Source organism: Suncus etruscus, chromosome 17 (genome assembly GCF_024139225.1).
Source record: "Suncus etruscus isolate mSunEtr1 chromosome 17, mSunEtr1.pri.cur, whole genome shotgun sequence".
Taxonomy (NCBI): Eukaryota; Metazoa; Chordata; class Mammalia; order Eulipotyphla; family Soricidae; genus Suncus; species Suncus etruscus.
In genome coordinates this window covers 50,343,722-50,487,900 of record NC_064864.1, presented here as the reverse complement: position 1 = coordinate 50,487,900, position 144,179 = coordinate 50,343,722, and positions in this window count along the sequence as shown.

Sequence of the window (144,179 nt, the reverse complement as noted above, 5' to 3'; positions counted from 1 at the left end):
ATATAAGGCAAGTGCTCTATCCTCTGTGCTATGGTTCTTGCCCCAGCATTTTAAAAGTTAAAGGAGTCTATAACTCAAAAAGGCTACTCACATAGCTTATGACTGGTTTTAAGAAAGGGTAACATTTTTATTTTAATAATTAAGGACACATATTTTCAGGATAATTTAGCAAATCAAGTCCAAGAGTTTCTACTTGGTCAAATTAACATATCCCTTTTGAAAATCTTGCTCTTTGAGCAAAAACACAGGAACATCCTATGCACTTAAAGCTTTCCTTGTCAGATTTTGATTGTCCAGGATTATTACACTCAAGATCCTTAGACCTACTAACTCCCATTGGTAATTTAATGCAAATTTCTTTTCCAACTATAAGCTCTTCTATTTTTTTAAATGTACCAGGACATAGTCTTCTGGCAGAGTGCTGTTTTTATTGTTGCTTATTCTTTTGTATGTGTGGATCTAGATAAAAGGAGTACCCTTCACTCATTCCCACTTTCATTCCACTTATCCTTGAGCTAAAAGTAAAAGTGTCAAATAAGTTACTGTAGAGGAAACTTATTATCATGTTTAAAGCAATTATACATATTAGTTTCATTTTACTATCTCATTTTATTCACCTGCTTTTGTTCACATTGAAAAATCCCAGACATGGAAACGTTCAATGATGTATCTGTAAGCATGTTCTCCTTTTAATAGTTTTCTGGTTGTTCTTATTTAATTCTAATTGCTTAATATTTTAATACCGAGAAAATTAATTCTATGGTAAAATCATGTTTTATTGTCAAGTCATTTTACTATGACCTTCCAGAAACTTTATAGATTAATTTGTTGTTTTAAAATTTTTTCTTACATTTTAACTTTTGGGGCACAGCCTGCAGTGTCCAGGGTTTACTCCAGGCTCTAAAGAAAGGGATAAATTTTGATGAGCTTGGAGACTTTTTGGGATACAGGGGGTTGAATCCAGGTTGGCTTCTGTAAGGTAAGGGCCTTTTATACTATATTATCTACCAACCATTCACTTGCAATTTGTTAAAGGATACATATTCACAGCTTCACTAGACTATCTACTTCTTTTCCTCACATTTAAAACTGATTTTAGGAAAAATATATAAGGATATTCTCATGAGTTTTACTGTCAGAAGAGTTATCCATTTTTTCTGCAATGTTATAGCTTTGGAATAAGCATCCTGAACAAAAATTGCAGATTACTTTCTCACTACTCCTGGCTGTATACTCCCAAATCAATAGAAATTCATGGGATCTGAAAATTAAATCTTGCTCTGCATTATTTTCATTCCAACTTTATTGATAAGGTTATAATCCTTCTGCACCATTTGAGCAGTTTCAGGTGAAAAAGTATTAACATTGACATTTGAAAATGAATGTGCCAGGTAGAAGAGGCTGAGGCGATGTTGCAACTCATGGCACAATTACTTGGATCCTCTTTAGATTTTAAAGACTTCACTAACCGCATATTTGTCCAAAATGCTCTATTAAATGTCCAATTTATTCATTTTGTACTATGCAAATAGAAGAGAGTCAAAGAATAACAAATGAAAGCAGAGGAAAATTCGGTTGTTTGTCATTAAATAAACCATTATTTGGGATAATCAAGATTGGAACTCTTCATAAAATTCAAGGCAGTTTTGAAAGACAATAGACACAGATACATTTCCAAAATAAAATACAGTGTTTTAGTAAAAGTGATATATATTCCACATGCCAAAGATATAGTAGAGGGCTATGACATTTTCTATCTATGCAGCTGACCTCAGTTCTGTTCCTATTATCATATGATCTCACAAACTAGATGATACCCAGAAAATCCCAGTCGCAATTACAGATTTTCCTGATCATTGCCCAGCTATTTCAGGTTATCTTTGGCATCCAAGGAACCAAGCAGCATATTCTTGACCTCTTGCATTGAAGTGCTAGACTGGTTGACTGAGATTCAACAGTGAGGACTACCAGGGTATTCTTTAACACCACATGGGTTTTCTCTCAATAAAAATTATGTAGTATATGGAACCTGAGAGGTGGGGTTAGAGGTAACGTGTCTGCCTTACAAGCGCTAGCCAAGGAAGGAACACGGTTTGATCCCCCAGCGTCCCATATGGTCCCTCCAAGCCAGGGGCAATTTCTGAGCTCTTAGCCAGGAGTAACCCCTGAGCATCAAAGGGGTGTGGCCCCAAAAAACCAAAAAAATAAAAAAAAATGTAGTATTAATTCAAACAGGGTCTTTCGAAGAGTACATGTTCTTTGGAGTAATACAACAAAATGCTTCAATGCTCTTTTCCTTTTGACAAATTAATCCACACTATTCAAGAAAGACAATGATTCTTTACTTCACATGAATTGTTTTTATTTAAATTGTTTTTTTCTTTTTAATAATAAAATCTTAATTTAATGACTGTGAGATAATTACAAAGTTGTTCATGGTTGAGTTTTAGTCATACATAGTCCAACACCCAGCCCTTCACCAGTGCACATTTCCCAACACCAATGTCCACAGTTTCCCTCCTGTCCCACATACCTCCCTTTTGCCTGTCTCCATGGCAGACATATTCTTCTCTCTCTCTTTCTTTACATTTCTCTCTCTCTTTACATTTAGACACTGTGGTTTTCAATATGGTTATTTTATCTCCTTTCAGCACCCAGTTGTCCAGGATGATCATTTCCAATGCTTATTGCATAGTAGGCCCATATATGTCATACATAACTCCACTCCCCCATTCTTTGTGACAAGCTTCCTACTATGGATGGGTTTTCCTGACCCTTATCTCCATTGTCTTTCGGTATTATTATACTATACTTGCTCTTTCTCTCTATTTTTGATATTCCACAAATGAGTGCAATCATTCTATGTTTGTTCCTGTCCCTCTGACTCATTCACTTTGTTTCTTAACCAAGGAGTTTGATGAGTAGAACGCAAGAGGTCTAGCTACATAAACCCAATAAAACAAAAAAACAATCTTCCTCCAAAAAAAAAATCCACCTTTTTTTACTCACCTAGAATGTCAGTAGATCCATGTAGAATGTAGGCACAGTAGTAACCAGCAGTTTTGTAAACTGCCATCCTCCGATCTCAGAGGTCATACTCAGCACAGAGGTTCTGAGTGAGCTTATATATCTTCTTCTTCTTCTTCCACATTACTTGTGAATTAATGTGCTGCTAGAAGATTTTGCATGTCGTGGTCATCCTGTCTCCAGATCTAACGATGAAGTAAAATGTTTTCACACATGTTATTAAATACAGACAGTGCTGGAGAATTCCAGTGCCTCTGATAAAAAAATATCTTTGCCTTGTAAAATGATTCATGGAAGTGTAAAGCCATTTCTCATCACCTATCTTTAGGGAATGGCTTTTCATCATCTAAGCAAATTTCATGACCTCATTTTCCTAACTGCTGCAGAATATTTCATTATGTTGATGTTCCACTGTTTTTTTTTTTAGCTACTGTCTGTTTTCAAGTACTTGGACTTTCCTGATTCTGGCTATTGTAAATAGTGCTGTGATGACATAGGAATGGAGAAGAATTTTCTGTGTTGTTTTTGTGTTCCTAGGGTATATCTCTAGGAGTGGTATTGCTGGATCAGATGGGAGCTCAATTTCAAGTTTTTTGAGAAATATTTATATTGTTTTCCAAAAATGCTAGATCAATCTACATTTACACCAGCACTGAATGAGAGTCCCTTTCTCCCTGCATCCACACCAACATTGGTTGTTTGTTTTCTTTGTGATATGTGGTAGTTTCTGTGATGTGAGATGACATCTCACTATTTTGATTTGCAATTCCCTGATAATTAGTGATGTGCAGCATCTCACATGTGCTTTTTATAACCATCTTTATTTCATCTTTGAGAAATTTCTGTTCATTTCTTCTCTCCATTTTTTGATGGGTTTAGATTTTATTTTCTTACTAAGTACTACCAGTGCCTTGTATATCTTCAATATACCTTCAATAACCCAAAGATGCAAGGATGTTTTAACATACAGATGTCAATCAATATAATATAACAAATCAAAAAAGAAAAAGAAAAAACATATGATAACAACAATAGATTTAGAGAAAGCATTTGATAAGTTTCAGCTTGATAAAAATTTATGATTAATAGTACTTAACAACATAGGAATTAACGGGACCTTCCTCAATATAGTCAAATCCTTTTGCCACAAGCCCAAGACAAACACACTTAGTGGGTAAAAAACTAAAAACCTTTTCTCTAATATCTGGCAAAGAACAAGTTTTCTTTTCTTCCACTTTTATTCAATGTAGTACTGGATGTTACTTCCCATAGCAATCAGGAAAATAAAAGATATCAAGTGCATCTAGAAATAAAAGAAAGTAGTCAAGCTCTCACTGTTTGCAGATGATATACTATAGAAAATCCTAAAGAGTCTACCAAAAAACTTCTAGAAACAATAAGTTTATACAGTAAGGGCTAAACAATTAATATGCCAAAATACATGACTTTTTCTATATGAAAATAGTGAAAAAAGAAGAAAGGGATATTAATTAAAAAAATCAGAATTGTGCCTTAGAATGTCAAGTACCATGGAGCCAACTTAACTAAAGAGACAAAAGAACTATATATACAAGGAAAACTAGAAAACACTGCTTTTTTTTAATATAATTTTTATTTTGATCATAGTGTCTTACATATTGTTGACAATAACATTTTAGGTACATATTTACATAAAATCAGGGGGGATTCCCATCCCCAAATTGCCCTCCCTACCCCTCCGTTTTTGTCCTACCTCCCATTTCCTCTTCCCTCACCCCCAGGGCGGCTAGAATATGTGGTCCCCTCTGTATCCAACCCACTACTTAGTAGTCTTGCACCTGTTTGGTCTTGATGCCTCCCTTATCTCCCCCTCTAACTGTAGGCAGGACTAGCTAGTTCAAGTTGCGTGGTTTTGCCTGAAAAGGAGGAGATAAATAAACTGGGGTAAGAGTCTAATACTCCCAAAATGGGTGGAATCCTTCTAGAGGCTCTCATCATCGATTTGGGAGATGAAGGAGAGAAAGAAGGTGAAACACTCCACCAGTACCAAAAAAAATGTCAATTATCCAGTGAGGACTCCAGCTATATCGATAAGCACCAAAAAAAAAAAAAAAACAGACGAAAAACAAAGCAAAACAAACAAACAAAAAACAAAACAGAAACAAACAAACAAACCAAAAACACGCCATGGTCTTGAAATAAGAAACATGGCATAGCACATAACGAAGGAAAAGAAAAGAATAGAAAAAAAAATAAGTACGGGGCCGGAGAGATAGCATGGAGGTAAGGCGTTTGCCTTTCATGCATGAGGTCATCGGTTCGAATCCCGGTGCCCCATATGGTCCCCTGTGCCTGCCAGGAGCAATTTCTGAGCCTGGAGTCAGAAATAACCCCTGAGCACTGCCGGGTGTGACCCAAAAAAAAAAAAAAAAACCACACAAAAAAAAAAAGAAAAAAATAAGTATAATTGGGGACAACGATTTCAATAATCACACCCAAACAGAGAGGATCTGTGCAGATACTGAGACCTCTAAACACAGACCTCTGAGTGTATCACCCTGGACAGAACAGAAGTCTTCCACACACCAAAAAACACCACCGGGAGAATAAATGATCCTGAGCAAAGTCTAGAGCTGATCCCATGACAGTATACTCCAAGGACGGAGAAACCCCATATTTCTTAGGCCATGTGAATTCCTTTTCGAATGACCCCAATATTTACTGTGCCAGGGCAGGAGGGGAAAAAAACAAAAATGCAAAAAGCACAAAACCTTGGTATTTTATGTATATATGTATATATGTATATATATACATATATATATATATATCTTTTACCTTCACTTATTATTGTTATTATTATTTTTATTTACCTATCTATTTTGGTCGATTTCTCTGTTTGGGTGTGATTATTGAAATTGTTGTCCCCAGAAAACACTGCTTTTAGAAATAAAAGTGGCACTAGGATATGGAGACACATACCCTGATCACAGATTGGGAGGACTAACATTATTAAAATGGCAATAATTCCCATAGCATTGTATAAATTTAATGCAATCTTTATAAGAATATCCATGACATTTTTCAAGGAAGTGGATCAAACGCTCCTAAAATTTATACGAAACTATATATCTCTATGAATAATTAAAACAATCATTGGAAAAAAGAACATGGTGCCTGGGCAGTGATGCAAAGTGATAAGGCATCTGCCTTGCCAGTGCTAGCCTAGGACAGAGAGCAGTTTGATCCCCCTGTGTCCCATAGGATCCCCTAAGCCAGGAGTGATTTCTGAGCGCATAGTCAGGAGTAACCCCTGAGCGTCACTGGGTGTGTCCCAAACAAAACAAAACAAAACGATAAAGAAGATGGGAGGCATCACTTTTTCCAACGTTAAACTTTAAACTATACTATAAAACAATAGACATTAAAACAGCATGATACTGACATAAAGATGTAGACTTTCAGATCAATGTTAGTTCAAGTAATCTTAAGGAAATGTTACTATTTTTCCAGGTTTCTGTGCTTAGTTGCCTGAAAATAAACCATTATATTCTTTTCATCTTGGTCACCATTAGAAATCTAAAATTTACCTATTCTATACCTACATGGATACTTTCATATATGAATATGTTCATTTTGCAAGCTGATTCAATTTTGTTATACCATAAACTTCCAAAACTTTTTGGTCTCATCTCAAAATCTGCTATCATGTAAATACCTTCTCTTTTAAGCTTCTTAATTCATTGGTTTCTTTCTTCTTGCTGTGGATAAGAGAATGTACCTCTTCTAAGTCAATTACTTTCTTACAGTTTTATGAATAATTAATTGATTCTGCCATACTCTTCATACCACAAGTACAAGAAATCATTTTTTCTTCTTGATTTCCAGTTGACTTCTGTAGATATTGCCTCTCAAATATTCGGTTTCTTTAAATTGCATGATATTGCATTTATCTACTTGCTGTTTTCTTATATACAAAATTTCCTCAAAAACACTCTTTTCCTTTGTCCTCTGATTTGGAGTAATTCTTTATGGTATTAATAGTCATGAGTATAATCTACTATAAGTTTTGGGTGCTATTTTTTCAAGACTTTATACCCCAGTTTAGTATTTTTATATTTTTACTGCTTTATGCCCAGAACAATAATGTCTAAATGTTACATGTAAGAACTCTGTGTTACAAATAAGACCATTACCATCACTCCAAAAGTCTCATCGAAAATCTTTAACCACTGATTTCTTCTGTTATTCTGCTCTTTGTTTCCATTCTATCCACAATAATAGGTTAATTCTATTGAACTTCTAAGGCATTCATTCTATCATTTAGTCACATTTTCCTGGTTTTGTGATGGACTAGTTATTTCTCCTACTCATTATTATTTCATAGATTACATGGTGCATTTTTGTAATCACTATTTTTTTATTTTAATTAAATTTTTTTTGGTTTTTAGGCCAAACCTGGTGATGCTTAGGGGTTACTCCTGGCTCTGCACTCAGAAATCACTCCTGGCTTCGGGGATCATATGGGATGCCTGAGGATTGAATCACAGTCCTTCCTAGGTCAGCTGAATGCAAAGCAAACACCCTACCACTGCGCCACTGCTCCTGCCCCTAATTAAATATTTTTATTTAAAATATTGTTATTTAAAAAGCTACTCAATGTTAAGTTTTAGAGATATAATTTTCAATACCAAACCTTGCACCACTGTCAACTTCCCTCGGTCAATTTTTTTTCGGTCAATTTTTTTAAGTCCATCCCATACCTTCTACCTGCCCCAGTTGGCCATCAGAACAGACACCTTTTTAAGTTTGGTTGTTAAATTTTGGGTCTCATGATTTCATTGTTGTTGACTCTGGCTTAAAAATTTATTTCTGTTTTCTTAACACCACCATTACATCTAAGTCTCATTGATACCTACTTCCTGTTAATTCATAACTGTCTTTCTCCTCCTTCACTCAATTTCCTTCTTTTTGTCCTTACTATACTATGGGGTGCAGAGTGTTCTAGAAATGTCCATTTGAATCATTGCATTCCTTCATGCAGTTGTTCTAAATAACAAATATAAGTGATAGCATCATGAATTTAAACTTATTCTTTGGCTTTAACATGATATCTTCCAGTTTCATGCATATTTCAGTGGATTCATGACTGCATCACTCATTAAAGCTATATAATTATCTCATTACTTTATGTACTATGTATGTATTCATGATTCACTCATGTGTTGTTTGACATCTAGGTTGATTCCAACTCTTAGCTATTGTACTGAGTGCTGTGATGAATAGAGGTGTGCATATGTCTTTTTGAATTAAGGTTTTCTGTCCTGGGGATAAATGTGAAATGGATAGATGTACTGAGTATAGGTACCCAAAAGTGGAATTGCTGGGTAATATGGCAGCTTGAATCTGAGTTTACTTATAACCTTCGATACTGTTTTTCATATGGGTTAAACCAGACAACATTTTTAATAGCAATGGATAAGATTATCTTTTTCACATTGCTCCCAACACAGATTGTTCCCAATAATTTTAATATGTGCCATCCACAGTGGTATAAGATGATATCTCATTTAAATCTAGATTTGAATTTTCCTAATGATATAGTTGAACATTTTTTCATGTGCAAGCACTTACTTTTTTTTTTATTGGGGTAATGTTGATTTTCAAGACCACCTATTTTATACAGGCATAATTTCACACTTACTCAAAATGTATGTTGCCACACCAGGCCAAACATCAAAGTGAAATATTTTTTTACCACTCTGGTCTCTACCACAATTCAATGGGAATTCTCTGACTCACTAATTCAGTTTTTCTCATCTTTCATTCTTAAATTCTTGTTAAGAGGCTTATATTTTTTTAATTTAAAAGCAAATACCACTTCCCTTTTTTATTTATATAAGTGAGATCATCCATATTTCATCTCACTCTTTCTAAACATAGTATGACCCTCACCAATTTCATCAATTTTGTAGTAAAAGACAATATTTTATCTTTACTAATAGCTAAATAGTGTTTTATTTTATATATTTAGACCATGTTAAAATGTATTCATCTGATATTAAAACACTTGGTTGCTTCCATGTCTTGGCTATTATAAATAACATTGCAATAAATATATTTATTTTTCTATGGACTATCAAGTTTTTTGTAGCAACTGAAATATTTTTAATTGCCATCAGCATTATATATACAGTATTTATTAACAACTTTACCTATCTTAACCAATATTTGTTCTCTTGACCTTATTCTTATTGTAACTAATTTAATAATATATCACAATGATTATGATGTGGATTATCTGTTGATAAATGATACTGAAAGTATTTGGAACATGTTATATTTTTGTTCTCTGAAAATTTTTTAAGAATTAAAAATACAGAATAGTAAAACTTTTGTTGTAGGACTAGAGCTATAAAATTAGTAAATAAGGTGCATGCATTGTACACAACTGACCTGGGTTTGATTTCTAGACCCCATACTGTCTCATAGTCCTCCAGGAGTGATTCCTTGAGTAAAATACAGTAGTAAGTCCTATATTTTAGTCATATATCCTGCAAAATCTCAACTCATATATTGGCAAGTAGTTTAGCTTTTATATGAATGCTTAAGATTTTTCACATAATATACATATATTATTTGTACATAAAAGTGAATAAAATCATTAAATGTCTTTTTCCTAATCTTAAAAAAATTCTATCATTTCTACTGGAGATAGTATTAACTATGGAGATTTTTAACAGATACTTTTTATCATGTTGAATAAGTTCTCTCCTATTCATGGCTTGATATATATAATTATATTGAAAGGGTGTTGATGTTTGTCAAATAATTTTTTCACATCTATTGATAGGATCATAAATTTTCTGGTGAAGTCATTCAGGTAGGAACATGAATTTTAATATCATGTTTTAATATAACTGTATTAGACAAGTCCTGAAATCCCTTAAGAAACTTTAAAGATTTTAGTTTAGACCTTTTCAAATATAGATGATTCTTCAACAAATCAAGTTAAAACTATGTAGGTCAACTTATGTGTCAATTTCCTTGTAAACAGATGACAAAAGCTTATGCCATTGATGTAGTTAGTATATTGTTAAAATGTATTTTTCTTTGTGATTTTTAATAATCTTAATTATTAAAATATTTTAACATTCTGATTTTATTTTTTATAATTTTATATCTTTAAGCACCATGATTTTAAACATGTTTTGTAGTTGGTTTTCAGTTATAGAAAAGAATATCCCCCTTCACCAGTGCAATCTTCCACCAATGATACCCCTTTATCTCCCTCCTCCCCCACACCCCTGCCTGTATTCAAGACAGACATTCTGTTTCTCTCACTCACCATCATAGTCATGATAGTTGTTAGTGTAGTTATTTCTCTAACTGAACTCATCCCTCTTTGCAGTAAGCTTCATATTGTGGGCTGTTCCTTCCAGCCTTCATCTCTATTGTCTCTGTTTATTATTACAATAATGTCTTTTATATTTTTTAAATCCCACAGAGAGTAAGACTATTCTGTGTCTCTCTCTCGCTCCCTATGACTTATTTCACTAAGCAAAATAATTTCCATGTCCATCCATGCATAGAATTTTAAATAAAACTTTGTCTATTTTTATTGTAGAGATATAGTATATAATTTATGAAGCATATAATATGTGCTAATTGACATATATTGTTGCAGAAAAGGGTCCTAATAGACTGGGAAGAAACAAGAAAGCATTCAGAGGTCTTGAGAAGATGGGAGTTTATTTCATACTAGTCAGCATATTTGGGGTATAGCTTCCTAACTATTTTAAGTGATGAGCACATGCAAGTCAAGGGACTTTATACTGTGGGATCCTGAGTTCTGAACAAGGAGGGATGTCATTTTGTAAGTACCACATGTCAGGCTTCTCTTAGGTTCTGAACAAGGAGGAACACCCTTTTGTAAGCACCACATTTTGTAAACCAAATGCTAGGCTTTCTCAATCCTATTTTTATTAAAACCACCCTAAGCTTCCTGGCCCTACATATCCTATCTGGAAAAGACACAAAGAAGCAGTAGAATGTCTTCCTAGACAGCAGCCAATCATTTTAGAGAGCACCAAAAGCTAGAACCTCTCTATATATCCCCTTCCCATATAACCTAATCCATGACCTTGGGGAGATGGTCCTGATTGGTCATTATGGGGCTTGTGTTTGATGAAATAAAGTTTTGCAAAGCTTTACTCCAACTGAGGGTCTCATCCTTTGACTCTGGACCCTAACAATACTTTTTCTACTTCGCTGTAGGTGATGAAACAAAGATTTTGTATGCCTGGGTACAAGGAACAAAAGAGTAGGCAGTCTGAGAAAGTCTATGAATTAAAGGGGCTAGGGTTTCCAAGGTTTATCCATGAACAAGTATTTTTTCCTGTATGATAGGAAGTACTAGATTTAGTAAAGGGTAAATTAGACAACATTAATCAAGGAAGGTATGATCAGTAACCATCAGCATATTGAGAGTAGCAAGAGCTGTATTGTTTCCTTTGCAGAAGTTTTCAAGAGACTGTTGAGATTTTCTTCTAGAAAAAATGGAAATTTTGATACAATATAATGCACATGAAAAAATATAGTAATATTTTAATGTTACCAATATGGCTTTGGGTCAGCATTAGATATTGTGCATAAGTTAGAATAAAATTTTAAATGTATATTTTGAGTAGGGATTAAGTTTTTTTCAAAGATCTACTATTTGTTGAGGACATTTTAGTTTTCAGCGATGATCTATAAGAGGTGAAATAAATTAGTCATGCTTTAACCACTCAGGAATTTACTTCAATGGACAGCCACTTTTCCTGTACTTTTTGTAACAAAAAATCTGACCAAGAGGGCTAACCAGTTAAGACTTCATTTGTTTAATGATAAAACAAACTGAGTACTGAAAGCAGTTCACAAAGAACTTACAGAGGTTAGATATAGAAGCTATGGATAAGTTTTTCATTTAACATATGCAAAAAAAAAAAAAGAAATCAAGCCTAATTTCTTACACAAACATAAATGGTACAATCAGTGACTAATACATTTAGCTTATAAATTCCATTTAGACATAAACTAATTATAGCTGTGATTTGTCTTTTTTTCTGACCAAACAGTTTCATCTGTCCTGTTCTGTTTGCTTCTGGTTGTAATTGTGATTTTTCACTCATTCATCCTTGCTGAGTTCCAGAATGGGTCACTCAGAGGTCCTGCTTCTAATTCCCTGTTTTTGCCTCTAAATTTTTCCACTTCAGTTATTTCAATCTCATTCGACCATCAGCAAATGCTTTACTGAAATCTCTGTTTTTATTCACCAGTTTAGATCTCTTTGTAAGCACTCTTCTTATTCTCTCTCCTTTGTACACTCAACAAGTGCACGCATTTAATGACACTCTGTAGTGGAGCAGATAAAACTGGATTTCTTTGAGCTGAAAGCTGCCTTTCTTCTGTGGAAACCGGTTAGAGACATTGTACAGACAAGAAGTATTAGCATCTGATAGGCTTTATTCAGCAGTAGCAAGCGCCTCTGGAGACTTAGGGTGAAAAGCTGGTTTGTGGCATATGCCTGGAGAAAGGAAACTGTCTCTTGCTCAGTTTATTTCAGGATCAGAATATAAGCTATTTTTTTCTTTTTCTTTTTTTCCAGCAATATTGTCCGTGACAAAATTTTAAAGTCCTGCTACATCTCTCAACTGTGCCCAGCCTCCATCCATCCTTAAGATTTCATGTAGTCCAAGCTTTTGAACAGTCCTCAAAACAAACTGTGGCACATTTTAAGGGAATGCTATCGACTTTAGAGTTAGATCTGCTTTGAAAGAACCAAATTACTTGTGTATTTTTATGCTGATTTGATCTTTGCTAGTGTTAAGATTCAGTCATAAACTAAAAGGAAAACAAAAAAGAAAAGAAAATGGCTGTTTTTTCTGTTTGCCAGTGAGTTGCCTGAGATTCCTATGGTAGCTAATTGCAAGGCAGCTGGAGAAACACAGAGCAAAACAAAGCTCTGCTTTAAGCTGCCTGTGGTCACTCAGAAGCAGAAAGGGCTTAGATATAATCACATCCTGGAAAATGGAATAAATGGATTTAATACTGTTCAGCAGTGAATCCTGTCAAAGTAGGAGGCTTGGATGATGAAGTGTGCTATATAGTGTCAGTCTTCCTTATGGATTTTTAAAATGAGTATTACTTAAACTTGAATCAGCAAAATTAAAACTAGTGTGTCCCCTCATTTTACCATTATAATTGGCATACACTGACTTATTTGTGTTTGCATCGTGTATCTTCAATTCTTTTCTTATCCACCTTAATCTTGCCTCCTTGGTCTCAATAGATAAGAGACGACTCTCTTTAGGAAAGCTATGACTAAAGTGTTTGAAAATAATTTATTAACAGCTAAGTATAACAAAACATACAAATAGAACTTGAATAAAGATTCAAAGGCTCTCTTCTGCTTAGCATCTCTCAACTTGAAAGCATGGTGGGGAGGCATTAAGTCTCTGGGTGTAGAGTTTTTAAACTCAATTCCAATCAGAGTGTGGTGAGGCTTTCATACATGAAAATTCTTTATTAATGACCAACAAGTGTCCAGAAGTTTTTCCTGACTCTGAACTCAAGAATTACTCCTATCAGTGTTCATGGGAACATATGAGATGCCAGGGATCAAACCTAGGTCAACCATGTGCAAGGCAAGCACCCTAACTGCTCTGTAGTATTGTTTCAGCCCTCTATATACTTTTTTTACATTACACTATATTCCTTTTAAATTACCAAATGAAAAAGTTTTGCCCATATTAAATGTTTTAAAATTTCCATATAATAGTTTTACATTTAAATACATTTCCGTAACAACTAGAACTTTTTAAAAAGTGGGTGATATGCCCAATGGTACACAAGGGCTTCTCCCAGGGACATGCTTGGAATTGTTTCTGGTCATGCTCAGAAGACCTTGTGTTGAGAGGCCTCTGATCCTGGCAGAGATTCCAGCCCTCTGAGCTATCTTTATGCATAAACTTGATGCTGTTTTTTAAAACTGAAATTTTCTAAAACTTTAGGCAATTTTTCTAGGGTTTCACATATTACCTCTTGTGAAGATAATGTGAAGCTCTGGGTTCTGAACAAGGAGGGAAACCATTTTGTAAAGACCAAGAGTCAGGCTTCTCTTGGGTTTTGAATAAGGAGGGATGCCATTTTGAAAGAACCATATGTTGTAAGCTACATTTTAGGCTTTCAGGGGTTTAGAGGAATCTTTTTTTGTTTTGTTTTGTTTTAGTTGTTTGGGTCACACCCCCCAATGTTCAAGGCTTACTACTGACTTTGAACTCAAGAATCACTCCGACTTTGCCTCCTATGGTCCCCAGGTAAATTGAGTTTGAGTTTGAGACTCACTGCCCAAGCTACCTGGCCATACCAGATAGATTATCGAAGATGACACAAGGGAACAGTAGGAATGTACCCTAGACAACAGCCTTCATTTTAAAGATCACTACTAGAACCTTCCTTTGTTTCCTCCCCATATAATCCAATTCATGACCTTGGGCAGGGTTCTTCTCTTGAAAGAGAAATCCTAGCCTGTCAGTTTGAAGGTGCTGATAGACAGATTAAAGCTTTCTTTCAGCTTTACTCCAATTATGTAGACAGATACTTCAACTTTAGACCCTAACAATAAAACCAGAAATTTATTGAAAATGAAATTTTTGAGGCTCAGACTAAATCCATTTGCTCCCCACCAGATATGTTTGCTATCAGAATGGTTTTTGCAGTGTTTCTTACACCGTCCTGTCTTCTTTTTTTCTCAAATTGTTAAATGTCTTTATGAGATCCATTTTTTTTTATTTTAAAGCACAGTTGTGAAATTTCCCTGTATTAAGACCCATTTATATTTCAGAGCAGAAAGAAGACCAGGTTCAAATCCATCCAAACCCCATTGGCTCTCTTTATCTGGCTAAAAAAATCACAGGAACAATCTCTTTTCAGAGAAAACACATTTCCAATGGTGGATTAAAATTTGCCTCTTTATATATATGGACACCTTTATTACTTGAACATTGGAATCCTATATAAGAATGGCACACATATGTCCAGAGAAAGTGGCTTTTTCTCTTATGTACAGACTGTTATTCCAATCTACTTGTAGATGTTATTTGTATGCTTTTTCATGGTTAACAACTGAGTTAACATCCAATTGCTACCTGAAGAAAGAATAATATTGAACATTGACACAGACATTTACTTTGAGTCACCATTGTAACAGTTTATAAAACAATACAATTTTGGGTAAAATAGCTATCATTTCCTAACAATGACAACTTTAAAACTTGCATCACTCAAGTAACCAAGTGACCACCAAGTGATAAGCAGTCTCAAGAAATGCATTATTTTCTATAAAATCATTTAAATCCTGTTTAAAAAATTTAACACTAAAGGGGACAAATGACTAATAGTCTTTTAAGTTTTTCTTCTGTTTAAAATTTGACAATAATTTATGGAAAGAATTGGGAAAATGTATTTTAGCTCTTTCATAATTTTTTTTTATATTTCTTTTTTTTTTAATATAATTTTTATTTTGATCATAGTGGCTTACATATTGTTGACAATAATATTTTAGGTACATATTTACATAAAATCAGGGGGGATTCCCATCCCCAAATTGTCCTCCCTACACCCCCGTTTCTGTCTTACCTCCCATTTCCTCTTCCCTCAACCCCAGGGCGGCTAGAATATGTGGTCCCCTCTGTCTCTAACCAACTACTTAGTAGTCTTGCATCAGTTTGGTCTTGATGCCTCCCTTATTTCCCCCTCTAAGTAGGGGCAGGGGTAGCTAGTTCAAGTTGCGTGGTTTTGCCTGAAAAAGAGAAAATAAATAAACTGGGGTAAGAGTTTAATACCCCGAAAATGGGCAGAATCCTTCTAGAGGTTCTCATCATCGATTTGGGAAATGAAGGAGAAAAAGAAGTTGAAACACTCCACCAGTACCAAAAGAAGTGTCAAATATCCAGTGAGGACTCCAGCTATAACGATAAGCACCACAAAAAAAGATAAAAAACAAAACGAAACAAACAAAAAACAAACACAAACAAACAAAAAAACATGCCGTGGTCTTGAAATAAGCAACATGGCGTAGCACATAACGAAAGAAAAGAAAGGACGAAAAAGAAAAGAAAAAAAGAAAAAAAAAAAAAAAGAAAAAAGAATAATTGGGGACAACAATTTCAATAATCACATCCAAACTGAGAAATCGACCAAAATAGCTAGGTAAATAAAAATAATAATAACAATAATAAATGAAGGTAAGATATATATATATATATATATATATATATATATATATATATATATATATATATATATATATATATATATAAATAACCAAGGTTTTGTGTTTTTTGTATTTTTTTTTTCCCTCCTGCCCTGGCACAGTAAATATTGGGGTCATTCGAAAAGGAATTCACTTGCCCTATAAGATATGGGGTTTCTCCGTCCTTGGAGTATACTGTCATGGGATCAGCTCTAGTCTTTGCTCAGGATCATTACTCTCCAGGTTGTGTTTTTTTTTTTTTTTTTTTTTTTTTGGTATGTGGAAGGCTTCTGCTCTGTCCAGTGTGATACCGTCAGAGCTCTGTGTTTAGCAGTCTCAGTATCTGTACATATCCTGAGGTGGGACTTATGGTGAAGTCAGTCTTTGTGAATCTAGAGGTTCTGTTACCTCAGTGTCATTTTAATCCATCTTCTGTGGTTGGTGATCTTGGTCTTTGCGCTGAACCTAGGAAGGCATCTAGGATAGCGTCTTTCTTTGTTCTTCCAGAAGCCCCTTTCCGTTACAATTGTCTCTGCCGGACCTTTGGAACTGGGGATCATGTTTATTGTGCAGGTCTTAGTTCAAACCCTAGACTAGGGCTTTTATGTTGGTCCCAAGATGTATACAGTCTGGTCGTGGTTCTAGCAGCCAGTCATTTGTAGATCACGATCTTGGCTTTTGTACCTACCAAAGGATGCCACGTCTTCTGGTTTTGTCTTGTCGTTAGCTGGTAAGGTAGGCTAAACTGTTCTAAGGTCAAGTTGTTCACATTTTCCTCATTGTCGGGATATCATGTTAGAGCTGGCCCTTGTTGTTGACCCTGCAGTATTAAGGCTGTCCCAGATGGAGTTTGTTTCTTGCAGCTGTTGTGAAGAGCTGTGCCATTTCTATGTCTGGGATCCAGGGTTCAAGGCTGGATGGATGATATCTAATCACCTGAGGTCTAAGTTGATTCCACATGACATATTTTCAAGGTAGGAGATATCCCTGTATTGTAAACAAATATGAGTTCCTATCTCTAGTAGATAAGAGCTCTTTTTTTTTAAATATGTAAGATTTCCCCTTTATTTAGTGTGCCTTTGCAGGGGGAAGTGGTGCTCCATTATATGTCGGAGTATTTGGGGTGGACAGAGTGGGTAACAGAAATAGGTCACATACCCAAAGACGATTAAAAAAAAAAAAAAAAGGAAATAAAAGTGTATGTGCCCACAAATGTATATGTAAGGCAAACATTTAAATAAATAAGTTAATTAAAAAAATAAAAAAAATAAAATGAGTTAGCGAAGTTTTTAAAGGACCAACGTGGTGCAAAAGACTACTTTGCATTTGGGGGAGAACAGGTAAAGAGTTGGTGTATTACAGGTCTTATGCCTATGTTGGAAGTACAGTTTTCCCATTGTCTTTTGGATTTTTCTTGTGGTGTGTGGGTTCCCAGGCATCTTCCAATCACATCCCCTGACCCCCTTCAGATTGGTAAAAATTTGCAGCTGGGAGGTCTTGGAAGAGTTCTTGCATTGGGGATACTATTGGACCTAAGTCCGGTTTCAAGAAACAGTCCACGTTAGGGGGAGTTGGTAGGGAGGGTCTCGCAGCATGTGTCCACAGGGGAGTTGGCTGTCTTTTCTTGCAGGAGACGATGTGTGGGTTCGGTTGGGTGTCCCCTCGCCTGGGTGCTGGGTACTGGTTCATTGGGTAGGAGGTCGATCTTGATGCCTAAAAGATTAAGGACTGAGGGTGGAGAGTTTTAATATGGTGGGAGATCTGGATGGGATTGAGGGGTGAAGGGATAGTTGGATTTCCGGGGGGGAGAAAGGGGAAGGTATATGGGAGGGGTATGAAGGAAGAGAAAAGAGAAAATACCATAGAAAGAAAGGGAGAAGAGAAAGGGAAAAAAGTAAAGAGAAGAGTAGAAGAGAAAAAGAAAAGAGAAAAAAAATAGAGAGAAGAAAGGAGAGAATAGCAAGGGAATGCTGGTTTGGTTGAATGTGTTCGATGAATAGAGCCTGTAGTTTAGGTCTGTACGTCGCAGGTACTGCTTTGGTGGTCTGACTGGTCACGTGCTTCGATTCCTAAAAGAAGGTTTAACCTAGAGATAAAGTGTATGTTAAAGAGTTTTCTCGTGGCCATCTCATAGTGCAAGCAAGGTATGGTATCTCGTGTGGTATCCCGAGTTGCCATCTTAGATTGTCCGCCCTTTGTATCTAAGGGCGCCTGTGGAAAGAAAAGCTGAGAGGTTATTTTTAAAATATAGTAAGGTAAAGGGATTAAAACGTAGTGTTATGGTATGTTGCCATTGCATTACGTGATTTCCCGCGGTGTTCTATACTTGTGTTCCTGTTTACGATCTCTAAGGAATTATTGTGGGCCTTTGTTGTAGGAGTCTGGTTACATACCTGTTCTCTCCATGTTGCTGTTTCTGTTGTTGCTGTTTTCTTTGTGGTATAATGTGCAGTCAAGAGTTTGCATTGTTCCTTTTTCATGTATTTTGGACACTGCTCCCACGTATATGTTGACTATTACAGTGATCGGAGTTTCTACCCTGTTAAACCCTGTTATATGATTGTTAGGTATTAGTTGTGTATAAAATATATGTTCTAGGTGTTTCAGAATAGTGCTACCATTCTGTGTTTATCTTTTGTCTTCTGGCTTACTTCATTTAACATAACATGATCTAGGTCCATCCACGTTGCTGCAAAGTCTGTGATTGTATCATTTCTAACTGCCATGTAATATTCCATTGTGTATATGTACCACATCTTAATGATCCATTCATCCGTTGTTGGACACCTAGGTTGGTTCCAAGATTTGGCTATTATACTGAGTGCTGCGATAAATAGTGGGTTGCATACGTATTTTGGAATAAATGTCCTTCCATCTTGTGGGTATATGCCTAGGAGAGCAATTGCTGGATCAAATGGCAGCTCAATTCTGAGTTCTTTGAGCACTCTCCAGACTTTCCTCCATAGGTGTTGAACTAGGGGACATTCCCACCAGCAGTGGATAAGAGTTCCTTTCATACCGCATCCCCGCCAACAAAGGTTGTTTCCATTATTTTTGATGTGGGCCATCCTCACTGGTGTGAGGTGGTATCTCATTGTTGTCTTGATTTGGATCTCCCTGATGATGAGTGAAGGTGAGCATGTTTTCATGTGTTTGTTGGCCATCCTTCTGTCTTCCTCAGAGAAGTGTCTATTCATTTCATCTCCCCATTTTTTTATAGCTTTGTTTGGTTTTGGGGGGCTCAGCTTTCTGAGTGCTTTGTATGTTTTAGATATCAGCCCTTTATCTGATATGTCGAGTGAAAAGATTTTTTCCCATTCTGTTAGCTGTCTTCTTGCATTAAGCAGGGTTTCTTTTGCCATGCAGAAGCTTTTTAGTTTGATGTAGTCCCATTTGTTTATATTTGATGCTAACGTTCTTGCCATTGGTGCTCCATTCTCAAAGACCTTTTTGATATATAGGTCTTTGAGTGTTCTGCCTATTTTATTCTCAATAAACTTTATGGATTCGGGTCTGATTTCAAGGTCTTTGATCCACTTTGAGTTGATTTTTGTATAAGGAGTAAGGTATGGGTTGATTTTCACTTTCGTACATGTGGTTTTCCAGTTGTACCAACACCATTTGTTGAATAGGCTTTCTTTGTTCCATTTCAGATTCTTGCCTCTTTTATCAAATATTAGTTGGCTATATACCTGGGGGTTTATGTCTGGGAATTCTGTTCTGACCCACTGGTCTGAGGTCCTGTCTCTGTTCCAGTACCATGCTGTTTTGATTACTATGGCTTTATAGTATAGTTTCAAGTTAGGTAAGGAGATGCCTCCCAGCTTCTTGTTTTTCAGTATTTGTTTGGCTATCCTGGGTCTTTTGTGGTTCCAGATGAATTTTGTGAATGATTGTTCTAATTCTTTAAAGAATTGTGTCTGGATTTGGATAGGGATTGCTTTAAATCTATATAGGAGTTTGGGTAGGATAGTCATTTTGATTATGTTAATTCTACCTATCCATGAGCATGGGATGTTCTTCCATTTCTTTAGATCATCTTCAATTTCTTTCTGGAGTGTTTTGAAGTTTCCCTGGTATAGGTCTTTCACTTCTCTTGTAAGGTTGATTCCTAGATACTTGATATTTTTTGATACTATCTTAAATGGAATTGTATTTTTAATCTCTCTCTCCTCAACTTCATTGTTTGTATATAGAAACGCTACTGTCTTTTGTGTATTGACTTTGTAACCAGCCACTTTGCTGTATTGGTTAATTGTTTCTAGGAGTTTTACTGTGGACTCTTTAGGGTTTTCGATGTATATCATCATATCGTCGGCAAAGAGAGATAGCTTGTGTTCCTCTTTCCCAATTTGAATTCCTTTGATTTCCTTCTCTTGTCGGATTGCTATTGCTAGGACTTCTAAGGTTATATTGAATAAGAGTGGAGAGAGTGGACAGCCTTGCCTAGTTCCTGATCTTAGTGGGAATGCTTCTAGTTTCTCACCATTGAGTATAATGTTGGCTGTAGGCTTTTCATAGATAGCTGTAACTATCTTGAGGAAGGTTCCTTCTAACCCTATTTTGCTGAGTGTCTTTAACATGAAAGGATGTTGGATTTTGTCAAATGCCTTCTCTGCATCGATTGATATGATCATGTGGTTTTTGTCTTTCATGTTGTTGATGTGGTGTATAATGTTGATTGATTTGCGTATGTTGAACCAACCTTGCATTCCTGGGATGAATCCCACTTGATCGTGATGTATGAACTTTTTGATGAAGTGCTGGATTCGGTTTGCTAATATTTTATTGAGTATCTTTGCATCTATGTTCATTAGTGAGGTTGGTCTGTAGTTTTCTTTTTTGGTAGTGTCCTTGCCTTCTTTGGGAATGAGTGTGATATTAGCCTCATAAAAGGAGTTGGGGAGGATTCCTGTTTTTTCTATGGTTTGGAAGAGCCTATGGAAAAGTGGTAGTAACTCTTCTTGAAATGTTTGATAGAATTTACCTGTAAATCCATCTGGGCCTGGGCTTTTGTTCTTAGGGAGTTTTTTAATTACATCTTCAATTTCCTCTGAGGTGATTGGTCTGTTTAGGATTTCTAGATCTTCCTTTTCCAGTCTTGGAAGAGGGTGTTTTTCCAAGAATCTATCGATTTCTACTGGGTTCTCTAGCCTAGTTGAGTATAGTTGTTCATAATATGATCTCATGATATGTTGTATTTCTTGGGGTTCTGTTGTAATCTCTCCCCTTTCATTTGTGATCCTACTGATTTGGGTGTTTTCTCTCTTTTTTTTTGGTGAGTTTTGCCAATGGTTTGTCTATCTTGTTTATTTTTTCGAAAAACCAACTCCTGGTCTCATTGATTTTTTGTATTGTTTTCTTGGTTTCTATGTTGTTTATTTCTGCTCTGGTTTTTATTATTTCTTGCCTTCTGGATGTGGTTGGACTTCTCTGTTGCTGATGTTCCAATTCTTTGAGGTGATCTTTTAAACTGTTGGTTTTGTTATTTTCCTGATTCTTGACATAGGCCTGTATTGCTATGAGTTTCCCCCTAATTACTGCTTTTGCTGTGTCCCATAAATTTTGACATGTTGTCTCTTCATTGTCATTTGTCTCAAGGAATCTATTTCTTCCTTGAGTTGTTCTTTGATCCAGCTGTTGTTGAGCAGCATGTTGTTTAATCTCCAGGTATTAGTTTTTCTCCATTGCTTCTTCTTGACCTCAATTTTGAGCTCTGTGGCATAGTGATCTGAGAGGGTACTTCTAATGATCCTTAACTTTGTGGTCTTATATAGATTGGCTTTGTATCCTAATACATGGTCTATTCTGGAGAAGGTTCCATGTGGGCTTGAGAAGAATGTGTATTCTGCTTTCTGGGGGTGGAGGGCTCTATATAAGTCTATTAGCCCTAAATCTTCTAATTTTTCATTCAGAGCTCTTATTTCTTTGCTATTTTTCTGTTTGGTGGATCTGTCCAGTGGTGATAGTGGAGTATTGAGGTCCCCTGCTATTATCACATTTCCCTTCATGTGTTTCTCCAGGTTTGCCAGTAGTTGCCTCACATATTTTGCTGACTCTACATTAGGTGCATAGATATTGACCAGGGTTAGTGTTTCTTGATCTAATGTTCCCCTGATCAGTAAGTAGTGACCCTCTTTGTCTCTGATCACTTTCTTGAGGTTGAATGCAATTTGGTCTGATATAAGAATTGCTGTCCCTGCTCTTTTTTGTTTTCCATTGGCCTGAATAATTACTTTCCATCCTTTTATTCTAAGCCTGTGCTTATCCTGCATCTGTAGGTGTGTTTCTTGCAGACAGCAGAAGTCCGGTTTATTTTTCCTAATCCAGTTCTCCACTATGTGTCTTTTAATTGGAGAGTTTAGTCCGTTAACATTTAGGGAGATTATTGAGAGAGAGGATTGTTGTGTAGTTGTGTTGTGTAGGGTGGTTTTTGTTACAATCGGGGGTTTGGATTGTGTAATTCGTCTTTGAGTAAGTCGTTTAGGATCGGTTTTGTTTGCACAAATAGTTCAAATTTGTTCTTGTTTGAGAATGTTTTTAGTCTATCCTCCCATATGAATGTAAGTTTTGCTGGGTATTGGACCCTAGGTTGGAAATTTCTTTCATTCAGTCGTTTAAATATGTCATTCCACTGTCTTCTTGCTTGAATTATTTCAAATGGGAGATCTGGTTTGATTCTTATGTCCCTACCTTGGTACTTGAGGTTTCTTTTCTTCCTTATTGCTTTAAGGAGTTCTTCTTTCTCTTTGTTTTTTGCCAATTGGATTACCATGTGTCTTGGTGTTTGTTTATTGGGGTCTATCTTATTGGGAACTCTTTTTATTTCCTGTATTGGCATTGCAGTATCCTTCCAGAGGGTGGGGAAGTTCTCCACTATTATCTCTCTGACTACTTGTTCTTCCCCTTTCCCTACTTCCTCCCCTTCTGGTATACCCACAATTCTTAGGTTGTTTCTTTTATCCTTGTTCATTAGATACTGGACCTTTCCTTCCAGTGCTTTGCCTTTTATTTCTTTGTTGGTTTCTTGATCATTTTTTGTTTGCAGTTTTCCTTCGAGTTCTTCAATGTGTTTCTCTAATTCTGTGTTTCTGCTTGTGAGGCTTGTTACTTTGTCTGTTAATTCCTTCACTTCTTTTTGTATGGAATCTCTCATGTTCTTTAACATTTCTTCTTTAATTTGGCTGATTTGTTCATCCATAGATTTCTTATACTCGATAGCTAGGGTTTCTCTCATTCCTTTTATTAATTCTTGCATTTCCTTCCTCATGGCTGCTTTTAGGTCTTCATCGCGTGTATCTGTGCATTTTGGTGGACTTGGAAGCTTGCAAGAGTTTGTCACCATATCTCCAGATATTAGTGATCTCCTTGATTTACGCATATTTCTTTGTATTTAATGGTGTGTTTTAGAGTGCTGTGCTTCTAATTTTCACCTGTTTTGATCCCCTGTGGTGTGGGAGTTGGTTCCCTCCCTGAGGGTGGTTCTAGAGGGACTTTTGGGTGAACTCGCTGAGGTTTTGATCCTCCTGTACTCTTTATGTGGCCTGGTTAGTTGTTTTCCCCTTTTGTTGGCAGCTAGTACTGGCCCTTTCCTGACCACAGTGGTGGGGGGCACTGTTTCTCCTCTCCTTTTTCTCCTCTCCTCTACTACTTGGAAGTCAGTCTTCCTCTTTATTCCTGTCAGCAGGTGTAGTTCCGCTCCTGGCCACACTGGTTGCGGGCGCTGTTGAGCCTGACTCTCTGTTCCCTCCCTTATCTGGGGGTCAATGAAGCTCTGCTCCTCCGAGTTGCCGCGGAAGAAATTCCCCCAGTCACGCCCTCCCAGTAGCTGCTCTCAGCCCTAGGGGGGGTCTCAGGTCCACTCTGGGGCTCGGGGCTAGGTTGCTCTAGGTTACCTAAAGGTCCAGGGGGCAGGCCCAAGCTCACCTAGTCTATTCGTCCCACCTGTCCCAGCTGGGCAGGTGACTCCGGCCCACTAGGTACTAGGGAATGTCCTCCCCTGTCCACGCTCGGGTCAGGTGGGATGAACTCTGGGGCCTGGAAGTTGAGGCAACGGGTGGTGTGGTCTCTGTGCCAACAAGCTGGCCTCTGCAGTATATGGGGGGGGTCGCGGGCAAGGTGGCTGGCGGCTGCGGGGTCGTCCACGTGTGAGCGCCCTAGGAGAGTGCACTCACCATGGACGCCGGGGGTCCCTACTCCCCGTTGGCGCGGCTGGCCTCTGCAGTCTGGGGGGGGTCGCGCGCAGGGTGGCTGGCGGCTGCGGATCGTCCACGTGTGAGCGCCCTAGGAGAGTGCACTCACCATGGACGCCGGGGGTCCCTACTCCCCGTTGGCGCGGCTGGCCTCTGCAGTCTGGGGGGGGGTCGCGCGCAGGGTGGCTGGCGGCTGCGGGTCGTCCACGTGTGAGCGCCCTAGGAGAGTGCACTCACCATGGACGCCGGGGGTCCCTACTCCCCGTTGGCGCGGCTGGCCTCTGCCAGCTCTTTCATAATTTTATTTATTTGTGTATGTGGTGATGTTTATAAACTTTGGGTAAAATAAACCAGAAACTTGGCACAGAATTTTAGACAGATTGTCATCGTCTCTTTGTCACCATCGTCATCCTTTTTCTCCTCCCATGAATGGACTTTAGCTCATTCATAAGGTTTTATTAGGAAAGCTCAAATTTATATGTGATGTCATTGAGCTCAATGGGAAACTGAAATAATTTTGTTTTGATTTTTTAACATTAAATTTCTATAGAAATTAAGGGTATCTAGATATTAGCATTGCAAACCTTTCTCACCAAGTGGAGAACTAAAGAAATCTATAACCCTTTGACCTCAGACAGCTATGTTGTCTGTGCTTTGGACAGTCTACGTAAGTTTCAATTTTGGTTGACTATACCAATCTAAGATGGATTATGTTGTATAGTCTATATAGGGGAAAAACACATTCTTGTGCTAGCATTGGCTTTTTCCTTTCAAGGACCTCTTCTTTCAAAGAGACCTTATCTCTTTGTTTATGATAATAGTGAAATACAGAAGTCAACAAGTTTTTTTTTTAATAGTAGACATTTAAAACAGTACTTGATTATTTTTCTAAGTAAATGAATAAAGATAGATATTTTAAGTCTAGGAAGAAAAATATGGGTCTTCAGATAGGGACTTCTGAGTAATCAATCTTTCACTGTAGTTTTTAAACTTAATCACATTTAGTTGGTTAAAGGATTTGTAAACTGTGTTATTATCCCTTTTTGGTTGTTTATCTTTGAGTCAAATCCAGCAATGCTCAGGGATTACTCCTGACTCTGTACTCAAGATTTATTCTTGGAACTTCTTGGGGGATCACATAGGATCCTGAAGAACTGAACCTGGGCAATTGTATAACCTGCTATATAGTCACTCCAGCCCTACCATTCTATTTTAACATTCATTCCCCAATATACTTCCTGGTTTATTTTTAATTGGAATTTTTACAGTGATGTGAATGGTTTATTTCTCCATAGATTTTCAGAATGCACACTGCAATCATTAGCAAGATCAGCTCAGAGTTATATTCCAGATTAATAGTTGTTGGATATCTGAAACATATGATACAATCTGATAGTAGCTCCAACACACAAAAGTATTATCATGTCATGGTTCTAAAGCATGTATATTTTGGGAGGACTTCCTGTGCATTATAAAATTTCAGTAAAAGTCCTGATATTCTGAGATTTTTACTATCCATTAGCTTTAGGATATTAGAAAATTTTCTTTCTTTTGTTTTCTTGTTCTAGAAATCATTGTGAATAATGAACTGAGGGTCTCACATGCAAAGCAAGGATTCTGCCGCTGAGCTCATTCCCAGTGTCAAGCATGTTTTATTTTAATGTAGTTGAGTCCTATGTTTTTATTGTAATTGCAAAATGAAATGCCAAGAGAATATACTCTATTTTATATTTAATTGTTTAATTGTCCACCCTTGGGTTTATGGGCCACACTCTGTGATGCTCAAGGCTTACCCCTGACTCTGTACCCATGAATCACACCTGGTGGTTTTGGGGAACCATATTGGATGCCAGCGATTGTACCTGGGTCAAATGTGTGCAAGGCAAGCACCAGGCCCACTGTATTATTTCTCTGGCCCCAAGAAAACACATTTTATTTTTAAAAGTTTTGTGGGTAACTAACAATATCATAATGTATATGGGAAGTAAAATTTTAGATATATATTTCAAGATCTGTTATGATAGTAATAAGTCCATGTTACAAGTATATTATGTAAATATACTGAAATATATGACATTCACATTTAATTTAAAAATAGCCCATATATTAAAAACTGGATATAAAAATCATAAATTTTTGAGGAATTATATGTTATTGTGATTTTACTTAGGTTTGTAAACATATTGCCTTAAAATAGGTATTATTTTGACATTTGTTGATTTTATACATGTTTAATGAATTAAATGAGAAATTTTTCTTCAAGCCTGAGTGTATTTATAAGGAAGATTTAGGTTTTGGGACTCAAAAATTAATATTAATATTGATGCCTTTGAAATCTAAGTTAGCTATTTTTATTTTTAATTTACAGTGGTTTGGGGGTTTAGGAAATCAGTGCAAAATTTCTATTTATTGGATACAATGTCTCATACTTGAATACAGATTAAGCTAACCTTAGATACTGCCCTTTTGATCACTTACATTCTATAGCATTGACCAACAATTCTGATTTTTGTTTTCAATATATTTGACCTCTTAATTTATACTAAATTATACTTAATTTAGAAACTTAGAAAAGTATAGCCAGTTTCAAAGAAATAACTACCCTGAGTTTATTCACAAAAATTCTTATTTTCATTCAAACAATAGGAAATAACAATAACAATGAGGCAAGATAAAGAAGACTGTGGTAGAGTTCTGTTTTTAATGTTGCTGACCCAGATTCAATCTTCAGCCCTCCATATGTATCCCTGAATCCTCCTAGGTAATGCTATAGCAAAGAGCCAGGAGTCAGACCAAGTAATGCCAGGTGTGTTCCACCCACCTCAGAAATTTGCAAACATATTTTTGAATATCTTTGAAAAATTATTGAGAGAAAGCAACTGGACATTTTCAACTATAATATCTTAGATCTGTTTAGTATGTTTAAGGAACGATGACCTAATAGAATGACTTTTTATTCATTCTTTGAAATATTATTAGTGTGTACATACTAATAACCTTGATCTGAATTTGAAAAGTTTCTTTTTTATGCATATAAGTAAAATGAATATATACACAAATCAAAGAAAAATAAAAATATACCCATATGTCTAAAAAAAGTTTGGGTACAAAACAATTTCAAATGACAACTTGTAGTTTTGACCTTTCACTTATATTATAAACAGAAAAATAAAGTTTGAGATTTATTGCAAATATTTCAGAAAGAGTTGGAAAAAATGCAAAAATGTGAATATAGAACAGTAAAATAGCTTTTATAAAGCTTGCCTGGTAACATTTCTGTCAAGTAAATTTATGAATTATTATTCTTTGCATAGACTTTTAAGGAGCAATTATGTTTCCCAGTCTCCTTCAAAGTATGAAGGAATGATTAAAATGTTTTTTGTATTTTGTCAATGAGACAAATGTTTTCAGTTGTTTAGTATGTCAATATTTCAGCTTAGGTTGTATTACTTAATAAAATAAACATTTTAATATTTTTTTAAAATTACATAAAATGTTTGTCAATTTATAATTAAGGTTCTTAGTATAGTCAAAGTATGAAAATATCTGAGCTTAAGTATAAATTTAAACCAATTATCATAGATTATTATACTTAGTTGTCCTCTGTAATATCCTTATTCCAATATTTTAGAGAGACTTCATGTGACCCAAACCATCAACTATTTCTCTGGTTTTAAGACTTTTTTTAAGTATGAAAATAATGTGAAGAGTATGAGTCAGATAGCCTACTATGCTAAAAATGTGATGAATGTACTGAGAACTACTGCAGAGAAGGCATTGAGAAGCATAGTAGAGATGTCACCAGGATAACAGAAAACTGCATTGGTAAATAGAAATAATTTGGAAAGTAAGGTTAAAATTGGTGGTAAAAGATGACACTTAAAAAAAGAAAAAGAACTAGGTGAAACTGGAGTACAAGTGAGGTACTACAGCTATCTGTATCCTACGTCCACACTTAAGAATTGGAGGAGTTGAGATGTATAAATGCATATTATATAGCTTTATAATATATGTCTTCAAAATTATATGAATAATATTTATTTAATACCCACTTACACAATTATTGATCAATTGGTTTTCTACATTATTTGAGAAATAAAAAGCTAGAAGTTAAAATCATAAACAGCCTATCTTTCCTCTGGAAGGAAAAAAGCTATGAAATGCACCAAGAAGACTCAAGAGTCCTCATATTTGTATGCATGGATTCTTTTTATTAAAATTTTGACAATTCTAGTTATTGCTTTGCCAATGATATTACCTCCTCAAAAGGGAGAATACTGACCACCAATTCTTTAGCTTTCATTTTATTAGCAGAGAATGCTACTTCTTTATAGAGAGAAACAAAGCTGCTATTATTCTCAGTAAATTGAACCAAGAGGAAGTTTCTGTTGTAAAGATAAAGACTGTTCAACTATCTCAATGGCTTTAAATGTTCAATAATATAGTGTGAAGAATAAGGCACAATGAGAAACCTGATTTTTTATTCCAGCTCTCCCATTAGCTAAAAGTAATATCAACATCAGTCTGTTCAGTTTTAAGGTTTGGAAACAATAAAGTGAGAAGATATAAAGTGAAAAAGATATAAAGTGAAAGAGTTTTTTAGGAGAATCTGAAGATATTATGTTAATATTATTATGTATTCAATATCACCTCTAGGAAATGAAAATTGTTAAAGTATAGATACAAGATATGTGACTCCATCACTAGACATATCTATGAACTGCTTCAGAGATCACATGATCAAATTAAGATAGAGAATAAATTTATTGGATTATTAAAAATTAAAGTTAATAGAAATCCTATATAATAAATCAACATAACATAATTTTTATCCCCATTTGCTATTACCACAGGCATTCTAAGAAAGTTCTTTGCTAGAATATTCTCACTGCCTTCATTTGTCCTTCATCCTTAATGGATAAATGTTAAGCCATCTGTGGTCAACTTTGAAACCATGTACAAATCCCTGGGGATGAAAATCAATTGTGACAGTATCTAATTGTGGTGCTTGAACATGGAGAATCTTAATTGAAATAAATCAATGGTATCTAGGAATGGGATAAAGGTCCAATTGTGTAGGTTTAAAATAGAAAATAACAAGGGCTAAATGACACTTTAAAACTTTCGATCAAGTCATCAGCAAGTAGAGAAGAGAGTGCTTTATTACAGAAAAGTACCCAACAACAGTTAGGAAAAGCAGCCATGTTTCAGGAACTGCTGATGGTGTTGAAAGCACTTAGCTAATATTAAGTCCAATTAAGGAAGGAATATACTCTCCAGCCACTTTAGTCAAAGGAAAGTAAAAAGAGCCATTGAAAATCTGAGAATATGAGAGTAAGGGGAGAAATCAGCTTCAAGGTCAACTTCTAGTAATGAAGAAATTCAGTTTTGCTTCAGAACACTTTGCCTTTTATTTGTTGCTTGCCCTTTTATATGCCCTTAGATCACAAAGTAACTTGCAGCTCTCCCAGCCACAAATGCTCTCTAGATTGCTGCAAAATAGAAATTGTTCATGATTCTTGGTTCACAGCAGACCATAGGGACCACATTAAATATAGGTTTGCTCTTCACAAAGAAAGTTTGTACAGAAAGCTTTGAGTATGTTATCCCAAAAATTAACACTCAATTTCATTGTGAAATTTGAAGCTCAGAATTTGCTTACTCAAAAAACTCTTGTCATTTTGGTTTCTGCAGCTGGTTATACCATCAAGGTTAACAGTCAATAAACTTATTAGGAATTACAAGCATCTTTGATTAATATTCCTTGTCTAATTTCCTGAGAAATGTACTATATCTTCTAGCTTAATGAAGACAAGGCTGAGTTATTTAGGTGTTTGTTAGGAAGGCTTATTTACATATAATTAACTAGCAAGTTGTAAAAACTTTACACCAACACATTGTTTTTTACACCAAATTCTGTACTGCTAAAAATATCCTAGTGTGATGTTAAATTATTGAATACTCCAGTTTTTCTATCAGTTGAAGTCAGAAATACCTCCATAAAATTTTAGTTTTTAATCAGAATCTACTTGTTTAGTTTCCCTTTATAAAATAGTAAAGTTTTTAAAGACAATTTTAGGTTCACATACACACAAATTGAATGCAAAGTAAGGATTTGACTGTTTGCTTGTTTGTTTGTTTGTTTGTTTGTTTGTATTTAGGCCACATTCAGTAGTGCTTAGGACATACTGTTAATGCTGTGCTCAGTGATCCCTCATGAAAAGCTTCTGAGAACGCCTGGGTGTGTAAAATTGAAATTGGGTAGGCCACCTGGAAAACGAACACCATACCTTCTGTGCTATGCCTTTGGCTACCTTTCTGCTTCTTTTTATAGTTTTATCTTTTTCAATATGTCACATAGTTAGAACCCTATAGAAAAGCTTTTTTCTTAAACTTTTAATTAATAATGTGCATTAACTTTTCTCTGAGTCTTTTTATGACTCAGTAACTCCATTATTTAAAACAGTAATATCTTAAAATATTTATTAAACTAGTAAAATTCAGGGACAGGACAATGGGTAGTGTATTTGCCTTGCATTGCAGTCAAACCAGGTTTAATTTCTTGAGACCTGTAAAGTCCCCTGATCCTGTGAGGAGTAATTTCTGAATGCAGAACCAAGAGTAATGCTTGAGCACCAGTGGGTGTGGCCAAAAATTAACAAATAAAAGCATAGTAATATTTTTTTGGGTTTTTTTGAGGTTATAATTTAATAGCAAAAGACAAAAGGCCACACTTCAATGAAAAGCACGTGTTCTCTCACCTGTTTTTCAAATGGTAAGTGAAATACAGAAAGTCACCTGGCAGTTCATGTCAGTTCATTTTCTTTTTTTTAAATTTTTAAATTTAAACAACTTTATTACAAACATGATTGTGTTTGGGTTTCAGTCATGTAAAGAACACCACACATCACCAGTGCAATATTCCCATCACCAATGTCCCAAATCTCCCTCCTCCCCACGCAACCCCCGCCTGTAGGCTTTCTATTTTCCTTGTATATTCTAATTATTAGGATAGTTCAAAACATAGTTATTTCTCTAAATAAACTCATCCCAGTTTGTGGTAAGCTTCATGAGGTGAGCTGTAATTTCCAGCTCTTTTCTCTTTCTTGTCTGAAAGTTATTATTGAAAGAATGTCTTTCATTTTTCTTAAAACCCATAGATGAGTGAGACCATCTGCGTCTTTCTCTCTCTCTCTCTGACTTATTTCACTCAGAATAATAGATTCCATGTACATCCATGTATAGGAAAATTTCATGACTTCATCTCTCCTGACAGCTGCATAATATGCCATTGTATATATGTACCACAGTTTCTTTAGCCATTCATCTCTTGAAGGGTAACTTGGCTGTTTTTACAGTCTTGTTATGGTAAATAGTGCTGCAATGAATATAGGTGTAAGGAAGGGATTTTTGTATTGTATTTTTGTGTTCATAGGGTATATTCCTAGGAGTGGTATAGCTGGGTCATATGAGAGCTCAGTTTCCAGTTTTGGAGGAATCTCCATATTGCTTTCCATAAAGGTTGAACTAGACAGCATTCCCACTAGCATTGGATAAGAGTTCCTTTCACTCCACATCCCCGCCAACACTACTTGTTCTTTTTCTTTGTGATGTGTGACAATCTCTGGGGTGTGAGGTGGTACCTCATAGTTGTTTTGATTTGCATCTCCCTGATGATTAGTGATGTGGAGCATTTTTTCATATGTTTTTTGGCCATTTGTATTTCTCCTTTGTCAAAGTGTCTGTCCATTTCTTCTCCCCAATTTTTGATGGGATTAGATGGTTTTTTCTTGTAAATTTCTGTCAATGACTTGTATATTTTGGAGAATATCTCCTTGTCTGATGGTTATTGGGTGAATATATCTCCCACTCAGCGGGGGCCTTTTGTATCCTGGGCACAATTTCCTTTGAGGTGCAGAAGCTTCTCAGTTTAATATATTCCCATCTGTTAATCTCTGCTTTCACTTGCTTGGAGAGTGCAGTTTCCTCTATGAAATGCCTTTAGTCTCAATGTTCTGGAGTGTTTTACCTATATATCTTATGGTTTCGGGTCTATATCGAGGTCTTTTATCCATTTGGATTTAACCTACATACATGAAGTTAGCTGGGGGTCTAAGTTCAATTTTTTGCAAGTGGCTAGCCAGTTGTGCCAATACCACTTGTTGAAGAGGCTTTCTTTGCTCCATTTAGGATTTCTTGCTCCTTTATCAAAAATTAGGCGATTGTATGTCTGGGGAACATTCTCTGAGAATTCAAGCCTATTCCACTGATCTGAGGGTCTGTCTTTATTCCAATACCATGCTGTTTTGATAACTATTGCTTTGTAGTACAGTGTAAGGTTGGGAAAGTAATTCCTCCCATATGCTTTTTCCCAATGATTGCTTTAGCTATTCTAGGTTGTTTATTGTTCCAAATAAATTTCAAAAATGCCATATCCACTTTTTGAAGAATGTCATGGGTATCTTTAGGGGGATCACATTAAATCTGTACAATGCTATGGGGAGTATTGCCATTTTAATGTTAATCCTGCCAATCCATGAGCAGGGTATGTGTTTCCATTTCCGCGTGTCCTCTCTTATTTCTTGGAGCAGAGTTTTATAGTTTTCTTTGTATAGGTTCTTCACATTTTTAGTCAAGTTGATTCCAAGATATTTGAGTTTGTGTGGCACTATTGTGAATGGGGTTGTTTTCTTAATGTTCATTTCTTCCTTATTACTATTGGTGTATCGAAAGGCCATTGATTTTTGTGTGTTAATTTTGTAGCCTGCCACATTGCTATATGAGTCTATTGTTTCTAGAAGCTTTTCATAGAGACTTTAGGATTTTCTAGGTAGAGAATCATGTCATCTGCAAACAGTGAGAGCTTGACTTCTTCCTCTCATATCTGGATTCCCTTGATATCTTTTTCTTGCCTAATCACTATAGCAGTGCAATGTTGAATAGGAGTGGTGAGAGAGGACGGCCTTGTCTTGTGCCAGAATTTAGAGGAAAGGCTTTCAGTTTTTCTCCACTGAGGACAATATTTGCTTCTGGTTTGTGGTAGATGGCCTTAACTATATTGAGAAATGTTCCTTCCATTCCCATCTTGCTAAGAGTTTTGATCAAGAATGGGTGTTGGACCTTATCAAATGCTTTCTCTGCATCTATTGATATGATCATGTGATTTCTATTTTTCTTGTGGTTGATGTTGTGTATTATTTTAATAGATTTATGGATGTTAAACCAGCCTTGTATTCCTGGGATGAAACCTACTTGATCATAGTGGATCATCTTCTTAATGAGGGATTGAATCCTATTTGCCAGGATTTTGTTGAGGATCTTTGCATCTATGTTCATCAGTGATATTGGTCTGTAATTTTCTTTATTGGTGGCATCTCTGTCTGGTTTATATATCAAGGTGATGTTGGCTTCATAAAAGGTATTTGGAAGTGTTCCTGTTTTTTTCAATTTAATGAAAGATTCTTGCCAGGATTGGTAGAAGTTCCTCTTGAAAAGTTTGAAAGAATTCATTAGTAAATCCATCTGGGCCTGGACTTTTGTTTTTGGGCAGACATTTGATTACTGTCTTAATTTCCTCAATAGTGATGGGTGTGTTTAGATATGCTACGTCCTCTTCATTCAACCGTGGAATATTTAAGAGTTCAAAAATTCATCCATTTCTTCCAGGTTCTCATTTTTAGTTGTATAGAGTTTCTCAAAGTAGTTTCTGATTACCTTTTGGATCTCTACCATATCAGTAGTGATCTCTCCTTTCTTATTCCTAATACGAGTTATCAGTTTCTCTCTTTTTCTTTGTTATTTTTGTCAGTGGTCTATCACTCTTGTTTATTTTTTCAAAGAACCAACTTCTACTTTCGTTGATATTTTGGATTGTTTTTCGGGTTTTCACTTCATTGATTTCTGCTCTTAGCTTTGTTATTTCCTTCTGTCTCCCTATTTTTGGGTCCCTTTGTTGAGTACTTTCTAATTTTATGAGCTGTGTCATTAAGCTATTCAGGTATGCCCCTTCTTCTTTCCTGATGTGTGCTTGCAAAGCTATATATTTTTCTCAGACTCTTTTGCTGTGTCCCATAGGTTCTGATAGTTTGTATCTCCATTGTCATTTGTTTCTAGGAAGGTTTTGATTTCCTCTTTGATTTCATCTCAGACCCACTGGCTATTCAGTATTAGGCTGTTTAACTTCCAAGTATTAATGTTTTTCTTCTGTGTCCCTTTGTGGTTCAAGTATAATTTCAGGCCCTTGTGGTCAGTGAAGGTAGCCTGCAAAATATCTATCCTTCTGATATTATGGAGGTATGGTTTATGTGCTAGCATGCAGTCTATCCTGGAGAATGTCCCATGTATATTATAGAAGAATGTGTATCCAGGCTTCTGGGGGTGGAATGTCCTGTATATATCTACTAGGCCTCTTTCTTCCATTTCTCTTTTCAGGTCTAGTATATTCTTGTTGGGTTTCAGTCTGGTTGACCTATCCAGTGTTGACAAAGCCGTGTTGAGGTTTCCCACAATTATTGTGTTGTTACTGATATTATTTTTCAAATTTGTCAACAATTGTATTAAATATTTTGCTGGCCCCTCATTTGGTGTATATATGTTTAGGAGAGTGATTTCTTACTGTTGTACATATCTCTTGATTAATACAAGATGTCCATCTTTTTCCCTTACAACTTTCCTAAGTATAAAGTTTGCATCATCTGATGTTAGTATGGCCACTCCAGCTCCTTTCTATGGGTGTTGTTTACTTGGATGATTTTCCTCCAGCCTTTTATTTTGAGTCAATTTTGTTCTGACTATTCAGGTGCATTTCTTGTAGGCAGCAGAAGGTTGGATTGAGTTTTTTGACCCATTTAGCCACTCTGTGTCTCTTAACTGGTGCATTTAGTTCATTGACATTAAGAGGAAGAATTGTCCTGGGAATTGGTGCCATCTTTATATCGGAGTTTGGTGTGTCTGTTGGTCAGTCTTGTCTTAAAGTTGGTCATTCAGTGTTTGTTTTTTTTTAAGAATGGTTTTGAGTCTGTAAAGTTTCTGAGCTGTTGTTTGTCTGTGGAACCATGAGTTGTTCCTTCAAACCTGAAAGTGAGTTTTGCTGGGTGCACTATTCTAGGCAAAGCATTTATTTCATTGAGTTTTGTCACTATGTCCCACCACTGCCTTCTGGCCTTGAGTGTTTCCAGTGACAGGTCTGCAGTAAATCTCTCGGATGTTCCCTTGAAAATAATTTCTCTTTTTAATCTTGCTGCTTTCAGAATTCTGTCTCTATCTATGTGATTCATCATTGTGACTAGGATGTGTCTTGGGGTGTTTTTTCTGGGTTCTCTTTTAGTTGGTACTCTTCGGGCATGCAGGATTTGATAGCATGTATTCATTAGCTCTGGTAGTTTCTCTTTAATGATGTTCTTGACCGTTGATTCTTCCTGGAGATTTTCTTCCTGGGTCTCTGAGACTCCAATGATTCTTAAGTTGTTTCTGTTGAGCTTATCATAGACTTCTATTTTCATCTGTTCCCATTCTTTGAGTAATTTTTCCATTGTTTGATCATTTGCTATAAGTTTTTTTCCCAATTTCTTCTGCTGAATGGAATTGTTATTCATCTCATCTTCCAGTGTACTAATTCTATCTTCAGCTGCTGTTAACCCGTGTGAAAGCTCAACCATGTTTTTCTTCAATTCATCTTCTGAGTTTTTTAGAGCTATTATTTGACCTGAAATTTCAGTTTGGAGTTTTCTGATTTCTATCTTCATATTCTCTTGATTCATATTAGTGTTCTCTTCTATACTTTCTTTGAGTTCTTTGAACATCTTCCATATTGTGACTCTAAACTTTTTATATGAGAGACTGACTAGTAATATTTAAGCAATCAGAGTTGCCATTGTCATTCTCTATGTCTGGCGCTGGCCTGCATTTTTCCTCCATTGTCACATTTGTATTGTGGGTTTTTCTACTTGTTGTGGTTGTATTCATTGGCTAAATGATGTGCAAGGCCAGGATGTGAAGCGGAGCTGCCATGCTCCTCTGTCTCCACCCTTTCTGGACTTGTAAACTCACCTCCAGGAAGACTCCAGGGAAGGCGAGACATCCTCCGATGAGCCACATACAGGATGAAATCAGGCCAAAAATGGAGCGCAGCACAGAAGACAGGTAGATAAGTCTGCTGGCATCTGAGTTCCAGCAGAGTTCAGAGGCTTCCCCTTTCTGGGCATGTAAGCTCAGCTCCAGGGAAAACTCCAGGGAAGGTGAGCCGTCTGCAGATGAGCCACACACAGTATGAAATCAGACCAAAAATGGAGCACAGTACAGAAGACAGGCAAATATGGGTGCTGGCATCTGAGTTCCAGCAGAGTTCAGCAGCTTTTCCTTTCTGGGTTTGTAAGCTCAGTTACAGGGTAGGCCAAAGCATAGTAATATTACAATGTATTTTGTTCATCCACCCATGTACTAAAAGAAATACTAGTTACTTCCATGTTTTGGAAACTAGATCAAATTTGCTATAAACATATATGCACAGAGTAAATCTTTGGACATTTTCTGGTGCTGAAGAGATAAGGGTGGGCAAAGCATTTGCTTTGCATGTGGCAACCCTAGTACAATACCTAGAAATACATTTAATCCCTAGTACAGCTAGATATGATCCTTGAGCCCTGTACAGTGTATGTGTGCCCCAACCAAAAAGGAAAAAAGAGAACAAAGGAGCAATTTATCAGTTGGACTTTAAGAAACTGCAAAATTGTTTTTTATACAATTCAATGATGTTTCATTTTTATACATACTTGCTAGAATTTGAAGTTGTCAATGTCTGGGAATCTGCTTATCCTAATAGGTAGTGGTTGTTTTAATTTTGGTTTCTAATGACACATAAAAATATGAAATATATTTTTATATTCATATTTTTATTTGCATTTAATCTATGGTATGGTATATATTCATATATATGGTATATATATGGTATAAATGGCATATGTATGGTATATATATAATATATATGGTATATATTTGATGAAGTACCTTGTCCTTATTTATTGAGTAGTTTCTTTTCTTAATGTTCTATATTAATGATTTTTATATATCCAATGATACCTAATTAATTTTATCTATTCAAATTTTTTTTCTGTCAGTTCCTGTCTTATAATTCACATAGCATTGTCTTTGGTCAAGCACAAGTATGTTGTCTTTATTCCTTGTCAAAGAGCTATTGAATATATCTATGTGAGCCTGTTTCTGGCTCTCTTCTGTTCCTCACATTAATTTGTCTTTATATTTGCATATCTTTATGCTTAAATTTTTGTAGCTTTATAATAAGTAGATGATGTCAGCACTTTGTGAGTCTTTACTATTTAGTTAGCTACTAGAGATTTAATCTGGCGATAACGATTGATTAAATTGTTGATATTATTGTTATGTTTAAACTTATTTTATTAAGGAAATTACACATAATAATTTATTAGTTTGGAGTATGTGATATAATGAAACAATATAATAATCACCACAAGTTTAGTTAAATATATGTTGTTATATATAGATACATTTTTCCTGGCAGTAAGAACACTTAAGATAATCTAAATAACTTTCAATGCATTATGTGTATTAATAAATGTAATTGAATTATAGCTAATTACATCTTTTATTTTTCATAATTAGAAATTATACTTTTTGACCAACTTAACCCTTTTCTTTACCAGCTCTCTCTCCATCTGCTTCTGGCATTACCAATCTGTTCTCTATATCAAGGTACTTGATTATGTTTATTATATGACAAAGGGGAAAAAAAGAAACATGACTTTTTCTGCCCAGACAAAAAGTTAAAAGAACTTAGTGGAGTCGTATTTCTTCAAAGTAGACTTCAGGTTTCTTTTGTTGTTTTAAATTGTAGTAGAGGTGACATGATTTTAGAATTATTACTACTTCTCCTTTGGTATTACTGAACCTGTCCCATGACCAAAGACCCTCCAGCATTGTTCCTGTGTCATATTTAGTCTACCTCTCTTTTCTCTTTATAAAATAAAGCCCACCACCACACCAGTTAGTAACCTTGAGAACTTATTTTCTTATTAAGATTCCATTTCTAAGTTACATTATTTGGCGCTTGTGCTTTTGTCTGAGGCATTTCATTTAGCATAATGCCCTAAAAGTCCACTCATGAGGTTACAAATCATTGTGAAGGATGTGTGATTTCTTTGGTGAGGTTGAATAATATTATATTGTATGTACATAATGCAGTATATTCATCTATCATGTATATTTTATTTTTTCACATCATGACTATTTTAAACAATATATTGTATATATAGTAAAATGTTTTAATAAGTATGAGAACATCAATGCAATATATATATATAACATAAAACAAATTTAAATATAAGGACACATATATAACATATAAACAGTGCTTTGGGTAATTTTAAATTTTTGGGTTGGGGAGTGTTCATACTTGGCAGTATATAGAAGCTTTTTCTGTGTTACAGATTTGAGGTCTTTCCTAGTGGAACCTGAAGAAACATGTTATGCTGTGGGTTAATTCTAATGGAGCTTGGGGGATTTGGGGGGACTATGGTTTGCAGAGCAATGAACCTGAGCTTCAATCACACAAAAATTAGCACTATTCCTTTAGTTATCTCCCTGTACCCAAGGTTTAATTTTCATTTGGTATATTAGCAAATGTGAAATTGTTTAGTCATACAGTGATTATTTTTTCAAGTTTTTGATATAATTTCAAAATATCATTTTCCTGGTGACTTGCACACACATTTACATTTACAACAATAGTGCACAAGAGTCCCTTTCTTATGTTTATGCAGACACTATTTTTACCTATTGATAATAATCAAAACAGACACAAGAGTTTATCTTATTGTGATTATAGTGAAAGTATTGGTTGTTAGCAATATTGAACATATTTTTCTATGAGTTTGTTGGCAATATTCATATCTTTTTCTTGAAAAATGTCTATTCAGATCTTTGTTCATTTTACTTCTATTAAATCATATAAATTCTATATTTTGAATTTTGAAATTCTATAATTGAATTCTATATTAGTAGCCTACCAGATAAAAAATTAGCGGATGTTTTTTCAGTCATCTGACTCTCTTTTCATTCTATTTATTTCTTTCTCAATAAAGATTTCTTTTCAATAGTTTTTTCAATGGTCTGTGACTACTCTATCCATTTTCTTTGGAGAAGCATTAGTTTATCATCTTTCTTCTTCTTTGGGGGGTGGGGTCGGGCTGGGCGACACCTCACTTTCATTTTTTTTTCCAGATTGAAGTTTTAGTTTTTATTTCTTTGTTTTATTATGAACAAGTTTTTTAATTGAATCACCATGAGATTCTGCTACAAAGTTGTTCATGACTGAGTTTCAGTTATACAATATACAACACCCTTCACCAGTGCACATTTCCTGCCACCAATGTCCCCAGTTTCTCTCCCTCCCTCCTCTCTGCTCTCTCCCCTGCCTGCCTCTGTGGCAGACATTTTTCTTCTCTATCTTTTATTAAAGCACTTTGCAGGAGAACAAATTTATAAATCTCAGGTAGGAATTGATGATAGTGTAATTAAAGTGAAATGATAATTATCATGCCATAAATAATATTCAAATATAAATAATGACAAAAATAGATGCAAAATTAAGAATATTATAGACATGCATAAAAATCAGAAATAACAAAGAGTAGAAGGGCATGTAAAATTCTACCTGACCAGAATCTTTTTTATATATATACTTTATTTAAACACTTTGATTACATACATGATTGTGTTTGGGTTTCAGTCATGTAAAGAACACCACCCATCACCAGTGCAATGTTCCCATCACCAATGTCCCAAATCTCCCTCCTCCCCACCCGACCCCCGCCTGTACTCTAGACAGGCTTTCCATTTCCCTCATACATTCTCATTATTAGGACAGTTCAAAATGTAGTTATTTTTCTAACTAAACTCATCACTCTTTGTGGTGAGCTTCCTGAGGTGAGCTGTAACTTCCAGCTCTTTTCTCTTTGTGTCTGAAAATTATTATTGCAAGAATGTCTTTCATTTTTCTTAAAACCCATAGATGAGTGAGACCATTCTGCATTTATGTCTCTCTCTCTCTCTCTCTCTCTCTCTCTCTCTCTGACTTATTTCACTCAGCATAGTAGATTCCGTGTACATCCATGTATAGGAAAATTTCATGACTTCATCTCTTCTGACAGCTGCATAATATTCCATTGTGTATATGTACCACAGTTTCTTTAGCCATTCGTCTGTTGAAGGGCATCTTGATTGTTTCCAGAGTCTTGCTATGGTAAATAGTGCTGCAATGAATATAGGTGTAAGGAAGGAATTTTTGTATTGTATTTTTGTGTTCCTAGGGTATATTCCTACGGAGAATGAGAATAAACAGTGTTGTCGAGGATGTGGAGAGAAAGGAACTCTTATCCACTTCTGGTGGGAATGCCGTCTAGTTCAACCTTTATGGAAAGCGATATGGAGATTCCTCCAAAAACTGGAAATCGAGCTCCCATACGATCCAGCTATACCACTTTCCTTTTTTTTAATTGTACTCGCTTTTTGTTATATGAGCTATTTAAACAAATTATTTTTGTTTATTTTGGCCACACCCCTTGATGCTCAGGGGTTACTCCTGGCTATGCACTCAGAAATCGCTCCTGGCTTGGGGGACCATATGAGACGCCCAGGATCTAAACGCAATCTGTCCTAGGTTAGCGTGTAGCAAGAAAAACACCCTTCTGCTTGTTCTACCGCTCCAGCTCCCTATTTAAATATTTTGCTTATTGAACTTTTGTCAAATATAAGATATGTAAATATATTTTCTCAGTTGCTAGATTTCTTTTATTTTGGTGGTAATTTTTACTGTGTAAAAGATTTTAATTCTAATATAGCTACATGATTTAATATTGCTTTTATTTCTAGCACTAATATGATATGGTTCATCAGTACGTTATATCTCTTCATAAATCTCTGATGAAATACTTGTTTGTATAATATACATTTTGTACAGATCTATTGGTTCAGACTATATAACTCAATATATCATGAGCTGATTTTCATGAATGCTGTAATGTTCTAGTTTCATTTCTTGCTTTATTTCACTTTTTCATATGACCACCCAGTTTTCAAGCATCATATGTTGAAAAAAAGATGATTTCCTTTATTCATTAGGAACTTTTCTACGGATTAGCTGCCTATATGTAGGTGTGTGTATTCTATTTCGTAATTTGTGTGCCAAATTTTTGTTTTAATAAACACTGTTTTAATTGTGATTGCTACTAATGTTTGAATCAGGCAGTTGCTGCCTCAAATTTTCTTTTCTCTCAGAATTGTTTGGCTATTATGTGTTTGTGTTTTGTGGTTTCATACAATTTATGCAATTTTTATCCTATTTTCTTGCAAAATGTCATTGGTAATATGAGAGGTTTTTTTTTTATTGAATCTATACATTGCATTTAGGTAACTTAATCATTGTAATACACGTTTTCAATTTATAAACACAGGATATAATGTAAATATCTTTGTGTTTTCTTATACTTCTTATAGCTTTTAAGGTGTATGTATTTAACATTTAACATTGTGAGTTTCACTTTCAGATATTTTGTACTTTCTATAGAATTAGATATTGGATTTGGGCGGGGGGTTTGGGGCCACACCAGACAGCGCTCAGAAATCGCTCCTGGCAAATTCTGGGGACCATATGGGATGTTGGGGATTCAAGTCTGTTCTGTCCCGGGTCATCTGCATGCAAGGCAAAAGCCCTATAACTGTGCTATAGTTCCAATCTTTGAATTATTTTCTTAATTTTTTTTGTTTCATGCGTAATTCTACTTTCATTTTTTATTCAGTTTCAGTTTTTGTTTATTTACTGCTTAGTTATTCTAGTTACAACTTTTAGCTGTAAAAGAAATGAAAAAATAAAAATTGGTTTCTCATTCTAAATCTTTTTTTTTAATTTTTATTGTGGTGAAAGTAAATTACAATTTTTTTATTTGAATAAATTTTTGAGGCACATATTTATTTGAGGCACATAAAAATTTGAGGCACATAGTGACAATAAATGAGGGGCATTCCCACCACCAGTGTTGTCCTCCCTCCACCCCTGCTCCCAGCATGCATCCCACATCTCTCTCCTTTACCCCCTGTAATAATAGTTCAACTGTTCCCCCCCTTGTACAGCTTGTTGTAGATTGGGTATTGATTCTGTTGTCATTGAATTTAGATTTGGTATTCTGATCAGTTTTTATTTTTAACAAAGGAACATACGACTGTTTGGTCTTGGTACCATCCATTTTTCCCCCTCAAATTATGTGGCTGATTAAGGTGATTCCAGTAATGTTGTTCTATGACAATAAAACAGTTTTCAATTTTCACCATTTAGTATGATGTTGTGTATTGTCTATATTAATATAGTCATTATTATGCTGTTATGGATTTTTTATTTCTTGTGTATTGAGTGTTTTTAGTCATAAATGTGTAGCAAATCTCATTATATTTTTAATATTTATTGAATTAGTATAGTTTTAAACTCTTATCTATATTACATCAATAAACATTTATATTAAACAATCCTTATATTCCTAAATAATTTCCATTTGAATCATTACAAATGATTTTATTGTTGCATTTGAATTAAATACTTAATGCTGAAGATTTTTGCATATATTTAACAGAATTATTACTAAAACCTTTTCTTTTTTGTGCTGTCTGTCCTTTCTTGTTTAGCAAGAATGATATTGATAACAATGTGTTTGAATTGTTCTCCAATTTTTTTTTAGTATTTTGACTAGGTGCACTGTAGTAGTTCTTAGAAAATTTTGTATAATTTACCAATAAAGCTACCTTGCCTTTATCTTTTATTCTTAGCTTATTTTAAATTTAGTTTTCAACTAAAATATGACTGATAAGTTCAGTCTACTTTTTTGTAGCTTATATTGGCTGGTTGTAAAATCTTGTTCAACTATCTAAGTTCAATTTGTTTGCATCTAGATTGTCATAGTAGTCTCTTGATCTTTAATAATGTTGTAGTATTTTATTCATTTTAAAAGGTATTTCTTTTTTCTTGATAAAACAGACAAGCAGTGAATCAATATTATTGATCCCTTTCAAGATTCAGCACTTGGTTTTGTTCTTTCCTATCATCTTTTGGGTTTTTATTTCATTTATTTATGGTCTTATTTTTATGTTAACCCCCCTATTTTACTAAATTGCTTCTTTGTTTTCTCTATAACTCCATTTAATAATCTAGGGTTAGAGTCTACATTTAGAACATTTCTGACTATTTGATTATAGTTGTATTTGTTGCATCACTTAGGATCTAATAGCACATTTCACTGTTTTGTTGTTCATTAGCTAATATTTTATTCTTTCTTTAATTTATGAATTAAATTACTTAGAACTTACTTAGAATCATGTTGTCTAGATTTTAGAAGGTTTTCCCTCTTTCATCTTGTTTTAGATATGTAGCCTATATTATTATTAGAAAAGATGACTAGAGAGGACACGCGGAAATGGAAGCATATACCCTGCTCATGGATTGGCAGGATTAACATCATTAAAATGGCAATACTCCCCAAAGCACTGTACAGATTTAATGCGATTCCCCCTAAAGATACCCATGACATTCTTCAAAGAAGTGGACCAGGTACTTTTGAAATTTATTTGGAACAATAAACACCCTCGAATAGCTAAAGCAATCATTGGGAAAAAGAATATGGGAGGAATTACTTTCCCCAACTTTAAACTTTACTACAAAGCAATAGTTATCAAAACAGCATGGTATTGGAATAAAGACAGGCCCTCAGATCAGTGGAATAAGCTTGAATACTCAGAGAATGTTCCCCAGACATACAATCATCTAATTTTTGATAAAGGAGCAAAAAATCCTAAATGGAACAAAGAAAGCCTCTTCAACAAGTGGTGTTGGCAAAACTGGGTAGCCACTTGCAAAAAATTGAACTTAGACCCCCAGCTAACATGATGTACGAAGGTAAAATCCAAATGGATTAAAGACCTCGATATCAGCCCCAAAACCATAAGATATATAGAACAATACGTAGGTAAAATACTCCAGGACATTGAGGCTAAAGGCATCTTCAAGGAAGAAACTGCACTCTCCAAGCAAGTGAAAGCAGAAATTAACAGATGGGAATATATTAAGCTGAGAAGCTTCTGCACCTCAAAGGAAATAGTGCCCAAGATACAAGAGCCACCCACTGAGTGGGAGAAACTATTCACCCAATATCCATCAGATAAGGGGCTAATCTCCAAAATATACAAGGCACTGACAGAAATTTACAAGAAAAAAACATCTAATCCCATCAAAAAATGGGGAGAAGAAATGAACAGACACTTTGACAAAGAAGAAATACAGATGGCCAAAAGACACATGAAAAAGTGCTCCACATCACTAATCATCAGGGAGATGCAAATCTAAACAACGATGAGATACCACCTCACACCACAGAGAATGGCACACATCACAAAGAATGAGAATAAACAGTGTTGGCGGGGATGTGGGGAGAAAGGAACTCTTATCCACTGCTGGTGGGAATGCCGTCTAGTTCAACCTTTATGGAAAGCGATATGGAGATTTCTCCAAAAACTGGAAATCGAGCTCCCATACGATCCAGCTGTACCACTCCTAGGAATATACCCTAGGAACACAAAAATATAATACAAAAACCCCTTCCTTACACCTATATTCATTGCAGCACTATTTACCATAGCAAGACTCTGGAAACAACCAAGATGCCCTTCAACAGACGAATGGCTAAAGAAACTGTGGTACATATACACAATGGAATATTATGCAGCTGTCAGGAGAGATGAAGTCATGAAATTTTCCTATACATGGATGTACACGGAATCTATTATGCTGAGTGAAATAAGTCAGAGAGAGAGAGAAAAACGCAGAATGGTCTCACACATTTATGGTTTTTAAGAAAAATGAAAGACATTCTTGCAATAATAACTTTCAGACACAAAAGAGAAAAGAGCTGGAAGTTCCAGCTCACCTCAGGAAGCTCATCACAAAGAGTGATGAGTTTAGTTGGATAAATAACTACATTTTGAACTGTCCTAATAATGAGAATGTATGAGGGAAATTGAGAACCTGTTTAGAGTACAGGCGGGGGTCGGGTGGGGAGGAGGGAGACTTGGGACATTGGTGATGGGAATGTTGCACTGGTGATGGGTGGTGTTAAAAAAAATTTATAAAAGGAAAAAAAAATAGAAAAGATGACTGATAATAATTTAATCTTCACTTCTATATTAAACTTCTTTTGAAACCTCAAACTATCCTTGAAAGTGTTCTTTTTTGTTACTTGAGAAGAACCTATTTATTTGGAATGGGAGTAGAATATTCCTTACATATATCATTTAAGTTCAAGTTTTTCTCATCAATTATGCACTTAATGCCTTTACATTTTTGTCTAAAATATACACAAGTTAATTTAATTATTTTTGTGGTGCAGGAAATTACACTCAAGAGCTTCATAAATTCAAGTTTTGGGCCTCTACTTCTAAAATTCATCTCTGGTATATTTTCCTGAATTAACTGTCTATTATTCTAAATGGTATGTTCAGATATCCCATAATTAATGCATCTTTTGATATCTGTTAACTATTGTTTTACATAGTTGGTTGTCCCCTGTTGACTATATAAATATTAAGGGAGGTTTTATCTTTTTGAAAGACTGACTTTTGATCATATATATTTCCTACATTTTCAACCTTTGTGGCTTGAAATCATATTTAATCACGTATGAGAATGGCAGTTACTGCCATTTTATATGCTTTATTGACTCAGAACATAGCTCTTCACTCTGAAACTATATATCTTTATATCTAATGTGACAAACCATTAAAAATACTATAGATAGAATGTCCATTTTTATTCTAGCTACAGTCTTTTTGCCATTTGGGGGAGGGGTAAGGGGCCACACCTAATGGTGCTCAGTAAAGACACCATTTCTGTGCCAGAGGTGCTTCATACTAGAGTTCAAGGGAACATGTGGTGCTAAGAATTCAACCTAGATCTTCTGCATACTAAGTATGACCTCAGCCTGTAGAACTGTTTATTTGGCCTTACTGTCTGTCTTTAGAACGGTCAGTTCAAATTATTTACATTTAGGGTGATTATTGATATGTTTGTAGGTTGTTTGGTGGTTCATTTGTTTGTTTTTGCCATTCCATATTTTATCTTCTAAATGTTTTATATTCCTGGTTGTTTTCTTGTCTTTTCACTTTGATAGTTTACCCCCAGCGATTCACCTCACTTTTATATTTGAAATCTCTACTCCAATTATCTATCTAGATGATCATAAAGATTATCTGAAAGGTACATTTTAAAATGTCTTTTTTGTGTTGATGACAACTTGTTATTCACTCAACTATGAAGAGGTTTATCTCCTCCTTTTATGTTTTTTTTTGGGGGGGGAGGTGTCTAAGATTGACGTTGTTTAATTAGTTTATTGTTACTTATCTCTCTCAGGGGTTTGCATTCTTTTAAAAATATTTTAAATAATTTTTAGGGCTGTTTTGGTAAAGAAAATCTCTATTATTGCTTGTGTGAAAACTCATGGCACCTTTATTATATTTGATGATTTTTCAGTGTAAAGTGTTCTTAACTGGTATCTTCTATCTTTTAGTAATGTGAACATGTCATTTCAACCACTACGCTCCTATAGGATTTCTGTTGAGAAGTATGATAAATAGAAATGTCTTCAAGTGTTACTACTATTTTTAAGCAGCTTTCAATATTCGAAAATCCACTTTTGATATTTTAACAATGATATATCTTGTTATAGATCACATTGAGTTATAAAATATGAATGTTCTCCCAGAAATCTACTCAACTATGAATTATTTATTAGGGTTAGAAATTTTGTTATTTCCCATTTCTTTTCTTAATTACTTCCCTAAATTTCAAATATTTTCCCTCTTCTATTTGTATATTGACTGTCATTTAATATTTAGTTTATTACTCTTTCTTTTTCAGATTGAGTCTATTTACCGACTTTACATTTGGATGGAATTTTATTCAATGTTCTCATTATTCCTGTCATTTGTTTTAAATGTTTAAGTAAATAGTCTTCTTTTTGCTAAAAACACTAGGCTTGTGTTTTTATAAATCTTTTTGATAGTTCAGAGATTATTTTCTGTGTTTAACATTCTGAGACATCATGTATTATTATGGTACCTTTTCTTTCTTTTTTTTTTTATTTTACTGAAGTATTTTTTATTTATTTTTTTATTGTGACTGAAGTTCATTTACACAGAATTATTTACGATACATAGTGACAATGAATGAAGAGCATTCCCACCACCAATGTTATCCTCCCGCCACTCTTGTTCCCAGCATGTCTCCCACATCTCCCTCCTTTACCCCTCAGAATCCTACTGCAAATGTTCTCCACCTTACAGCTTGTTATAGGTTGGGTATCTATTCTATTTGGTGTTCCATTCTGGTCATTTTTTATTTACACTATGTGTTCATATGACTGGTCCTGGTATCATTCTTTTCCCCACTCAGTTTATGAGGCTGTGGAGAAACCCTGAATCTCTTAGGCCATGGGAATTTCCTTCCTTCCCCAATACTTACTGTGCCTATACAAAAATAAAAAATAAAATAAATGGTGGGGTAACACCAAGCCCTGCCACTGCACCACTTTTTCTGGTTTTGTTTTATGGTAACTTTTCTACAATGTTTTCTACATCTTTGAAATCTCTATACTTGTCTCCATTGAAGACTTGTCCTTTGTAAAAGTCTTTCCTCCCTTATTTTTAGAATGCTTGCTTGCTAAATTTTTCTGCCTGTATGTATCTGAATTAGTTCCTTTTGTTTTCCAGCAGATGGTGTTGTGGCTTTAGTCTTAGAAATTCCTTAGATTTTTTTTTTATGGCATCAATGAGTAGGGGGCATGAAAGTTTGAACATCACATTGTTGCTAATTAGGGGTAGTGGTGAGATGGGAAGAAGGCAGAAGCAGAGTTTGAAACTGCTGCTCTGCATCCATAGCAGTGCTGGCCACCATCAGTGCCAAAAGTCTGAATTACAGTTCTCCACCTCTTGACTGCAACCAAAACTCAAAGACAATCAGTTCCTGGAAATTAAGTGAGAACTCAGTCAGGTCAGCGAGTTCTAACCTAAAATATCAAGTGTCAGTTTTCTCTTCCATAGTGCCATATGTACATTTTTGTTGTGTTTTGTTTGCCAGTAACCCAGACTTTCACCCTTCTACTTTTTTAACCTCCCATAGCAAGGTACAGTGCCCAAAGTGTGTGTGCCTTGCCATAGATTCCTTCACTGAATAATTTTCTCCTCTTAATTTCATGCAAGACATGACAAATTTAAATAAGGAAATCCATGTACTGTTCAGCCTATCTGGGCTCTCAAACGGTAAGCATTTATTCTATGGTCTGTAATTAATTTCCGTTTGTACTTTTACTTACAGGTATCCATTTCATTTATCTGGAAGACTAGGTTTTACCTTTTTGATGGCTTTTCTTTGGGGGGGGGCACACCTGGTGGTGCTCAGGAGTTACTCCTGGCTCTGTGTTCAGAAATCACTCCTAGCTCGGAGGACCTAGGGAATGCCAGGGATCGAATGAAACTGTGTTCATCCTGGGTCAGCTGCATACAAGGTAAATGCCCTACTGCTGTGCTACCATTCAGGCTCAATATCTTTCATTTTGTTTGTTTGTTTGTTTCTACTACTACATAGGTAACGGATATTATTTTTTAAAATGACTCATATATAGTTTGTAATTTTTTTCCTAAGATAAACATATCTGGGGATAGTGTTGCTAGTAAGGTTTTGTTTTCCATACACCTGACACAGGTTTGATTCCTGGCATTGCATGCAGTCCCCTGAGCATTGCCAGGATTGGTCCCTGAGTGCAGAGCTAAGAGTAATCTTGAGATATAGTCAAAAGATTATAAAAATAACCCAAAATAAGGTTTTAACTCTGTATATTTGTGCTTTTAATATATTAAAGCATTGTATGTTAGAAAAAAGTAAATTAGTATAAAATAATACTAGAAAATTAATATATATTAATATACTAAAACTACAAAAGATATTTTTATATTCTTCTACCAAATTGCTGCAAGGAAGGATGCAAATACTGATTTAATAGCCAAGAATTGTATCTCTGAAGAATAAAAAATTTAATCCCCAATAATATCTCAAAAACTAGTTTAAATATTATCTAGTCAATATAACTGTTCTATTATAAAATAAACCATTTCAATTGTTGGGCAAATGGATACTGTCAAAAGCTGTGTTTATTTCTTTTGTTGCCTCACAGAATCTCAGGCCAGCTGGCAAATACCACAGGGGTCTGTATTTTGTCATTTAAAAAGCACTGAGCAAAGTATCATTGTTATAAATTCGTATCACAGAACTATGGGATCAGATTACAAACACGAGTATTCACTTTAAAAATGACTATATATCTCCCTGCCAAGCAAAAGAGTCACATGGTTGTTTTTATCAAATACTATTTCTATCTGAATAAGTGAACAAAATTTAGTAAAAGCTTTCTACAAACTATGCCTAAGCTGAGCATTATTTCTTAACTTTTTTTTTTTAGCTCCTAGATTCTTTTAGAATGTGATAAAAGCTCTCCTCTCCAGAGGGAAAACAATCACATATAGGCAGTTACACTTGAAATTTTTTGTTCAGTTTCCATAAATCCTCCTCTCTCTGGGCAAAAAAATACCTCCTATGTACATTATAAAATGAATTCTGAGTAATAGCATAACACTTTAAAGATTTAAAATAATAGCTTCTACCTCTTTTTTTTTATTTTGTGAGACTCTAAATGCTGATGTCTAATAAGATGGGATATTTTTCTTAACTCCAGTACATGCTAAAGATAATTACTAAATCACACACACACAAAAAAAAAACTAATGGTATATTGTAATAGTAAACATTTTTCTCTTTCAAAATTTAAAATTATGTTCTTTTCTTTTCTACCTAGATGCTATGCACACATTAGTTTACTTAATATTTATTTGTGTGCTATATGTATATATGTGCATATTCTAATGGTGCAGAATATTTCCACACGTTGCAGATAGCTCTATACCTTTAGTTATTCATTCCAATGATAGAATTTCAAGGATAAAGTCATTTTAATCACAATATATTCTTTATGTCTATTTACTTCATCTGCTAGTTATAGATTTTAGATATTTTGGGGCCTAGAGAGATAGCACAGCGGCGTTTGCCTTGCAAGCAGCCGATCCAAAGGTGATTGGTTCGAATCCCAGTGTCCCATATGGTCCCCGGTGCCTGCCAGGAGCTATTTCTGATCAGACAGCCAGAAGTAACCCCTGCGCATCGCCGAGTGTAGCCCAAAACCCAAAAATAAACAAACAAACAAAAAACAAACAAAAAAAGAATTTAGATATTTTGTAGTCCATAAACATCCTAATACATATATATATATATGTCTTTGTGCAGATGGGAATTATTCTATTTAAAGCATAATCAAAGAACCAGGGCAGCTATAGAATGACTGGCATTTGTTCACAGTGTTAGCACATTCTGCATAACACCTTTTGTCAAAAGAATGCTGTGGGGAAATTAATTCATTATATTTGTGCCACCTCAGGGTACCAATCATTCTTTCAATTCTTGCTTCTGTGTCTCTCATTGTAGCTTGATTCTGTAAGGAAACAGAAATGAGACTGAACCTTAATTATGTTTTACCAGCTAGCTTGCCTGAAATATAGAAGGATAGGAAAGCTTTGAAGGGTCTGTCCCACCCTGAAGACAAGACATTCCCTTAGCAGCAGTCAACATTCTCCTGAGGTGACTCTATTGTCTGTGGTGGTAATTGGCAACATTTTCACACTGAGAGTCTTTGTGAAGGTAGTAACAGTAAAGAGCTTCCTCTCTATTTCTGCGATGTAGATTTTATAACTATGGAAAAAAATCAAAAAAATTAACTAATGAAATGAAGTAACTCATATTTCTCTAACTGAATTCACGTACTAGAGATAGACATCGACCGACAAATTGCGGCCTTATAGAGATTCTTTTGTTCTAGAATGGAAACACTTTCAGATTTAAGCTAGAAATAGTCTCAATGTCAGTGATTCTTTGTTATTCATGTAGCCTTTCCTGACAGATTATTCTTTGGCAGGTTAGAGACAATTTTAAAAATAATAGATATTTTTTATATGTTGAATATGCTGATTTCTGATTTTTAACCTTTTCCATCAGTATTAGCTTGTCTGCTTGTCCATCAGTATTAGCTCATTTCTGGTGCTTGACCTATGGCTTTTAGACTGCCATTTGTTAAAAAATAATCTAGTGCTTAGCATTTAGAAGTGCAATTCCAAGTCCAATTGGCATGCTAGTTTATATTGTTTTTATTCTTAGGTTGACTTGCATAGCATTCCATGTATTCACAGCTGATTGGACCTATCATAAAAGAAGTCAGATATAGAAACAAAGAAGCAGAACACAGAAAGAATACAGAGGATTCAGAGTCACACAAAACAAAAACCAACCATGTTGATTTATAAAAAAAATCACGACAAGCTGAGGATCAGAATCTAGTTATATCACTAGGAACAAATCTCAAATTACATCCAGACTAAGTGAAAGAGCTAACATCCAATAACTTGATAAGGACCAAGAAAGCCACAAGTACTCAAGGAACATAACAAAAATAGGAATAGATAAGAAACCAATATCAATTAAAAGACATTATAACTAATTCAATAAACACGTATTATATGTGGGGCACTATCCTAACTGTTACAGATTTGATGAACTGTAAAGAGAGGTCAACAACAAACAAAAATATCTGTTATCAGGGCCAAAATGATACCTCAGTGGTTAGGGTATTTGCTTTGCACATGGCTGATATGGGTTTGATTCTGGGCATCTCCATAATGTCCCCTGAGTTTGCAAGGAGGAAATTTTTAATGCAGAGCCAGGAGTAGTCCATGAACATTTCCTGGTGTGGCTCCAAAACAAACAAACAAAAACTATCTATTCTCAGTGAGCAAATCTTAAACTAAGTATAAAATTTTCAGGAAAGAAGAATCAAATTCCTTTGTGTGAAAGACCTTAGATTTATATATAGAAATAGTTGACACTATATACATTGCATAGAGCAATAATCCTTAAAATATCTTTGGTGAAATAATTACAAAGATTTTAAATAATTACTTGTTCATATATACTACATAAGTGCTGAAGAAAATTATTTTTCTTTTCTTTTCTTTTTCTCTCAAGTAACTCCAGTAGTGTTCAGGGGTTATGCCTGGCTCTGCTTTTATAATCTTTCCTGGCAGGCAGGAAAGATCTTTTACAAAATTCTATATTTCTCAGTACATTTTTCAGTCAGATTAGACTGTCATATGAGTTTTCAGGAAAGATACCCATATAATTTGAATATTTCTCAAACAATATATTCTTTAAAGACCTTGCTTATTTGACAGTGTCAGGGATTAAACTTTATGTATAAAACATTCAATGTATACCCTATCCCACTGAGTCATATTTTTGTTTTCTGAATGTTTTATAAATTGAGCATCTTTGGAACAATTATTTCATAATACATATATTGACAATGTTTGGTATTGAAAGTGGATGAGTAGGATCACAAAAATAATCTTGTCTTGTGATAACCATATTAATTTTATTGACTTTCCCAAATTCTCCATATCATTTTGTGATGATACTAACTTTGGCTAGGAAAGACTTCAGCTGCATAACTTTTTTCCTTTAATCTGGCATGAGTCATTGGACCACATGAGGAAAGTCTGTGCATTATTTTGTATACCATACTGGTAGACAGTGTTAGATGCTAGCAGAAAAAGAAATGGCAGGTGCCTTCCTTCTAGCTGGAGTGGTTGATGACTTTATACATGAAGAAAATGTTACCATCTGCATACAAAATCAGCTGTCACCCCAAATGTGAAAATGTGCAAAGTGGCAATCCCAGATTGCAACTTTGTTTTGACAGGTGGGGGTAGTGGAAATATTCTCTCTAAATCTGCATTATAATACATTCTTTCTAAGCAAGTCAATCCCTTTCCGTTATATCCAAATAAATCCCCTTAATTGATTAAAATAAATATCTGTTGCTCTAATTTTAATATTAATAAAATCTTGTATATTTTCAGAGTTTATCCATTGTATACAATTTTCTTTAGAAAAATTTGCAATGTGGTGTAAAAGTTCATATGCACTTAAATTCATAATTATTTCAATTGCAGTTTTTATGTTGAGAACAAGATGTTCTGAAAACTGTATGATTTAAAAAATTATTAGAATTGTTATGCTATCTTAATAAAGTACTGATTTTATCATTTCAGTAATAATTTGTCCAACTAATTATCTAACTAATATAGTAGAACTTAGCAAACTTGATCTATGTACTCATAATCAAAGTAACAGAGAATTTCTTCAGTAAAACACTATAGAGATTTCAAAAAACCTTCACAAAGTGTCTTCATGGAAAGGAAAGATGATGTTCTCTTAGGCTTATTTGATTGAAGCAAAAATGTTATTTTGGGAAATGAAAAAATAAGAATGCCATTCTTTAGTGTACACTATGACAGATTGACTATCTACATTAAATTGGTACATTTATCAATCTAGAAAATTTTGATAGAACATGGTTAACCTCATTGTTGAAGAGACTGAAAGTAAAATAAGTTGTTGATTAGCCTTGGTGTCTGTGAAATTCAACTGAGTATTTTGACAATCCTTATTCAGTTGGGCGTAATTAAAGTATAATTTACAGCAAATGGAGAGTTCAGTGGCTAGATGCCTTAATTGTCACAAAAATTTTCTACTTAAGATGACAAGAAGCAGAAACATGGGAAAATCACTTGTCTGTGATGATAAGTGTCATGGTTAATTAAAGGGTAAAGGTCACAGTATGTGTAAAAGGAGTTAACTGAAATAGACAGCATTCTGCCACTGTTTTTTTTTTTTTTCTATCTCAGAACTGGTTGAAAACAGGCAAAAAGAGATTCTATAGACAGGAAGAACTAAACTTAACAGGAATGCTGCTTGAAATGTTGCAATTCAGGATAGAAAACTTATGATATGACTTCAGATAATCCTAGGGTCATAGGATGGTTATAATATCATTTACTAGAATTGTGTTGTTACTTTATATTTTATTTTGGTTTTTTAGTTTTGGGGCCACACCTGGTGATGCTCGGGGGTTACTCCTGGTTCTGTTCTCAGAAATTAATTGCTCCTGCATTGGGGAACCATATGGGACACCAGGGATTGAACCGAGGTCTGTCCTGGATTAGCTGTGTGCAAGGCAAATGCCCTACTGCTGTGCCATCGTTCCAGCCTGTTTTGTTTATAGGCATGTCTCAGAATTGGCAAGTTAATGTGCAAAAATAAAGCTTAGTAATTTTTAAATAGTATTTAATTAAGTGGTGTGTATGTATGCATTTTAATTAAAATATCTAATAGTGAAATTTAATAAAATTATTTTTATTTATGCATTTCTAATTAAAAAATAAATAATCCAAGTTTTCTTCATCACATCTATATCTAAAAATGCACACCTAATTAATGCCTCCTATTTTCTTTATGATCCAGATTTAGCTTGATTTTACATTTAGTGCATATATTTGTACATATATATTGGCATATACTGGACATATATGTATAAATGGTAAATATGACTATTTGGTTAACATTATTTATAAAGCATATTAAAAACTCATTTTACTTTATATATTCTAACAGAATCTAACTTTAAAAAATAGAAGGGCAAAAGTCATGTTTAATGATAAAACAATTTTAGGATAAAGCAGGAATATCTTAAGAAAAAAATATGCAAATATATTATCTCTCATTCTTGTTTTCTTTATAAAACTGATCTTTTCAGTCATCCTGATGATAATAATGTACCTCAATTATATTGCCTTTCTGTCTCATTTTTCTATTCTTTTTTCCTACAGACCCACTTTGTAAGACCAATGCCATAGAGTGAATCAAACACTCTTCGTGGTTTAAAAAGTCATCACTGGTACGTATATGCCTCAAGATAGAAAACTCATAGAGATTACTTATGGCTATGTATCAGTAGAATTTCAGTTCTTACAATTATGATGGTCATTATTCCCTTGGTTCACCAAAGAATGAAAGAGGATGAAATTCAAATCTTATTCATAGCATTTCCTTTGACTTTGCATCTTTCCTTGTATAATTCAAAGTTCAATCCAAAGCTTTAATGAAATCTTATTAGATGATTCTGGAATGAGAGATTAATTTTAAATTCTTACAACTGTGTATTTGTTTACATTAAAGACGTATCATTGAGTTGGTTGACAGACCAATGAAATTTTAATTAGACTTTTTCCCTGAAGAAAAAGGATCTCACCTTTGAGATTAATTTGAGAAAAAAACAAGAAAAATCCTTCTTTTATAGTTTTGCATGTAAATCACTCTAAGATCTTTTGTTGCTGAACCTGTTCTCAAACTTTTAATGGGCAGGATGGCTTAAAAAAAGGGCTGTTAACTTAAGATTTAATATAGAAATGCTTTTTTGTTGTTTATTTATAAAATAAATTCTATACAGGAAAATAATTATTATCTAATTAAAGTCACTCAATTCCTGAAGAAAATGGTCACTCTATTTGTCAAAGTTAGTAGTAGTAATTTTTTTGAATAAAGTTCTAATAGTTTGGCTTCTCTTGATTGATGTTTTAAAAATTTTGTCTTTGTATTGAATCTTATTACCAACATTTCAAATGCTAAGTTAACTCCATAGTCAACTCCTACATGTACTTTTCATGTTTAATCACATGCTTTTTCTTATATAATATTACATTTTTATTACATTATATATACTTATATATTTTGCTTTTTGGGCAACATCTGGTGATGCGCAGGAGTTACTCCTGGCTATGTGCTCAGAAATCACTCATGGCTTGGGGGACCATATGTGCCACCACTCCTGCCCCATATTATTTTCTTAAGTAATATTAATTTTCTAAGATATGTCACATTTCTTATTATTCTTAAACATTTTGTAATTTGTTGATGAATTACTTAGTCCTTAAAAATGGTCATAGTCCCACATAAAAGATACCTCCATAAAATTATGAGGATAGAAATTTTGCAGACCACCTTTGCTGACCACAAGGCTCTGAAATTAGATGTGAACAACAAAGGGACATGGAAGAAATACTTTAACAACTGTAAATTAAACAGCCTGCTAATTAACAACCATTGGGTCTGAGATGAAATCAAAGAGAAATAAAATCTTTCCTGGAAACAAATGACAATGAAGACACAAACTATCAGAATCTCTGGGACACAGCAAAACTGGTATTGAGAGGAAAGTTTATAGCTTTGCAAGCACACATCAGGAAGAAAGAAGGGCCACACCTGAACATCTTAATGACACAGCTTATAAAATTAGAAAATGATCAACAAAGGGAACCAAAATAGAAAGACAGGAAATAACAAAGCTGAGAGCAGAAATCAATAAAGTATAAACCCAAAAACAATCTGAAAGATCTACGAAAGTAAAAGTTGTTTTTTTGAAAAAGTAAACAAGATTTATAGACCATTGGCAAAACTCACAAAGAAAGACAGAGAGAAAATTGATAACCATATTAGAAATGAAAAGGAGGATATCATTACAGATATTGCAGAAATTCAAAGGGTAATCAGAGACTACTTTGAGAAATTGTATGCCACAAAACATGAGAACCTGGAAGAAATGGATAAATTCTTGGACTCATAAAATTTCAAGGTTGAGTAAGGAGAATGTAGCATATCTAAACATCCTCATCACTAATGAGGAAATTACAAGAGTAATCAAATGCCTGCCAAAAAGAAAAGCCAAGGACCAGATGGATTTACTAATGAATTCTTTCAAACCTTTTAAGAGAAACTACTACCAATCCTAGCCAGACTCTTTTATGAAATTGAAAAATGGGAACACTTATAAACAGCTTTTATGAAGTGAGCATCACCTTGATACCAAAACCAGACAGAGATGCTGCCAAAAAAGAAAAATAGAGACCAATATCCCTGATAAATACGGTTTCAAAGATCCTCAACAAAGTCCTGACAAAAAGGATCCAATGCCTCATCAAGAAGATCATTCACTATGATTAAGTAGGTTTCCTCTCAGGAATGCAAGGATGGTTTAACATCTGTAAATTTATCAACATAATACACAACATCAACAAGAAAAATAAAAATCACATGATCATATCAATAGGCACAAAGAAAGCATTTGATAAGATCCAATCTTGATAAAAAGAAAACTCTCAGCAAGATAGGAATGAAGAGAACATTTCTCAATTAAGGCCATCTACCACAAGACAATGGCAAATATTATCCTTAGTGGAGAGAAACTAAAAGCCTTTCCTCTAAATCCTAGTAAAAGACAAGGCTGTCCTCTCTCACCATTCCTATTCAGCATAGTACTGGTAGTCCTTGCTATAGCAATTAGGCAAGAAAAAAATATCAAGGGCATCCAGATAGGAAAGGAAGTAGTCAAGCTCTTACTGTTTGTAGATGACATGGTACAATACTTAGAAAACCCTAAAGACTCTACCAAAAAGCTTCTAGAAACAATAGATTCATATAGCAATGTGGCAGGCTACAAAGTTAGCATGCAAAAATTAATTGCCTTTTTATACACCAATAATGATAGGGAAGAAATGGACATTAAGAAAACAACCCCATTCACATTAGTGCCACACAAACTCAAATATCTTGGAGTCAACTTGACCAAAGAAGTGAAGGACCTATACAAAGAAAACTGTAAAACCCTGCTCCAAGAAATGAGAGGACTCGCAGAAATGGAGACACATACCCTGCTCATGGTTTTGCAGGATTAACATCAATAAAATGACAATACTCCCCAAACCGTAAGGTATGTAGAACAATACAAAGGTAAAACACTCCATGACATTAAGACTAAAGGCATCTTTCAGGAGGAAACTGCACTCTCCAAACAAATGGAAGTAGAGATAAACAGACGAGAATATATTAAGCTAAGAAGCTTCTGCACCTCAAAGGAAATAGTGCCCAGGATACAAGAGCCACCCACTGAGTGGGAGAAACTATTCACCCAATACCCATTAGATAAGGGGCTAATATCCAAAATATACAAGGTACTGACAGAACTTTACAAGAAAAAAAAATCTAATTCCATCAAAAAATGGGGAGAACAAATGAACAGACACTTTGACAAAGAAGAAATACAAATGGCCAAAAGACGCATGAAAAATGCTCAACATCACTAATCATCAGGAATATGCAAATCAAAACAACTATGAGGTACTACCTCACATCACAGAGATTGGCACACATCACAAAGTATGAGCACAAGAGAACAAGCAGTGCTGGCGGGAATGTGGAGAGAAAGGAACTCTTATTCACAGCTGGTGGGAATGCCATCTAGTCCAACCTTTATGAAAAGCGATATGGAGATTTCTAAAAACTGAAAATTGAGCCCCCATACGATTCAGCTATACCACACCTAGGGATATCCTCTAGGAACACAAAAATACAATACAAAAATCCCTTCCTCATATGTATATTTATTGCACCAATATTTAAATAGTCAGACTCTCTGGAAACAACCAAGATGCTTTTCAACAGACGAATGGCTAAAGAAACTGTGGTACATATACACAATGAAATATGCAGCATTCAGAAGAAATGAAGTCATAAAATTTTCCTATACATGGATGTACATGGAATCTAATATGCTGAGTGAAATAAGTCAGAGGGAGGAGATAGACACAGAATAGTCTCACTCATCTATGGATTTTAAGAAAAAATAAAAGACATTTTTGCAATAATTCTCAGAGACAAAGAGATGTGGGCTGAAGAGCCAGCTCATGACATGAAGCTCACCACAAACTGTGGTGAGTGCCGTTAGAGAAATAAATACACTGAGAACTATCATAACAATTTGAATGAATGAGGGAAGTAGAAAGTACAGGCGGGGGTGGGGTAGGGAGGAGGTATATTTGGGACATTGATGATGGGACTGTTGCACTGTTCAGGGGGGGTGTTCTTTAAATGACTGAAACCCAACTACAATCATGTTTGTAATCAAGGTGTTTAAATAAAGATAATAAATATATATAAAAAAGAAAACATTTCTTAGAAAAATATCTTAGATGCAAAAAATCTCCATAAAATATTAGTGAACCAAATTCCACTATATATTTAAATATCATACATTAATACCTATTGTGTTTTTCCAAAAACTAAAGAATGTTTCAATATGGTCAAATCTATTAAATCTATGTACTAAGTCAATAAAACAAAAGATAATAAGATAATTTCAGTATAGACAAAGCATGCCATCAAGTTCAGACAATATCCTTTTTTACAGTACATGAACATAAACCAAAAATGACAAAAGACTTATAACAGTCTTGACACATTATTATTTGTGCGTTTTGTAATTTGGTCATTTAAATATTAAGTTAAAAATAATAATTCAATTCAACATTAGGGTTTTTTTTTATTGTTCTAATGGCAATAGTGACTGCATGTGTCCAGACAATCCTGTATCAGGACTGTGGCCAACCTACATATATCTGAATCAGTATAGTGGCCTTGCATAAAGCAAAGTTGTATTTATACCTGACAGAGAATGAAGCTGGCAGACATGGGCTGACAGGGGTTTCAGCAAAAGTCAGGGCCTGCTTGATACATGGTAATACTGTGAGTAAACCAGAGTATATTTGTAGAAAATGCATGGTTGGCTGGTCGGATGGCAGTTGGTTTATCAGAACTTATTAAAGTTAGTATCACAAAAACGTTGGCATATAAGCCCCCCCCCCCACTTCTCAATTTGACTGGCTTAAAAAAAAAGAAAATACATGGAAAAAATATGGCTACTAGTTGGTATATCTCCTTTAGCAAAGACTATTGCTTGTCAACCTTCTTTCAAGTCTCATTTGGTAGACTTTCTTGATTGTTGGATCTTTTTTCCAAACTAGCTTGGTTGCTTCCCAGGAATAAATGAAACTCCCTTAAAAATTTACCTCAATGGTCTAGTAGGAAAGAGGGTGGGTTCTGATATTGTGTCCACCTGCATTAGTATCAACAAGGTTGCCAGAGGTTTTGATTATTTAGGTTATGATTATTTATTAGGTTATGATTATAACCTAAAACGTTCTTTCTCTCAGGCTGCACACTAAGGATATCTGGTATTTCTTAACTTTCGTTTAGGTTTGTTATTTTGATGGACTCTAGGGCAAAGTAGTGTGCCTAATAAGGGTAGGTATTTAGTCTCCACCTTTTTCTTGGTTTTCTTGTGCATACCTTTCTCTGGTTCCCAATAGTGAAGTTCTGGTACTTCTCTTTGCTGTATCATAAAATTAGGGTGTTAGGTGTTGGACTCAACTGTTTTCTACTCTCCAGGGAAAAGTCTAATACCTCAGAGATATTTTCTCAATTTTGACCTTTATTGTAAAGTTTCAGTATTTTTTTGTTTCTTTTCAATTTATGGTTGAAGAAATGATCTAATATCCATGACTGCATCCGTGTTCATTATTCCACATTCTGTGTACATCTACTTAATTGTGTATTTGTTATGATCATAAGAGAATACAAGCATAAGTTTCCCTCCTCTGCTTTATTCTGTCTCCCTTACTCCTTTCAAGGATCTATGCTTATATAATTTAATTAAAACCAAAAACAAATATTGCAAGATTTATATCCAAAACATCTTGAAGAAATTTATAAGAAGACAGGTATAAAACACTTCATAGTAATCTTTTTTATTGTAAAATGGCAATCCATAGTTGGAAGTATCCTACTTCTCTATTCCCAGGTGAATTATTAAATAAAATATGGTACAAACATAAAACAAAATATGATATAGAGTCAGAAACAAAGAGCTATTTTTATTGCAATTAAGCTATACTTCACAAACTAATAAGAAAAAGAAATGAGAATAAGATTTATAGCACCAGTTAAAAAATTAAAAATGCATTAAATAACATTGTATTTTTAAAGATACATAAATATCTAAATAGATATACAGAAGAATTTGGGAAAATATGTTTTAAAAGCACCAGTGTACATGCCTTCCTGTAGGAAGGGAATAGTGTAGAATATATTATAAGGGAATAATATTAATATAAAAAAGGGTGATTCACATGAGTGAAAACAATTTAAAAAAGCATGTGTAATGAAACTTCTTATACTTTTGTATGTATAGAGTTGGATAGAATTAAAATTAAAATATTTACATGAAATACATATCTATATAATTTTTATAGTTTTATATATCATGCAAGATTTTATTAGTTTTTCAAATATATGGAGAAATATTAAAGATATATACCACCCAAGCCATGGACACATCAGTAATATAAATTAATTTTCACTTTCAGTGCTCTGAAAAGTAGTTACTTTGCAAAGATTCGTAACTTGTCTTGATTTAGTTGAAGAGAAAAGGATAAAATAGTTTGCATATTTCTTTCCTTTGTACAGAGGGAAAGATAAAAGAAAATATGAGGGTTTTTGATAGCATTTTAGTTGACAGGTTGCCACCTTGCATCTAGAATCTGAATCCGATTTCTCTTGGTCAGACAGAGAAAATGAGAGTGCCAGTGAATATTTTTCCCTGAAGTGGAATTGGCTTAAATGAGGATCCAATTATAATGGAATTTCAAATATCAATTCCCAATATAACCAAACAAGCAAATATAGTAAAATAATAAAAAAAATTGTTTTCAACAGCAAGTATGATTTCAGTTTATTGGTAGAAAAATAAAAGATTGAGTGATATTATTTCAATCATACCAAAGTATACAGTGTACAATTTAGGACTCAGAATCACATTTTCAGTTTTGTTTTGGTAGGTTCATCTAACAATGCTTAGTGGTTTCTTCCTCTTGACTTAGTGTCGACAGGTCACTTTCCACAGTACTCAGGGACTATACAGTTCCAGGGATTGAACTCCCGCCCCTAAATGCAATATATTATTCCCATTTATTGAATTATTTAAATTGTCCAAGCTACATTTTTTAGTGCTTGCCTGTACTGTTTTCATTATTGTTCTGTCTCAGTGCAATATTCAAGTAACTATGACTCAAGGTACAACAGCAAAATTTAATTTCAACATTTAAGATTCTTCTTCTGTGTCTTTCTAGAGAGTTTGAAGGTTTAGGGGAAGATTCAAAGTAGCAATTTGTATTTGAGGTAGAGACATTTTTAATGACTACAGTTTTAATTAACTGCTAATTTTTTCCTTCCCACAGTGTTCTCAGTAAACTTTATCTGTTTGCTGTCTGAGTTCTGTGTTTGCAAATTAGAAGCTCCCGCTTCTTTCCATTTTAATTAAAAATTGTGATCTTGACATAATCAACTTTCTTCCTTTTTTGGTTGTTTAATGAACATTAATGAAACAAAATTAAAGTGCTATTTAACATTCAGCCAATTTATTAATAGGCAAGATAACTTTGTTTTCAGGAATAGAACTGAACTTGAATAATTTAGAGAAATTAACTTTCCCAGTAGCATTTAATAAAATCACAGTAGGACATGGGCCATGCAAAAGCAGGTCAATGCCCCTTTGATGTCATTGTTTCTATTGAAAAGGTATGTTGAGTCCCATATCTTACAGCCACTGCCATGTAAGCAATGGCCCAGTTTTACAACTTCACCACTGATCTCATAAGAGATGCAAGCCAAGCCACTGAAACTCATGGGGACACTGGTTTCACACTGAAAATTCTGAAAAGCCCTCTGGAGGGGAGTTGGGGATTGGGCCAAATCCTTGCTCTGCCAAAGACCCAGGAGCCACACTCAAACCCCTCAGGTGCCACCATGCAAACCATGCATAATATCTCAATTCTCTACTTCACAACTAATTTCTGCAGAGATGCCAAATTGACAAATAATTAAAGATACTTCAGTTTGGGGCTTGATAACTCAATCTTTTGAGAGTAGAGGTGAGCAGCCTTTTCCCACTGCCTGCACCCCAGATGACTCTGCATTCACACCTATATACCACAGACTCTGCCATGTAAGCAATGGTTCAGCTTCACTAATAATGGAAGAGATACAAAAACTGCTGAAACTTGTCTGCCCAATACAGATTTTGGAGTTTCTAGAGTGTGGAGCTCTGTAGCAATTAAAAGAAACCTAATTCCACATGATGACAGCCCAGTAGGAGTACATACACTATTAGGTAAAAAAGTAGTAGCATAGTAGTCAACAAAGCTCAATAAACAAAATCATTTACCCAGGAGACTTGACTATAGACAAAGAGCTTAGTAAACTCTAGAGACAATGACTTTAATGACCCCATTGTGAGATGCAATTGTTTTCACAAATTTTCTTTTACTGAATATTGCTTCATGATTTCATTTCCCATTTTCTGTAGCAAGCAATGTAACAGATATTTAGTGCCTGCCAAGGGGCAGGCTTGAGAGGTGGGTGGAAAACTGTAAATTGTGGTATTTAAATAAGTTTTATAAAAGGCATCTTGAAATCAGAGAACCCATTAGACATTTAACTAGCAATTTGCTTCTACTTGATTAAATTCCTGCTTTTCTGATGAGGATGGAAAGTTGTTTCTCATAATGGTTTTCTCTTTCATTTTACTAATTTATCTCATTTATTTCCCCTATTTTTCATATAATTCAACTATCCTTTTCTTGTCCACTCTCTGCTTACATTTTAAATATCACTCACATATTTAGTAATAACCTAAATTTTTTATTTTTATATTTTGTCTAATTTTTTCAGAGTGAGGTATTAAACCCAAGATAGTCACTTTACTAGTAAGAGATATCATTGCACTAAACATGGCTACTCTACATTTTATAAATATCTGAGAATATATTCATCATACTCAGAAGTTAATTTTTGGAAGTCTATAAAGTGACAACATAATATTTTATGGTAAGAATGAAAATATTGATAATGATAAAAATAAAGATAATTTGAATCCTAGATCTTCCCATTACCAGCAATGTTTTATTGGGATATATTTCCTCCATAATTCTTTATTTTATTCCATTTGTATGTGCTACATCTATTTTATTATTTATTCAAAAATTATTTGGGGAGTGATTTGTTTTTATTTGTATTCATTTGTTCCATAAAAATGAAAAGACAAACTTGTTTATGCCCTTGAAGAATGCCATAGAGTAGGCAAATTCAAATATTAAGTCACACTATCACTTAAATTTTTAATTTTACTATATATGTATATAGGAGTTTCCAAAGAAATACCTGGGCCAAATGCACATGTTTATTGGAAAGGGGCAGTGATACAGAAATATTTATGGTACCTGAATTTAATTCAGTCTTGTGCTACATCTCCATGGTTCTACTTATTTACATTTTTAATTTTTTATTTATTCATATTTTTTGGTGGGGCCACCCCCAGTGATTCTCAGGGGTTTCTCCTGGTTATGCACTCAGAAAGCGCTTTTGACTTTGGGGATCAAATGAGATGCCGGGAGATTGAACTGTGGTCCATCCTAGGTCAATAGCTTGCAAGGCAAATGCCCTACAGCTGAGCCACCACTCTGGCCCCTTATTTACATTTTAATGCACAAAAATCTGGAACTCATGGTAGAATGTGAGAGAGAACAAGTTGGCCAAGAAAAAAAAGAGAAGGGGAAGATACTTTAGGAAAAGAATACATCAGTTGTATACATGCAATAGTTGTAAAGGGAAAATTTAGGTTTCATGAGTGTATGAGAAAGGACAGACCAGCATGACAGAGGAAATTTACAAATGGGGTCACAGTGCAACTTGTGCAGAGCCTGCCAAGTCAAATTAGAAACAATGAACTTTGACTAAGTGCAATGTTCCTCACCAGAGGAAGTTTAAGTAGCATAGAAACGAAGAGTGTTTGTTTCTATAATTGGTGAAACAAACTCTACATTAACATAACCACCCCTTTAAAAATAATTTGCAGTTGCATAGGTCAGAAGTATAACACAGGTCTCACTAACCTAAAATTAACTTGTCAGCAGGATGGTGCACCTTTCTGGAGTCCTTGCCATTTTTGGTTTCTACAGATTGTCTACATAGTTTGTGTGTTTACCTCATCCTTCACAGCTAGCAAGGGAAGGTGGAATTTTTCTCAGGTTTCAAGTTCATCTACTTCCATCACCACTTTCAAAGATTCTAATAGGCCTACCTGCATTATTCCAGGATAATCAAAGTTCTTATTAGCAATGTAAAAATTTTTAATAACTATACTTGAATAACAAGTATAAAATTGGAACATGTGAAAGTAGTTTCTCTACGCAAAGAAGTTTTATTATTCATTACCTGTTAGCTAAAGTTATCATGCCAAACCTGTTTCAAAATAAGGTTCTAATACTTGGAAGGAAAGTAACTTCTAGCTGGACCAGAAGATAATGAGATTTCAAAATCTCTTTTGAGAAATCCTAGCTATTATTCTATCTAACCAATTCTACAGTCTCCACTCATCTGTATACTTTTAGTTGTGTTAACTCCTTCCACTCTGGAGCTCTGACAGTTATTTGCTGAAGTTACTTACAGCTCCTAGGTACTTGGCTCTTTTATGGTGGCCTTGGAAATGTCCCTCTGTGAAGCTGATTTCAACTTTGTGACATGTTGTGCTTGATTAAAAAAAAGAAGGCAAATCTATTTATCATGACACTCTTATCAATGTTTTCCTCTCTGCACAAAAGCCTAAAAATACCAAAGCCTAAAAATTCAAATTCTTGAATTTTCTTTACGATTATAAATTTCTGAAAAATTTAATAAACTATAAATAGTCCAGATGTGAAGTGAAAAAATTTCCTTTAAATTGTTTTTTAGGGGCCAGAGAGATAGGACAGCGGTAAGGCATTTGCCTTGCATGCAGCCAACCCAGGATGAATGGTGGTTCAAATCCAGGCATCCCATATGGTCCTCTATGTTTGCCAGGAGCGATTTCTGAGCACAGAGCCAGGAGTAAGCCCTGACCTCTGCCAGGTTCCCGTGTGACTCCCAAAAATGTTTTTAATACACAGCACAAATAATGTTAAATGAAAATGGAGTTAAAAATACAAAGTATCCAGTTATCTTGCATTTTTAAACTCAAAGTACACAAATATATTTTGTACAAAATGATTGAATAAGAATTAGTGGCATGAAATTCCTTCTTCATTTACGTTATGTTAAACCATAAATTAGACTGATGCCTACTCTTTTATATCTCCAGGGTGAAAATGAAGGCCACATGGTTAAGAGAAACTACAAAGCTTTTTCAAATTATAATTGCTTTGTTGTTTTCAAAAGAAGAAATCAAGCATAATTAGTTCTGTCATACATATTAAGGTTTGATTTTAATCAAATCATATAGCCTAAAGGAAAAAGTTAGGAAGAAGAAAAAAATCTAAAAGAAGGGAAAGAAAAATGCTACATTATATATTTTTAACATATACATTCTAAAACCATTTAGGTAGCCTGAAGACAAAGGCTATCACCTACATCTGCAAATATTTTCTCTTACGTATCAGAATAGCAAAAAGAAGACATACCTTCACTGAAATTTAAGGCTTAGTGTTTAATTTACATGATTACTTAAGAGGAAACTTACTTGATCTCATGAACACTTCCTCTCTCTGTGCTCCTTTCACCCCCTCACAAAACTCTAGATAGAGATAGATATAAAAAGAAGCAATAGAAAGCCATTTTAAATGATTTATTATAGCTTTAAGATATTAGGAATTTCAGAGGAATTTCTGTGCATCTCTATATATGTGTATAATACTCACCATTCCCACCACCAAAATTATGATACCATCTCTCCCCCACCCAAAAGACCCTTCTTTCTACTCATTTGTCCCTTATCTCCCCCATATTCTTCTGGTAGCCACCATTGTTTTTACCAAGTCTAAAAGTTTACTTTATGGCATTTGTGTCAGTTCATTTGCTTTTGCTATTCTATAGTAAAACAAACCCATCATTTTTTTCTACTTCCTTCTTTACTTCATTTATAGCTTTTTATTTCAAGATTCATCTAGTATACTGTCTAGGAGCATTTAGGGTGTTTCCATGCTTTCACTATTGTGAGTAGCATTGCTATAAATAGATCATTCAGAAACATTACATTAATTGTGAGGGAATAGAACTATTAGTGGAGTGCTAAACGAGTGACAGGGAGTACAATGAGCAAGCACATGCATAATCTCAAAGTGCATCCTGTAATGACAAAAAGAGAGAAATTCACTGGAGAAACCTGGCAAACGTCATCATAATCCAGTGGTCAAAGTTAACATTTCCAGTAATATCACGAATACCCTGATAGTGAACAAAAAAAAATGTTTGTTTTACTTTTGTTTGTATAGTGGTAAAACTATATATGATCATAATAATACTGAGACATCAATCTCAGTAGAAGTATTAGCCTAAAAATAGGCTAAAATGGTGCATAAGATCATTAAATCACTTAAATAAAAAGATTGAGACTTGTCACAGACTGAAGTCGCCTAAGACATAATGGGCAAATGCAATATGGGGTCCTGGATGGGATCCTAGAACAGAAAAATTACATTATAGAGAAGCCGATTAGATTTAGCAAAGGGCTTAAGATCAGTTAATAATTTTATGTAAATGTTAACTTTCTGGTTTCTGTAATTTTATTATGCTGTCTTTCTTTTTATGGTTATGTTAAATGTTAATATTTAAAAAGGTATAAGCTATATCTGTAGCACTTTGTATAGTGCAATCCTTTATATTCTAAAGTAATTTCATAAGGAAAAGTCTAACTATTGGAAAGGACTCCAAAGATAATAGCTATTACTTTTATTCTATGAGGTTATGTACTTTTAGAATAAAATAATCTATGCAGTAATCCTATATACTTAATTTTATTTTTACTTGTACCTCAGTATAAATGTGTAGTGTATATAATGAAGATATATATAAATGTGCTATAAGTATATATATTTGTAAATGTTATAAAAATAACGATTTCCCACAGCATTCCAAAGTTTTCCTCTATATAAAAATTGAATTTAGAGCTTTATATTTGCTCATATATATTAACTTACCAGTACATATGTAAAAACATATTGTAAAAATTTTTTCATATATTTTCTGAAACTGTTATTTGGATTTTTTAATTATATTTTATACTTCTTTTATTATAATTACAGCAACTTTTTGGTGATCTAACATGAATCTCTAGAACTTATCATCTTTATTTCATTTCAATTGTTTGAGAATTATACATGTATCTACCTAAAAAGTTGTCCCATTTTACCTATCTATCATCTATCTATCTATCTATCTATCTATCTATCTATCTATCTATCTATCTATCTATCTATCTATCTATCTATCATCTATCATCTATCATCTATCTATCCATTTATCTATCATCTATTCTATCTCTTCTATCTATCTATCTATCTATCTATCTATCTATCTATCTATCTACCATCTATCTATATATATATCTACCTATTAATCATCTATCTATATATCATCTATCTCTATCTATCTATATATCTAACTATCATCTATCTATCTATCTATCTATCTATCTATCTATCTATCTATCTATCTATATTTGACCTCCTAAATGGTGCTCATGACCATTCAAAAAACTTCTGAGCTGGTGAATTAGATCTAAAGTCTGAGAATATAATGTCTCAGATATGAAATGCCACTCCCCCTCAAAATGCACACACATCCTCCATTCAGCAGGCTATACTGGTAGATGCATAGGTGCATCTACAGGTAAGATTGGCAATATTGGGAGATATGTGGTATCAGGATTAAACTGAGGTTTAATATTCTTGACTCCTATCCTTAAAATGTGCATTCTGAGACATGCTACTATATATATATAGTTATAATTATCCTTCTAAAAAATTAGGACATTTGGATTATAGGACATTCATTTCATTGATTATATAGCTGGATTGAATAATCTTATGTATTTCAAACGAAAATTCAGATGGTTTTTTAAAATTTTTTTATTTGAACAAATTTATTACATACATGATTTTGTTTGGGTTTCAGTCATGTAAAGAACACCACTCATCACCAGTACAACATTATCATCAACAATGTCCCAAATCTCCCTCCTCCCCACCCAACCCCCGCCTGTACTCTATTTCCCTCGTACATTCTCAAATTAGGATAGTTCAAAACTTAGTTATTTCTCTAACTAAACTTAACCCTGTTTGTGGTGAGCTTCACGAGGTGAGCTGTAACTTCCAGCTCTTTCCTCTTTTGTGTCAGAAAGTTATTATTGCAAGAATATTATTCATTTTGCATAAAGCCCATAAATGAGTGAGACCATTCTGCGTCTTTCTCTCTCTCTCTGAATTATTTCACTCAGCATAATAGATTCCATGTACATCCGTGTATAGGAAAATTTTATGACTTCATCTCTCTGAAAGCTGCATAATACTCCATTGTGTATATGTACCATAGTTTCTTTAGTCATTCATCTGTTGAAGGGTATCTTGGCTATTTCCAGAGTCTTGCTATGGTAAATAGTGCTGCAATGAATATAGGTGTAAGGAAGGGATTTTTGTATTGTATTTTTGTGTTCCTAGGGTATATTCCTAGGAGTGGTATAGCTGGGTCATATGGGAGCTCGATTTCCAGTTTTTGGAGGAATCTCCATATCGCTTTCCATAAAGATTGAACTAGACGGCATTCCCACCAGCAGTGGATAAGAGTTCCTTTCTCTCCACATCCCCACCAACACTGCTTGTTATCATTCTTTGTGATGAGTGCCAATCTCTGGGGTGTGAGGTGGTACCTCATAGTTGTTTTGCTTTGCATCTCCCTGATGATTAGTGATGTGGAGCATATTATCATGTGTCTTTTGGCCATTTGTATTTCTTCTTTGTCAAAGTGTCTGTCCATTTCTTCTCCCCATTTTTTGATGAGATTAGATGTTTTGTTCTTGTAAAGTTCTGTCAGTGCCTTGTATATTTTGGAGCTTAGCCCCTTGTCTGATGGGTATTGGGTGAATAGTTTCTCCCTCTCTGTGGGGGGCTCTTGTATCTTGGGCGCTATTCTTTTTGAGGTGCAGAAGCTCCTCATTGTAATATATCCCATCTGTTAATCTCTGCTTTCACTTGCTTGGAGAGCACTGTTTCCTCTTTGAAGATGCCTTTAGTTTCAATGTCCTGGAGAAGTGGTCCTCAAACTATGGCCCACAGGCCACATATTGTATTTGTAACTGTTTTCTTTATTCATTGCAAACTAAGATATATGCAGTGTTCATAAGAATTCGTTAATAAGTTTTATTTTTACTATAGTCAGACCCCCCAATGGTCTGAGAGACAATAAACTGGCCCCCCGTTTAAAAAGTTTGAGAACCCCAGTCCTGGCGTGTTTTACCTACGTGTTGTTCTATATATCTTATGGTTTTGGGTCTGATATCGAGGTCTTTCATCCATTTGGATTTAACCATTTGTACGTAATGTTAGCTGGGGGTCTAAGTTCAATTTTTTGCAGTGGCTAGCCAGTTGTGCCAACACCACTTGTTGAAGAGGCTTTCTTTGCTCCATTTAGGATTTCTTGCTCCTTTATCAAAAATTAGGTGATTGTATGTCTGGGGAACATTCTCTGAGTATTCAGGCCTATTCCACTGCTCTGAGGGCCTGTCTTTATTCCAATACCATGCTGTTTTGATAACTATTGCTTTGTAGTACAGTTTAAAGTTGGGGAAAGTAATTTCTCTCATATTCGTTTACCCAATGATTGCTTTAGCTATTCGAGGGTGTTTATTGTTCCAAATGAATTTCAAAAGTGCCTAATCCACTTCTTTGAAGAATGTCATGGGTGTCTTTAGAGGGATCACATTAAATCTGTACAATACTTTAAGGGGTATTGCCATTTTAATAATGTTAATCCTGCCAATCCATGAGCAGGGTATGTGCTTCCATTTCCGCGTGTCCTCTCTTATTTCTTGGAGCAGAGTTTTATATTTTTCTTTGTATAGGTCCTTCACATTTTTAGTCAAGTTAATTCCAAGATATTTGAGTTTGTGTGGCACTATTGTGAATGGGGTTGTTTTCTTAATGTCCATTTCTTCCTTATTACTATTGGTGTATAGAAAGGATATTGATTTTTGTGTGTTAATTTTGTAGCCTGTTACCTTGCTATATAAGTCTATTGTTTCTAGAAGCTTTTTCGTAGATACTTTAGGGTTTTCTAGGTAGAGTATCATGTGATCTGCAAACAGCGAGAGCTTGACTTCTTCCTTTCCTATCTGAATTCCCTTGATATCTTTTTCTTCCCTAATCACTATAGCAAGTACTTCCAGTGCTATATTGAATAGGAGTGGGGAGAGAGGACAGCCTTGTCTTGTGCAAGAATTTAGAGGAAAGACTTTCAGTTTTTCTCCAGTGAAGAAAATATTTATCTCTGGCTTGTGGTAGAAGGCCTTAACTATATTGAGAAAGGTTCCTTCCATTCCCATCTTGCTGAGAGTTTTGATCAAGAATGCGTGTTGGACCTTATCAAATGCTTTCTCTGCATCTATTGATATGATCATGTGATTTCTATTTTTCTTGTTGTTGATGTTATGTATTATGTTGATAGATTTACAGATGTTAAACCAACCTTGCATTCCTGGAATGAAACCTACTTGATCGTAGTGAATGATTTTCTGAATGAGGCATTGAATCCTATTTGCCAGGATTTTGTTGAGGATCTTTGCATCTGTATTCATCAGCGATATTGGTCTGTAATTTTCTTTTTTAGTAGCATCTATGTCTGGTGTATGTGTCACTGTGATGTTGGCTTCATAAAAGCTATCTGGAAGTCTTCCTGTTTTTTCAATTTTATGAAAGAGTCTTGCCAGGATTGGTAGAAGTTCCTCTTGAAAGGTTTTAAAGAATTGATTAGTAAATCCATCTGGACCTGGGCTTTTGTATTTGAGCAGACATTTGATTACTGTCTTAATTTCCTCAATAGTGATGGGTGTGTTTAGATATGCTACATCCTCTTCATTCAACAGTGGAAGATTATAAGAGTCCAAAAATTTATTCATTTTTTCCAGGTTTTCACTTTTAGTGGCATAGAGTTTCTCAAAGTAGTTTCTGATTACCCTTTGGTTCTTTACCATATCAGTAGTGATCTCTCCTTTCTCATTCCTAATAAGAGTTATCAAGTTAATTTCTTTGTTAGATTTGTTTATTTTTTCAAAGAACCAACTTCTGCTTTCATTGATCTTTTGGATTGTTTTTCAGGTTTCCACTTCATTAATTTCTGCTCTCAGCTTTGTTATTTCCTTCTTCTCCCTATATTTGGGTCCTTTTGTTGAGTACTTTCTAATTCTATGAGCTGTGTCATTAAGTTATTCAGGTATGCCCCTTCTTCTTTTCTGATATGTGCTTGCAAAGCTATAATTTTTTCTCTCAGTACCGCTTTTTCTGTGTCCCATAGGTTCTGATAGTTTGTGTCTCCACTGTCATTTGTTTCTAGGAAGGTTTTGATTTGCTCTTTGATTTCATCTCGGACCCACTGGTTATTCAGTATTAGGCTGTTTAACTTCCAGGTATTAAAGTTTTTCTTCTGTGTCTATTTGTGTTTCACATATAATTTCAGGTCTTTGTGGTCAGCAAAGGTAGCCTGCAAAATTTCTATCTTCTTGATATTATGGAGGTATGATTTATGTGCTAGCATGTAGTCAATCCTGGAGAATGTCCCATGTACATTAGAGAAGAATATGTATCCAGGCTTCTGGGGGTGGAGTGTCCTGTATATATCCGCTAGGCCGCTTTCTTCCATTTCTCTTTTCAGGTCTAGTATATTCTTGTTGGGTTTCAATCTGGTTCACCATTCAAGTGTTGAAAATGCCCTGTTGAGGTCTCCCACAATTATTGTGTTATTGATATCATTTTTCAGATTTGTCAACAATTTTATTAAATATTTTGCTGCCTCTCATTCGGTGCATATATGTTAAGGACAGTGATTTCTTCCTGTTGTACATATACCTTGATTAATACAAAATGTCCATCTTTGTCCCTTACAACTTTCCTAAGTATAAAGTTTGCATCATCTGATATTAGTATGTGTCTCCAGCTTTTTTATGGGTGTTGTTTGCTTGGATGATTTTCCTCCAGCCTTTTATTTTGAGTCTATGTTTGTTCTGACTATTCAGGTGCATTTCTTGTAGGCAGCAGAAGGTTGGATTGAGTTTTTTGATCCATTTAGCCACTCTGTGTCTCTTAACTGGTGCATTTAGTCCATTGACATTGAGAGAAAGAATTTTCCTGGGAGTTAGTGCCATCTTTCTATCGAAGTTTGCTGTGTTTCTTGGACAGTCTTGTCTGAAAGTAGGCCGTTCTGTTTTTCTTTTAAGAATGATTTTGAGTCTGTAATGTTTCTGAGCTGTTGTTTGTCTGTGAAACCATGTGTTGTTCCTTCAAACTACTGCTGGGTGCAGTATTCTAGGCAAAGCATTTATTTCATTGAGTTTTGTCACTATGCCCCACCACTGCCTTCTGGCCTTGAGTATTTCCAGTGACAGGTCTGCAGTAAATCTCAAGGAAGTTCCCTTGAATGTAATTTCTCTTTTCAATCTTGCTGCTTTCAGAATTCTGTCTCTATCTGTGTGATTCGTCATTGTGACTAGGATGTGTCTTGGGGTGTTTTTTCTGGGGTCTCTTTTAGTTGGTACTCTTCGGGCATGCAGGATTTGATCGCATGTATTCATTAGCTCTGGTAGTTTCTCTTTAATGATGTTCTTGACCATTGATTCTTCCTGGAGATTTTCTTCCTGGGTCTCTGAGACTCCAATGATTCTTAAGTTGTTTCTGTTGAGCTTTTCATAGACTTCTATTTTCATCTGTTCCCATTCTTTGAGTAATTTTTCCATTGTTTGATCATTTGCTTTAAGGCTTTTTTCCAATTTCTTCTGCTGTATGGAATTGTTATTCATCTCATCTTCCAGTGTACTAATTTTATCTTCAGCTGCTGTTAACCCATGTGAAATTTCAAGCATGTTTTTCTTCAATTCATCTACTTAGTTTTTCAGACCTGTTATTTGACCTGAAATTTCAGTTTGGAGTTTTCTGATTTCTATCTTAATATTCTCTTGATTCTTATTAGTGTTCTCTTCTATACTTTCTTTGAGTTCTTTGAACATCTTCCATATTGTGACTCTAAACTCCTTATCTGAGAGACTGACTAGTTGGTTGGTCATGTTCAAGTCATCAGAGTTGGCATTGTCATTCTCTTTGTCTGACGCTGGCCTGTATTGTTTCCACATTGTCACACTTGTATTGTGAGTTTTTCTATGTGTTGTGGTTGTATTCATTGGCTAAATGATGTGCAAGGCCAGGAAGTGAAGCCCAGCTGCCGTGCTCCTCTGGCTCAACCCTTTCTGGGCTTGTAAACTCACCTCCAGGGAAGACTCCAGGGAAGGTGATCCATCTGCAGATGAGCCACACACAGGGTGAAATCAGGCCGAAAATGGAGCACAGCACAGAAGACAGGCAGGTAGGGATGCTTGCATCTGAGTTCCAGCAGAGTTCAGTGGCTTTCCCTTTCTGGGCTTGTAAACTCACCTCCAGGGAAGGCTCCAGGGAAGGCAAGCTGTCCACAGATGGGCCACACAGAGGATGAATTCAGGCCGAAGATGGAGCACAACATAGAAGACAGGCAGAGAGGGGTGCTGGCATCTGAGTTCCAGCAGTTTAGTGGCTTTTCCTTTCTGGGCTTGTAAACTCACCTCGAGGGAAGGCGAGCCATCTGCAGATGAGCCACACACAGGATGAAATCAGGCCAAAAATGGAGCACAGCACAGAAGACAGGCAGATATGGGTGCTGGCATCTGAGTTCCAGCAGAATTCAGCGGCTTCCCCTCCTGGGGTTGTAAAGTCAGCCATTTCTTACTCACTCACTCGCTTGCTGGGTAGCTTCAGAATGTAGTTTTTTGAGGGTTCCCTTCCCATGGCTCTAATGAGAGTTTCAAGGATTCAGAAAAGACAGAGAAGCACAGGACAGGGCTCCTTTCAGGTCCTCAGTTTCCTCAGAAGGAGCACAGCAAGGTGGAGACTCCGTAGGTGAAGCAATAAGCACTTCACCTGGTAGTCCCCACAGTCAGCCATTTCTTAATCACTGACTCACTTTCTGGGTAGCTTCAGAATGCAGTTTTTTGGGGGGTTCACTTCCCAGGGCTCTGAGGTGAGCTTCAAGACTTCAGAAAAGAGAGAGAGCACAGGACAGGTCTCCCTTGAGGTCCTCAGTTTTCTCAGAAGAAGCACAGCAAGGCAGAGACTCTGGTAGCTTCAGAATGCAGTTTTTTGGAGGTTCACTTCCCAGAGTCTGAGGAGAGCTTCAAGAATTCACAAAAGACAGAGAACCATAGGACAGGGTTCCCTTGAGGTCCTCAATTTCCTTAGAAGAAGCATAGCAGGGTGGAGACTCCACAGGTGAAGCAGTCAGCACTTCACCTGGCAGTCCCCACAGTCAGCCATTTCTTACTCACTCATCGCTCGCTGAGTAGCTTCAGAGTGCAGTTTTTTGTGGGTTCTCTTCCCAGGGCTCTGAGGAGAGCTTCAAGGATTCAGAAAAGACAAAGAGCACAGGACAGGGCTCCATTGAGACCCTCAGTTTCCTCAGAAGAAGCACAGCATGGTGGAGTCTCCGCAGTTGAAGCAATGAGCACTTTACCTGGCTATCCCCACAGTCAGCCATTTCTTACTCTAAAAATTCAGATGTTTAGATGTGAAATATAATGAAATAATGCCAAGGAATAGACAGTTCCAGTGGAAACAAACCCTTTTATATTGCTAATAGAACAGAGCAATGCTCTTCTAAGCCCTGTCTGGCTCAAGTTCTGATTCAACTTGTTGCACTGCTGCAGTATTTACATCACTGAAGTTAGTCTAGATACATAATGGATAGTTGATAAATTCATTGGAATTGAGCTATATGGGTATTTAAGATATTTAAAATCAAGTAGAATGGCTGTAAATATAATAATAATAATTCAAAAATAATAACAACATATATTGAGATTATTTATTCTGCCATTTTACTCTGCAGATTGGTGCAAACTGATTTCAATTCCCTGCATGTCAAAATGTTCTTAGTGTAGTTTTCATGATCAAAACATCCTTGTCCCTAAACATATGCCAAGTGTAAAATAAGAACACAACAGTTTGCTACAATGTAAGAAATCAAACTATTGAGTTTAGGGAAACACAATACAATGTTGCTTTTTGAAGAAACATATGGTACACTCAAGGGTAATGATGATTATAAGCATTTTGAAAAATATTATGCCAAGTTTATTGAGTCTAGTTACTATGTGTGTTATATAGTTTGCCTGACTTAGCCTCCTTTAAGATCTTTAGTGAGGTTGGGAATTTTTTTCTATTTCTGTGGCCACACCCAGTGGTCTTCAGAAATTACTCCTTAGTCTGAACTCTTGAATTTTTAACACTAGCACTCTCAGCAAGTCTTAGGAGACCATATAAAAGGACAAAAATTGAACCTGGTTCTACCAATTGCCAGGCAAGCATCGTATTCTCTCTCCTATTACTTCAGTTCCAAAAGCTTGAAATATTGAAATCGTATTTTCCAGATACACTTGCATGGACACCTAGTTATGAATCTGGTACTCCATTACTGTGTAAGTCTAGAAATCGAATGTAAGTAATTAATTCAGAAGTCTTTTCACTTCCTGTGTGACCCATTAGTATTGCTTTCAGCAAGTACATTTTATTTTCTCAGATTGAGTTGTCCAAAATGTGGGTGGAATCGAATTCCTGATTGGTTTTTTGCAAGAAACTACTTACATTTTTATTAGGGAGTCTGAGTCAAAGGTTGATAAATATATTTATATATGCATTATATATATTTATATATAAAGAGAACACTCAAAAGGCTAAGATGCATGCTTTGCATAAGGAAGGTCTGAGTTTGATCCCTATTCCCACTTGTTACCCTGATAATCATTAGAAGTGAACTCTACGAATTTGGGGCTGAATCAGTAGTGCAAGTGATAAGGCATTTGCGTTGCACACACAAACCTAGTACAAACTGTGGCTCAATCCCCCAGCATCCCATATGGTCCCCAAGCCAGGAACAATTTCTGAGCGCATAGTCAGGAGTATCCCTTGAGCGTCACTGGGTGTGGACCAAAAAACAAAAAAAAAAAAAAGATGAACTCTAAGAATTGTTCAAGTTTGGTTCACACTGAATTATATATGATTATAGAACATCTATATTATATTCACATATATTTCAGTTATATATTTGTTTTAATATTATATATCTTTATGTATTTAACTTATTTTAACATATATTTAACCAAAGTGATACAGCACTATCATAGTGTGTAGGGCATTTGTCTTGCATGTGACTGACCTGGGTTTGAAATTCGGCATTCTAGATAGTCCTCTGAGCACTCCCAGGAGTGATACCTGAGTGCAGAAAAAGAAGTAAGTCTTGAGCATAATTGGATGTGGCCCTCAAACTAAAGAACAAAACCTTCTATACATATAACATAGAACATCAAAGTAAAAAAGTACCCAAGAAACTCATTTTTTGTGACCCATTTCAATTATAAATAGAAGAATTGAAAAATGAAGAAATTTGGCGCAAGTCATTAAAAATAACAATGACTAGATCCAGGTGACAACTCAGGTCTATTAACCATATGTCTGAACCCCTTCTATTGCAGAAGACTACATTTTGGGAGTCATAAAATATTGTGTTAAAAATATCTAACATCTATGAGGCTCTGCTTTCCATCTCTGGTCTTGAATGTCCACTATCACAACATTCTTGGATATATCCCTGCACCACTACCAATACTAAGCACTGAGCTAACAGACCAACATGGCTCAGCTTCACGTCTTTTGTTGTACTTCCAGCCCCCAAATATATCAAAATGGGCCCTTAAAAATTTAATTTGAGGGTGGGAAACAATGGTACAGAAGGTCGGGCACTGACCTTGTATGCAACCATCTCAGGCTCGACTTCATGAGGTCTTCAAATCTACCCCAGGAGTGATCCCTGAGGTCAAAGACAGAAAATAAGCCTGAGCACTTCTCTGTGTGCCCCACCAAAAGAAAAATTAATTTGGGGCCAGAAATATAGTATAGGGCTTAAAGCACATGATTATATGCCCAGTCCCTGACTTCATCAGTGCTGAAGACAACCAGGAAGAACTCCAAATCTTGTCAGTATAGCTGGAACCCCTAAGCTCTGTCAAATGACTCTGATGGTCTTCAGCAGTGTAGAGCCCAAGCAGCTTTTGAACCTCTAGCACTGAACCACCTAGTCCTGTTAACTCAGTGTCTTCGGGGGTGGCCTCTGAGCTCCTTGAGCACCAATTTGGTCAGAACCACTTTTCTACCACCATACATACAAATCAAGTAAGTTGGAGAAATAAAATTTTAGTTAAATAATAACTGAGGGATTTAATTATAGCCTATTGACTTAGTTAAAACTAATGTTAATAAAGATTCTGTTCTCTCTCTTTTTCTCTCTGCCTCCTCTCTCTATTTCTCTCCTGTCCTATTTTTTTTTATCTTCTTCTTTTGATTTGATCAATTATTGAAACTTAAATTTGGTATTTATGCTTAACATAAATATTTTTTAAAAATGTTTTATATGTTTATATGTAAGTATGCCTGCACATGTTATATCACTTATATTGTTTACATTTTATGATGATTTAACCTGGTGAATTTTAGATAATACTATTTACAAAATACCACCAATTTGGAAGTATTACCTAGCTAACATTTGATTAATTTTGTAATTTTGGGAATATTTCTTTATCTCTCTAGTCCTGGCTCAACTATTTCTAAAACAGAGTCAATATATGAGCTATATTGAACAGATTTTCTTATTAAGTTGATTATGCTCATCTGTTATGGGGAACTTTTTTCAATTGTCAACTTGGCCTCCAATATTTATCTAAAAACACTAGGATTACAAACTCTAGGAACATAAAAATATAGTACTCCTGGCACAGACATTTGTTTGCTCATGATTAGTTGATGCAAATGTAGCTTTCTCCAAGTAGCCAGATAAGCAGATTTTAAAGAATATTGTTAGTGAGACAGTAACTTTTTAGGCCAAAGAATGGTTTATAGATACAACAAAAGCATCTCCTTTGAGCCCCAAAATATGTCAAATACTTTTGAAGGGCATCCAAACACATTTATGAAAATAGGTGCTCTCAATATAAATATTTGCAGTGGCATTTTTATGTAATATGTACATAAATAATTGGTAAAATATTGGTATACATCTATTGCATTCTGTTTTATTTGGAGACTATTTTGCCTTTTCACCCAAGGGGAAAAGACTTTGCACAGCTAGCTTCTTTATTTAGCAGAGCTTCAGCTGTCTGTAGATTAAGAGGTGCTATCATTCCCAAATGATTAAAGACCTAGAGGAAGTCATTTGCATTACTCACTGAAAGACAAAGTTAGGGGCTATATATTTTCTAAAAGATTCAGACACAGACATTGATTTTGTGGTGGACCACCAGAGTCTCCATTCTGTCCTGGGAAGCAAAATTTAGTGCCATTTAAAAAAAGTTAATTAAACCCACTGATGTATGACCAGTAAAAAAGTGAGCATGTCAGATTCTGGTCCTGCAAGAAGGCACTAGGAGAGAGCAGATATTGTGACAGAATGGGTGTCTCGAAGATGATGTCACCTCCTGCCCTCCTCTCTTTGGAGAAACTCAGGTAAAAGCACATCACCTGAGAAAGTTATTGAGAAGTCTAATAATGGCAGACTGTAATAAAAACAGCTCATGCCAAGAAGCTGCAGTCTTTCCTCCCCCATTTATTTATTTATATGTCTTTATTTACTAGGACTGTGTCAGCTTTTAGAGATACAATCCTCAGCAAGAAAAACAAAGTATTTGTTTCAGAGTAGATAATGACTAGATTGTAGTTTTAACCCTTGTTCTTTAATAGGTTTCTTTGTCCTCTATGGGTCTGAATTCCTTTATATTTTAGTTAACTAGACAATCTTGTAATTTTGTTACAAGAATGGAAAAAGAATATACAAAACAGTATACTATTTAGTGGAAAATAATGGAGTGGTTATTCATTTGATTTGAAACATACTAAATGTGAACTCTAGGTTTGCACAAGCCAAATTTAGAACTATTGGTGGAGATTGTGGAGAACTCATGGTTTAACATGGAGAGGATTAGTCACCAGCATTATTCAACATTATGCTGTTTAGCTTCCAACTCTTTGAGTCTTCCTTAGATAACTTTTGATGGTTTGTTTCTACCTTACGGGCCTTATATTCTGAGAGGAAACTTTAAGAGACTTCTATTTTCTTGACTCTGTAGCTCAGTCATATTGTGTCACAGGATATGATTTCTCATGGCGAATGTCTCATGTATACTGGAGAATATGTATTGTACATTAGGAGTTTGATATTCCCTGCATGTCCATCTTTCCAATTATTTTTTCCAATTATTTATTTTGGGATCTTATTTTCTTATTGATTTTCTTGTTTGTTTTAATAGTTTTTCAGTGATGAGAAAGGGATCTTAAAAAAATCTCTCCTCGTTATTGTTTGTCATTAATGCATCTTCTTAGTTCTGTTAGTAATTGTATAGGGACTTTCAGTTTTTATTTTTTCATTATGTGCATATACCTTAACAGTAGTTAAGTTTCCTTGCACTAGTACCCCTTAGTCAAAAGAGTAGCATCTAGGAATATTAGTAAATTCATAATCAACTAGTCATTTTCTAATGTGCCTGTCTCGTTACTGTGTAGAACTATTTAGAAATCCTCCCTTGAGCGTAGCCATAATCTGGTTACTGCCCTACTTCAAGAATGCTAGTAGAGTTTAAAAAACCGTTCATTGACTCCTTCATGCTGGCATTCAAAAGTTTATGCAGAGTTCTAAATCTATTCCTGTTTCCTAAGGCACAATTCTAGAATTGTTGAAATTGTTTATCAGATTAGATGGAAATGTCGCTTTTAGCAACAGCACATGTTAGTGGCAGATAAAGACTTATTACACAGCAATACCAGCATTGAATTCTTCTTATAACAAGGTGTGCTCTGTGTTGTGATAAGGGATAATTAAAAAAAATCTGAGTAATTTTCTGCATATTTTTTCCTCAGTAGTCAGGGTTTATGTTAATAAAGAACTATACAGAAATGGTAGTAGTCTCTTGGAACTATTATATTTTCATGTATGCATATAAAAATGGGTAGAGGGCTGGAGGATTAGCACAGTAGATAGAGCCTTTGTCTGGCATGCGATTGACCTGAACTCAATCTCTGGCATCCCTTATGGTCCCCTGAAACTGCCAGGAGTGATTTCTGAGTGCAGAGCTAGAAGTATCCCCTGAACACTGCTGGGTGTGGCCCTAGAATAAAACAAAATAAACAAACAAAAAATAGGGGGAGAAAAGAGAGTGTGAGCTAGTAATAATGATACAAACAGCAACAAAATCATATGTAAGTATATACATTTAGTGTTTAATAAAACTCAGGTAAGGCAGTACAAAGACGTACTGAATTCAGAAGCAAAATTCAAGAAGTTGTAAAAAATAAAACCAAGTAAACAAGAGCATCTTTTAAAGGTATAAATATAACATTTGTGAGCAGTCGGTGATGGTGCTTGGGGAATGATCCTCTTTCTGTGCTCAAGGGTCACTTCCAATGAATATGGGCCTTCTGCAGCAAATGTGGGCTTTCTGTGCTTAAATCCATTGACCTTTCTCTTTAGCCCTAAAACAATATTTTAATTAAATAATCATTGGTTAATAATACTGTAAATTTTTAGAGTTATAACCTCACATCTATATTAAACATATAAATGTAAAAATATTCATTTTTAAAATGTTAAAGACATTCAATAGATCGATATTAAAATATATGCCTATGATGCCTACTTAACCATAAAAATTGTTTTTTACTTATAATTCTTATAAGAAATTAAAATGCTAAAGGGTAAAGAAGAAATGATCTGACAGCTTGGCCCTCAAGTTAAAATGCATTACTTTTTTAGAGGCAGACTTAGACATTTGGTTGTTTACTGTCATTGTACACTGAGTGCACAGAGATTTAGATAGGACAGATATCAGGTACAGAGAAGCTATATGCATAAAAAATTTTAGCTGCACGATAAGGACAAGTCTTGCTAAATTATAATATATTGGATTGTGACCTCCACATTTTATTCTTTTGCCTCAAAAATTTTGGTTCTTAGAGTATTGTCCCTGCCCTGGAATAATTAGGGGCAGGAGTCAGTGGAAGCAATTGAAACTGTGGTTGCATTTCTTTGTTCTGATTCTTAGTGGTAGGTCAAGTCCCTTCCCTATTAGGTAGTTATATAAATCCAGTATGAACCCTGCATCTGCACAGTAAAGACAATCACCTTTATGTCCCTACAGAGGCTAGTTTCCATGGAACAGAATTTTATTCTCCAATGGCCTTTTTTTTATAAGAGACCAACTTCCTTTCTAAATGATCAGCCGTCATGAAATTTATCATTTTTTGAGATGTATTTTACCTCTAATTGTAAAATACACTTGTCTCAGGTAACATATCTTATAAATCTCAAAATCATTATTCAAGTATAGTTGTCAGATCCCCCTGTATTGAGTTATATGTAATGTTCACATTTTATTTATTTAAAATATTTTATTAAAGATATACTATTAAATATATAATTAAATTCTATCAAATATATAATTATATAATATTATATATTAAATTATATATATTATAATATATATTAAAATTAAATAAATATAATGTCAGATAATTTTTTAGTTCTCTGGATACATTGGTCAACAAGACAGTCAGTTTAGTTCATTTTAGGGTTATTTGTGTTATAATAAGGAACATAAATCTTTATGACTTTAAAACAAAAGAATTATTTCAGTGGGTGGTTCCCATTTTCCCTAGGTTTATGTTGTATGACAACCTGTGATAGACTACCAAGGAAAATTATAATTGGATCTAGAATGAAATCAAAACTTTACCATAGCTTGTGCTGCTGTGCACTGGAGACCCTTGCTAGTTCTGATCATTTCACAATACCTTGTTCACTACTACAAGATATCTCTGTTTGTTATTTTCCAATTACTTTCATTTCCCTTTGGTTCCTCAAACATGTAAAGCTTCTTTCAGTCATGGGGAAGAGTCTTCTCTTTCTTTGCATCTTAGCTTATATCTGTGTACCCAGAGTAGACTTTCATGACCTCAGTAAAATAGATAATCTTTTACTTAATTAATTAACCTCTGGGTTTTAATTCTCTCCTAGTATTTATTTCTTATTTTTTTTAATAGTTGCAATGCAATCTTTTAAAACTTACCTTATTTTATTTGAATTGTCTTAGTTTTCTTTTTCAAAGTTAAGCCAGAAGTAAATTTGTTTTATTACATACTTAGAAATGTGTAGTGCTTTCTATGAGGTGCTCAATACATACTTATTGAATCCATAAGTTTTAATAGTAATAAATACTAATAATTGAGAACTAATAGCTATAGCTATCATTTTAGTAAGATTATTTCCTACCAGAACAATTCAAATAGAAAGTGCCTTTATTAAAATGTCTTATTTAATAATTTTAAAATATTAAATACTCAAATCCAGAGTGATAACACAGAGTATGTCATTTGCCTTGCACTTGGCAGTTTGAGACCAAAACTGAAATTGTTCCCTGGCATCCCATATTGTTCACTAGTCTACCAGGAGCAATTTGTGAATGCAGAGCCAAGAGTAACCCCTGAACTTTGCTGGGTGTGTTCCAACCTCCCAAATGATCAAATTCATTTTTTTCTTTTAGTTTTTGGGCCACACCCAGTGTTGCTCAGGGGTTAGTCCTGGCTATGCACTCAGAAATCGCTCTTGGCTTGGAGGACCATATGAGACACTGGGGGATCAAACCTAGTAAGTCCTAGATTAGCTCGTGCAAGGCAGATACCCTACCACTTGTGCCACCATTGAGCCCCAATAATAAAATTCTTAAGGGAGAAGAAATGAAGTTATTTAACTGTTATATTACGTATATTTTAATTATAGAGTCCTTGGTGGATGGGGTGGACTGATGGTGAGGCCTCTCTCGGCCATCCCAGCGCCTGTAGCCCCTTTTAGCCTGGCGGGTCTGTAGGTTCAGGATAACAGGGAGGAAATGGTCTACAGCAGTCAGGTTTAAGGAGACATGAAGTTTTATTACTAAGGCTCTAACTGCCATGTGTGGCTTCTAAGCTAAACAGATTCTGCATCCAGTTGTCTCTGATCTCTGTGATCTCTCATCTCCATGAGCCTCTGTGTCACCCTACCCCCAGGTAAACCCTTTAATTACCAACCACAGACCCCTCCCAGCTATGCTAGGGTCTCTTTCCCCAGGTGAAATAGGCAGGAAGTTGGGGGTAGGGTAACATTTTCTGGTTCTTTGTTTGAAAAAAAAAAGAAAAAAAGACAGGGTTACAAAACTTTTGTTTTCCTGACCTCCACACAAAGAGTTATATTCCCATAGCAACAAAATTTAAAGTGTTTAATCAAAATATCAGCCTTTTCCATAAACAGAAGTTTTCTACAAAATACACCTGTAGTTTAAAAACATTATTTTTTTTTTTTTTTGGTTTTTGGGCCACACCCAGCGGTGCTCAGGGGTTACTCCTGGCTGTCTGCTCAGAAATAGCTCCTGGCAGGCACGGGAGACCATATGGGACACCGGGATTCGAACCAACCACCTTTTGGTCCTGGATAGGCTGCTTGCAAGGCAAACATCGCTGTGCTATCTCTCCGGGCCCAGTTTAAAATTCTTAATGCTATTTAACTCAGCACTTTTGTTCTGGAACATCCTTAGTTCCTTTCATAAACCTTCCCTAAACAAAATGACAAGAACATTTCTGCAAAAAATACAGTTTGAACACAGGCTACTACATTAAGATACACCATATACATTATGCAATTAGGAAAAATATTAATTAGAAAAAACTATAAAACATATTTAAACCAGCAAGACTGATTCAACGGATTAAGAGATAACCTTAAACAAGTTTGCATTTTTTTTTTCAAACAAAGAAGCTGGAGATATAACCCCTTCCCTAACTTTCTGCCTATCTCACCCGAAGAGGGAGACCCGCCCATAGCTGAGGGGGTTGTGATTGATAATTTAAGGGGTTTCCTGGGGATAAGGATAGACAGAGACTGAGCAAGGAAGAGGCAGCATGGAGATATGAGAGACAGGATAGATGCAGGAGCAGGAAAGAGGCTGCTTAGCTTAAAGCCACACATGGTAGTTAGGGCCTATAATAAAGCTGGATCACTCCTAAAACTTCATGATTGCTGTGTGTCATTTCCTTGACATTATCCTGAAACCTCAGACCCACTTGTCTAAAGGGGCTGCAGGCTCTGGACCAAGATCCTTCCAACCATACCACCACATCAAGGGCTCTTATTAATTTAATTAATATAACATCTAACAACCTTTTTTTACATGGAATTTCATGGCAATGTACAACCACTTTTCACAGCATGATATGTATTTATAATTTCATAAATAAATAAATATAATAAACATTAGTTAGGAGATCTTTAGTGGTAGGTACTTCTAAGAAACTGAAAAGCACCTAATTATATCTTTAGACTTATTCTAAATTAGCCTAACAAAATTTAACTCAAGTTTCTAATCTATGAAACTTCCATAACTAAATAATTACACAGTTGCAACAATGGTTTTTGAAAAGGACCTATAAAAATAACAATGTTTTAGAGGCCAGCGCAGTGGTACTAGAGGTAAGGTGTCTGCCTTGCCAGTGCTAGCCGCAGTTCGATCCCTTGGTGTCCAATATGGTCCCCCAAGTCAGGAGCGACTTCTGAGCACATAGCCAGGAGTAACCCCTGAGCATCACTGGGTGTGGCCCAAAAACAAAAAAAAATCACACAAACAAACAAACAAAAATAACAATGTTTTATCCCAACAACTTCACTCTTTCTTTACATATTAAATTTTGGTGAGTTGCTTATTATCTAAACTTATCAGAAACCAAGAGAAGACTATAGTAGAATGAGAAAAGGGGAGCTGCAACTGAGTAAACAATTAACATAGTTAGAAATAAGAGAAAATTTTCAGCTATTCAAATCCTGACTCTTGTTGCCATCTGACTAAAAATGAGCCATTCAGTATCAGAATATAATCAAGAACAAATAAGTATAAATAAACAATACAATGTTTTGATATTTAAATTAGAAAGTGTGTGTTAAGGAAATTCTAAATCTAAAAAATATGCATACATAAAAATTATTATTTTTTTACTATATATACAGGAGTATTTGCACATCTAATATACTTGTATTATTTTAATTGTAGGATAATTTTCTAGTTTGCTTTGCTAATAGATTTCAGAAATCAACCTTAATGGTATGTATTAGCATACATTAAACTGTTGAATAACACTTAGAAACAAAATATTGGTGTCTATCAGATTTAGAATTTGGCTCTGTTTCAGTCCATTCATCTTATATCTTTGGAACAATTGTTTCCTCTTTCCTCTTTTCATTCATTCCATTTCTAGAAATAAGTTAATAGTACCTATCTTATCAGTTATAATTCAGGATGGAAAGAGATACTATCCAAAAAGCTTTTTGATATACTGAAGTATATCAAAGGCCAAATGTAATCCTTGATATTGTTTTTTAATACTTCTTTTCTTTCTGTGATTAAGTAGGGTTGGATGGAAATTTTTCATTTCATTATGTCAAGCAGTCATTATCCTAACTCAAGAAATTCTACTCTGAATGACCTAGGTGTATTCAACATGTTGCTTTCTCCGGGATAATAAAAATACAGTCTTTAAAAACAAACAAAACAGAACACAGTATATTATGTGGGAGAGGACCACTCTGATCTTTGGGGCTTTACATGTTGATATTACCTCTGCTGATCCAACAGAGAATTTCTTGGAATTTGTAGAAAGAAGAACTTTGACCTTATACTCCTTAAAACAGAAAGAAAACAAATTGACACAGATTCTGAGATTCTTTTATTTGGACTGAACCCTGACCTTTCTGTCAAATATGAACAACATAGACTTTTTTTTTTCCTGTTTTTCTAACTGCTTCTGTGGGATAAGGTGACACTTTCAGGGCCTGTAAGCCTAAAAGAGAGAAACAAAAAGCTGTGTTGATTCATTATGTGTAATGACATCATTGTGCTTTTTACCTCTAACCTAACTCTACATGGAAGCAAGAAGAAATGTTTCGTTACTATTAAATTTCAGCACCTATTCCCAGTACTACAGATTTAATTGTGCTTTTTCACACCCATTTTATGATACTGAAAACCTTTTCACCCTATGAAATGAATGTACTTAAAGAAAAAATCTTTAAGGAGATAAAGTTAAATGAAATCATAAGGCTAATGTCTCAGGCCAAGGAATCCATATAAAATGAAGAGACATTACGAACTATCTGTACACAAGAAAAGGCAACATGAGGACACAATGAGAAGTAAGACTGAAGCAGACTTGAAAGAGAAGCCTCTTAACAATCCATTCCTGCAAGCAATGTGATCAGAGACTTTCTAGTTCCAGAAATCCAAGATATTAATTTTCTATTATTTAAGCTATCCAATATGTATCCGATCTTGACATTCTGCTATGGAAGCCTTAGCAGATAAAGCATTCATCTTAAACTTTTACAAGCACCCCACTTTTAGCTCAGAATGAGATTTATCTTTTAAACATACCATCTAAAATCTTTTATCTGGATTTAATTCCAGTCCAAGTGTATCTCCAAATAGCTCCCTTCCCTTCACTAAATTCAATCCACAGAAACTAGTGTTTCAGGGCTAGAGCTATAGCACAGCGGTAAGGCAATTGTATTGCACGTGGCCAACACAGGACGAATCCTGATTTGAATTCTGGCATCCTATGGTACTCTGAACCTACCAGCAGCGACTTCTGAGTGCAGAGCCAGGAGTAAACCCTGAGCAATGCTGGGTATGGCCCAAAAAACAAAGAAAAAAAAAAAAAAGAAACTAGTGTTCCTTTGACATTTGAAGTCTGAAAGGAAAAATAATAGTCATCAAGGACTGATTCTTGAAATCTGTCTAAACTTGCAATGCCTTGTTTTTATTTTATTAGAGTTTTGGTTTTATGGTTACAATAGTGTTAACCTTTATTATATTGGTGTACAAAATTACTGCACCTGATCCACTACCACCAACATGTCTAAAACTCTTCATCCCTTTTGCTTTGTTTCTCATACAATCCCAGTGATGCTCAGGGGTTACTCCTGGCTATGCACTCAGAAATCTCTCCTGGCTTGGGAGACCATATGGGATGCCAGGGGATCGAACTGTGCTCCATCCTAGGTTACTGTGTGCAAGGCAAAGCCCTACTGCTTGACCACCACTCCACCACTCACAGTCGTTATGTCTCCACTCTTTGCTTGTTCTTTATTTTCTCACTGCATGATAAGTAGTTGGTAATCAAAAATCAAGAGATTATTATTGCTTAATATTTTCAACTCACTGATAAATGTGAAAAGTATTTTATTCTTTTCAAGTCATCATTAAAATAGCTTGTCATCAGGAAAGTTACCCCAGGTCATATCCATCTAAGGCATATTTATTCATATACCACCCAGATAATATATACTGTCTTATTTGCTTTATATATGTGTTTTATTATATATATTTGTTTTATTATTTACTTCTCCAAATATATTGCAGTCTGATATCTGATTCATTTGCATTAATGTTTACTTACTTTTTACTAAAATGACATTTTCCTGAGAAATGGGTCTTCTCTGTTTTTTGTTTTGTTTTGTTTTGTTTTGTTTTTGGAATTTGGATCACACCCTGCAGCACTCAGGGGTTACTCCTGGCTCCATGCTCAGAAATCACCACTCCTGGCAAGCACGGGGGACCATATGGGATGCCGGGATTCGAACCAATGACTTTCTGCATGAAAAGCAAACGCCTTACCTTCATGCTATCTCTCGGGCCCCGGGTCTTCTCTGTTTTAAATAAATACTTTTAATTGCAGTGTCCAGAAGGGCACCTGAGATGATCATTCTGTACGTGTGATAGTGAATCTCAAATGAAAGAATTATATCTTGTCCTCTATCTCCATTCTCTCAGTTCTTGCCACCCATTTTAAATCAAATAGCCTTCAGATACAAATCTTTTTAACTAAAATATTAGTTAAAATAATGGGGCCCGAAGAGATAGCACAGCGGCGTTTGCCTTGCAAGCAGCAGATCCAGGACCAACGGTGGTTGGTTCGAATCCCGGTGTCCCATATGGTCCCTCGTGCCTGCCAGGAGCTATTTCTGAGCAGACAGCCAGGAGTAACCCCTGAGCACTGCTGGGTGTGGCCCAAAAACTAAAAACAAAACAAAACAAACAAACAAATATTAGCATCACTAATCATTTTTTATTTTTTTTTATTCAAAGAACCATAAAGAACCATGGTTTAAAAAGTACTGGTAGTAGAGTTTTTGCCATATAATATTTCAACACCAATCTCACTAGCAATGTCATCTCCCATCACTTGTGCTCTCATACTTTATTGTTACTTCCCATTTAAGGAAAGCATGCACAAGATGTGGTTTTTTCCTTCCCTGGTTCAGTGCCTTTCCTCTAAAAGAATTATTTGACAAAAGGTCCGCTTAGCAAAGTCAATCATTTGACCCTTTGTGTGGATCATTGGTGGTAATTCCAACATGGCTGTAACATTACATTTTTCTCTCCATTTGGCCACTATAGAAATCCAGCCTCAGCTCTCCTACAGACAAAGAAATGTCAGTGCCAAAAGCCCGCCAAAAGTCTCCTGCTGGCTAGTTCGCATAACCTGGCACCAACAGCTTGTTTTTCTCTATGATGGTAAACAATTATTTCTGTCCCCCTAAAATCTATTTTGTGGCTACTCCATAGACATCAAAAATATCTCTGTCTCTCTCCTCCTGGTTTCTTGAAAAACCTTTTTGCTAACCATAAACATCCCCAGCTTTGATTTCACTGACCTCCAGCAGAGTTCTTTCTCACCTGAAGAATGGTCTTTTAATATGTTAATTTAAGGCTTGTTTCCCCATTATACTGCTCTCCTGCTCTTTGAGAACACCTTGCATACCTGAGTCTGTGCTTATAAAAAGTCATCGGCTGATAAATAAATTTGTCTCTCGTCCCTTGGGCGAGGGTCCCCATACAATGTATTTTGTGTGGTCTCATTTATTTCATATTTCATATTCGTCCACTCGTGATCACGCTTCTCTCTTCATGAAAGGTTCCCTGACCCCACGAAGATTCTGCTTAGCAACACTAACCTGTCTGCAGTATTTCATCATTTTCCACCCCTAAACAACCTCCCCTACCTGCTTTCTAGCACCTTACCATTGGTTCAATGGTTTCAACTTAGAACTCATCTTTTCAGTGCTGCTAAACTTATGGATGTATAGCTAACTATACTATTCACCTTCATCTTCAATATATATGAAGCCCAGGGACCAGTTCCACCCATACTTCCTTTTCTCATCTACTTCATTTATTTTCATTAATATATTTTATTGGTAAATACAATATTTTATTAATACCATGGTTACAAACATGTTTGTAGTTGTGTTTCAGACATTAAAAAATACACCTCCTCTTTGCTAGTGCAACCTTCCCTTCACCATTGCCCCCAAATCTCTCCCCTCCACCCCCTGCCTATCTTTGAGACAAGCATTCTATTTCTTTCACTTACTAGCACTATGTTGATAGTTATTGTTGCAGTTATTTTTCTAACTGCACTCACCAATATTTGTGGCAAGATTCATAACATGGGCTGGCCCTTTCAAACCTCATCTTTATTGTCTCTGAGTATTATTATCATACTGTTTTTATTTTTTTAATTATATTCTCTGTTTTTCTACTTCCTGGACTCTAGATCAGAGTTGATTTAGGCATCTCCCTCTACTACATTAGATTACATTTTGAATACAATTATTTTACGTAGCTCAGATAAGTGAGATCATCCTGCATTTGTCTTTGAGTTACTTCCTTCGATGTGCTTTCATTCAGTTTTAACCAGGAAACTGGATGATTTCATTGTTTCTTGAAGCTTTATATTATTCTGTTATTTATGTAAATCAAATTTTCAAATCCTTTAATTTGACATTGAATGCCTAAGTTTATTCTATATTTTATCTCTCCTATTCATTGAAGCAATGAAAAATGGTGTTCATATGACCTTTTGAATGGTAGATTTAGCACCAGTTTTGAGCTTCAAATATCATTGCTTATTTGTTAGAATTATTCTACTGAGTTGAAGTCTGCCATAAATTGCCAAGTGAATCTGTATCAGTTGCCCAATTACACCTACCTCCTTGGGATTTTTCAGCCAGTATGTTGTGGCTCTGGCAGGGGTCTCAAACTCAATTTACCTGGGGGCCACAGGAGGCAAAGTCGGGGTGATCCTTGAGTGCAAAGTCAGTAGTAAGCCTTGAACATTGGGGGGGTGTGACCCAAACAACTAAAACAAAACAAAACAAAACAAAAATATTACTCTAGGGCAGGGCCACAAAATGTTGTACAGAGGGCTGCAAACGGCCAGCTGGCAGTGAGTTTGAGACCCCTGCAAGGGTGTGGACACTTGCAACTTGCTGTAGGAAAAGAACCAGGGACTCAAGCCAATGTGGTAACCCTTCCAGAGTGCAGGAACCTTCCCAGGATGAGTGAGGTAAATTCCTGGAGGCCATAGAAGATGAAAAGACATTTTTGCAACTATCCTCAGAGACAAAGAGAGGAGGGCTGGAACTTCCAATTCACTTCATGAAGTTCACCACAAAGAGTGGTGAGTGAGTGCAGTCAGAGAAATAACTACACTGAGAACTATCATAACCATGTGAATGAATGAGGGAACTGGAAAGCCTGTCTAGAGTACAGGTGGGGTGGGGTGGGGTGGAAGGAGATTTGGGACATTAGTGGTGGGAACGTTGCACTGGTGAATGGGGGCATTCTTTACCTGACTGAAACCTATTAACAATCATGTTTGTAATCAAGGTGTTTAAATAAAGATATTATTAAAAATATTTAGAAGTCAATGAGATGAGATCAATTTGATGATTACTCTTGTAAAAATTAAAATTTAATATTGTTAATGTGTAAAAGCTAGATTAAGGAGCTTTACTAAAGATATTTCGCCTGTCCCTGTAAAAAAAAAAAAAAGAAGAAGAAGAGGATGTCCTGGTTCTGAATTAAAATTCAACCAGGTCCTATAGAGTGGACAAACTTGGGTTCTACCCTTGCAGATATCATTCTTTGTGACTTTCTGGAGAGCTGCTTCCTGGACCAAAGTGAAACTGATCAGGAAGATAGGCAATCACTAGACTAATCTGCACTCCTGCATCTTGGGCTACTGGAGGATCTCTTCAAAAGGCTCACTCTCTAATACGATTAGGGTTCTTTGGAACTCCAGTGGCCTTTGAGTTTCCCAAATGTCATGCACTTGGCCCGATTCCTTCCTGCTGTTCGCTGGGCAGCTTCTAGAGATGTGGGCAAAATAACCACTAAAACATTCCATCAAAAGAAAATTATAATACTTCCATACACCAGGGTGATTACATTTTGGGGGGTTGATTAGATTTCATAAATTAGAATTTTAGTCATTAGTTAAGTAATGCAAGGTAACTTAAACCAATCTTCCAAAGGGCTCTATCTTGGACTCACTGCCAATTCAAGGTTTTCTAGACCTTAGTTTATTTTCAGTCTGTACCAGAAGGATTGTTAATATTTATGAAAAGGAAAAATATTTTAAATAAAGTTACCTTATAATAAGACACTGACTGGTTTTGAAATATTTATTACACTCTAAACTTTAACAAAATAGAGTACCCATGTCTGTGAGGGTTTGATAATATGACAATGAGGTCATCATAAATATACGAAAGACTCTAGAGCTCACTACATTGAAATACAATCTCAATTGGTATGAACAACTGATCAAACACTGATGCAGTTAATTAACAACTAAACTATTTCATACTTTGATAAAGCAGGAAAGTTATGTACCAAATAGAATTGCTAATCACTGAATTTCTGATGCTACTAATTTTCATCAGAATTTTTATCTGTTCTAAAAGGCTTTCAAACTAAGACTTTATTATTCTACTTCCAATATGATGTTACTTTTCATTATTTTCATTTTTTAATTAAATATTTATTTTTTGCTTTTTGGGCCACACCCGGTGACGCTCAGGGGTTACTCCTGACTATGCACTCAGAAATAGCTCCTGGCTTGGGGGACCATGTGGGACGCTGAGGGATCAAACAACACTCCGTCCTAGTTTAGCATGTGAAAGGCAAAAACCCTATCACTTGTGCCACTGATCTGGCCCCTTTTCATTTCTTCATTGCGAGTATTTAGATAGAAATTTCATTCAGCTTTTAGAAGGGAAGTCTTGAAGTTCTCTCTCATTCTAATTTATGACTCTGAAATTAAACTATTACTATCAACTAGAGCAACTGACATAGTAATAATAATTTTACCTAGTTGGTTACTGGGAAGAATGAGGTAATTCCTGAAACAAACAGATTTCCTGAACAATATCCTAGACCAGTTTTTATCCAATTTTACTAAAATGTCACAACTTGTAATAGTTCTAGTTGTTTGCTTTTTATTTTTTTTCCTCAACGAAACACTTGGGTATTTTGTAGAAGATTCTATTGGATTATTTACAGGATTTGTTAACTGGCCCTAATAAAAATGAATATCTCTTAAGTTTAAAATGCTACCTTTGGTTCACACCATTCTACTTATTCCCATTGCCCATGCCTATGGAAACTTACCTTATTATACTTTACTCTTAATTTGAATGAAGTAAAACACTTATATTTTCTTTTCAGAGGCATAAAAGTCATAGAGAAAATATCCTGGAAATATCTCACACCATTAATAGGAGAGAATAACAATTGATCAATGTCAAGAGCTGGTGAAACAATAAGTAGCTAGGAAAAGAAGCAATAAGATGGAGAAAATGAAATCTTTAAAAATTATAATAGAGAAGAAGATAAAATATATTACTTCCTACCCTGGCAATTATTGCTGATAAGAGCAAGATCTTTCTTTTTCTCTTTTACCTGCCTGTCCCTCACTCTCTTGAATCCTCTCTTCCCTTAAATAAATAATTTCCTAAAATTGTGAAAGTTCTTTCCTCCAGTAAATAGAAAATAAGAGCAATTTTATATTTAAAAACTAATAAAAGAATAGATACCTTGTTATATTCATTCTGCAGATTTACGAGAAATAACTGGATATTTTTTTCTATTATTAGGAACTCTCCCAAAGCAATTTGTAGATAATTCAGAAAAACCTTTTACTTTATTGTGATTAAAATTTCATTTTAATTTTATGTTTTATTTAATTTTGTTGTTGGGTTTTGTTTTGCACTATTATGAGATTTATTGTAAATTGTAAAATAATTAATTACCTTCTGATGTCTATATGAAATTAGACCCTTCCTATCTGCCACCCATGAAAAGTCTGTTGATATTCCACTAACCAAATATCCCTCTTACTTTTTCCTACTATTTCTTCTCCCATACCTCCCTGGCAATTTATAATACCTTTTTACTGACTCTAGGAGTTAAATTTATTATTTTTTTACTAGTTCATTTGTTTCATTCATATTCTTCTTATGAGTGAATTCAATTGGTAAATGTATTTTGTTTTTTATTTCACTTAACATTATTACTTTGACACCTATCCATTTTGTCCAACCAAAGCACAATTTCATCTTTTTAATGGCAGAATATTATTCCAACAGAATTTTTATCCAGTCATTTGACAGTAACTGCAATTTAGAATTGATACCACATTTTAGCTATTAATTAGACAAATACCTCTAGAAATACAGAAATACAAATATAACTTCAAAATAGTACTTTCATAATCTTAAAATATATGCTAGTAGCAGTTTTGATAGATCACAATAATTTACATTATACATGTGCATGCATATATATGTATATATGTAATATTAAGGATTTTCTATATTGTTTTCCATACTTTACTTATTCCCGCTATGTCTTAAAACTTTTAAATAATAAAATATTTAAGTAACTTGTAAGGAGGCCAGAGTGATATCACAGTGGATGATATTTGCTTTGCAAGGCAGCCCAACCAGGATGGAACTGGTTCAGTTTCCGGCATCCCATATGGTCCTCTGAGCCTGCCAGAGCAACTTCTGATCTCAGAGCTAGGAGTGACCCCTGATCACTAGGAATGACCCCTGAGCATCACCGGGTGTGGCCCTAAAAAAGCAAAACAAAACAAAAATAAAATAAAAACCCAAGAAAAATTTGTCTGTCTTTACTCACAAAGATACAGAAAATCTTAATGAATAAACTTCTGATATATATGTATGTATATATATATATATATATATATATATATAACCATATGCTATAGTCTATTCTTATAAACTTATGGTGTGTCAGACAAATGCCTGAAAAGTATTGTCTGTATATCTCAAGTTTGCTCATTTTTTCTAATAAAAATCACAGAAATGCTTTTATTTGTTGTACTCATCTCAATTCCATTCTTAAAAAAGTTCTCAAATCATAATCTTTTCCCTCTTGAGATTTTGACAAAATATAGTACCTATGTTGTAATATTATTCCCATATGATCAGACCAAATTTCAAATCTACTTGATAATTTGCCTGTGGTTATTGCAAATTTATATAGTGGAGCTACAGCAATATTTGTATAGTAAAACTTTAAAAATGACTAACTTAACCCCGACATAGCAATTTTTTTCTAAAATGATTTAGCATAATGTCCTTTCCAAAACTTTTAGTTCATTATAATTGTTCTTCTTGTATACTTTTTATGTTAGTCAAATAAATAATGTAACTAAGAAAATTTCATATGAAGACTAGAAAGATAGTATATGGGGAAAGTGCTTGCTGTGGGTGTGGTTGATGCTTATTATATCCCAGACACCACACATGTTTTTCCAAACACTGTCAGAAGCAATGTGTCTTAGCATGTGCCTCCTCTCCTTCCAATTACACACATACACAAAATCTTACTTGGGTTATATTTCCATGAGGCGATTTCACACATTGTATGGATCCCTGAGTTTAATACTTGTCACCATTTGGTGGATATGGCCTTTTGAACCCTAGCAACTCTTGACTTGACCCCTAAATAAATCACCTTTACTTGTATCAAAATACTCTTATTCCCAAAAATATTCTTATTTACCTCTTACCTTAATCATTCTCTGTGCTTTACTTTTTCAAGTTACTCTTTCTCCAATAAAGCAGTATGTGTAATCTTCCAAAGTTATAGCTTTTAAAGACTTTATACTCTCAAACCTTTAATTTATAATATGACTTTAGAAGAATCATGTTTGTTATGATTATTATTTATATACTTGTAGGGTACTTATCTGAAACCCACCCATTTCTGGGAGGGGTCTTGGGAACCAGATAATAGGTGTGACCTTACTTGCAAAGCCCGGCCCATTCCTGGGAGGGGTCTTGGAATAGGTAGATAAACCCGGAAGCCAAGGGATTAAGGGGCTTTTGCCTTTTGGCCCTGCTGGGCTCTCTGAGGGAGATGGCTGAAAGAGGATAAGACGCAGGGCAAGCCTAGAATGGCTGTATGCTTGAAAGGTTATGAGTAGGCCACACACATGTGGTGGCTAGGGCCTAAATAAAGATGATTCTTCCTGAAGCCTGCCTGTGAGTGAGTCTTGATTACGCCGATTACCTGGGCCTGGAACCCGCCGGCTGCATGGGGGTTGCTGAGCCACGTGGCCTGGGATGGCAGACAGAGAAATCCACCTCCATTCATCGCCATCCAGCACCATCCTTAATTATTTAACTCAACATATACTTATGGAAAATATGCCACTTTCACCTCTGCAATTTCTCTAACCATACAGAAGATTTTATATTTTTTTCCCTGGTGGATACTCTTCTATGTATTATTCAACACCCAGTACGACATAAATGGCAGGCTCAAAAGGCATTATTAGTTTAAGAGGTTATTTATAAACATAGGAGGAGTAGGAGGGGACAACAGTAGAGATGGGAAGGATCTCAAGTTAACAGTAAGGTGAAACTTTCTCTATTTCTAGAACTAGTAGTAATAAATAATAAGGTTAGCAGAGTTTGAAAAAATTCTAACTGTGGAAGCATGCATCCAGTACCATTTTGGCTTCAGAAAAGAAGTGTAACAGGGTAATCAAAGGATAGCAGAAATTTTAATCTCCTGCAGATAACAGGCACTAGAAAGTCTCCTATTCTTGCTTCAGTCTTCTATTTCTTGCACTTACACTCCTAGTTGGAAGCCTAAGATCTTTGGTGCTTCACCATACTCAGGTCATTTTCCTGGTACCAAGATTGAGAGAGAGGATTTGAATAAGTGAAGATGATCTTACTGATAATTTATCTAGTCTCACAACGATACTGTCATTTATCTAAGTTATATTAACCCTGTTTTATGGCCACGGAAGTTTATTTTTTGCCTATAGGTCACATATATTTTGACTAGGCGAGCCAAAAATTTGAAACACTTTTTCTCTGAAAATTGTATTCTCAATTACTTCAACTCAACTACCCAATGGATAGCTTTCTTTTCATTTTTAGGACAGAAGCCAATACACCGATAATCTCTTCTTAGAGCTTTTCCCCATTCCTCGGCTTTCATTTTTTTTGCCTTCACATAGTTGGAGAGAATTACAGAGTTGTGTGATCATTGTCACTTTCACTAGGATGCAAAGTACCAGTGCAGTACTCTTCTCTTTTTTTTATTGTAAGAAATTATTCAAGAGACAAAATTGATTAACATATTGAGGTGAACTAGCATAACATAATATAGTAACATAACATAACATATAATATAATATAATTAATATAATATAATAATACATGTAAGTCAAAGAACATTTCTGATTAAAACACAATATTTTTGATCATAATGGCTTACATATCTTTCACAGTAGTATCTTAGGTACATATTAACATTGAACCAGGGGAATACTCATCACCAAATATGTCATCCCCCCATCCCAGTTCTCTTTCTGCAACCCATATCCCCCACCATCACCCCCCGGGCTGCTAGAGTAGGTGGTCCCCTCTTTGTCTAGCTTACTATTAGTGATCATATATCTGTTTGGTCCTGTTACCCTCCCTTGTTTCCCCCTCCATTTAAGAAGCGGAGCTAGATAAATCTAGTTACGTGGTTTTGTTTGAAGGAAAGAAAAGCAATAGATTAGGGTACAAAATAAGAAAAGAAAAAAAAAAGTCAAATACACTGAAAATGGGCCGAGTACTTCTAGAGGCTTTTAGCCTCAGTTTGAGAGAGGGTGTGAAAAAGGTAATTGAAACACCACAATAATACAGAAAGAAATATCGAATTAAATATCCAGTGAGCACTACTGAAATAAGGACAAGCACGACTCAATAGTCTTGGTTCTGAAATCAAATCATGCTGGAGTGCAAAAAGAAAGAGAAAGATAAGATAAAATAAAACAAAATAATATTGGAGACATCAACTTCAATCTCTACACCAAAATAAAGATGTCAAAAAAATCGATCAATCGATAAATAAATATGTGGAAAAATGATTGTTCTCTGCTTTTTTTCCTTTTCTTTCCCCCCTGCATAGGCACAGTAACTATTGGGGATATTGTAGAGGGAATTCCCTTGGCCTAGGAGATACAGTATTTCTCTACCCCTGACATATACTGTCATGGGATTAACTATAGACTCCTTGCATGATGATTTATTCTCCCCTTGGCGCTTTCGTGGTGTATGGAAGACTTCTGCTTCGTCTTGGATAGTAACATCAGACCTCTGTATCTAGTGATCTTGGTGACTGTGCAGCTCAAGTAATGGAGCTTATGATGAAGTCTTTCTTTGTGGTTCTAGCAGTTATGCTTCTTCAGTGTCGTCTTAATCCATCTTCTGTAGTTGGTGGTCTTGGTCATTATGTTGCTCCTAGCATGGAGCCTGGGATAAGGTCTTTCGTTATGTTTTCGGAAGACCCGTTCAGATGCGGTTTCTCAGTCAGACCTCTGGAATCAGAAATCATGTTTGTTGAACAAATCGTAGACCAAAAGCTAGGCTAGAGCTTTTTGTTGCTGTTGTTGTTGTTGTTGTTTGTCCTAGGATGCGTACTGTCCAGTCCTGGTTGTAATAACCAGTCATCTGTATATAGCGATCTTGGCTTTTGCACAGATCAAAGGGTGACATGTTTTCTGATTTTGTTTTATCGTTAGTTGTTGAGGAAGGACAACTTGCTCTTAGATCAATTTGTTCCCATTTCCTCATTGTCAGGTTATCAGTTTAGAACTGGTGCATGGTGGTGTCAGAGCAGCATTGCGAATGCCCTGGAGGGGATTTGGCTCCTGGAGCTGTTGTGGAGAACTCTGTCGTTTATATGTCTGGGATCTAGGAATCAAAGCTGACCGGTCGATGTCTAGTTCCCTAGAGCCCAAGTTGTTTCCACATGACATACATTCAGGGTGGGAGATGTCCCTGTGTTTTAAACAAGTATGAGTTCTTATCCCTAGTAGATAAGAGCTTATTTTACACGTACAATTTCCCTTTTGTTTAATATGTCTTTGCAGGAGGAAGTGGTGCTACATTATATTGCTGGTGGATTTGGGGGTGGAGAGAAAAGAAAACAGACACCAGGCAAAAACAAAGAATGTATATGCTCACACATATCTAAAGGAATAAAAGTTTCTTTAAAAAAAAGATTAAATAAAAGACGTAATTATAAAAAAAGACATAATTAGAGGAATAAAGTGGGGCCCGGAGAGATAGCATGGAGACAAGGCATCTGTAAGGACGGTGGCTCAGATCCCGGCATCCCCCATGGTCCCCCGTGCCCTCCCAGATCCAGGAGCACCCTCCGAGTGCCGCCAGGAGTGACCCAAAAGAAGCAAAAACAAATCAAATCAAATAACAAAAACTAAAACAAAACAATACAAAACAAACAAACAAAAGAAACTAACAAGAATAAAAAATAAAAGAAAAAAGAAAACAAAACAAAGAAAAGGGGAGAAAGTGATACCGGAGATCACTTTACATTTGGGGAGAAACAGGATAACAGATTCTGTTATATAGGTCTATACTTATGATGAAAGTATAGGCCTCCCCATTGTCTTCTGAGATTTCCTTGTGAGGTGTGGGGTCCAGGCAGGAGAGTCTTGGGTAGAGATCTTGTAGTGGGGGTCCTTTGGAGCTAGTTCCGATATCAAGCCACAGTCCACATTAGAGAGAGGTGATTAGGAGGGCCACACTGCATGGGTCAGTCGGGGTGTTGGTTGTATTTTCTTGCCGGGAGCAAATCTTCAGATTTGAAAGATTACCATATATACCAAGAGTATGGGGTGCAATTATTCAGATTTTGAATATTGCCTACCTGTTGTGATCAAAACAACTTTTTTCCCTTATTTTTGGGGCCACACCTGGTGGGTGCTCACTCCTTGTTCTGCCCTCAGAAATTATTCCTGGCATGCTCAGGGGACCATATGGGATGCTGGGGATCAATCCCAGATTTGTCGTGCTTCAGCCACATGTAAGGTGGTGCTATTTTTCCAGCCCCCTAAAACAATTATTATTAGCAGATTTTAAAGAGATAAGAAATTCTTTTTTTTTTTTTTTTTTTTTTTGGTTTTTGGACCACACCCTGCGGTGCTCAGGGGTTACTCCTGGCTGTCTGCTCAGAAATAGCTCCTGGCAGGCACGGGGGACCATATGGGACACCGGGATTCGAACCAACCACCTTTGGTCCTGGATAGGCTGCTTGCAAGGCAAACGCCACTGTGCTATCTCTCCGGGCCCAGAAATTCTTTTTATCAAGAGAGAAATAGGTAACTTTATCATAGGCCAATAGAGCCTGCTGCATATTATTGACATAGTATTATTTTTATTCCTTTCTTAGTTTTCTTGCTCAAAGTCCAAAACATAATATTTTGATTTTGTTTATTACTTTTAATGTTATTTCTCAGTTTTTTAATTAAAATTCCTGAAAATATTTTTTACCTATCTTATATAATGATGAAGAACATGAAAAAAGTATAGCCACTGATGTTTCATGAGGCATTCAAAATTTACCTTAATCATTTCTTTCACATTTTTCTTCCCCATGATAAGTAGGAGTTTGAGAGTAATAACTTCTTAATCAAGTTTTCACAATTCACTGTCCTATCTGTCTGGAATATTGGCATTATATTATATTCTCAGTAAATGCAATAAAGACCATTTATAGTACCCCACCATCAATCTTTAAAAATCTATTGCAATTTTCAATTACTACATTAATATTATATCAGTTTATCAATGTTCCAAATCTTTCATTTTTCTCAGGCTTCTAAAAATAGCAGGATATTTACATACATTCAGTTTTAGAAAGGTTTTATTATCAATTACATTACACATTTTAGGCATACATGTAAAATAATAGTTATATTTCCACTCATAATTGATTTAATATTTAAAATTACCCTTGGTAGTAATTCAATATTTTCTTTAAATTGCAAATAAAATGAAGATAGAAATATTGTCCATTCAAAGAAAACTATACATGATACTCTAGCAGGGATCTGAAACTCAATTTACCTGGGCAAAGTCGGGGTGATCCTCGAGTGCAAAGTCAGTAGTAAACCTTGAACATTGGGGGTGTGACCCAAACAACTAAAACAAAACAAAACAAAAAAAGATTTCTCTAGAGCAGGGCCACAAAATGTTGTACAGAGGGTCATTTGCAGCCCGCGGGCCTTGAGTTTGAGACCTCTGCTAAAGAAATATACCTACCATACTATACATTAGAATACAGCCATTTATATTGTACAAAGTCCAATAACAAACTTAAATATTAATCTCTAAGTGGATCAAACCATTTCTTCAAGAAGTTTGAACCCTCTTGTATTTGAGATTTTAGTCTAATTAAAATTTCAGAGAATAATTGCTTAAACATCCTTTGCTATATATATACTCTCATACATTTCTGTTGTACCTGGAAACTTCTGGAAGATCATTTCTATACCTCACAATAAAAGTGAGACAGAATAGGGAGATAAAGTTATATGAAAAATGTAATTAAGTGTCGGGGCCAGCGAGGTAGCGGTAGAGGTAAGGTGTCTGCCTTGCAAGCGCTAGCCAAGGAAGGACCGCAGTTCGATCCCCAGGCGTCCCATATGGCCCCCCCAAGCCAGGGATAATTTCTGAGCGCTTAGCCAGGAGTAACCCCTGAGCATCAAATGGGTGTGGCCCGAAAAAACAAAAAAAATGTAATTAAGTGTTGAGCATGTGGTATGTTATGAATTGAATGCATTGCTTTCTAGTAAGTATCCTGACATTTACTGAATGTTTTCAATTTACAAGACTTTAGGGCAAATACTTTTGTGCATTATCCTATTTAATCTTTATAAGCATTGAATAGGATAAGAAAGTGTGTGTACTAATGCTATACATGACAATTTGAAGCTTAGTGTGATTAAGGAGTCCCTTATGGACAAAAATTTTACAAACTTTAAATATTAACTCAAACAAGGACTTCATTTGTATAAAAAATCCTGCCCTTAACCAGTTTGTCCTTATTTTCAAACTTCAACACAAAGTCATAGTTCATGAATAGCTACCATTGTTTTCATTATTTCTAGTGTTCATTATTTCTAGTGTTTCAAGACTTTAAGTGACTCATTGAGTCACTACAGTCAATACAGTCAAGAGAGGACAAAGCTAGATTTGAGACCCTTAATTATCCCCAATGGGACTGGAAATTTGAATGAAGTCACCTAGAAAAAAATCAGATATTATTTTCATTGCACTTAGTTAAAGTTTTAGATGTGTAAAGTATATCTACAGGAAAAAGCAAAAGCATCATCATTGATAGTAGATGCTTACCTGGACAGTTTGCTTCTTTTGATCATGCTGTTACTCACAAACCTACACTGGCTTGGTGATTTCATTAGTTCGTTTGTTTGTGGCTACACAAAGCAGTGCTCAGTAGTCACTCCTGGCTCTGCACTCAGGAATCACCCCTAGCAGTGCTCATATGAAATGCCAGAAATCAAACCTGAGTTGGTCTCATACCACTGTTCTATCACTACAGCTCCAAGGTGATTTCATTTTTAAAGTATTTATCAGTCCTATTTAGAAAGAACATTTGTTACTGGCTTTTTTATTTTAAATATCACACTAGCTTGGAGAAATTTACACAAAAATACTCAAGGTTATGAGATAAAACACCTTTAAGAACTTGATTGTGTTTATAAATCTTAACTTCAAAAGCCAACACTTACAATTTTCCATGAGCAGAGTCTTAAAACATAATAAAGGTAGAGTATGACCCTCATGCTCTTTCCATATTTCTCTGCAATGTTCCATCTTCTCCCCATATTCAGTTATTATAGCTTGAGTGTTTGATCTATTTTATGTATATTTTATTTTTATTATTGTCAAAGATATTACAGAACATCTTTACAACAATGCATATTGATTATCTCACATTTCTTGAATCTTAGCACAGTTTTGCAAGGTTTCAGCCCATCATGTGACTAATCTCCATCCAGGTAGACTCAAACTCTTAAGCTACAGGACTAGTAGGTAGTTAACAGAATTTATTTCCTTGCAATTGAAGAAGTAGTGTTCCAGGTTCTTTGGTAACTTTGACCTGCTTTATCAACTGAAGGTCAAATTGCAGTACTTTCTCAATTCTTCTCAGGCCCTCTAATAATGTGTCAGCTAGGTCATTCAATACCAGCAAGGAAAAGCTTGAGACTCTAGCACTACATTCACAGACTTTTAATCATCCTACCCTTTACTTCATTCCATCTGTTAAAAGCAAAATCCATAATCCACTCCCAGCTGAGGTCAGCAGATTTCACAAAATTACAAATACAGACATATAGATTTTTACCCTGTTCAGTTTTAATTATATTTTTCATTACTGAGTATATTTTGTTTCTTCTTACAAATTAAAGATTTGAAGCAACTGCAAATAGTATATATAAATGTTGGTACTTTTTACACTAGCATGTTTTCACTTGGTATTTTGTGTCACATTTAAGACAGTTGTATACCTTTTTTAAAGATGCAACACTATGGTACACTTATAAGATTGCAGTATAGTGTAAGCATAGCTTTACGTAATATTTATATATTATATATTCATATATATGAAGTAAAAAACATTTGGAACTTACTTTACTTCATATTCACTTCATTACAACAGTTTGGGACCAAAGCCACACTATGTCCAAAGTATGCTTCTACCAGAAGCAAGGTTTCATGGAATTTAGCTAAAATTGTCCTACACAGTACAAAACAGAAACAGATCAATTCTTTTTTTTTTTTTTTTTTTTTTGGTTTTTGGGCCACACCTGGTGGTGCTCAGGGGTTACTCCTGGCTGTCTGCTCAGAAATAGCTCCTGGCAGGCACGGGGAACCATATGGGACACTGGGATTCGAACCAACCACCCTTGGTCCTGGATCTGCTGCTTGCAAGGCAAACGCCGCTGTGCTATCTCTCTGGGCCCAAACAGATCAATTCTAAACCTGGTGCATTTCAAACACTATAACCTTTTACTAGTATCAGGGTAAAAATCCATGAGTTTTCTGGGACACCAATTTTAGCCATCAGTAGTTATTCGTTGTTTAGGGAACCCCCCTCTATCCCCTGCTATCAAAATTTCATCAGAGACATCTTCAACAATTTAAATAAATTTTTGGTTACTAACTGAATACTGATAGTGTCTATACATAGGAATGGTTTTGATTGAGAGATCAGATAATTGTAAAAATGTAACTTTCTTTTTTATTTATAATATCTTTATTTAAGCATCTTGATTACAAATATAATTGTGATTAGGTTTCAGTTCACCAGTGCAACATTCCCACCACCAATGTCCCAAATCTCCCTCCATCCCACCCCACCCCCACCTGTACTCTAGACAGGCTTCCAGTTCCCTCATTCATTTACATGGTTATGGTGGTTCTCAGTGTAGTTATTTCTATAACTGCACTCACCACTCTTTGTGGTGAGCTTCATGAAGTGAGCTGGAAGTTCCAGCCCTCCTCTCATTGACTCAGGATTGTTGCAAAAATGACTTTTATTTTTCTTAAAACCCATAGGTGAGTGAGACTATTCTGCGTCTCTCTCTCTCCCTCTGGCTTATTTCACTCAGCATGATAGGTTCCATGTACATCCATAGTATAGGAAAATTTCATGACTTCATCTCTTGACAGCTGCATAATATTCCATTGTGTATATGTACCACATTTTCTTTAGCCATTCATCTGTTGAAGGGCATCTTGGTTGTTTCCAGAGCCTGGCTCTTGCGAATAGTGCTGCAATAAATATAGGTGTGAGGAAGGGGTTTTTGTATTGTATTCTTGTGTTCCTAGGGTATATCCCTAGGAGTGGTATAGCTGAATTGTATGGGAGCTCGATTTCCAGTTTTTGGAGGAATCTCCATAACGCTTTCCATAGAGGTTTGACTAAATGGCATTCCCACCAGCAGTGGATAAGAGTTCCTTTCTCTCCACATCCCCGCCAGCACTGATTGTTGTCATTCTTTGTGATGAGTGCCAATCTCTGTGGTGTGAGGTGGTATCTCATCATTGTTTTGATTTGCATCTCCCTGATGATTAGTGATAAGGAGCATTTTTTTCATGTGCCTTTTGGCCATTTGTATTTCTTTTTTTTATCAAAATATCTGTTCATTTCTTCTCCCCATTTTTTGATGAGATTAGATGTTTTTTTTCTTGTAAAGTTCTGTCAGTGCCCTGTATATTTTGGAGATTAGCCCCTTACCTGATGGGTATTGGGTGAATAGTTTCTCCCACTCAGTGGGTGGCTCTTGTATCCTGGGCAGTATTTCTTTTGAGGTGCAGAAGCTTCTCAGCTTAATGTATTCCCATCTGTTGATCTGGTTTCCACTTGCTTGGAGAGTGCAGTTTTCTCCTTGAAGATGCCTTTAGTCTCAATGTCATGGAGTGTTTTACCTACGTGTTGTTCTATATACCTTATGGTATCAGGCCTGATATCTAGGTCTTTAATCCATTTGGATTTTACCTTTGTACATGGTGTTAACTGGGGGTCTATGTTCGCTTTTTTGCAAGTGGCTAAACAGTTCTGCCAGCACCACTTGTTGAAGAGGTTTTCCCTGCTTCACTTAGGAAAAATGCAACTTTCATGTTCCCCGGTCTTGTTGACATTACTCTGAGCTATTGTTGGATTCTTCTAAATCTATACTGATTTTCCCTTTTTTGATAAAGAACAAGCAACAAAACAAAACAAAACAAAACAAAAAGCACCTATAGGAAAATTGTTGGAGTGGAAAAGAGGTTTTGACCAAATAGCAATTGGTGCATTGTGGGTCAGGAACTCAACTAAGAATCGTAATTATGCTGAAAGGTCAGAAATAGGCCATAAAATCTTACTGTCTTTTCCTTGTGATATTGTAGATATAATTAGTATGTCAGTACTATAGGCTTTAACACAATTGTAACCATGTAATTTAAGGTATAATAAAGGTTAATTATAAGAATAAATTAATAACATCCCTAAAAAGACAGAAAAACCTTTCTGAAAAAAACATGGAGCTGTATTAATTGTTGGTATTTTAAAGCCAATAAAATTCATCTATATACGTATGTGTGTATGTATGTATAACTAGCTACTTAATTTGATGAACTAGTCCTCAGTTCATAACACTAATATTAACATTAAACATTGTATATTTGAATACTCAAGGAATATTAATTTTTTTATTTAGATTTTTTTCAGAGAAAGCAAATTTTGCATATTTTCTTAAAGATTTTTTAAAATTTTCATTTCATCAAGGAAAAATACTTCTATAATTAAGTCACAGTATGGCCACAGGACATATGCAGCCTTTACTACTTCATTCTTATTTTATCTCAACTTACTTTTCCTCTTGCTTTCTCTATTTCAACCATGCTTTCCTGTGGCTCCTGAAGCACACGAGGTAACATTTAAACCAGACCTTTGCTTTTGCTATGTTACCTTTTTGGATTAGGGGCGGCATTTTCCCAAGGGGGGGCTCATAAGACCTGGAATTGCTCCAGACAATCCAGGGCCTGAAGACGTTGCTATAAACCTATGATGCCAGGGTTTACCTGGGTCATCTCATTAGTCAATGGGGACCCTCCAAAGTTGCACCTGGCAATGTTCAAAAAATAATAGTTGTTGTGGTAAAACTAGGATTGGCAACATATAAGAGTAATTCCTTAACATTTGCAGAATACCTTTGACTAGTCATTTTGCTTTTTAAAAAATAAGAACATGGTAATAAATATAAATTTTCTTAGAATTATTAAAGATTCTTCTTTTCTTGATGCCAAGGAATTAGATTGTTTTAAAATATTTAAAATTGTTTTAAAAGTATCAAGTGACTAAAACATTTTTCATTTTTGATAGTTGAATATTAAATATCCATCTTCCATGCTCCATCTTCTATACCACCATTTATATTTAATTTAATTCTATTTACTGATTTATTGTAGTAAAATTAAATATAAAAATAGTATCTATTTGGGACAGGAGAGATAGCATGGAGGTAAGGTGTTTGCCTTGCATGCAGAAGGTCGGTGGTTTGAATCCCAGCATCCAGTATGGTCCCCCAGCCTGTCAGGAGTGACTTCTGAGCATAGAGCCAGGAAGAACCCCTGAGCACTGCTGGGTGTGACCCAAAAACTAAAAGAAAAAATAGTATCTATTTATGATACAAGTTATAAGTACACATTTTTAGAAATATATATGCATTGTGAAGTAATCAAAAAATCAAGGATATTAAATAATCATTACTCACATATAGTTACACATATTACATCTATTTATTTCATTATTGGTAAAACACATAAAATCTACATTCAGCAAATTTTTAAATTTCAAATATGAAAGAGCATATTGTTAACTCCAGAAATGATAAACTTAGATTTTATGAACTTACATAGCTAAAATTTATACCCAGTAACCTACATTCTGAATTTGATAAAATCAAATACTTCATGTTGGTGAAATTATGGGGTGTTGCCGTTCTGTTGCTATATGATTCCACTAATTATGATCTTGCTGACATTCATCAATATTGTCACAAATTTTTCCTCCATTTTAAAGTCTCACATACTGACATGTATGCACCACATTTTAAAAAAATACTTGAAGATGGACACATATCTTCTAAGCTATTGCAGCTACATTGTTGCAGGTATTATGAACAGAGCTAAAATAAATGTGTTAGGAAAAATGTACTTTTCAAATTCTGGTGTAATACTTTTGAATATGCATTTAGAGAAATGCTTTCCTAGTAGTATGCTGAAGTCTCCATACTGTTTTCCATAGTAGTTCTTTCAATTTTCATATGAAAAGGTAAGAGACTTGTGTAAGAGTTCCTATTTCTCTATACCCTTACCAAAAATATCTTACCTTTGCACATGCTTTTTAATAGCATATTTTTAATAACATATTTTTATTTCTCTTGACATGTTTCATTTCCTTACTTTTTCTTTTTATCATTCTTTATCAGGCATTTCGTTTCCTCTATTTTGTAGATTTGCCTTCCTACTGTTTTTATTTCTAGTTGGTGATAAATGAGTATGAAATGAGAATATAGGAGCTACAGTATCACACATTTCTCTATAAAATTCTCTACTTTTATATTTTAAATTGAATCACCATGCGATAGTTGTAAAGTTGTTCATGATTGTGTTTCTGTCATACAATGTTCAACATCCCCCTTGGTTCGCCTGTGCACATTTCCCTCAATCATGCTAAATCTCCAGTTTCCTTCTTACCCTCCCCCTACTTTTTCCACTGTCTTCAATGACAGGCATTTTTCTTCTCTCCCTCTCTCTATGTCCCCTTTCTCTTTCTCTGTCTCTATCTCTTTTTCTCTATCTCCTCTCTCTCTCTCTTTCACACACAAACTACCTTTTTCCATACGGACTCTGTGGTTTGTAATATTGTTACTGGGGTATCTTGGAGATAACTTTATCTCCTAAAATTCTCTATATTATGATACCATACCTTATATATGCTTCATAATCTAGTTTAGTGACTCTTAACTTACTGGTTATTGGAGTTATACTGTTTTGCTTTGTTTCTATAGCTTTTAAAACTTAAACATTGAATCAAGTGTTAATATAAGCAGCATCTTAAAAAAGAGTGTTACCAATGTCAAAATAATATGCAATAAAAATGACAAAGTAGCAATCTGTTTGTTGTTGAAATTTCTATTATACTTAATCTCATTAACCCTGGAAGAATTTCACAGATTGTGTTTATATTTCTCCACTTCTATCAGTTTGCTTTTTACATTTCACTAAACTTGGCCAATCAAAATAAAATGTTTATTAAGTTTCTTTGCTGTGTTTGAATTTCTCTTCAGACAATAAACAGGAAAAAGGTCTATATATCCATATCAAATTAGAGAAGAAATTTCACCTACTACTTAAAGGCTTAAGTTATTTTTTAAGATGCCTCTTACTAGTAGTCATTCCCTAAGAAGTTTGTAGATAAAATGTATCCTTAAATTAGGAGCACCATTATATAGTAGGATAGGAGACTATCTCAGGTGATTGACTTTAGGTGGACCAGTGAAACACTGCAAGGTCATAAATGTGTTTGTCAGGTTCAGTCTTACTTAGTGCATAGACACTGTTAATGCACACCTTTGGAGTGTTTGTTCTCACCTAATTCTCAAATCTGTATTGATTTCAGGAATGCGTTCATTCAAAGTCCACAGTGACTCTAACCAACATCAAAGAGGCTTAACCTTTTGTGCTAAGCTTTATTTTTGTGCTGTGTTCTTCTCTATCCTTTCTTGTACTTTCATGTTAACACAGGGTCATTGAGTGCTGTCTATTGCACTGAGAGATCATATTCAAGTTGTGTGATAACTCATGAACTATAGTACAAGCATTCATCAATGTGTGTGTTTGGGAGAACTTGACAGATAAAATTTTCTTCCCCTCCTAGGTAATCAATCTAAATATATTGTTGTACAATCTTTGGAGGGCAATTGAATTCGATACATTTAATGGAATCATAATACATGATTATAATATCTTTTCTTTGCTTTTTACCTAAGTGTTATTTTTTTCATTTCTGAACTTTAGAATATAACTTTTGGATAAAATGAGATCTTATTTCCCACTAGTTTAGAGGGAGAAATTAAATTAACTCAGTTTAACTAACTCAGGAAAAGGGATTAGTATTTGGAATGAATTGTATTCAGATTTCTGACAAAAATGAACTCCTTACTGGTGCTAAGTGGAGTAATCATTTTTGCTGAAGCTTCCATTTGTGATGAATCAGAATAAAATGCTAATGATAGGCTAGGCACTGATCATTTAGTAGCTGCTGACTTTCATGATGTGGAGGAAATACAATTAAATATTTGAGTCTGACTATTGGAAAATTTTAAACAAAAACAATAAAGTAACATATTGTCATGGTAACATATACAACATTGCTTTAGAACAAGGAGTTCTTTATTACAACAAAGGAATTACAGCAATAATTTCATGATAGTATATTACTTACTAGTTTTAGCATAAACACTGTTATTTTGACAAAAATGTAGATTTTTTTCATTAAATGACCTGATAAGGAGAAAATACAAGAATTTCCTTGGGTATAGGGAACTGACCACCAGAATGTAGTCTGCTGGATGAGTTATATCTAGAAAAGCAGTAGCATGGTCCTAAGGAATGGAAATGAGATTAGTTTTTCTCATCATTCTCACATTGACCTGCTTATGAATCAATGTTTTCTGTCCCATAGGCTTTCTTTGTTAGTGGTAATAGATCTTAAGAGATGCCAGATGTTATAATTAAAGACACTGAAGAATGTGTTGAATTTTAAGTTATAATTTCTTGGTTATTTGGTTACTTTAGGATTCTTATAAGGGGAGTTCACTATGGACTGAGGAGTTCACTTGGCACTTTTTTTTCTTTTGGTTTTTGTGTCACACCTGGCAGTGCTCAGAAATCACCCCAGGCAGGCACGGGGGACCATATGGGATGGCGGTATTTGAACCACCTTTCTTCTGCATGCAAGGCAAACCCGTTACCTCCATGCTATCTCTCCGGTCCCAACACTTTGGCACTTTGTTCTATGCTTTGTAACAAAGTAAATAAACATTTATGAAACTTTGGCTTCAAAAGAATACAACAAATAAGAATATAGGTATAACAGGAATAAGTTGTCGAACCAAGTATCCCATTATAATAAGTTTAATGCTGTTCAGGGGGAGGAAACTCTGGAATGGGTGTGGACACTGAAAACAGGCATTTTCAGGAAAGGAAAAAACTGAATTTTGTAGCGAGATAAGAAGGATATTAGAGGTTCTTACCATTGAGAACTTTCAATATCTTAAGACTCTTTATGTTATTCAATTTAGCATCCACCATTTTGTATCGATGTTCAAGTTCCTTGTTATATGATTACTACTTGATAAATATAAGCAACAGTGTATTTTATCAGCTTACATAAACTTGTACTCTGTTGTATCAGGTGCATAGAAAATAAGAAAAACAAAGTTCTTCAGTAATGCCTAAGATGATAAGTAGATGATGATTAGCTCTCAGGTTCAAAAATACATACACTTCACATACATCAAATGTGCTTAAACAACTTTGTTTTGCCTCTACTCCCACAGTGAATATAAATGTCTGCTTATTATTTCTTTAGTGAAAGGGGGAGAAAGACTCATTTAGTGAAGGTGAGCAACCAACTTAATAGGTGGTTGAGCGACTGGCCTCAATAAACTCAGGAAGGAATTAGTTCCAGTTATAGCTGAAAATCACCATATTAATGAGTCACTGTGCACAGAAGACAAAGGGGAGTTGGTTTTCATCCACAGGACTAAATTAATTTATTGACTTAGAAATTCCTTGGACAGTTTTCTCCTCCCTGTACTATTTTTACTTCATATTTTTTTCAACAGAGGTGAACTTTAAACTTTGTATTTTTTAAAATAAATAGTGCACAACTTAAAAAAAAAAGAACAGTGCCTGATTCCTTTTTAAGTTTATTTTGCAAGCCTTAAGGCATCTGCCTTGAGTGTGCTGACCTAGGATAAACTGCGGTTCAATCCCCCCGCGTCCCATATGGTCCTCCAAGCCAGGAGTGACTTCTGAGTGCATAGCTAGGAATAACCCCTGAGCATCACCAGGTATAGCCCAAAAACCAAAACAAACAAACAAACAAACAAAAAACGCTTTTAGCACCTTGGATAAGCTAAATGTGGGAAATGCATTTGATAACAAAATTATAAAGTTTGTTAAAGTAGTGAATGTGACTTTTCAGTCTATTAAACAAGCAATTGTCTATTGAGGCTATTCTTTGAGTCTGTGTCTTTGTCACTAAACTGATAATTAATAGCTGAAGTAAACTATATCTTCTCAGATTAAAATGGGAAGAGACCATTTGATATATTTCCTCCTTCAGGCAATTTTCTAAAATGAATGTCTCTTTATTCTTAAGATTTTTAGCCTTCATATGTAGTTTCTTCTTTTCTTAATCCAAAGCAAATTAGAGGTCCAAATTAATGTCATGCCAAACTTGTCTGTCATTTGTAGTTTCTTCATTTTCTCTGATTTAATTTTTAAAACAACCCATGAAGATCTTTACACAAGTAGTCAAAAATAGTCCTTAGGACAAGGAAAGTATTTAATGTAAACAATACAGCTGTCTGTTTCCTGAACCACACAGATTCCAACAAACCATACCTTTGCAGAGGAAACTATAGAATGTTAGGCACAGGGAAAATTGGTGTGTGTAAGAATAATACCCAGAGCGAGATCTGGGGAAAGGAGATCAGGTTTTGCCTGACAGATGCAGATGTCTTCAGAATCAGTGACTGGAAGCTAGCAGTTAACTTGGGTGAGTGTTTATCTCTGTATCAACACCCAGCAGCACAAAGGGAGATTTTTATGGTTGGATTTGGGAGACAGATGCATGTGATGCTAGTGATGGAAAGTGTGAGCTGCATACGAAATTTGCTAAGTGCCCTGATGGAATGCTTGCCTTGAACATTATCTCGTTCTATTAAACACATTTCTGAATAGTTTGAAGTACCAATTATTTTTTATAATACTACTTTTAAAAGACCTTAAAAAAGAAAAAAAAAGAGAAAAGTGAACTTTACCCTCTCATTTGAAAACATTTTTTTTTTTTGAGTTTAGCAAAGGAATTAGAAAGAAGGCAACTTAGATTCTATTGACTCTTGCAAAGACAGGATGGCTGGATGTAGTGACAACCTCATCAAAGTAATTACAGATCTCTTTAAAGAGTTGGGCTTATATAGACAGTCTCATTCAATTATAGAGGGGACTCCTTTATTATGCCACAAATTTAAAGGCAAAACTTTCACATAAGACATATAGATGAGTTTTAGATTTGACAGTAATAGTAATATCAATTCCTTGATTTTTGATTAGTATAAAATCAATCGATATTACATAAAATGGATATAAAATAGATTTCTAAATTTTTTTTTTTTCTCCTACCCCCTGCCTGTCCTCAAAACAGACATTGTATTTATCTCTATCATTTTTCATGGTATCTATTAATGTAGTTATTTCTCTAGCTTCACTTACACTCATTGTGATAAGCTTCTTATCATAACCTGGTCCTTATATCCCTTATCTCTATTGTCTTTGGGTTTTATTATTATACTATCTTTTATTTTTCTTAAATCTATAGATGAGTGAGGCTATTCTGTGCTTACCTCTCTCTCTTTGAGTTATTTCACTCAATATAATAATCTCCAGATTTATCCATGTATAAGCAAATTTTATTTTCATTTTCTTTTTTTTTTTATTTTTTTTTTATTTTTTAATTTTTTTTTATTTAAACACCTTGATTACATACATGATTGTGTTTGGGTTTCAGTCATAAAAGGAACACCACCCATCACCAGTGCAACATTCCCATCACCCAAGTCCCAAATCACCCTCCTCCCCACCCAACCCCCGCCTGTACCCTAAACAGGCTCTACATTTCCCTCATACATTCTCAATATTAGGACAGTTCAAAATGTAGTTATTTCTCTAACTAAACTCATCACTCTTTGTGGTGAGCTTCCTGAGGTGAGCTGGAACTTCCAGCTCTTTTCTCTTTTGTGTCTGAAAATTATTATTACAAGGGTGTCTTTCATTTTTCTTAAAACCCATAGATGAGTGAGACCATTCTGCGTTTTTCTCTCTCTCTCTGACTTATTTCACTCAGCATAATAGATTCCATGTACATCCATGTATAGGAAAATTTCATGACTTCATCTCTCCTGACAGCTGCATAATATTCCATTGTGTATATGTACCACAGTTTCTTTAGCCATTCATCTGTTGAAGGGCATCTTGGTTGTTTCCAGAGTCTTGCTATGGTAAATAGAGCTGCAATGAATATAGGTGTAAGGAAGGGGTTTTTGTATTGTATTTTTGTGTTCCTAGGGTATATTCCTAGGAGTGGTATAGCTGGATCGTATGGGAGCTCGATTTCCAGTTTTTGGAGGAATCTCCATATCGCTTTCCATAAAGGTTGAACTAGACAGCATTCCCACCAGCAGTGGATAAGAGTTCCTTTCTCTCCACATCCCTGCCAACACTGTTTATTCTCATTCTTTGTGATGTGTGCCATTCTCTGGGGTGTGAGGTGGTATCTCATCGTTGTTTTGATTTGCATCTCCCTGATGATTAGTGATGTGGAACATTTTTTCATGTGTCTTTTGGCCATGCGTATTTCTTCTTTGTCAAAGTGTCTGTTCATTTCTTCTCCCCATTTTTTGATGGGGTTAGATGTTTTTTTCTTGTAAAGTTCTGTCAGTGCCTTGTATATTTTGGAGATTAGCCCCTTATCTGATGGGTATTGGGTGAATAGTTTCTCCCACTCAGTGGGTGGCTCTTGTATCCTGGGCACTATTTCCTTTGAGGTGCAGAAGCTTCTCAGCTTAATATATTCCCATCTGTTAATCTCTGCTTTCACTTGCTTGGAGAGTGCAGTTTCCTCCTTGAAGATGCCTGTAATGTCCTGTAGTGTTTTGCCTATGTGCTGTTCTATATATCTTATGGTTTTGGGGCTGATATCGAGGTCTTTAATCCATTTGGATTTTACCTTTGTACATGATGTTAGCTGGGGGTCTAAGTTTAATTTTTTGCAAGTGGCTATCCAATTGTGCCAACACCACTTGTTGAAGAGGCTTTCCCTGCTCCATTTAGGATTTCCTGCTCCTTTATCAAAAATTAGATGGTTGTATCTCTGGGGAACATTTTCTGAGTATTCAAGCCTATTCCACTGATCTGAGGACCTATCCTTATTCCAATACCATGCTGTTTTGATAACTGTTGCTTTGTAGTACAGTTTAAAGTTGGGAAAAGTAATTCCTCCCATATTCTTTTTCCCAATGATTGCTTTAGCTATTCGAGGGTGTTTATTGTTCCAAATGAATTTCAAAAGTGTCTGATCCACTTCTTTGAAGAATGTCATGGGTATCTTTAGAGGGATGGCATTAAATCTGTATAATGCCTTGGGGAGTATTGACATTTTGATGATGTTAATCCTGCCAATCCATGAGCAGGGTATGTGTTTCCATTTCCGTGTGTCCTCTCTTATTTCTTGGAGCAGAGTTTTATAGTTTTCTTTGTATAGGTCCTTCACATATTTAGTCAAGTTGATTCCAAGATATTTGAGTTTGTGTGGTACTATTGTGAATGGGGTTGTTTTCTTAATGTCCATTTCTTCTTTATTACTGTTGGTGTATAGAAAGGCCATTGATTTTTGTGTGTTAATTTTGTAGCCTGCCACCTTGCTATATGAGTCTATTGTTTCTAGAAGCTTTTTGATAGAGTCTTTAGGGTTTTCTAAGTAGAGTATCATGTCATCTGCAAACAGTGAGAGCTTGACTTCTTCCTTTCCTATCTGGATTCCCTTGATATCCTTTTCTTGCCTAATCGCTATAGCAAGTACTTCCAGTGCTATGTTGAATAGGAGTGGTGAGAGAGGACAGCCTTGTCTTGTGCCAGAATTTAGAGGGAAGGCTTTCAGTTTTTCTCCATTGAGGATAATATTTGCCACTGGCTTGTGGTAGATGGCCTTCACTATATTGAGAAAGGTTCCCTCCATTCCCATCTTGCTGAGAGTTTTGATCAAGAATGGGTGTTGGACCTTATCAAATGCTTTCTCTGCATCTATTGATATGATCATGTGGTTTTTATTTTTCTTGTTATTGATGTTGTGTATTATGTTGATAGATTTACGGATGTTAAACCAGCCTTGCATTCCTGGGATGAAACCTACTTGATCGTAGTGGATGATCTTCTTAATGAGGCATTGAATCCTATTTGCCAGGATTTTGTTGAGGATCTTTGCATCTGCATTCATCAGTGATATTGGTCTGTAATTTTCTTTTTTGGTAGCATCTCTGTCTGGTTTAGGTATCAAGGTGATGTTGGCTTCATAAAAGCTATTTGGAAGTGTTTCTGTTTGTTCAATTTCATGTAAGAGTCTTGCCAAGATTGGCAGTAGTTCCTCTTGGAAAGTTTGATAGAATTCATTAGTGAATCCATCTGGACCTGGGCTTTTGTTTTTCGGCAGACATTTGATTACTGTTTTAATTTCATCAATGGTGATGGGGGTGTTTAGATATGCTACATCCTCTTCCTTCAACCGTGGAAGATTATAAGAGTCCAAGAATTTATCCATTTCTTCCAGGTTCTCATTTTTAGTGGCGTAGAGTTTTTCAAAGTAGTTTCTGATTACCCTTTGAATCTCTGTCATATCAGTAGTGATCTCTCCTTTTTCATTCCTGATACGAGTTATCAAGTTTCTCTCTCTCTCTTTCTTTGTTAGGTTTGCCAGTGGTCTATCAATCTTGTTTATTTTTTCAAAGAACCAACTTCTGCTTTCGTTGATCTTTCGGATTGTTTTTTGAGTTTCCACTTCGTTGATTTCTGCTCTCAGCTTTGTTATTTCCTTCTGTCTTCCTGTTCTTGGGTCCTTTTGTTGAGCATTTTCTAGTTCTATTAGCTGTGTCATTAAGCTACTCAGGTAAGCTCCTTCTTCCTTCCTGATGTGTGCTTGCAAAGCTATAAATTTTCCTCTCAGTACTGCTTTTGCTGTGTCCCATAAGTTCTGAGAGTTTGTGTCTTTATTGTCATTTGTTTCCAGGAACCTTTTTAATTCCTCCTTGATTTCATCTCGAACCCACTGGTTATTGAGCATGAGGCTGTTTAACTTCCAGGTGTTAAAGTGTTTCTTCTGAGTCCCTTTGGAGTTCACAAATAATTTCAGAGCCTTGTGGTCAGCGAAGGTAATCTGCAAAATTTCTATCCTCTTGTTCTTATGGAGGTATGTTTTATGTGCCAGCATGTAGTCTATCCTGGAGAATGTCCCATGTACATTGGAGAAGAATGTGTATCCAGGTTTCTGGGGATGGAGTGTCCTATATATATCCACTAGGCCTCTTTCTTCCATTTCTCTCCTCAGGTCTAGTATATTCTTGTTGGGTTTCAGTCTGGTTGACCTGTCCAGTGTTGACAAAGCCGTGTTTAGGTCCCCCACAATTATTGTGTTGTTGTTGATATTATTTTTCAGATTTGTCAGCAGTTGTATTAAATATTTTGCTGGCCCCTCATTCGGTGCATATATGTTTAGGAGAGTGAATTCTTCCTGCTCTACGTACCCCTTGATTAATATAAAATGTCCGTCTTTGTCCCTTACAACCTTCCTGAGTATAAAGTTTGCATTATCTGATATTAGTATGGCCACTCCAGCTTTTTTATGGGTGTTGTTTGCTTGGATAACTTTTCTCCAGCCTTTTATTTTGAGTCTATGTTTGTTCTGACTATTCAGGTGCGTTTCTTGTAGGCAGCAGAAGGTTGGATTGAGTTTTTTGATCCATTTAGCCACTCTGTGTCTCTTAACTGGTGCATTTAGTCCATTGACGTTGAGAGAAAGAATTGTCCTGGGATTTAACGCCATCTTTATTTCAAAATTTGGTGTGTCTTTTGGGTAGTCTTGTCTTAGATTAGGTCTTTCAGTTTTTCTCTTAAGACTGGTTTTGTGTCTGTGAAGTTTCTGAGCTGTTTTTTGTCTGTGAAACCATGTATTCTTCCGTCAAACCGGAAAGTGAGTTTTGCTGGGTATAGTATTCTGGGTGAAGCATTCATTTCATTCAGTCTTGTCACAATATCCCACCACTGCTTTCTGGCATTGAGCGTTTCTGGTGACAGGTCTGCTGTAAATCTCAGGGAAGCTTGCTTAAACATGATTTCCCCTTTTGATCTTGCTGTTTTCAGAATTCTGTCTCTATCTGTGGGATTTGTCATTGTGACTAGGATGTGTCTTGGGGTGGTTTTTCTGGGGTCTCTTTTGGTTGGTACTCTTCGGGCATGCAGGATTTGATCACATATATTCTTTAGCTCTGGAAGTTTCTCTTTAATGATGTTCTTGACCATTGATTCTTCCTGGAAATTTTCTTCCTGGGTCTCTGGGACTCCAATGATTCTTAAGTTGTTTCTGTTGATCTTATCATAGACTTCTATTTTCGTCTGTTCCCATTTTTTGACTAATTTTTCCATTGTCTGCTCATTTGCTTTAAGTTTTTTGTCCAATCTCTCCTGCTGTATGGAATTGTTATGTATCTCATCTTCCACAGCACCAAGTCTATTCTCAGCTTCTGATACCCTGTCCCAGAGCTTATCCATTTTGTCATTCACTTCGTTTACTGAGTTTTTCAGGCCTGTTAGTTGACATGTTATTTCAGTTTGGAGTTTTGTCATTTCTGCCTTCATATTTTCTTGGTTCTTATTAGTGTTCTGTTCAACTCGATCCATGGTTTCTTGGAGTCTGTTGAGCACCTTCCATATTGCTAGTCTAAAGTCCTTATCCGAGAGGTTGATTAGTTGTTCAGTCATTATCTGGTCCTCAGAATTGTCATCTTCATTCTCTATGTCTGATGCTGGCCTGCGCTGTTTCCCCATTGTCACATTTGTATTGTGGGTTTTTCTACGTGTTGTAGTGGTATTCATTGTCTATATGATGTAGGCAGCACACTCCTCTGGCTCCTCCCTTTCTGGATGGGCTGACTTGCCTCTAAGGGAGGGGAGTCCTCCGTGGATGAAGCCTCACACTGGGTCAAATCTTAGGCCCGAGCATGTAACAGAGAAGACAGTCCAGAGAGAAATATTTGCTTCTGTGATATAGCGCCGTTCTTAGTGTGATTTTTCCTTCTTGTTGCAATGGAGTTCTTTCCTTAGAAAGAGTGCACGGCCGCGTAGCGAAGCGGAGCGGCCGTGCTCCTCTGAGCCTCTTTTTGCCCCACTCGCAAGAGTTTCACGCAAGAGGACAGTAGACAGACATAGACAGGTCACACTCACAGTCTTTCACAGCTGAGCCCCACTGGGCCGGTGTACTTTCGCGGATTTTCCCCGCCTGGTGTCACACACAGGGAGCCAGCTTTTGCAAAGGATAGCCGGTTTTTATGCTCTGAAGTCCCTCCCTGAAAATGGCGTCTGGGCGAGCGAGGTTTCTGGAGGCTCTTTTTGCCCCACTCGCAAGAGTTTCACGCAAGAGGACAGTAGACAGACATAGACAGGTCACACTCACAGTCTTTCACAGCTGAGCCCCACTGGGCCGGTGTACTTTCGCGGATTTTCCCCGCCTGGTGTCACACACAGGGAGCCAGCTTTTGCAAAGGATAGCCGGTTTTTATGCTCTGAAGTCCCTCCCTGAAAATGGCGTCTGGGCGAGCGAGGTTTCTGGAGGCTCTTTTTGCCCCACTCGCAAGAGTTTCACGCAAGAGGACAGTAGACAGACATAGACAGGTCACACTCACAGTCTTTCACAGCTGAGCCCCACTGGGCCGGTGTACTTTCGCGGATTTTCCCCGCCTGGTGTCAGATTTCTAAATTTTGAAATAATTTAATTGCTATTTTTTCTAATAGAAAAATGAGAAAAAGAGTTGGTGTTCTCAGTTTGGGAAATTTCAGCTTTGTCAAACTGTATTTAAGACTATTGGGATTTAATTTATTCTCTACATATTTTATTTTCTTTCACATAAGAATTGTTTTTTTAATGAAGCAATATATTGTTCACTGTGAAAATACGTTCTATAAAATCTTCCACATATTGCATAGAAATGAGGAATGAGAGTTGACATTGATTATTTTTACCCCAAAGGTTTTTTTTTCTTTTGCTTTCATTTTTTGGGCCACACCCAGTGACACTCAGGGGTTACTCCTGGCTATGCACTCAGAAGTCACTCCTGGCTTGGGGGACCATATGGGATGCCTGTAGATCAAACTACGGTTCATCCTGGGTCAGCCACGTGGGAGGCAAACATTCTACTGCTTGTGCCACTACTCTGCCCCTCGAAAAGGGTTTTTTGAATTTTCCAATGAAGTAGCAAATCTTGCACACACATATTAATACTGTTTAGAACATGTCAAACCACACACACACACATATATTACATATATTTTATTTTGCTGGAATTTTTTTCTTCAGTTGAGGACTATATTTGTTTCTTCATCTGTCTTCTGGCTCTGCAGTTAATGATCACTTCTGAGGACCATTTGGGATGCCTGGAATCAAAAGTGTGATGTGCTGTGTACAAAGCAAATAAATACCTTAACCACTCTAATTCTCTTGAGACCATATATTTTTAAAGTTGAATAATTGCAGTTTGAATCAAAGTGTCACAGGGAAAAAAGTCAGTACTTAATTAAACTAAATTGAGTAATAGTCATTACATCCTGTGAAATAAGTTACTTTATTTAACCCCACGTACTTACCTTTTGGCCCAAATACCTAAGAATTAGGATCTTCAACCTCTTCTTTCATTTCATATTTATGGATTTATCAACAGTATCATGTGATTTAGCTTACTTCACTCATCATCAGCATCATAGTTATCATTTTATTTTATTTATTCTTGTTTTTAATTTTTTGGGGGGCATACCCAGTGGCACTTAAGGTTACTCCTGGCTTTGAACTCAAAAATTACTCTTGGCAGGCTCAGAGGTACTATATAGGATATATCAAACTCAGGTCAGTTACATGCAAATATAATGCTCTATCCACTGTGCTATCACTCTGCTCCTCATAGTTATTTTAATTCATATTAAAATAAGGTGTCTTCTCAAAAATAAGCTCTTTTATTTGCGTATTCAGAAAAACTGTCTAAAGTTCGTTTCTATAATAAACACATTAGAAACATTCCCTTGTTCGACTCTGACCCATCTTTCAGAAAGTTAAATAGATAAGAATATATATCTCGGGGCCGGGCGGTGGCGCTCGAGGTAAGGTGCCTGCCTTACCTGCGCTAGCCTAGGAGACGGACTGCGGTTCGATCCCCCGGCGTCCCATATGGTCCCCCAAGCCAGGAGCGACTTCTGAGCGCATAACCAGGAGTAACCCCTGAGCGTCACCGGGTGTGGCCCAAAAACCAAAAAAAAAAAAAAAAAGAATATATATCTCTTAGTTTGCTGGGAAATGGCTAGTACAAATAGATGATTGGTCAAGTGTTGATCAGAGCATCAAATAAAGTGTGATGGAATAGTGAAGTATTTTAGGCAGCGAGAGAGCATGATGGAGTTATTGTCTGTTCCTAGGTCATCTTAATCTAGTCCTCCTCTCTTTAGGCCATTTCAAATTTCTTTGAAATGTTTTATTATTTATCAAGAGCAACTTAATGTGGCTTTGGGTACACTCTCAGCCTGAAGGCCTAAAACCCCCAAATTAGATCCCTGAAATGATGCCACAAAGCTGAACCCATTTGATGTTGTCTGGTTCTATTCATTTGCATAATGAATACTGAGCTCATTAACAGCTCTATGAGAACACTCTATATTAGCTAGTGGCAAAATAAAACTCACTTTATAGCCAGGATTTTCTAAATAGCATTTACCCAAAATAACTTGGGAAAAATTAAACTTGAATTGAATTAAATATGAATTTCTATGCATAATTTCAAACATAAATAAAATTTTAGAAAGAAAAGGTACCCTTTTATAATTTAGTAAAAAATTTAAGAGATGACTCTTGCCTATGGGTAATTAAGTCGGTATTTTTTAGTCTGCACTATTTGCTTCTTAACAGACATTATATATGTTTTAACTTCTAAGGTAATCATGGCTGAATACACATGCCCACTTAGGACAATGTTCCTACAAAAACAAAGGGAAATATTAGGTAGCATTTATACAATATTTAAATGTCATGTGTAATTTGTATACATGCAGACAAAAATTGATATGCTTCAAGGTACGTATATACGTTCTACAGCTGCAGAAGCAATCAATAAAAAGGTTGATCATAGAGAGCAAACACTGTTTATTTAGAGCAAAATTATGACAACTTAAAGATATATCATTACTGTATCACAATGTTATCATGTGTTAAAACAAAACAGAATTATATCAGAATACCAGTGGGTCAAGAGGTTGACTATGTCTTTGCAAGACCTAATGCTTATAATTAAATCATAAAAAAGTTATCTCAGTATCTCTCAGTATTATGTTAGATAGAGTTCTGACTAAAGGAAATCTTTATGCCATTTATTCTCAGACTCATTAATGTTGGTAGAATTTATTTCTTGTGATTGTAAGGAACATAGTTTCTGGCTTTCAGTTGTCCTACAGAATCTCTATAGTTCTTGATGCTGTCCTCAGTTCCTAGTAATGATTGTCTCTACATATACACTTCAAGTCAGCAATAGGGGCTTAGAACCAAGTCTTTGTTTTCATTTTTGTTTGCTTTGTGGTCATTTGTAGGGTACTCAGGGCTTACTCTGGACTCTCAGTTTAGGGATCACTTTTGTTAGGTTCAGTAAAATTTATGTTGTGCCAGAATCAAAATTGTGTCAGCTACATGCATACACTTTAATTCTCCAGCCCTAGATCCAGTTCTTTAGTAACTCTGGCATAGAGTGTCCTATTGTCCTCTTTATTATACTTTGTTATGGTCAGTCAACAGAGACCCCACACTAGAGTCAAAAAGGATTATACAAGGAATGAACACAAGAAGGCAGCTCACAGTGGGAGGGAACTGGAATGGTGGGTAACACCTTAAAGTGCCCACTAGATGCAAAAAATAAAAGGATGAATTCTGAGTCAAGAAATAATGATGTTATTTTGGTTACACAAATACTTTTAAACGTGGTGATAGCTACAAAAGTATAGTCATTTGATTTAGCAGGATACAAATTTAGGATTTATTTTTACTTTTAGGTTTGCTGTTTTGATTACCTTTTAACCAAAACAAATTTGTTTAGCAACTTCTCATATACTTGGGGACAGTGTTTCTGTGTTATTTTGAGAAACATGTGTGAAGTTCTTTTACAGACATAAAATTTACCTTAAAAAGTAGTTAAATTGGGGCCTGATGATACAGTGGGTGGGCTCTTCCCTTAAATGCAGCTGACCCGGTTTTCATTCCAAACATCCTCCATTGTGCCCTGTGAATCCCCAGGAGTAAGCTCTATGCACTGTGTGGTGTGGCCTAAAGAGAATAAAAAGTAGTTAAATTTATGGAAATAGTGAATATAATAGCGATTTCCACTATATGGAATATGTGAGGCAGGAGAGTTGATATTCAAAGGGTCTGAAATTTCAGGTATGCTAGCTGAGCAAATTCTGGAGATCTTTTGTGTAACCTGGGGCTTGTTCTTAACAATAGCACTGTGCACTTCAAATTTTCTTAGAAATTAAATCTTACATTATGTGTTATTGTCATAAAAAAAGGAAACAGCAAAAATGACAGAATATTCTGGGAAATTTTTGGATATATCTGCTTTCTGGGTTGTGGTGAAGTTATATCAACTGTTTCATATAACCGAACTCCATCAATTTTATATATTAGATTAGCACAGTTCTTTGAAAAGCTTTGTTCAATAAAGCTATCAAAGGAGCTTGCTTTACCCCAAATTTATGGTTTTTTTTTAGAATACAAAAGATGTATTCCCTTTTAAACATAACATAAATGTAACAAAGAAAGTGATTATTCATATCAATGTAATACTAATTATGTGTAGTTAAAATATAAAAGGAACCATGTATCTAACATAAAATATATTTTGTCTTGTATCAAATTTTAAGGCAATGAAATATAGAAGAGAAAATAGTTGCATATGACTCAAGGAATTTAACTGGTCTGTGGGCTAAAATCAAACAAAAATTTGACTAATATAATCGAATATTTCCAAGATACCAATTAGAATGGATAATATATTTATTATTATTTTTTACTGTTATTTTAATATTCCCAAACATGTAACAGCTCTGGTCATCAATATAAGCATCAAGCTAGGATCAATAAAGAATAATCTGCTTTACCCCTGACTACAATGAGAGCAATGCCACCAATGAGAAGAAATGTATTTAAAATAAGAAAATCTAAACATATTCCATTATGACATATAACGGTAAAATGAAGAGAATAAATTCCATTTTAAATAACATTTAATTAAGTTTAAATATAAATTCCTAATTTAATTACTTAAACCTAATAGCAATCATCGTCTTAAAAAGAAAATTACTCAAGCCCTTCTCATTTGTCTGCATTAGAAATGCACTAATAAATATAATAATTTTGTTAAGTGTTTAATATACTTTAAATAATTCATAGTAACATAAACAAAAAATAGAATATTGATAAATTGCCTATAACTTAAAAAGTTCCCAAGTGAATATAACATAAAATAACATTTATTTTGTTTGATTATGAAATTTGTAACTCCAGTTATACTTTTTCTTATATAAACAATATAGAGAATTAGAAAAATAATTTCTTATAGTAATGATCGCAACTTGTTATAATGATTACAAAGCATTTGCTTGAGATATTTTAAATAAAAATTATTTGATGCTACCATGGAGAGACTGATAAGGTGTTGTTAGATCTTTAAAAAGAAAGTGACAAATAAAGTAATATACCACTTCATAACATAATATGAATTAAAAACATAAAAATGACATGCCTTCTATGTATATATATTTTGATATAAGATTTTTATTAGGTCTTTTAATTTTTTTAATTAAAGCACTGTGATTTACAATGTAACTCACAGTTGAGTTTTAGACATACAATGTTCCAGCACTAATCCTACTACTACTGTCAAATATGTCTCTAATAATATTCCCAGTGTCCATCAAACTGCCGCTTCCTAGAGTGCCAGCTTGACGGGTACCTTTTAAATTTGGTTGTTAAAGTTTGATTCTCATGATTTCAGTGTGGTTGACGTCATGTTTTGTTTTGGATATTTAGTTCTCTTCTTCCTTAACATTACAAATGTACCTAATCCCTTTGATCCCTGTCCTTGTTTCCTGCTATTTCACATCTGTCTTTCTTCTTTTCCATGCTATTTTTTTTTCTACTCCTCATTATACATTGCAGCCAAGAGTGATCTAGGAAAGCTACCTTAAAAATGTTGTATTCCCTTATGTAGTTATTCTAAATAACACATATAAGTGATTTTATTTAATATTTATCACTTTTCTGGCTTACTTTATTTGACATGATATCTTTTAGTTCCATCCATATCGCAGTGAATTGCATTGTTTTATCATTTCTTATAGCAATGTAGTATTACATTGTGTGGATATATACCACATCTTCATGATCTACCTATCTGTTATAGTACACCTAGGATGATTCCAACTGTTAGTTGGAGTGCCACAAAGAATAATGTTGTGTATGCATCCTTTTGAATATTTTTTCTGTCCTGGGGCTAGATAACCAAAAGTGGAATTGCTGCATATGACAGTTCAATAAATACTTGACTATGAACCCTCCAGCTGTTTTCAATAGGGGTTATAGCAGACAACATTCCCAATAGCAGTGAATGAGAGTTTCTTTTCACCACAAATTGCCAACCCAAATTGCCAACCACAAATTGGCATCTGATGTAAGATGATAATATTGTATTTTATATACTTTAAAATATTCATTGATTTTGAACATTAATGAATTGTTTTGGCAAAAAAGTACTAAGTCAATTTCCAATTTTGCATAAAATTGTGTGGATAGAATTGTTAAAGGATACAAATTCAATATTATGGAAATGTTAGTATCTTCATTACATTAAAACTTTCTAAAAAAATCTTTGCTTAATAATATTATACTAGAATGTGAGACTATCACATTCACATGAAAAGAGGAAATAGGAAAACAATAATTTAGGAGACATTTTTTATCAAATAATTAATGCATGCAAATCATGGCCCCAGAATTATTGGGGATATGATGATCTACTATTAATGATAGAAAGCTTCCCACTTCTTCCTCTATGTCTCCCTCTATATCTGCATGTTGCATATGGAATTTCAAACCCAGAGCACATTTAAAATGTCAAAGGAGACATAAAATTGAAGTCTAATATATTTATTTTAACCAATATATTACCATTATAATATAATTAATCTAAGTATCTATTAATTAAACATTTTCATTTTTTGCTTGTTTTCATACTAATTAGTTGAAACTAACCTCTATTTTCTCACAGATAGTTTCAATTTAGGCAGAAATCAAGGACTTATATCCTTTCTATATCCATTTAAGGGTTAAAAAATCTTTACCTTAAACTTCATTACTTATGCCCCTCCCAACTCCAGGTTTCTATGATTTTTTTGTAGAATTCAGAGAGGAATCAAAGAAAGATACTTAGATTACAAGAATAGTGAGACTCGTGCATTTATTATTCTATGTATCTCCTGCTATGCTCTCAATCAGTTTTATTCTGCAATGGCAAGAAACTACCTTAGGTGGGCCTTACTAAAAGGCTTGGGCCCCATTCTTCCTCCTGCATATCCTATCACTCCCAGGCTTCCAGTTTAAAGAATAAAATATGGTGCTTTACTAATTGTTGGTTTCTCTCAAAATGCCTTATTTTTAATAAGTAGACTTACCCTGTTTGGAAATATGATATATTTTCAACCTAAAATCTAAATCCTAATTATATGAAGAAAGTGAATCAATTTCACCAGTCACAGCAGTACACACACACACACACACACACACACACACACAGAACAAATGAACTGTAGATTTAAAAATGAGATATATAATCCTAAACTACTTGAATGTTTGACTTTATGTGGCCAATTACAGAGCAAAGAAGTTATATAGAGCAATACAAAAACAATAAAAATCCAGAGTAATTAAATATTATTTTGATGTATTATAACTAAATTAATAAATATAATTCAAAATCTTAAATTAAATATAAATTGTTTATATTAAATACAGAAGAAAATATAGGTATGTAAAATCTATTTTTTACTATTTAATTTGATAGTCAAAATAATGGAAATTGTATAAAAATAAATGTGAATAATAGATGTATGGAAATATAAATACCTTCTCTAATAAGTAGGAAACCACAGTTTAAATTATGTGATATTTTCTCATTGGAAAAATGAAAAAGCATGAATTCATTGTAATGAAAAATATTATCTTCTTTAGTCTAAAGTATAAATACATATTCCAACAACCACCATTTTGGATTTTACAGTAGCCTTATCTGTGGTACTGAAATCTAAATATGTCTTACATATTTTTTTTAGCAATCACATACTTTGCTAGCTATCATAGAAATACAGCTATCACTTGTTTTGGGAATGTACACAAGATGCTTCTCATGACACTGTGACAGAAATACTTGGAAAAGAAAAGCCAGTCACAGGGAAATGTTCCAAGAGGTTATAGTTATCTAATTTATTTTAAAAAAACACATGTATCTAATAAAATAAATTATATCAATAATGACCTTGTCTAAGAAACCTTAATATTTTTTATTTTTGTCTTGGGGCCTACCCTGTGGTGCTCAGGAGGCTCAATAATTACTTCTGGCACTACTTGTTGGGCCATGTGAGATGCCAGAGATAGAAGCTAGTTGGCTGCGTTCAAGGCAAATGCCCTAATATTTGTAGGTAAACATGGGGGAATGAGAGAGTGGATGCTACCAAAGATAGGCACAAAACAACATTTATTATTTCAATTTATAATAAACAATTTTACTTATTCTGTAGCGCCACCCTTAGAAGACTACCTTGTTTTCAATATTCCACTGTGTTTTAGAGTATGTATCTATACACAACTTTTTGATTATTCTATACTTACGAATTTGTTAACATAAAATTATTTTCAGAATTTAATTTGAATTTTAGCAATAACTCAGTTTTAGACATAATTTAGACATTAAATTGTATTTAATCTGATTTGGTAATTGGGCTTCCCCTACGTGCTATTTCTAGAAATTGTGTTTTAAGTCAGAAACTGGACATAGGTTCCCTTCCATGCTTACTCAGTGTTGTGTGACTCGATTAACTGATTACATATCAACAGAGGAAATGAATATCAGTTATCAAAACTTTTGCAGTTATTTTAGATTTTGGGCCACCAGATGGTACTCAGAGCTTACTTCTGGTGTTGTGCTCAGGAATTAATCACTCTTGGCAAGACTCTAGTCACGTGTAGTACTGCAGATAGATCTTATGTCTACTATGTCCTATACACTGTGCTAGTCTTCCAGTCCCTATCAAAGCTTTGAATTGAATTATTTTAAATTATTATTTAAATTGAATTATATTTTGTCTTTTGTTTCATAAATAGGAATAATATATTAGTATATATAAAATAATGTATATTTTTCTAGGAAGAATATGTTAAAGTTTTAGATAATTTTATACAATAGCATTTTTTGATAAAAATTGGCATAGAAAATGTCTTTTCTATGCAAAAAGACAACTACACATATTTGGTATCCTGAGTTTAATTTAAATTAATAAATAAAAAGTGCTACTCCATACAGAATTTGTACAAAAGCAGAAGATAATGATATAATTTAATTTTCTGATATCTTATTCAGTCTACCTTATTTGAGTAATTTTTATAGAAATCAATGAAGTTTTTATACTTAATGAAGTAACAACTTACTCTTGCCATTTTTATTGCCAGTCACAGCTTTAATAATATAAATTTTTCTACTTTATCCTAACTCAAATTTCACTTCTTTTCCAATTCTGCTAAAGTGACAGTAATGAAAATTTAATTCCTTATACCTTTTCTATCACTTTCATTTATTTGATAATGACAATGATGTTTTTCTATGTTAATGAATATAACGTTCCAGTGGAAACTGGTAAAACTTTTCATTAATTAGCTTCCCATGATAATGATTACCTGAAGAACATGAAAAATATTACAATTATATGCCATTAAAATATATCATTTAAAGTCATATTGATTTGAGTGACAAGAGACATAGAAAGGGCTCTTGCTAGACACATGGCTTGCCTTGGTTAAATTCCAGATACTGCATTATTGTCCCTGTAGCCCACCAGGAGTAATCCCTAATTACAGAGCCAGGAGTAAGATCTGAGCAACATGAAATGTGGATCCCCAAAAAACCCCACAAAATTTAAATTATATTTTTATTTGCATGTATTATATTTTTTTCAGATATTTTCACATTTTATAGTAAAACTAGTTAGAATAAGTTAAAATTAGAAAACAGAATATACCCATGATTTCTAAGTGTATATTTAAAACAAAAATTTTAATTCTATGTATATTTTATAATAAATGAGAGACCAAAATTCTAGAAATCAAGACGTTATCTACATTATAATATATCACTTTGGTGTAAACTCAGAGTAGATTGCTTCCCTTCTTAGAGTGTAAGTTTCTTAATATCAAATATAATGTTTCAATTTCTATTTAGATATTAAAGAATCATGGTAGAAAATATATAATATTTAAAAAATTAGATTACTCATTTGCAGGATGTTTAAATAAACAAATATTTTAGATGTTATAATTACGGACCTTATCCATCCATGTATGATTGATTTTTTATGATTATAAATTATACTTTTAGCCAGACATTGATAGGAAATGTTGGTATATATGAAGAAATATATGTAAAAAAGACACGTGCATTGTGTTTTGACTGGAAATTAAGGAATTACAAAGTAAATATATATGTTGCAAAAGTTATATGTATGTTACTGATATATAATGAGAAAGGTTAGAATTTAGAATAACAGAACTGAAAGTACATGAGGTGACGAAGTCATATATAAATTAGTATAGGAATTTCCTTATTCATGATCATGTCATTATTTTTAAGTTAAGATTTACTGAGTACTGAATATATGCCAGATACTAAAGCTAATCAGTTTATACATAATATATCATATTCAGTCTTTGCACCATTCTAAGATAATGCCATTAATATTCACTTAACATAAATGCCAAAACTAAACCCAATGAAGTAGGACAGCTCAGAATAAGGAGGGAAGAAAATAATGAATTAGATAATAAAATGTCAGCAATAACCAGAAATTCATAGATTTTGAAGAGGAATATCATCAGATTGAGAATTTAGAACATAGAGGTATTGTTCTTTTCCAAATTTATAAATTGTGGCTTATGGGAGGCTACAAAATGTGGAATTTTTCTTGGGGATATTGGAACCTTTTTCCTATCAATTGTGGATCATTTCTTCACAAATACTACTTGACAGCAGTGTGAAAAGTAAACTTTTAGTAAACTTTAATCCAACATTCTATTAAGAAAATATTTGGTGGGGCCGGGCGGTGGCGCTCGAGGTAAGGTGCCTGCCTTACCTGCGCTAGCCTAGGAGACGGACCGCGGTTCGATCCCCCGGCGTCCCATATGGTCCCCCAAGCCAGGAGCGACTTCTGAGCGCATAACCAGGAGTAACCCCTGAGCGTCACCGGGTGTGGCCCAAAAACCAAAAAAAAAAAAAAAAAAAAAAAAAGAAAATATTTGGTAAGTATTTTATAGGGCCAGAACACATTTGTATCATTCTGAAGGACACTAATAATAAGAAATTGATAAAGTGACACGTATTCAAAGTAAAGTAATTAGGAGTTAGGGCACTCAAAATCATTTTATGATGACTAAGAAGTTTAGATCTCTATTCAAAGAAGTAATATTTTAGGGAAATCAGATGTACCTTCATGTCTTTAAAGAAAAGGTATAAGGTATGAATAAATCAGCTATTTGGCATTAACAGTGCCATTTCAGCTCAATATAAGAAGAGTATTTCCAATACTTAACTTCTAAGTATGAATGATTGTCATAAAGTAAATGAATTTCAGATCACTAAGATGTTAGACTATAGATGCCTAAGCTCTCTTCAAAGGTACTTTCTTCTCTAATGCTTCTTAAAACAAGAATTTTCTGCTTCAAGTAGAGTTAAGCCAACTCAAACCAACTGAAGGTAACATGTTAATTTATATATAGAGAATTCAAGAAAGAATAAAATACAAGGATGCTTGGGAACTATCTGCTGGATTCCCACCTGTGACACTTTTATCTTGTAGTCTGTTTTTATTCTTTCTAAATTGGCATAAATAGATAATAGATAATAATAATAATAGTAATAAATAAAGCAAATACAATTTTTATTTGAATAAAAATTATGAATATCAACCAAACTATACTGATTATTCTGATTCTGTAGATCTGGGTTGCAGGAATGTTAACTAGAAGACAAAACACACATATAAACCACTCCACCATAAAAAATAAACAAAACCAACAAACCCAAAAATTGTTCTGTAAATTCCCTAAGCTGAATGAGCTAAAAAAGTTAGTTTAGTAATATAAAATATTTAATCTAACTTGTTTGACAAGATACAGTTGATTTATAACTTTTTTATCTTGCTTCTAGAAATTTAGGAAATATTTAAATTTTTGTTATGAGTTAAATATTGAACATTTTGTTATAATCACTGAGGTTTTTTAATTATGTGGTAGAATTTCAGAACAGATGCCTTCACTTCATTTCATGTGTTGGTGTGAGGTTTTTCTAGTTTGTAAACTATCCTTGTTTGTGTACTTAAACACCCTTTTTATTTTCAGTAAAAATATCCATAATGCTTAGACATATATTTTTCTGAATTTTGACAAGTTCAACACTATACCATAATTAGAGAAATAGATTTCAGGTATAGTTTTTTTTTTTTTTTAATGCCCACCTTTTAGCTCTTAGTCAAACTTTAGACATGTATTTGTTTAAACCAGTTATGAAACCCAATATATTTGGGTCCCACTTCCAGAGGTTCTGAACCAATTAATTTGTATTTTTAATATTTCTACAAGTGATGATAATAATACTGACCTAAGGATCACATCTTGAAAGCACTACTATATCCCATTTCAAGGCAATTAAATAGAGAACTCTGATCATTAAAACTAGGAAATTTTATTTTTAGGTGTATATGTTATTGAAAGTTCTGTTAAATACAGATTGATTGGGAAAGCATGGATTGGATATTAGATTCTGTATTTCTGAAAAATTTTCAGGTAATGTTGATATACTTGGTCCATAAAACTCACTTGAAAAAATGCAACTTTATTTGATTTTGATTGAATAAAAATGGAGAGAGAGAGCCAAGTATGGTTAATGTAGAACCTTTGGGGCTTAAATAATCAATATTCAGAGTTATATCCAACTTAATACCAAAAGAAATACTGTGTCTTTTGGAAAGGCAATTTCTCCTTAGATGGCAGGATATTAGATTGATCAAGATAGTTTTCAATTTTTATATTTTAGGAAATGTCTTAAGCTTCTCTGTGTTAGTCAACAACAAAAATGAAGTCTGTCTCCAAGGATTTTTTTTATCTTTGAGAAATCAAGTGGGAATCTTAATTTTGTTGATTTAAGACTAATCTGAAATCATGGAAATAGATTACAAATAGATAAAAATAGATTACAAAGATGTGTCTTAGAAAAAAAGGAATTTAATTCTCTCTTAGAGCCAAGCAACTACAGAATTCTTATCCAAAGAAATGGCAAAGAAAAAAAAAAAAAAGAAGCCTTCTTCCCTTACAAAATGGAATTTGGATTAGCTCATAAGTTACTTTTTCCCTCTAATTATTCTCCAAAATTTTGCCTTTGCCAAAGTGTCCAATTTACTTGGATAATGTCCCGAATGTATGAACAATGGCATTTAAATCCTCAGGTTATAGAGAAAGAATGAATAGGATGCATTAATTAGGTGACTGACTGCTCGTCATTTAATTATGAATAGAGAAGTGGAAAAAATAGACACTTTCAAAGGGAAAGAGCTAAGTCAGAGATGTCCAAATGAAAATAATAAAAATAATTATTTGCTCTTTGTTTGTGGACACACCCAGCTGTAATCCAGGTTTATTAGTATGGGTTGGGTGACCATAAAGGTTTTAGGGGGTCAAACCTACTTGACTATGAACAAACAGAGTGTCCTACCTACAAAGCTATCTTTTGAAATACCTTAGATTTTTTTGTTCTTAATTCATATTCCAAAATTGATATACTCTGAACATGAATTTTTTCTCAATTATGAAAATGACTCTGAAAGGCTAGAGAGATTTTGATACAAGTATTGAATAACTAAACCCCAGTTTGATATTTGTCATTCTATATCAAGGGTCCTCAAAATCTTAAAACAGATGGACAATTCACTGTTCCTGAGACTGTTTAAACTGTAGTTTAAAAAAAAAAAAACCAAAAAACCAAAAAAAATGAATTCCTATGCACACCACACATATCTTTATTTATTTTTTATTTTTTTGTTTTTGGGCCACATTTATTGACTCTCAGGGGTTACTACTGACTATGCCCTTAGAAATCACTCCTGGCTTGGGGGACCATATGGGACACCTGAGATCAGACAGACCCATGTCTGTCCTAAGCAGCCACGTGCAAGGCAAATGCACTACCACTTTACTTTTGCTGTGGCACCTACATATCTTATTTTGAATTAAACATAAAATAAAAATAAATACAATATTTAAAATTATGAACAAGTAAAGTACAATGAACAAACATACCAGTATTTCAATGGGAACCATGGGCCTGATTTTGGTGGGCTGTAGGAACCCTGCCCAAGGCTGACAGGAGGATTTAAGAGACATAGAGAAGAAGAGGATTGGGAGGGTGTGGTGCACATCCCACACATGTGCACTGAAGGCCAGGGTGACTGACCATTAAACAGGACGGGCATCAGTGGTAAACCTGTTGAACAGAATAAATGGCCGCAGTGGGTCACTTATGACAGCAGTGCATAGTTTGAGGACCCCTCCTCTGTATGGTTTCCTGGAACACTGTCATTAATTAGTGCTATATACAGGGTTTTGCCCAACTTCACACAGCCTCCTCAAAAAAAAAAGTTAGCATCCTATACATGTGTTCTATGTGGTTCAATAAAAATTCTATACTTAAAAGATACTGTGAGAACTTTAGGAGTTTATAAATCACTAAAAAAGGAGTAGGAAATGGAGAATTTTCTATGAAGATTTTGATTTTGCAAGTACCCATTTTTATAATATTTTTATATATTTAATTTCACCATGGTTTACAAAGTTGTTTATAATACAGTTGTGCTGACAGTCAGTGTTCCAACACCAATCCCATCACTGTAACATTCCATCCACCATAGTCTCCAGTGACAATTCAACCCCAAATCTGTCCTTATGACAGGCAAAAACTAAGTTATTTTACAACTAAATGGCTTGTTTCAACTAAACCATAATTAAATCATTTTAAAATATCAGTAAAAGAATTTGTTAAAAATGTTATATCTCATAATGGGGCCATTAAGTCATTGTATGAAAAACCTAGTTGAATGTAACTAAGTTGTTCATTGCTAGCTTAGCATTGTGTTGTTTTTGTTAGTTGAGCTAGTTGACTTCTGTTGCAAGTCAGCCCCTGAAGAGGTTGACTGATGGAGGGATGGAAGATGAGGTCTTTCCCCTCCAGCTCGGAGCACCCCGTCCAGCTGATGGTTCTGAGGTGAAACAGTGGGTAAACAGCTCACAGACAGTCAGGCTTGTGGAAATATTAGCTTTATTCGGTGGTCAAGACAGAAGTCCAAAGTCTCAAGCCTAAGTTCCAGCAAAAAGCCTAGCGCCTTCCTCAGACCCTTATTTTTATCCCCCAGAATCAGGTACCACCCAATGGTGGGATCAGATACCACCCAATGGTGGAAGCAGAATCAGGTGCAATCCTAGGGTGGGGGCAGAATACCAAGTCACACTCTAGGGTAGGGCACAATCACCGATCAGGGTAGGGTCAGTAACATAATAATCCCATAAAATATTTACATACACAACAGACTTCTATGCTACTTTCACATATAATTTGGTGTATGTCTAAAGGGGTGTCAATATTGAGAAATTTGGAGATGTCTCTCTGGGAATTCTGGGTTGATGAGTTGACATGGTGACTGTGGAATGTAGGTGTGGCTGCTAGGGCTTTGGGAAGTCAGGAGGATTAGAGGGAAGCTGTATGCCCTCACTCTGAGAAAACCCTAGAGTTTTTAGCCCTGATATTGCTTTACCTAAAACTTTCGAGGGTTTGGTGTCTACATAGATTAGTCATGAAGCTATGAAGTTGTGCTTTTGGCATGGTGGTGCTGGTATGCAGTTTTGCTACAAGCACTTCAGCATGGCTAGAACTCAGCCCACCTTGCTTCTAAGAGTATCCCAGAGTTTTCAGCTACCCATGAATTTTAGAGACTTGGCTTGCATTTCTTCAGAAATTTGTATGAGTCTATGGAGCTGGCCCAACAGTTGATAAGGTGGAAGTGTGGGATGTATATGTGTGGCTCCATTTTTAAATATTTTTAAATAATTAATTTTCCCCATGAGATGAACAGATGGCCTTCACACTTGCAAGACTTTACTATTAAATTACATTCTCAGTCTTACTTTTATTTATTCATTTTTTAAAATTTCTAAATCCTGGATTTAACTTCACTTATGATCATATTCTTAAATTCAAATATTGTTTTCTCCAACTACTCACTATCTTTCCATGACATATTTTATAGTTAGGATCTGCACAGTAATCCCCATAAAATTATATATTTTATCACCCACATTAAAGTGACTAGAATGATGATATGGATGACTAAGCTTACCTCTAACCACTGGCAAGGTCAGTGTATCAACTGCTGAGAAAGCCAGAGTGGGTGAAGGACTGACAAGAATTTGAGAGGTTTTGTGCAAAGATCATTGACCTTCATTTGTTGTAGGAGACAAAACTGCTTTCATTATTTCCAGTAGAGGGCAGCAGTACCTATATAAGCACATTATTTTATCAGGCTGAAAAAAAGAGAAATGATAGTATCAATAACAATAATTGTCATCTCATGTATTATGAAATGAGAGGCATTATATGTCTCTCTATATATTATATTTAATTTTAAAAACAAAGATAATGATTTTTATCATTTTTGCTAACAAAGATTATTTGTTTTAAATAACATTGGAATGAGTCGAGCAAGATTGTATATGAAGACCAAGATTTTGTTTGTTTGCTTGTTTTTGAGCCATACCCAACAATGCTCAGGGCTAACCTCTGGCTCTGTGCACAGGGATTACTTTTGGCAGGTTTAAGGGACCATATGGAATAACAATATTGAACATGTATTGGCTGTATGCAAGGCCAGCAAATTGCCTGCAGTTTTTCACTTTGGCCCCCTGAATTTAAGATTTTAAAAGTAATACTAGAATGCATGTTGGTGCTCTGGAAAATTGTCAGTACTACAACTTCTTTTCTTGGGTCTGTTGATCTAATGTGACTTCCTGCAATTGTGTTCTCTAGTATTAATATTTCTGTTTCCTAAGTGTTCTTTTGGGGGAACTAGCTAGTAGAAACATGACTGAATTTCAGAGAAATCTGTGTGATTTTTTATAGATAGGAATGGGATTGCAATTTGAGAAATCTGAGTTGCATAATTTTAAGCTTATGTTTTATAAACCTACAAAGAATATCTATAGGAATTATGATTTGGAATATAATAAATTAGAGAATGCTGTGTCTAATAGGAACACAATTTTGGAAGAATGAGCAAGTAAAAGAGTCCAAAGCAAGAGTTTAGCAGCTAATATTTAGACCAGCGTGGTAGCTGATATATGTCCCATGAGTCCACATTCTCCTGACACAGTTGTGCAGATTTTAGACATCAAAACTTCAATTTTAGCATAGGAATACAAAACCAGTATTTTATTATTGTGTTAAAAATTACTAAATATTTAAAATAAATGCATAAAATTATATTTAAATACAAGGGGATTTTATCCAAGAACTTATTATACATCTGAACCTCACTAATCTATGTATATCATTTGGAGCCAGAGTCTCTACTAATAAAATAACTCACAGTAAAGGTGAAAAATATTCACCTTCAAATTATTTGTGATGCCTATAACAAGATTGATATTTACATATTTTTAAAAAGGCTTAACGAACTAAACTCATTGGTCAGTTTGGTGAATTAAAACAATAAATAATTGAACATTAATAGTCCATGAGAGTATAATATTCATTATAAAAATTGAGCATCACCTTGTTTCTAAACTTGATGGTAGCTTAAAAGAAAACTCAGGCATAAATAATCTCATCAAGTTATCTTACCATAATGCTTCTTTTTGAAGTTTGTGGTCAGACAAGAAAAATGCAACAAAGAATGCCATTAAGCCATATTTCAAAAAGAAGAAACTTTTGTTTAAAAAATTTTGGGGACAGGTCAGAGGATCCTTTCTATTTGACTAAAAATGTCTTTTATATCCTGTACTTGAATACCTAGTTTTTATGACATGCCTCTCTTCAACTAGGATTCTAGTCAATCTAATCTACAACTTTGAATTTGGGTGATCTAAATACTACAAAATCAAACACTATTATATCTACTAAAACTATGATAAATAACGATATTACTTAAAAATTATAAAATCAGAATTAATCTTTAGACAACTCAGAAATTTTACCTACATTTACCTTAAGAACAGAAGAAAAATAATACTGTATCATCTGTGCTTGATGAAGGTAGACTGAGACTACCAACATAAATAATAATGTATGAAATCAAATATTTAATGTGTATGTTTTCTAATCAGCACATTATAACATAAGACTATAACTAGTATATAGTTTAATAGCAAATTTGTTTATAGTCAAAACAAAAAAATTATCAGCTGTAAGAAAGATCCCACATACGTTAGTCTATCTATTGAAATAAGATTTTTTTTTATTGTGAACAACGTAAATGACAAGTCTTTCACAGAAATATTTAAAGTCCATAGTGAAAATGAATCAGGGAATTCCTACCGCCAGTGTTGTCCTCGCTCCACCCTGTCCCCAGCCTGCATCGTATATCTTCTTCCTTAGCCCCCCAGACCACTAATGTAATGTTCCCCTCTGTGTATAGCTTGTTGTAGATTGGGTATCAATTCTGTTGTTGTTGACTTTGGGTTTGGTGTTTAAGTCTGATCATTTTTTATTTTTACTCAATGGTCATATGACTGTTTGGTCCTGGTATCATTCAAATTATTCTCCCAAAATTTATGAGGCAGAACAAGATGTGGTTCTATTTGAAAAATAAAAAAGAAAAGAAAAAGAGAAAAAAACTGGGAGGAGTCCATCTACAGGTTATAAATATCAATTCAAAAGAAGAAAGGGAAAAAAAGAAAAACATAACAAAAAACCCAAAACAAAACAAAACAAAAAAGACAAACAAAAAGCAAAACCTGCAACTACAAAAAAAAGCACAAAAGCACAACAGCAGCAATAACAACAAAAACAAACCCAATAATAATCACGAGAATGAAAAAAACAAAAAAGAGGAAGGTCTTATGTAGCAAGGTTTTGTGCTCTTCTTTGTTTGTTTGTTTGTTTCTTTCTTTCTTTCCAATGGCACCCCACTTTTCTCTTTTTATCCCATTTTTCTTTATTTAAACATCTTGATTACATAAATAATTGTGATTAGGTTTCAGTCATGTAAAGAACACCCCCTTTACCAGAGCAACATTCCCACCACCAATGTCCCAAATCTCCCTCCATCCCACCTCACCCACACTTGTACTTTAGACAGGCTTTCCAGTTCCCTCATTCATTCACATGATTATGGTAGTTCTCTGTGTAGTTATTTCTATAGCTGTACTCACCACTTTTTGTGGTGAGCTTCATAAAGTGAGCTGGTGTTCCAGCCCTCCTCTCATTGTCTCTGAGGATTGTTACAAAAATGACTTTTATTTTTCTTAAAACCCATAGATGAGTGAGACAATTTTGCATCTCTCTCTCCCTCCCTCTGACTTATTTCACTCAGCATGATAGATTCCATGTACATCCATGTATAGAAAAATTTCACGACTTCATCTCTCCTGATGGCTGCATAATATTCCATTGTGTATATGTACCATGGTTTCTTTAGCTATTCATCTGTTGAAGGGCATCTTGGTTGTTTCCAGAGCCTGGCTATTGTGAATAGTGCTGCAATAAATATAGGTGTGAGGAAGGGGTTTTTGTATTGTATTCTTGTGTTCTTAAGGTATATTCCTAGGAGTTGAATAGCTGGGTCGAATGGGAGCTCAATTTCCAGATTTTGGAGGAATCTCCATAACGCTTTCCATAGAGGTTGGACTAGACGGCATTTCCACCAGCAGTGAATAAGAGTTCCTTTCTCTCCACATCCCCGCCAGCACTGATTGTTCTCATTCTTTGTGATGTGCGCCAATCTCTGTGTTGTGATGTGGTATCTCATTGTTGTTTTGATTTGCATCTCCCTGATGATTAGTGACGAGGAGCATTTTTTCATGTGCCTTTTGGCAATTTGTATTTCTTTTTTATCAAAGTGTCTGTTCATTTCTTCTCCCCATTTTTTGATGGGATTAGATGTTTTTTTTCTTGTAAAGTTCTGTCAGTGCCCTGTATATTTTGGATATTAGCCCCTTATCTGAAGGGTGTTGGGTGAATAGTTTCTCCCACTCGGTGGGTGACTCTTGTATCCTGGGCACTATTTCTTTTGAGGTGCAGAAGCTTCTCAGCTTAATGTATTCCCATCTGTTGATCTCTGCTTCCACTTGTTTGGAAAGTGCAGTTTCCTCCTTGAAGATGCCTTTAGTCTCAATGTCATGGAGTGTTTTACCGACGTATTGTTCTATATACCTTATGGTATCAGGTCTGATATCAAGGTCTTTAATCCATTTGGATTTTATCTTCATACATGATGTTAAATTTGGGTCTGTTTTCACTTTTTTGCAAGTGGCTAACCAGTTCTGCCAGTACCACTTGTTGAAGAGATTTTCCCTGCTCCACTTAGGATTTCTTGCTTCTTTGTCAAAAATTAGGTAATTGTATGTCTGGGGAAAGGTCTCTGAGGACTCAAGCCTATTCCACTGGTCTGAGGGTCTTTATTCCAATACAGCTTTATAGAAGCTGTTTTGATAACTATTGCTTTGTAGTACAGTTTAAAGTTGGGGAAAGTAATGTCTCCCATGTTCCTTTTCCCTAGGAGTGCTTTAGCTATTTGAGGGTGTTTATTGTTCCAGATGAATTCCTAAGTGTTTGATCCACTTCTTTGAAGAATGTCATGTGTATTTTTAAAGGGATCACATTAAATCTGTATAATGCTTTGGGGAGTATTGCCATTTTAATTATGTTAATCCTGCCAATCCATGAGCACGGTATGTGTTTCCATTTCCGTGCGTCCTCTCTTATTTCTTGGAGCAGGGCCTTATAGTTTTCTTTGTATAGGTCCTTCACGTCTTTGGTCAAGTTGACTCCAAGATATTTGAGTTTGTGTGGCATTATTGTGAATGGGATTGCCTTCCTGACTTCCATCTCTTCCCTATCATTATTGGTGAATAAAAAGGCCATTGATTTCTGTAGGTTGATTTTGTAGCCTGCCACCTTGCTATATGAATCTATTTTTTCTAGAAGCTTTTTGGTAGAGTCTTTAGGGTTTTCTAAGTAGAGTGTCATGTCGTCTGCAAATAATGAGTGCTTGACTTCTTCCTTTCCTATCTGGATTCCCTTGATATCTTTTTCTTGCCTGATCACTATAACAAGAACATCCAGTATTATGTTGAAGAGGAGTGGTTAGAGCAGAAGCCTTGTCTTGTACCAGAATTTAGAGAAAAGGCTTTTAGTTTTTCTCCATTGAGGATAATATTTGCCATAGGCTTGTGGTAGATGGTTTCAACTAGATTGAGAAAGGTTCCTTCCATTTCCATCTTGCTGAGAGTTTTGATCAAGAATGGGTGTTGGACCTTATCAAATGCTTTCTCTGCATCTATTGATATGATCATGTGATTTTAATTTTTTTTGTTGTTGATGTTGTGTATGATGTTGATAGATTTATGGATGTTAAACCATCCTTACATTCCTGGGATGAAACCTACTTGGTTGTAGTGTATGATCTTCTTGATGATGCATTGGTCCTATTTGCCAGGATTTTGTTGAAGATCTTTGCATCAGCATTCATCAGGGATATTGGTCTGTAATTTTCTTTTTTGGCAGTGTCTCTGTCTGGTTCTGGTATCAAGGTGATGTTGTCTTCATAAAAGCTGTTTGGGAGTGTTCCCATTTTTTTCAATTTCATAGAAGAGCTTGGCTAGGATTGGTAGTAGCTCCTCTTGAAAGATTTGAAAAAATTCATTAGAAAATCCATCTGGGCCTGGGCTTTTCTTTTGAACTGATGTTTGATTACAGTTTCAATTTCCTCAGTAGTGATGGGGGTGTTTAGATATTCTACATCCTCCTTACTTAAATGTGGAAGGTTATAAGTGTCCAAAAATTTTTCCATTTTTTCTAGGTTCTCATGTTTAGTAGCATAAAGTTTCTCAAAGTAGTCTCTGATTACCCTTTGGATCTCTGCAATATCTGTCGTGATCTCCCCCTTTTCATTTCTAATATGGGTTATCGGATTTCTCTCTCTCTCTTTCTTTGTGAGTTTTGCCAATGGTCTATCAGTCTTGTTTATTTTTTCAAAGAACCAGCTTCTGCTTTCGTTGATCGTTCGGATTATTTTTTGGTTATCCACTTAATTGAGTTCTGCTTTCAGCTTCATTATTTCCTTCTGTCTCCCTATTTTTGATTCCTTTTGTTGGTCATTTTCTAATTTTTTGAACTGCGTCATTAAGTTATTCATGTATGCCCCTTCTTCCTTCCAGATGTGTGCTTGTAGAGCTATACATTTTCCTCTCAGGATTGCTTTTGCTGTGTCCCATAGATTCTGGCAGTTTGTGTCTTCATTATCATTTGGTTCCAGGAAGATTTGATTTTTTTTTTTATTTCATCTCGGACCCACTGGTTGTTCAGTAGCAGGGTGTTTAATTTCCAATTGTTAAAGTTTTTCTTCTGTGTGGATTTTTAGTTCTCATCTAATTTCAGAGCCTTGTTGTCAGCAAAGGTAGCCTGCAAGATTTCTATCCTCTTGATTTTATGGAGGTATGTTTTATGTGTCAGCATGTAGTCTATTCTGGAGAATGACCCATGTACATTGGAAAAGAATGTGTATCCAGGTTTTTTGGGATGGAGTGTCCTGTATATATCTACTAGTCCTCTTTCTTCCATAACTCTTTTCAGGGCTAGTATGTTTTTGTTGGGTTTCAGTTTGGTTGACCTATTAAGTGTTGATAGGGCCGTGTTGAGGTTTCCCACAATTATTGCGTTATTATTGATTTCTTCTTTCAGATTTGTCAGTAACTGTATTAGATAATTTTCTGGTCTCTCATTGGGAGCATATATGTTTAATAGTCTGATTTCTCCCTGTTGCACATATAACTTGATTAGTATATAGTATCTATCTTTGTCCCTTACCACTTTTCTGAGTATAAAGTTGGTATCATCAGATATTAATGTGGCTACCCCAGCTATTTTGAGGGTGTTGTTTGCTTGGATGATTTTCCTCAGACTTTGATTTTGAGTCTATGTTTGTTCTGAATATTCAGATGTGTTTCTTGTAGGCAACAGAAGTTTGGATTCATCTTTTTGATGCATTTTGCCACTCTGTGTCTTTTAATTGGTGAATTTAGTCTAATGACATTTAGGGAGATGATTGTCATAACATTTAATGTCATCGTTGTAGATAAGTTTGCTGTGTTTGTTGGTCTCTCTTGTCTTAGAGTAGACCTGTCAGTTTTTCCTTTTTTTTTTTTTTTCAGTTTTTTTTTTCAGTTTTTCCTTTAAGGCTGGTTTATCATCTGTGAAGTTTCTGAACTGTTGTTTATCCATGAAGCTATGTATTCTTCCTTCAAACCTGAACATGAGTCGGGCTGGGTGCAGTATTCTTGGTGAGGCATTCATTTCATTCAATCTTGTCACAATATCCCACCACTGTCTTCTGGCCTTCATAGTTTCTTGTGACATGTCTGCTGTAAGTCTTAGGGATCCTCCTTTGAATGTAATTTTCCTTTTTGATATTGCTGCTTTCAGTATTCTATCTCTATGTATGGGATTTGTCATTGTAACGAGGATTTGTCTTTGGGTGTTTTTCTTTGGGTCTCTTTTAGCTGGTACTCTTTGGGCATGCAGGATTTGATTGCATGCAGTTTTTAACTCTGGGAGTATCTCTTTGATGATGTCTAGAGAGTTGATTCTTCCTGGAGATCTCCTTCCTGGGTTATTGGACTCCAATGATTCTTATGTTGTTTCTGTTGAGTTTATCAAAGACTTCTATTTTCATATGTTCGCATTCCTTGAGTACTTTTTCCATTGCCTGTTTGTTTGTCTTAAGGTTGTTTACGAATTTCTTCTGTTGTGTTGAGTTTTTCTGCATCGCATCTTCCAGTACTCCGATTCTCTCCTCAGCTGCTGATATACTCTGTTGGTAAGGCTATCCATTGAGTTTTTCAGTTGAGCAACTGTGTTTTTCAGATCTGTTATTTCAGTTTGGAGTTTTCTGATTTCTGTCTTTGTGTTATGTTCAGATCAATCTATGCTGTTTTTTG